This window comes from Onychostoma macrolepis, chromosome 08, assembly GCF_012432095.1.
Source record: "Onychostoma macrolepis isolate SWU-2019 chromosome 08, ASM1243209v1, whole genome shotgun sequence".
NCBI classification, from domain to species: Eukaryota; Metazoa; Chordata; class Actinopteri; order Cypriniformes; family Cyprinidae; genus Onychostoma; species Onychostoma macrolepis.
This window is the reverse complement of record NC_081162.1, coordinates 3,889,013-4,002,891: the sequence shown is the minus strand read 5'-3', so window position 1 is coordinate 4,002,891 and position 113,879 is coordinate 3,889,013. Positions and strand designations below refer to the sequence as shown.

At 35.3% G+C, this 113,879-nt stretch overlaps 3 protein-coding genes across 12 annotated transcripts; all 3 read right to left on the bottom strand.

Annotated features, from left to right (window-relative positions):
• Positions 1–2,340: 2,340 nt before the first annotated feature.
• On the bottom strand, positions 2,341–62,723 carry aak1a (AP2 associated kinase 1a). 8 transcript variants are annotated; one of them, XM_058784848.1, is made up of 20 exons: positions 61,755–62,717; positions 46,759–46,877; positions 44,056–44,164; positions 43,802–43,944; positions 42,789–42,910; positions 42,626–42,707; positions 42,329–42,461; positions 37,038–37,141; positions 35,402–35,481; positions 35,100–35,257; positions 30,847–31,016; positions 29,515–29,880; positions 28,088–28,281; positions 26,577–26,755; positions 26,359–26,445; positions 21,798–21,899; positions 21,338–21,406; positions 19,392–19,547; positions 13,510–13,626; positions 2,341–3,921 (listed from the first exon to the last, which is right to left on the bottom strand). In XM_058784848.1, exons 1-20 carry the CDS (start codon positions 61,906–61,908, stop codon positions 3,140–3,142), a joined length of 3,426 nt encoding a protein of 1,141 aa, XP_058640831.1. In that variant the 5' UTR covers positions 61,909–62,717; the 3' UTR covers positions 2,341–3,139. The 8 variants fall into 8 exon arrangements, with proteins under 8 accessions (XP_058640831.1, XP_058640833.1, XP_058640832.1 ...); XM_058784855.1 differs by lacking the exon at positions 2,341–3,921 and adding an exon at positions 7,493–12,219 and having other exon boundaries at positions 61,755–62,723; XM_058784850.1 differs by lacking the exon at positions 13,510–13,626 and having other exon boundaries at positions 61,755–62,715.
• A 1,372-nt stretch (positions 62,724–64,095) lies between these two features.
• Positions 64,096–70,302, bottom strand: rer1 (retention in endoplasmic reticulum sorting receptor 1). 3 transcript variants are annotated; one of them, XM_058784861.1, is made up of 8 exons: positions 70,112–70,302; positions 68,025–68,110; positions 67,828–67,932; positions 67,534–67,633; positions 67,343–67,421; positions 65,850–65,985; positions 65,599–65,727; positions 64,096–64,545 (listed from the first exon to the last, which is right to left on the bottom strand). In XM_058784861.1, the coding sequence occupies exons 2-7, from the start codon at positions 68,103–68,105 to the stop codon at positions 65,638–65,640; spliced, it is 591 nt and encodes a 196-aa protein (XP_058640844.1). In that variant the 5' UTR covers positions 68,106–68,110; positions 70,112–70,302; the 3' UTR covers positions 64,096–64,545; positions 65,599–65,637. The 3 variants fall into 3 exon arrangements, with proteins under 3 accessions (XP_058640844.1, XP_058640846.1, XP_058640845.1); XM_058784863.1 differs by having other exon boundaries at positions 65,673–65,727; positions 70,112–70,300; XM_058784862.1 differs by lacking the exons at positions 64,096–64,545; positions 70,112–70,302 and adding an exon at positions 69,554–69,702 and having other exon boundaries at positions 64,552–65,727.
• Positions 70,303–77,585: 7,283 nt separating this feature from the next.
• tp73 (tumor protein p73) lies at positions 77,586–112,587 on the bottom strand. The gene is given in 15 exon segments (XM_058784857.1): positions 77,586–79,590; positions 79,593–79,809; positions 81,212–81,305; positions 84,185–84,317; positions 86,655–86,803; positions 87,450–87,574; positions 87,659–87,747; positions 87,881–88,023; positions 88,517–88,626; positions 89,766–89,881; positions 90,790–90,976; positions 102,189–102,434; positions 109,025–109,172; positions 109,378–109,473; positions 112,298–112,587. Coding segments are annotated over 14 exon segments (1,923 nt in total). The 5' UTR covers positions 109,437–109,473; positions 112,298–112,587; the 3' UTR covers positions 77,586–79,483.
• Between the last annotated feature and the right edge of the window lie 1,292 nt (positions 112,588–113,879).

The window sequence follows — 113,879 nt, the reverse complement described above, 5'->3', positions numbered from 1 at the left end:
AAAAATTACTTTATTGCATTCCAGATGATTTTAAAGAACTTTTCACTATAAATTTTACGGGTAGCTTGAATGTAAAACATTGTCATGACTTTCGTTGTATTCCCGTTTGTAAAATAGGCTACAAATTAATTTTGGTAGTCTAACCTGACCTGTTTATAAGCAGAAATGGACTTTGGCTTGCAAAAGACTGATACGTTCATTATTAATGGCAGGGCTGGTTCAGTCGACAGAAATACGGCTATAATCTACTGCTGAAATGATTGCGGGGCAAATCTCAGGTCAGTTATTTCTATCTTTTGCTGTAGTGTGTCAGTAGGAAATATCCGTTTGCATTTCCAAATATTCATTTAGCCATTAATTGTAATAATCCAGTGAGATTTTTGTCTGAGAACAACCAGTGCTGCACACAGAGATCTGATCTGATCATCAGTCTGTCTGGAGTGACATGAAGAAACAGAACAAACTGAGACAGACTCAATACAGAAGAACTGTGCCAACGTCTCCAAGATGCTTCCTGAAAAACTCTGCTCAAGTGCACAGAGGGCAAAGGCTGCTTTAAACACAAAGGATGCTCACACCAAATGTTGATTTAATTTAGTTAATAGAAGTTAATTGATAAATAAAATCTATTTATGACATTATCTTTGAGAGCATCCTCATTTTACAGCATTTTGAGTGCCTAAAACTTTTTAACAGTACTGTATGTTTGCAGGTAGATTTCTTGAAGCATCTTGGAGAAGTTGCCACAGTTCAGTTAACGGCAAAATGAATGTTTGTAAATGTAAACTGATATTCCCTACTGACACACTACAACAAAACATAGAAATAACTGACTTAAACCCATTTTAGCTGCTGAAAACACTAGTGTTCTAATCATTTTGGCCACCGCTGTATTTGATACAAAATACAGTGAAAACATTGTGAAATATCACAGTATTACAATTTAAAATAACCTTTTTCTATTTGAATATAGTTTAAATATTTTTAATGCAAAGATAAATTTTCATCAGTTAGTCTTCAGTGACACGCGATCTTTCAGAAATCGTTCTAATATGCTGATTTGCTGTATTAAGCAACACAACGGCACCTTTTAAACAGGTTTCGTTTATTAATACATACACATTCTACACCAGTGAGTGTTTTGCATAACTCAAGTATTTCAAAAGACAAGTGCTTCCAGATTCATTCAAAAGGCCACCAAACAATCATGTTTCGACATTACACATAAAAAAATATGAACAATCCCCAATCTCAAACTCATATAAAACACCTTTGCACAAACAGCAATGTGGATACACAACTAAAATTCACCCCTTGTAATAGAAACTTTCTCTCATAACTCTTAGTGTCAGTGAAAAAGTGTGTGATGCACCTGCCTAATTCTTACAGGTGTACTGAAAACCTATGCTGCAAAAGAAACGCGTTTCATGGGATCAGACTGGATATGAGCATATCTGCATGTACATACATTGCAATTAATAACTGATTTAGTGTTTATTGTGATAAGTAGAGATAACAGCGTCTTGGTACTAGAGCTGCCTGTGTTTAAACATAATAAAGGGAATGTGCAGTGTGTACAGATAACTAGAAATCAAATACACTGAACAGAATATAAATCACATTCTATTACAGTCGTGTGCAATATAACCCAGCATCAATTGGATTTAATGTCCAGCTGTTTAATATGAGCCCAGCACTAATGTGCTTAATGAAAAACATCATAAGATCTTTTTAAACACTGTATACTAGCGCTGCACTTTCATAAATATACCGTGCACTAGATTCGGTGTTGCTTGTACAATATTTAGAGCATATATGCGCTTACTTTTCATTGGCTTTCATGCTAAACATGATTATCAGGAAAATACTCAATTGGAGCAAACTCTTGATGAGTCAAAATGAAAAAGGCCATTCAACATGTGGATAATCTAAAAGGTTTTTTGAAAAAATAGATTTTAAAACTTGCAATACATTCAGGTTTTTGCAGACATAATTTCTGGTGACATTTTTTAGTGAGGGCAAAGTTTGACAGTTGGATGCTTTCCACATTCAGCTGTGCAAGTATAACAAATGCATATAGCTATAATAATGAATCTGACAGGCATAACTTGTCCAGGACACATTTAATCCTAAAATCAAAAGAAAAAAAACAACAACTATATTTCTTGAATGAAAATGAAGCTTATTTTAGGACCATTAAGATTATTTATTTATTTTATATATATATATATATATATATATATATATATATATATATATATATATATATATATATATATATATATATATATATATATATATATATATATATATATATATATATATATATATATACACACACACACGCATACACGTAATAATATTTTAATTAAAATATAAAGCACGTATGTAAAGTACACATGATAGTAGTACTTTTGTACTGAATTTACGTTGATTTTAATAAAAAATAATAATAAACGTAAAGAACATAATTTGGAGGGAAACTTTTAATGAAAATGTTACAATTTGGTGCTTAAAACCGGTTTTCTTTTACATTTGGAGTGAAATGCGACCTGGATATGAAGATAATTAATTCATTTAAAATGTAAAGGTATTTTCACAGCCTAGTGAAATGTTGGCTGACACCTTTGTGTGTGTTTTGAGAAACAAAATCATCAACATATATTTTATCAATAGTTAGACAGAATGTTTCCTGTTTTTTTACATTTTTTATTATTATTTTTTTTTTAAAGCTGTACGACTTTGCCAGATCTGAGCTATACAAAACTGCCTGGTATACCATGATAGTAGAAGTACCATCGGTAAACAGATGGCGAATAATACAAACATTTCATAATAGTGGAAGTAATTTTTTAAGCTCATGCTCATAATAGAAAACAATCCAACCTTTTTGTAAAACAACACTCTAAATCAGGTTTCTGTGGACGTGGTACATACGCAGGACAGAAATGAAGCTTGACAGCATGAGAATGATCTGAGGTAGCAAAAGATCACACACAATCAAACGCTGACCCAGAGATAGACAGCCGGAGGCCATAAATGTGCTTCATTCTTGAATAAATACAGCATTTTATTACGTTAAGCTCAAATCTTTTAGGGGGCAAAAGTATTACGGTGCGGTTTCACAGACGCCGTTCTCTCAGCGTTTATCATGGCAGCCCTTAAGGTGGAAGGGTGCTGAGACGAAGGGGTCAGTGGAAGTCCCATCAGACGTCAGACTGTGAAGATGCTCACCGCTCGGACTGTGTTCAGGGTCTGCGTTCACAGGTCCTTCGTAGTGTCTGGAATACTTAGAAAGTGCCTGGGGTCGAAAGGGCAGAGGGGTCACTTGGACGAGGATGCTCTGGTCAAGGGAAGAACCCGGATGGGGGTGTGAAAATCTCGGCTGGGCCACCGGATTGGTGTAAACCTTTCCAGAAGCTTCCTTCTTTCTACCAAAGGGCGCCTGAAGGAAAATATCAGGCTGTCGAGGCTGAGCTAGAAGACGAGGAAACGGCGCATTGGCGAACACATCCCCGTCACCGTCGCCGTCGCTGTCTACGTCTTGACCGATTCGAAACGGAGCTTTGGAAAAGACGTCGCCGCTTGCATCTGTGCCTGCATGTTGGGCTTGCAGCTGTGGCGAGTGGTTCTGAGAAACCAGCGAGGACTGGTTTTCAAAGGGTCCCTCGGATTGGGAAGACATCTGGAGGTTTCTGGAAGACGTGGGACTTTGGTCGTCATCGTCATCCGAGTCTTGAAGTAACGGTCTGGAGCCACTGCAGTCCAGACTTGGCGTTTCTTCGCCGCTCACCTGTGACCTCTCCCCTTCTTTTTCTCCATCGTCTTCATCGCTGGAATGAAGGCAGGCCTCCTCCACAGGGTTCTCGAGGTCACTTCCCTCTAAATGCGATCCATATCCATCACTCTTGCTTCTGGCTTCTGCAAAACAGAAAACCGTAAAAAGCAAATTCATTGTTAGTGACATTTTTACCAATACGCTACAGTTTGAATTAGTGCTGTCAAACGATTAATCGCATCCAAAATAAAAGTTCTTGTTTACATAATATATGTGTGTACACTGTGTATATTTATTATGTATTCAGTATATAAATACAAACACATGCATGCATATATATATATATATATATATATATATATATATATATACACAAAATATGTTATGTTTATATATTAAATATATTTATATATAATAGAATATAAATATATAAACGTGTATATACACACACACACGTAAATATTTTCAAAATACTGTGTGTGTGTGTATTTATATATACGTAATAAATATACACAGTACACATACATATATTATGTAAACAAAAACATTTATTTTGGATGCGATTAATCATTTGACAGCACTAGTATATATTCAATAGCAGGAACAATCAATGACAGTGACCAAAACATTTCCAAAACTAAAAATTGTGTCATTCTATAAATCTACAGAATAAAAAAAAAAAAAAAAAAAAAAGTGGGAATAATAGTCTATTGTTTGCAGCCTGTATCAGGACAATTGTTGCAACATTACTGTGCTTCTTCTACAGGACGGTTCACCCAAAAATGTATATTCTGTCATCATTTACTCATCCGTATGACTTTCTTACTCCAGCTGAACACAAAAGGAGGAATTATGAATTGAATTTGAGTGTGTTTTTTTCAAGCTTCAAAAAGGAAGCAAGTTTACTGAAGCTATACAGTTGCTGTGGATGCTATTTGACAGTTTAAGCCAAATTTAAGTCATTATTCCCTGAAAATCTGGACATCCAACATGGATACCATAGGGAGACGAAGTTCAGGAGAGATGTTGAGAAGTTAATCACCCTTTTGATTCATATCTTTTCAATTGGCCAATTAGGAGCCCATTGAGATGATTATCAAGTCTCTTCACCATAAGAAGCGATCATATGACTTTAGAATATAGGTATGAATCATTTTTATGGTGCTTCTGTGTTGTGAAGCTTGAAAACTCCACACTCCATTCATTGTAATTCAGTGAGGGAAAAAAAAAAGAAAAAGAAGTAGTACATTACTCAAAATGTCTCCTTTTGTGTTCCACAAGGTCAAACAGGTTTGGAACAATATTATGGTATGACATAATGACAGAATTTAGTTTTTTTTTTTTTTTGGCTGAACTATCCCTTAAGATGAAGATCTGTACGTTTAAGATCATTTAAACAGGATAGTCCAACCAAAAAAAACTCTACTCACCCTCATGTCGTTTCAAACCTGTATGACTTTCTTTGATGGAAGACAAAAGATCATTTTAAGAACGTTGGCAACCAACAAATTTGGTGACCATTGACTTCCACTGAATGGAAAAAGGCATTTCTCAAAATGTTCCATACAGGTTTGGAACACGACAGAGAGTAAATGACAGAATTTTATTCTTTTTGGGCAAACAAGTGAATAAAATTGTGAAAAGACAAATGATTAAGCATTCATTTACACAAGATGGCTACACAATGAAGCAATAAAGCAATACAGCACAAATAAAGCACATTCTACAACAGTGTAATAAACCACAGAAATACAGTACTACTGACTAATACCACAAACAGTCAACGTCTATGACAGCTACCACTGACAAACACAAACCTTGTTTCCAAAAACGATCACTTCAATAAACCAAACACATTTCTGAGAAATGTCAGAAGTCTAATGGTTCATAAACAAATAAATTGACAGGAAGAGCTACTCCTTATTTTCCGAAGGCTGTCAAGTTTTAATGCGATTAATATATGAATAATATGTAAATTGTCTTTTGTTATCCCACTTCCATTTAGTTTTGATGTGAATTTCTGATAGTTGCGCTAGCAATAGACAGCTGACCCTAATAAGCATGAAAAGCCATGGAAACAAGGAGGTTACAGAAAACACAAAGACTGAACTGAGATCAGAGCACAGACGTGAGTCTTACCTTCAGGATGAAGGAAATGGTTGGCATTAAATTCAGGATTAATACAGCAGCACACTAAGATTTAGTTAAAACAGTGCTGACATCCATGATTATCGGTGTAAAATTTGCTTTTGTTTGCAAATATATACTCAATAGCACTCATGAGGCAGGATGCAAAGTTCCAGCAGAAACTGTGCAATATATGAGAAATGCCTCTAAACCCAAAGCGTAAACACCTGTGCTACTGAATATGTATTGATTTGAAAAAGACAATATAACAACTCTATAAAGTGGCCTTAAAGAGAAAAATGAAATTTGTCAATTATACAACCTCAGGAGTCATGTCTGATTTTCTTCTGTAGAACATGAAATTATATTTTAAGAAAAGTCTCTATTTTGTCCATAAAAAGGACGTCAACGGTCATTGCAACTGTTTGGTTACAAACATTCTCCACAGGAAAAATAAATAAATAAATCACACAGGTTTGGACTGACATGAAGGGGTAGAAATGATAGGGAATTTTAAATATAGTCTTCACATTTTGAATGGATGCTGTTTATCAGAAGTCACATAAAACTATATTTTGATTAAAGCACTGTTTGAAAAATATGAAACTGGTGCGCTCGTGTGAGCTAACTCTCAATCCCTCACTGAGCAATATGTCACAATAAATAATAAGGACAAAGTGCCTCTTACTTTAAAAGTTAATTTTAATTTTAATTACAACATGGGCACATTCATCCTTAAAGTTAAAAAATTTAAAAGGTGAACAGAGAAGAGAGTGAAAAAGAGTGGGGTTATTTATTTCAGTAAACAAATAATGATAAATTAATTAATAAAGCCCTCAAAAGCACTCATTTAAATGAAAGGCAAAGCATCATCTATCCCAGCATGAACACCTACCTACTTGTGCATGATAAATTGAAAATCATTACCATTTTATTGCCCATAAAGTCTCCTCCAAACTGCCAACACATTATTCACCGAAGTCACAATTCAGGAGTCTATTAATATGTCAGTGAGCTGTTAGAAATGTGCAATATACACTAACGTTCAAAAGTTTACGCAGTCAGTAAGATTGTTGTTTGTTTTTAAAAAGATGCTTTTAAAAAAAGTCTCTTATGCTCACCAGGACTGAATTTATTTGATTAAAAATACAGTAAAAACAGTAATATTGTGAAATATTACAATTTGAAACAACAACTTTGTATTTTAATATATGTATAAACGTAATTTATTCCTGTGATGTAAAGCTGAATTTTCAGCATCATTAGGCCTACTCCAGTCTTCAGTGTCACATGATCCTTCAGAAATCATTCTAATATGCTGATTGGCTGCTCAAGAAACATTTCTGATTATTATCAATGTTGAAAACATTTGAAACATTTGTTTCAAAAGACTTGGATAAAAAGTGAAATTAAATGTCTTTACTGTCACTTTTGATCAAATTAATGCATCCCTGCCCAATAAAAGTATTCATTTATCATTTTTTATTTATTTATTTTTTAATCCAACTGACCCCAAATTTTGAGCTGTAGTGTAATGGAAGTCACTGCATTTGAATGTGGCACATACAACACAGACTAGGACACAACTATCTGTTCCCATCTACACTTTTATTTAATATCCTTCTTTTCAGAATTTTCATTGTCGCATAAAAACACAGAATTCGGCGCTCGATAACATACGGAAAATTGGATACAACCATGGCATTCCAGTATAGATAAGACTTTTTTCGTTGTTGTTGTTGTTGTCGTCATAATTTTCTCCTGACATGGGCTCTAATACACACTACAACACAAGACAGACGTCAGACTACTTAGCCACAGCGCTAAGTGCATATCTAAGAGTAACACGAGCACTACAGTCAGATTGCATAGGTCAGCCACATTAAAACAAGCAAAGGGAGGAAGAGGAAATAGAAAAAAAGAAATTAAGGATTCGATAACACAAAAACTTTCAATCTCATGACAATTCATAACTATGAAATGGTGGCTAATTTGTATGAATTTGTACAATCTCATTTGTACATTTTCTAACAATTTGCTTATGTCCCACTGATGGTTAGATTTTGGGTGGACCCTCACGCACATGATTTTTTCGAAAAATTGCATGTTTACGACAGGTACAAATTCATACAAAATCGGCAGCTCGTAAAATAGTTATATTTTCTCATGAGATAGGGTAGTAATATTACAGAACAATGTTCTACCGATGCAACATTTGCACAAGCTTCAAACAAAACAATGACTCAAAATAAAACAATGCTCTTAGCATTTAATAAAAAACATTAATGTATACTCTATAAGCAGTTACATCGCAAAAGAAATGATTCTGTTTTATTACAGCTTCCACACATCTAATTATGAAAATCCAAACATCATACAGTACATATAGTACAGAAAGACATATTTTCTTATATCGAGCTCTATATGGTTTTATATTTGATATGTGATGATAAATGTGTCTTTGCAGAGATTCGTCAAGAGTCGACATGTCGGACACCTGCTGTCTACACAGCAATGTAACATCAGCTTTAGAATAGTGATAGACTGATATATAAAGGCAATATTTCACCATTTTGAAATATTCGACATAAGCCGATAACTATACCCGCTCAGCCGATTAACAAAAAAGTTAATTTGAAGGATAATAAGCTATTGCTGTTGTCAGCTTTTTATTTTTGAGTGCATGTGGAGTAAAATAGGTTTAATTTCAGGAATTTACAATATTTTATGTTTAATTTTGTCATTAGATTGTATTATAGGATTATAGGTATTAATATCAAATCATTTGTGATTACTAAAAAATTAGTGCTGTCAAACGATTAATCGCGATTAATCGCATCCAAAATAAAAGTTTTTGTTTACATAATAAATAAACACAGTACACATACATATATTATGTATATATAAATATACACAAATACAGTATATATTTTGAAAATATTTACATCTATATACACACATTACTATATTTATATTATTATATTTTATAATAATAATATTATATATAAACATTAAATGTTTCTTAAATATATACATACATGTGTTTGTATTTATATATACACACATAATAAATATACACAGTACACACACATGTAACTTTTATTTTGGATGCGATTAATCGCGATTAATTGTTTGACAGCACTAGTAAAAATTGATTGATGAGAGCAAATTATCTCAGGGGTGCGTTTCCCACAAAACATCAGAATTTGCGGATTTACTACCACAGTACGATACATCGTTGGAGAAATTAACTAGCTAGTTGCAACTGTTTCCTAAAACAGTAGTAACATGTTCGCACCTCTGTCGTTTGAACCATACAGTATAGGACTGTCGTTAATGACGTCATGCACAGTAATAACTTATGCTAATTAATTGATTCAATTAGTGTCGTTTTATTATAGTTAATTTACACAAAACAACAGAAAGCCATTAATTTTTTTAATCACATTTACATGCAGTATCTAATTGGTGCACGCTTTATTCTAATACATGCTGCTACTCGGTCAGCAGTTTTCTCCACTTCGTAATTTTCTCAGAAATACCGCCATAACGAACGTGGCACCTGATGACTATTATTGTTTCCTGTTTTGCTTTATTTGATGATTTATTCATTCATGCTTCTACCCATAGGTCAAGAGCTGTAGTTGCAACTACAAAAATTTACAATGCAAAGAATATTTTTTGGAACTACAGTACGTTTCAGGAAACCGTTAACTAGCAGCCATAGTTGGCTAACGATGCTTTTGGGAAACACACTCCAGTTGTGAACCAGTTTGAACACAAAACAACTGATTCAATTGAACAAGTCACTTACAAATCAGAATCGCATTACTCAAAATAGATGAAGTTAGACATAACTAGAAGAAATGATATTCATTGCTGCAATATCCATGACTTTTCCAAGCCAGCAAAACACAACTTTCCCAAAAATCTGTATTGCCTGTTGAATAACACAGTTTGGTCGACAACTAGTTATTTTCCGGCAGTAACTCAAGAATGATTCATTGTTTTATTTGAATCTCTTATTTTTGGTAAACGTCACATAGTAGACGAGACCTCAGGAAGAGCAGTCCGTCATAGGCTCAGTCTAAACACAGTTAATTTAGAAAACTTACAAACACACATCTATTTTAAATTGAAATCTTAAGAGGTTAAGATTCAAAATAGAGGTTCGTATTCGAGGAGGTAATGGCTAAAAATAAATAATGCCTTAAATTTACATTTATCATTTCAAGCTTGATAGAAGAAATGTTATTGAACACTGAATCTTTTCAAAACTGCAGAACTCTGATAGTCGCTATCTGTATATTCAAGTTTATCCAAAACAGCCTTCACGTGACAGGCCCAGAGCAGAAACACAGGCAGAACGTGACACAAGAAAATCCAACTGACAGAACTTTGTGCTCTAACATACAGATAAATATTCTTTATCATATTACATTTATCTCGAGGATAATACATTTGTAGAGAATGAATGTACAAACTGAGAATCTGTACAATCACAGCCTAATTTACCCTCGATATGATGGATGTTTTTGCTTCATCTACATAGTGCATTTACCCTTTATGTGTCTTTGCATAACTGGATTGAAATTATAAATATTAAATGTATACTATGGGGGTAGCACAGAGCACAATAATTGTCAGGCATAGCAAAGAGCAAAGAAAAAAGAAGCATGGGGTATAAATGAACAAGTTAAGGAAGAAATGAATAAAGCAGAAGAGAGAGAATGACTGAAAAAATAAATGATGGGATGAAAGAACATCACAGAGGAACAAAATAATGAATACAGCAGTGACAGATTCTAACAACTGCAAAGGAAAACACCTCGACGGGTGTTCAAATGTTTGACTGGTGGTGACGTCTACTTTGCAGGATAAACTAAATCTAATAATGTGGGTGGGAAAATTTTTACTTTACGACTTTTAAGGACCAACACATACAAGTATGTGAACGCTAACACTTCTAGCTAGGCTCCATTTCTGTTTTATTGGCACAGGCATTTTAAGGAAGCTATCAGCTTTTTGAGTACTGTGGTTTGATACCAACAATGCACCTAACAAAAGTTTGCAGTTTCATTCAAAAGTTTGGGGTCAGTAAGATTTTTTTATTTTCTTTTTTAAGTGATCAATACAATGCAATTAATTTATCAAAAGTGACAGTATAGAAATTTATGTAACAAAAAATTATATTTCAAACAAATTGTTTGTTGAACTTTCGATTCATCTAAGTAATCCTAAACAAATAACATCTCACAAATATTGATACATTTTTGAATCGCTTGAATTTCTTTAAACAACAAATCTGACATAAATGTGGTAACAACATGGTAATACCACGTTAACTTTTTTTTAAAAAAGTTTACATCTTTGCACATTCACGTGTTGCTAAGATGTTATTAATCAAATGCAATATAGGTTTATTTGAAAGACATTAAATTATAAATGATTTATGAGCTTAAATTCTACTAGATCAAAACTGACTCGTGAATACAAAAGGTATATGCTGATTTTGACTGCGTCGGGGGAGTTTCTGTTTTCAATATCGATTACAATAAATCGGTTTCTTGAGCAGCAAACCAGCATATTAAAACATTTCTGCAGGATCATTTGACCCTCAAGACTGGAGAAATTATGCTGAAAATTCTACTTTACCATAATAATATTTCACAATACTGCTGTTTTTACTTTATTTTTATCAAACGAATGTAGCCTTGGTGAACATCAGACTTCTTTCGAAAACATTCAAATATCTTACCAACCTCAAACTTTTGAACTGAAGTGGTTTAAATCAAATCCATTCCTGCATTACTTCTCATTGAACAGTCAGTTTTATTTTGAAACGCCACATGATCGAAGATAAAGAATTTCATGTCGTCTTTAAAGAACCGTAATCAATTGAATTTGACTTTCGGCTTGATATCACTCCTAGCTGAGCCGCATATTTCGGAAGTTGACATAAATAATCACTGGTTGCCATGTTTTGACATCCTGAAGCATGAAGCATAAATCAATGATAGAGTGATGAGAATGTTTATGGATCAGCAGAAGAGAGACATACAGCAAATGTGAAAAGAATGTCAAAGGGAAATGTGCGCAAGGGTGGACAGGGTTCATGGGACTACTTCAGATTGAGGTTTTTAAGCTCTCGCTATATTTGTAAGAATTGCACGCTGCCCTCTCCCTGTCTCTCTATTCATCTGCCTCTCTCTGTTTCCTCTACAAGTCGATGAGTTGGTCCACCAGCAGAAGGGAGCGTGCCAGCGAGGGCAGACTGGTCTCAGAACTGCCACTGTTGCTGCGCGAGTGACCACCTAGAACATGCCGGAAAGAGGAAAAGAGAAAGAGTGAGGAGAGAGAGAGAGAGAGAGAAAAAGAGAAAGGAAAAGAGGTGAGAAACGAGAAGTGTGAGAAAGAATGAGGATGAAAAGAAGATGTTGACGGAGGGTGAGTGAGGGATGAGGGGTGAGAAAAGAAAAGAGGAAAGAGAAAAAGCAAAAACCAGATGAATAGCAGGAAAGAGAAAGCATAAAACGCTAAAAGATAACAGAACAGCATCAAAGTAAGGATTATGTGTGGGAATAGCGGAATATTTTAAAGAGCATGGCAAGAAAGAAAAACAAAAGCCCCAAGTCTTAAGGGTGAATCATGTTTGCTGTAATGCTACTCATAGTTCACATTTTAATTTAATGTATTATTTTTATTGTGCATGACTCCCACTTACTTGAATATTTTATGGATAAAAAGCCAAGTCGTATTTCAACCCAAAATCAAAAGATATAAGCTATTATATTTTGCATGAAGAAACAAATTCAAGCCAATTTTAGTTTGTTTGTTTGTTTTTTTGACAGTTAGGCACATTTTCCCTCAAACTCATTACACTACTGTCAAAAGTTTGGGGACAGTAAGATTTTTTCATGTTTTTGAAATTCTTCTTTTTTTTCAGGATTTTTGAGGAATAGAAAGCTAAACAGAACAGCATCACATCTGAAATCAAAACCTTCTGTAACATATATATATATATATATATATATATATATTTTTTTTTTTTTTTTCAACTGCCACTTTTGATCAATTTAATGTATCTTTGCTGATTAAAAGTATTACTTTATTTAAAAAAAAAAAAAAAAACAACTCTTCTTGACCTCAAACTGTACATACAATAAATATATAAATAAAAATATATTAATTCATGTTCAAATTATTTTATCAGTATTTTTTAATGAGAATAACCACTGACAATAATGGGTAAAAAGATCACTACACCAAAATACAAAACAAAAGCCCCCCACTATGAATGCCAAAATAAAAAAGTCACAATGCAAAACATAATTGCCTTTTTTTCTTCTTTTGATTTTGGGGTGAAATATGATCCAGACATGTTTTTCATAAGACAGAATGAAGACAGTTTTTGATGCAAAAAAGTGTTTCCTATTCTGTTTCACTACTCCAATCCAGGTTTAATAACGGCAAAGACGCCAGTGTCTAACAGTGCAAAACCACTTTCTGTTTGATAAGTTTGCAACCGTACTTCTACACTTCGGGGTAAATTAGATGCATGTGCTCTCTTCCAGAAACTTTTGCTGTTATCTCAACTCCCTTACCTTGGCTGGAGCTTTTGGAGATAAGCACTGGAATTGGGTCAAACTGGTTATCGGAGCTTTGGTCCCCAGTCTCAGAGGACTGGAAGCCTGAGAGAGCCTGGTGAGCTGCATCAGAGACTGCAGGAAGAGGTTAGTGCCACAGCAGACCGGCAGAGAGAAAACAAAATAGAAAGAGATTAGGAAGAAAGTTTGAGAGAGGGGGAAAAGAGAGTGACGAGTATAGATAAGCAGGAGCAGGTGGGTAATGTAAGTAATGTCCTAAATGAGCATCAAGAGACTTTCAGAAATATGGAGTGCTTCATTTGTCAAGGCCTATTCTGAGCACAGAGCACAAACCATCATCACCATTTGACTCAGCATGTTGGCTAATTTCATTTATTTGCTCAAAACCTAAAACCTTTTCTTGATTAAAATTGGTTTCTATTTCACAAGCTGATTAAAACTGGTTTCTATTTCAGCTGCTGTGTTTTGAAACCCATTTGAATTCTCACTGGTTGAAAATCATGCTACACTATCTGTACATTAAAACATGAAATGCTCTAATTTCTATGTTTGATGTTGCTGGTCAGGGGGGTATTCCAGAAAGCAGGTTATGTGACATGCCCAGTTATGTTTAAGGGCAAGTAAGTATATTTACTCAGCTTTCGTTTCCAAAAATGAAGGTAACTTTCAGGCTATAAGTAGCCGTAGAAATGCCTATATTAGTGCTGTCAAATGATTAAATGTGATTAATTTCATCCAAAAAAAAGTTTTTATTTACATAGTATGTGTGTGTGTACTGTGTATATTTATTATGTTTATATAAATACACACACATTCATGTATATATTTAAGAAAAATTTTGTGTTTATACATTAAATATATTTATATGTAACAAATTATATGAATATACAGGTGCATCTCAATAAATTAGAATGTCGTGGAAAAGTTCATTTATTTCAGTAATTCAACTCAAATTGTGAAACTCGTATATTAAATAAATTCAATGCACACAGACTGAAGTAGTTTAAGTCTTTGGTTCTTTTAATTGTGATGATTTTGGCTCACATTTAACAAAAAATCTCAACAAATTAGAATACTTCATAAGACCAATAAAAAAAACATTTTTAGTGAATTGTTGGCCTTCTGGAAAGTATGTTAATTTACTGTATATGTACTCAATACTTGGTAGGGGCTCCTTTTGCTTTAATTACTGCCTCAATTCGGCGTGGCATGGAGGTGATCAGTTTGTTATTACTGAAATAAATGAACTTTTCCATGACATTCTAATTTATTGAGATGCACCTGTAAATATAGATGTAAATACATGTAAATATTTTCAAAATATATGCTGTGTGTATATTTGTATATACATAAATATACACAGTACACAAACATATATTATGTAAACAAAAACTTTTATTTTGGATGCGATTAATTGAGTTTAATCATTTGGCAGCACTTAATATATACAACCTGAATTCCGGAAATGTTGGTGCTTTTTTAAATTTGAATAAAATGAAAACTAAAAGACTTTCAAATCACATGAGCCAATATTTTATTCACAATAGAACATAGATAACAAATGTGTAAACTGAGAAATTTTATACTTTTATCCACTAAATGAGCTCATTTCGAATTTGATGCCTGCTACAGGTCTAAAAAAAGTTGGCACGGGGCAACAAAGGGCTGAAAAAGCAAGAAATTTTGAAAAGATTCAGCTGGGAGAACATCTAGCAACTAATTAAGTTAATTTACATCAGGTCTGTAACATGATTAGCTATAAAAGGGATGTCTTAGAGAGGCTGAGTCTCTCAGAAGTAAAGATGGGGCGGAGGCTCTCCAATCTGTGAAAGAGTGCGTAAAAAGATTGTGGAATATTTGAAAAACAACGTTCCTCAACGTCAAATCTCATCATCTACAGTGCATAGCATCATCAACAGATTCAGAGAAACTGGAGAAATCTCTGTGCGTAAGGGACAAGGCCGAAGACCTTTGTTGGATGCCCGTGGTCTTTGGGCCCTCAGACGACACTGCATCACTCATCGGCATGATTCTGTCATTGACATTACTAAATGGGCCCAGGAATACTTCCAGAAACCACTGTCGGTAAAAACACAGTCCGCCGTGCCATCTGCAGATGCCAACTAAAGAGCTATCATGCAAAAAGGAAGCCATATGTGAACATGGTCCAGATGCGCTGTCGTGTCCTGTGGGCCAAGGCTCATGTTTCTTGTTGGAAATAACCGACGCCGTGTCCTCCGGGCTAAAGAGGAGGGAAACCTTCCAGCGTGTTATCAGCGTTCAGTTTAAAAGCCAGCATCTCTGATGGTATGGGGGTGCATAAGTGCATACGGTATGGGCAGCTTGCATGTTTTAGAAGGCACTATGAATGCTGAAAGGTATATAAAGGTTATAGAGCAACATATGCTCCCCTCCAGACGACGTGTATTTCAGTAGGACAATGCAAAACCACATACTGCAGCTATTACAACAGCATGGCTTCGTAGTAGAAGAGTCTGGGTGCTGAATTGGTCTGCCTGCAGTCCAGGTCTTTCACCTATAGAGAACATTTGGCGCATCATTAAATGAAAAATACGTCAAAGACGTATATCAGGCAAGAACGGGACCAAATTCCAACACCAAAACTCCAGAAACTCATAACCTCGATGCCCCGACGTCTTCAAACTGTTTTGAAAAGAAGAGTAGATTCTACACCATGGTAAACATGCCCCCGTCCCAACTATTTTGAGACCTATAGCAGGCATCAAATTTTAAATGAGCTCAATGAGTAAAATTTCTGTTTAAACATTTATGTCATGTCATCTATGTCATCTATATTATTGTGAATAAAATATTGGCTCATGTGATTTGAAATTCTTTTCGTTTTCATTTATTCAAATTTAAAAAACGTCCCAACATTTCCGGAATTCGGGTTGTATATATCAGGGTCATTTCCTCCGAGGAGGCAAGGGAGGCAGTGTCTCCTCTCCTCAAAACTGGATGAGAAAATAATCGATATTACAAAAATAAAACAGCGCAATATGACTAAATATGATATTAAAAGTCTAAAAGTCATTCGTTTTTATAAAGTAACTGTCCAACAGCGACACCCGCAGGTAAATTTACAGTGGAGGCATGTCTACCTTCGGTCCATTGACTTTCTACAGAGACCCCTTAGCGTGCCGTGACTTTTCGAGGCTCATTGAGATGAATTGGGGAAAGTCACGTGAAAGGGGGCAATGCCTCCATCGCGCTATAATTGGACATGATCGGATATGATTGGTTCTTGCGATAAATCCCGCCTCTTGTTTTCGTGCGAGCTCTCGGTCTGAATGAAGAAAATTATGGCGATTGACTAATAAGTAGTGCTGTCAATCGATTAAAAAAAATTAATCGCGTTAATCACAGTCATGGACTGCGATTAATCGCAATTTTAAAATACTAGGATTTACCTGTAAATGTGTTGAAAAACAAATGTATGACAAACTAGTTTAGGGAAACAGAACCTTTCACACTTCCGCCAGGTATGAGACATAATCCTTATTATTCTTTTATTTTTATTCAGCCATAAATCAACCTTTAAACTGGCGATAAAACGTTTACCAAGCCACATCGCTTCAATCCCAGTATACATTTACCCAACTATTATCAAAAGTATTTCTAAATAAATACAAAAAAAAAAAAACATTTCTTGCGACCTTACATGAAGTATTATGACAAAATGCATTATGAAGAAGAACTGGACCTGTTCTGCAGGTGCATTAGAGCTAACATTAGCATTATGCTACATAAGACAATTTATGAGATTAATAGTACACTTTTACTCAGAACTCCCTTCAAACTACCATCGAGGGTTTGTAATAACTTCCTTTTACGATCACATGTGGAATTTGGTCGTTTACTGTTGTTAAAATATGCTATGTATAGCCTTTTATATCGCTGCACAAATTAGCATTTCAAATGTACACATTCAACTCAAGAAAATCACATACAGACCATATCTATCTTAATCATGTGTTTCTTATCTAATATAATCTACAGTGGCTGTTTATTTCTGCTGTGTAAAAGCCATAACATGTATGCTCTGCTGAAACTCACGTTGTTTGATGTTACAACCGCCTCTCCGTTCTTAAGTTGCCAGGGACACATTCCAAGTATAATACACATTAGTAAAAGGATCTATTTTAATTTTTATTTGTCTATATACACTTTGGGCAGTCGTGGTACATTATAAAAGTAGCCCCAAAAACCGCAACCCACGGCTCTGTAATTTTTTCCCGCGACTGTATTTTCAAAACAGCCCACTTGTGCTGCTGCCCTGGCAACACTGGTTCGCTGTACCCTCATCACACAATGAGCGATAACCTTCCGCGCTGCGATGACGGGAAGAAGTTGGGGTAAAACCGTAAAAATTTTTTGATTAAATCGCATGCGTTAACGTTGACACCCCTACTAATAAGTAAGCAACTCTCCCGCTTAGATATCACTGCTTTGTGTCAAGTCAAAATGAAACATGAAATGGCTTGAAAACATGATGACTGCCAGTTTTTAGTAAGCATTCAGCTTGATGAATTGAAAGATGCATCTTCGTGCCTGTGACAATGTTTGGTGACAGGGATTTTATGACCCAAAAATAAATTGACTATTAAAAAGAACAGCTGAACATCAGTTTACAAATAAAAAATGTGAGTGTCTATTTACAAGTGCAAAGAGGTTATTTACACTAACTCCACCCACCAACGTGTGATTACAAAGCATTACAGAAGACTAGCTTTCAATAACAGTTCCAGTGGCGCAGATGGTGAAGTCGTTTTTGACGCGATCGACCCGAGTTCGAATCTGCGTTCTGCCGAACTTTTTGTCCTACTTTTTCAAATCAGTTATCACGTCGGAATGGCATGTATTTTCAATAATAATGAAGGAAATAATCTAAAAGTTGAACTTAAAGTATCGGGTAGGGTTAGGGAGGGATTTATTGCCCCATAAGTGATCCATTTAATAATTTGAATTAAAATTATAATTTACACTCAATGTTATTATTGCATACTGTTTTATAATGTACTACAATACTGAGGTGCAGATCATTGTAACTATTTGCAATAAGTAGTATAAATAGCAGAAAATCCTAGGTGTAAATAGAATCTATAGCTATTTGCACTTAGTGTAAACTATATTGTGTGTGTGTGTGTGTGTGTGTGTGTGTATGTACGTATTTATATATACATAAATACATACACACAATATAGTGCTGTCAACCGCATCCAAATTAAAAGTTTTTGTTTACATATTATGTGTGTGTACTGTGTATATTTAAAAAAAATAAAAATTACATGTATTTACATGTATATATTTATATTCATATATAAATATAATTTAATTTACAAGCATAACATTTTTCTTAAATATGTACATGCATTCTTGTTTTACCCTGGAAAAACACCAGTTCCATTAAACTGGATGTGTTCAGGAGTAGAGACAAAATGTTGTAAATAAATATCATTAAGAACAAATATACTTAACATTTTCTGTTGCTGAGTCATGACAGAAGTTTAACTGGCTTTGGAAGAAGAGTTTACACTAATGTCTACTATAGAAGCTCTATGCATTTGGCAGAGACATTTATTTATGCAACTAGCATTGCATTCAATGTTTACATTGTATTAGTTCCCTGGAAATTAAACCCGTGACGTTGATGTTTTTAGCGCCATGCTCTACTGTTTAGAGCTGGAGTAAATGCCTCAGAATGACACAAAACACAAATGTGATTTGACGCAATGTGTAAAATCAACCTTGCACATCCCCAGATGAGTGGATAATCCAAATATACACAACAAAACTCTAACCTATGGCTTGTTACATATACGACATGCAACTGAGGTGAATGTGCATCTGTTTCTTACCCTGGTGGAACTGTCCACTACTCAAAGCAGTAGTAGTAAACTGGTCCATAGATGGTGTAGGGAGAGATGAGGGCGATGAGGCCAGTATTAGACCCCCAGTGGAGGGGTGGGAGAGAAGCAGCCCATCCAAAAGAGAATCCTGTCCAACCAAAGACTCTGGAGGACACAAGGCAAGCGTGAAGAACAGAGAATGAAAGAGAACAGAAAGATGAGTTACAAGAGAAATAGAATATTGAGAATAGAGAGTGATGAACAAAAAGACATCCACAAAGTTCAGATGCGACACATAAAAGGGACTGCAAAGGAAATATGAAGGGAGAAAGGATGAGGAGAAAGTGGCACTGAGAACTAAGAGAGAAGCTCTGCAGTAGAAGTGAAAAAGGCCCACAATACTCTACGAAAGCGTGATTTTACATGATGTTGTTCTGAATGTGCCAAAACAAACATATATCTGCTGTAGTCTTCATTTTTTGGTCAGTAATCTTTCAGATCAGCTACTGTCATAGTGGAGAAACAGTTTAGTAACATTTCACACACTCCTAAAATGTTGGTGTGTTTAGAGCAATACATCTACGAAATTTGTTTGATTTTTTTTTCCCAAATTATGTTTTATTACCCCAAATTATGTTTTCCATTTTCCATTTTGTGGATTCTGTTTTAAAGTTTAAATAAATGTTAATAATCAAAAAGGATGTCTAATCAGTTGCATTCATAAACTTTTCCAAATCAATAATTTGAGTGCCCTATGATTGATGACTTATGTTGACAGGTTGTATTGAAGACCCTTGAGTTTGTGCGACTATGAGTACTTGAGTATTTGTAGTAGACAAAACAGCGCTACTCATTCATTCTGAGACAAGCAAAACATGCATAGACCATACCACAGCCTTACTTATTTATTCATCCAACTTTTACCAAATTCCCCATTATTCAGTAAAAAGAAGAATGTAAGACACCTTTATATTCCAGTCAAAAATAATGGCTACTAAATGAATGCTACCAAGTTTCAAAATAGTTTTTGGGGGCCACGATGATATCAGTGAAAATCTCTAATTATGCATGCAAATTAAACAAAGAACTACTAAGTACAGCCAACTGGCCCACAATAAGAGACGCACTCAAAATAATAACTCATGAAGTTAGGTGATCCACACTGGGATGTAGTTAGCTGTTTGGTCACCAGGTGGCTCTACTGACAATATAAACAGACAAAATAACAGTCCAACTTGGATTGCATGCATCAATTTCAGGAAAAGTGACACAGCACTTTGTGGCTTTTAAAGAAATATTCTGTACGTCATCACCCTAGTGTGACCAACAATGTGCCATTGGTTCAATCTTTTTGCTGCCAACATAATTAAGTACTCATCATTCAACCAAACCCCTCCACATGTTCTCATCAACAAGCGATGACAAGTTATATCACTTCTAGGTGAGGTCATGTGCTTATTGTGCAGAACCTATCAGCTTGTTTTCATCAGTGGACAGACATACTGCTGTTATTGATTCTCTTTTTTAAAAACACTATGGTGAATAAAGGATTTGCTGTATTTCCTGGCACATAGAAAATGCAGTAAATCAAGAGCAGGAAATGTGCCAAAGCAATCTCAATGAAATGATAACATGCTATGCCTTATTCAGCGATCACAAACCTGTGATCTATCAAGCACCATGCGACAATGCATTCTGCTTCAGTAGTGGTCTGCACTAAAGTGCAATACTTAAGCGTAAAGGGTTTGTTTAAAACCATAAGCATTTACAGGAAGCTTGTTTCATTCTAACAGCCATGCTACCTACTTATTGTGCTGCTACGGAGGTTCATAACTGGCAGTGATTATGTCATTCAGAACACCTTGCAGATTTTCCCAGCCCAATGTCAGCAGATTCAGTGCTTCAGTGAGCCGCTGTATGATAAAGAATAGAATCACATTTACAGAACTGCTGACCTGGTAGTGCAGCTGACCCAGGATCAGTCTGTAGAGGATCCAGACCAGGGATCAGAGAATCCATCCCAGCTGCAGAAATATAAAGAGAAAATGGGCAAATATGATGCTTTGTGTAGCAAAGGTACAGGTGAGAGAGATGGCCATGGTGACATCAATTCACACCATGCATGGAATAGCACTCTCTAAACCAGATCTCTTAAATATATACAGATGAAGACAAAGTTTACAGAAACTGTACAGGTGGAAAGATGAGACCGCTGTGAGGTTGTAAGTACAGGACAGACAAGAAGGAGTAGCCATTAAAAGAGACGATTAGGGACATCCAGGATTTCCAGGTGTTACTCTGAGCTGAACTGAGAAAACAATCAACATTAAAAGACCAATGGAGACCAATAACGCTATGTATCGGTTGTGGGGCTATAGCCAAAAAACAACAATAAAAAGACAAGCCGCTGGTTACCATGACTACAGTCTGCAGGACTGAAGGGGTCATTCAAGGGAAGGTCAGGGAGAATCAGGGAGGAAGAGGGCTCTGGAGACTTCAAACCCTCGATCAACTTCTCTACTCCATGAGAGAAGAGGAGACAGTGAGGAGAAGGAAAGAGAGGCGAGAAGGAGTGAGGAGGAAAAAAAAGAGAGGAGTCAGTAAAGAGAGGTGAAGAGGGAGGAGGAAACAGTGAGGAAAGGATAAGGGAGAGGAGACAGTGAGAAGAGGAAAGAAGACAGTAGGGAGAAGAGAATAGACAGTGAGGAGGAAACAGTAAGGAAAGGAGAAGAGAAATAGTAAGGACAAGAGGACACAGTGAGAAGCAGAGGAGAGGAAGTGAGGAAAGAGATGTTAAGTAAAGTGTTGCTCATAAGGAAAAAGTATATATGTTAAGAGAGTTAGTATAAGCATTCACCATTCTGAATCCTGCAGGAATATGAGAGCACAACCTACTTTAACTGAACAGCCCAAAATAAATAAATCCTTTAATACAAACATGTCAGAAGGATAAAAGACAAAAGGAAAAGTGGAAGTTTCTCAGACTGGCGTATCACCATACTTCTTGCACTCTTCAGTATGCATCATGTACTTTATATATTGCTAGTACGAGCATTTTGCATGTCTGGAATTGCCAAATGACCTACCACATCTGCTAGAGCATTCAGTAACGACAAAACACTTGCACTTGAATTCTGAGGACCACAGGTGTAGCACACTACAGTTTGAAAGAAACCTATTATTTGTGTTAGACAGACAATCTTTATTTCACAGGCTCAGGGTTATAACTTAAGCTGGAGGAGGAGAAAGTACTCTACTACCAGACAGGCTATTAGTTAAACTGGCAAACGGTCGGAATGGTGCAAATGTCACGGTTTCATTAAATCAGAAGCATGCGGATCAGTTGAGAATCGGACTTGTTACAGTGCTGGAGTTTTACTCACAGTCTTTGCGATAGAAAGGAGGACTTTGGGATGAGGGTATGGGGAGAGGAAGGGGTGCTCAGGTCACAGAACAGCAGAACGCTCGCTTTCCCCCTTTCACTAGGGCAGAGAATGAACCATCAACCTTTAAACATGAATGAAGTCAAAAAAGTTCTTCAAGTCTTAAAGTTCAACTGCTTCTGAATAAACAGACGCAACTAGAGTGTTGCCAGGGCATAGCTACGCAGTTTCTCGGGTATTCTGAATAGTTTTTAATCATAATTGTTATGCAGTTTCTAGGGTGTCCTGGATGGTTGCTAAAGTGTTCTGGTCTCAATTGGTCCCTAGATATGGCAACTAATTATGTCAGGAAAAGTGTGCGTGTCATAGATCACCATGGAGCTAGAGTACACATGCATTCCCCCACGGCTCTCAAAAGGTTTACCTGTGCTTTAAATTTACCCAGCATGATCTGGTGTGTCATCAGATTCAGAGAGGATTACCAGACTGTGCTTACGCAAGACTTCCAAGCGCTAATCCACTCTCTCTGCTTTCGGCTGAGAATCATCATGCATGCATCTCTTTTAGGCTGGGCGTGCACAGTACAATTTTCATACAATTTTGAGCCGAATCCTGACTATTGCAACTTTTTTTTTTTTTTTTTTTCAGTCGAAGACTGAATTTCAGCTTTGCTGTGTGTGTTTTGGTGTGCAGTGTACTGCAATCGGATGGTCAGATGAATTTCTGGCATGTCAGAAACAAAACCATGGCAACATATCGAGTGGTTTGGATCGAAGTTATGGAGGCTACACAGTCACGGGGTCCACGTGTTTATTTCACCCGTTTAGTGTGAGCAGTCACGACGCAGCTCGACGATCCGACCGTATAGTGTGAGAGGGTAAACGTACAAGCTCACGTACCCATTAAGCACACTTCCATTTTTGAGATTGGATTATAAAAAGAAAAAAATTATTTATTACTACTTGATGTCTTAACCAACTGATATGTGTGTTACTATATACCTCCTACAATTTCAAGTCAGTCAGACCCTTGCACACTGAGATATGGCCCTCCATGTGTTCACTCTGTCTGGCGGCCATTTTGAAAGCTGTCTAAAAACTTTCACCAAAAGCGGAGCCCCTTAAATGTGCATTTTTAGATGTTTAAGCCTTTATTTTGGGTGAGTTTCACTACTTATTGTAAAATTAAGAGATTAATGTTCAGACTTATGCATATTATAACCTAGAACTTGGATGTGGGAAATAATTACATTAGATCCAAAAGATAGTTTTAGCAACATAGCGCAGATGCTACAGAACACAGTTAGCTGACTAGCTGTATAAGATTGTGTGCTACGCTAACATATTACTTCACAGGCATTACTGGCTTGTCCTTTTACATCCATAATATTATGACGTCCGTTCATCTTCGGAACACAAATTGAGATATTTTTGATGCATCCCGTGAGCTCTCTGACCCTCCCATAGACAGCAAGGATCCTAACACGATCAAGGTCCAGAAACGTAGCGAGGAGATCTTTAAAATAATCCATGTGACGTCAGTGGTTCAACCATAATTTTAATAAGCTACGAGAATACTTTTTATGCGCAAAGAATACAAAAATAACGACTTTATTCAACAATTCGTCTCCTCTGCGTCACTCTATAGCGCCATTTTGGAGAGTATCACATACGTAAATAAAGTATGCTGTTCTGTGTCAGCAGCACCATACGTGGATATATTGCTTATGTTGTTTATGCCGTTTACATTTTGATCTGAACGTAAACAATGAATCCACGTGCATACGTTGTTTATGTATGTGATACTCTCCAAAATTGAGCTATAGGGTGACGCGGAGGAGACGAATTCTTGAATAAAGTCGTTATTTTTGTTTTCTTTGCGCATAAAAAGTATTCTCGTAGCTTATTAAAATTATAGTTGAACCACTGACGTCACATGGATTATTTTAAAGATCTCCTCGCTACGTTTCTGGACCTTGATCGTGTTAGGATCCTTGCTGTCTATGGGAGGGTCAGAGAGCTCACGGGATGCATCAAAAATATCTTAATTTGTGTTTTGAAGATGAACGGAGGTCTTATGGGTTTGGAACGACACAAGGGTGAGTAATTAATGACAGAATTTTCATTTTTGGGTGAACTAACCCTTTAACAAAAATGACTTTTCACACGAATTATAAAACTAAAAATCTAAAAGAGAGAATAACACTCCAAAGAACATAGCTGTACCAAAATGTGCAGTATATACAGTGTAGTAGAATATGCTGTTTATATAATTGCTTTTATCATGTGGCACTTTCCACAAATGGCATACAAAAAGAGGACCTGAAATGCATAAATTATGTCTTTTCTAATGTTTATTTTCCCACAAATGGCTGTTTTTCACAATGACACTTTCTCCCTACTGGTTTACATTCACTTAAGACGTAATCGATTGTGTTTACGTGAATATTCGCGTAACATGGACAATTTTACATCATTTTGTGTGTAATTCTCCATTCATGTGACGCGAAAGAGTACTTGTGTGCTGTGTGAGACGCGCTTTCTGTGTGTGTATGCTTGCGGTCTGTGCTCCACACCGAATTCAGTTCTCCCACATATTGACATTTTTGAACATTTTATGAGACAAGTGTATGTTAGCTTATGTAACACCGGTTCATATATACGCAACCACGCAGCAGATTCGTTCTGCAGAAAGGGGGCTCTCCGGGAGCAGGACACTCCTGCATTATGATCTTCTGGTCTCTGAATATGGCTCAGGTTCCTCCTCCCATATAAGTCTAGGAGATTTTGATTTTGAAATAGCACAGCTCTTCTCAACCTTTCATGTTTCATTAATGTCAGTAGCATAACTGACGCTAAACTCACCAAAGTTTGTCTAAATCCCTAACCTTAGTTTTGAGCAATACTGAAAAAGCCTCATCGAAAAGAATTTACAAATTACTGTGAAGAGAAACTATAAAAGGTCTCAATCACCCAATAACAGTCTTAATCAAAGTTTACCCTTTAACTGCATCTGATTACTGACATCAGTGTCTATCCACGATGTTTCCAAGAAAGCCGGTGGAAGTAGAGTGCCCTATCGGTCTTTATCTCTATAAATAGGGAGAGGAAAGGCTTATTGCAAGGCTGCCAGCAGGTGAGATGCACAAGTTACTTTATTTCTGGAAGGCTCGAGGAGGTCAAGTACATTAACTGCTTTTTAAAGTCACTGAAAAAGACAGAGTGTTTGAAAGTCACGAATCAACATTCACAACCCATTTTACTTCTGGTATGTTTCTGGGTGAAACAGGATATTCAAGATAAAAATGCAGGGTGGGACGTGATCCATTGGGAATTATATGGATTGTGAAAAAACTGGCATTCCATTCCAGAGTTTGCTGTAAAATGTGAAGGACTATCCCCCTTCCTGAAAATCCAACAGCACGCATTGGTTGAAACTGTTCCAGGTTCAGTACAAGTTTACAACATTCATTGCTTTGAAAGTGGAAAAAAAGCTAATTGTGCATTGCGGTTGCGTCTTAAGCATTACCAGACTCCCAGCAAGCATTGGGAGAGACATAGAAAGAGACAGATAGAGAGATAAATAGACTGTACCTCCTCCCTGGAGAAAGCCTTTATTTGAAGACACAGACTGCAACCCAGAAATCAGATTTTCAGGGCAGGATCTCTCGGCTGTCTTAGCTGCAAAGATACACACACATACACAATATATCTGAAGTCTCTCTGTAGAGGGTTGTTTGGGCAACTAAAAAGAAATACTGTGCTAAAAACAACTTGGAAAACTTGATTTCATATATAAACATTGGTTTTACCATCCAGTTTGGCAAAATCCTTGTTGAGAAGCTCTTCCGCTGTGAGTTTAGAGAAATTGTCATCGCCAAAGGGGTTCCAGGACACTGGGGCCCCAGCCGAGGGTCCCGAAGCCTCCCCTGACTGATAAACACTCTGCTGTGATGAACATGGAGAACCAGAGGGAGTGGTGCTAGCTGACCTACAGCAGAGAGAGGAAAATAGCAATGCTTCAAAAAGTTCCACTTCGGTGTTCTCACATGACCTCAGCATGTTGCATGCAAGTGGTGTCGAGTTATCATCTTTGAAATAAACTATTTGCATTTTCAATATGATTTTTGCATAAAACTCCAAGGCTGTGACACACTAAGCTGACAGTTGGCTGTTGGCCAAAGTCGGGCCATCATTGAGTGTCTTTCAGACCCATTTTCGCAGTGTGTTCCAAAACAATGGCACTAGTTGGACCACGATTGGAGGCTTTTTGGCCGATTGAGCATGCTGAATGGCCAATGGGTGGTCAGTAAGAGAGATCACTCTGACTGGCTGTTCAGCTTAGTAAACCAGTGCATAAGAAGAAAAAAACGAAAGTGATGGAAGCAAGCAAGCAATAAGTTACAACGCAACTTCTAATTTTACACCTTCAATTTATCTCACCATTCCAATGCGTGAATATTTTCATGAAGACATGGCTGTTTGGAATGTAGAAAGTAAAGACCAACTGATCAAGATTCATATTCAAAAATGTAAGCAAGCAAGCACCCACCCAGTCCTAGTTTGTGTTTTTCCATTTTGAAAACGTACATGCTTTTTGGCTGTTGGCTAGTCCTTTGCAATGTGTTCAAATGTGACACAGGCGACAACACAGCTGGTTTTTGTCAACATTAAGTTATTTGATGTCAGCTTGGTGTGTCAAGCCTTAAACCTTTAGCAAACCAAAAATAATGAAGAAACCCTGCTGAAAGAATTTGAATTTATTAAGGGAAAGCCCCTTGAGATGCTTCATCTCATTTTCAAGGGGGACCCAATAGCGCATACATAAAACAATACAAGATACAACACAAATAAATGTACAAAAAAACAAACAGTTTAAAACAGCCTTAGATGGTTTCTAGTTTTAGTTTACTGCCAGTTTGGCGAGTCTGGGATGTTGGCTGGCCTTAGAAGGGTTTTTGGGCACTTTTCAGGAAAACCAGCTGAGTGCCAGGCTGGCATGCCAGCTAGACCACCTGAGACCTATTCAGCACAGAAGATCCAGATGTTAAAAAACGTGGCTTGAATTAATTCCATTTGATTCGTCATATTGGAAATGAAGGTTTAAATCGAGCACACTGCATTTAGCAGAATGTTATTCTGAAGAAAAAAATTATTTTGCATGATGTGACACTTTAAATAGTCCTAATGTTGCCACTTTGCTACTCAGTTAGCTAGATGTAGTACCAATCTTACTCCAATACAATCTTTATTTTCATCTTTACTCAATGCTGGACAATGGTTAAAACTAAACTATAAATGATTATGTATTTCCTTGATTTACTTGGACTTGTTGAGGCTGGCCTCTGCAGCAGCAGCTTGAAGCAGTTGAGTGGACTTGCTCACAGGAACTCCAAATATGGTGCTGTGTGTGACATCGCTCAGAATTCGTCTGTGGCCTCCTTTTGGGGCGGTCTTGGGAGAAGAGGGTGGAGTCAAGGAGCCGACTTTATGCACCCCACGACTTCCGCTGACAGACTTTTACAGAAAGAAAGGTATAGAGACAACATTAAAGACTGAAAACTGAAGGATATTTATTAGAGAATTTAATTTCTAATATACCAAATGAGACATTCGGTAGAAAAGATGGTGGGCTTTTTAAAGGTGAAGAAAGAGAGCTTCAAATGCAAAAAAGACAAATCTGATATCTCAATGACTTGTTTAAAAAAGCTGATCTGTGAAATGAGAAAATATCTAAAAGGTTTGAAAGGTGAAATGTCTGTTGTCAGATGAATCAAGTCATTTCTATTCATTTTAATAGAAAAATCTTATCTGTCAGAAACTTTAATTTATTCGCCCTCATGTCACTCCAAATCCGTAAAATCTTCTTTTTCATATATTTTCCTGGGTTCTTGTCTCCATACAATGGAAGTGATTATAGACCTCCTGCTGAGCTACAAAAATGACAAAACACCATAAAGCCATAGGATTTCGGTGAAGAACAGACCGAAACGCAAGTCATTATTCATTGAAAATCACATCCTCTGTCATTGCCCTCAAATCCACTTTGTGCTGGTGCATAGCCAAACTTTGCACATTGGAACAAACAGAATTGTGCTGAAAGGATGTGAAACACCATACACTAATGTCATATATTTAAATATATGGACATAAAATTAAACTTGGGCAGAGAATGTCATTTTAAAAATTTGCATGTTTATCACACAAAGCTATCATATGACTTCTGAAACTGAAATATACTTTTACTTTATTGGCAGTGTGAGCATTCAGCTCAAATTATCCTTTTGTATTTTATGGAAGATCAACACAGATGATATAGCTTTGGAACAACATGAGGTTGTTAAAGATGCGTCATGACCAGGGTAGCGGCATATTTAATTTTTTGACAGGAATGAAAACGAGGAATGAACACTGTTGTTTAACAACATGCCAATTGTTCAGATGACAAAACACAGCCTCATTTTCATCCCTGTAAAATTCAATATGGCTATTAGATAGAACACCTCCACTTGTGTTGTACATGACACCTTGCCTTGCAGGCATAATATACAGTAACTGTCAACACCTACTGATTTCATAACAATGTTAATTCTTAGAAATGGAATAGAAATGGATAGTCATTATTTAATTTTCATTTGTGAGTAAACTATCCCTTTAACATGCAAGACAAAGCACCAAGAGGAGGATCAAGGCTTTAGAAAGCGAGGGAAATCACTCTAACAGAGCAAACACAGATGTTGGGAGGGTTACCCTCTGCTCTGGGTCCACTTCAGAGTCAGCGGATGGTGCTGAGGTGGTTTTGGGTGGAGGAAGGGTGGAGGCGTGTGATGTGGGGGGTGGAGGTGCTATAGCTTTGGTTTTAGGTTGGGCAGACACGGTCACAGTGATATCACCATCGATACTATTACTACGTGAAGACTCTGTAGGCGGGGCTGGGGCCGTTGCTTTGGCTTTTGTCTGTGTGGTTGCCGATAATGTTGTGAGGTGGTTGGTTTGAGGGTGGTGTATGGGTGGAGGGGGTGCCCTGTTCTTAGGTTTAGACTGTGTAGAAACAGGGGTGGAGGATGATGCAATCATTTGTGCAGGTAAGACGGAGGTCTGCGTTGAGTGCTGCTGCTAAAATAGGAGGTAGGTGCAACAACTGAATCACAATAATGAAACCCATAATGAAAATTTCCATTTATAAATCCACATAGCATTTCCCAGGTGATGTATTTTAAATCCACATGAAAAATCAATCACAACCCATTTTACTTCCATAATGTGACATATTCATGTAAAATAGAGTATTCATCTATCTGGATTTGATTGGATCATGAAAAAGTGAGTGTTCAATGTCAGAATCAGACTTCTGAGTTTGCAGTGGATTAAGGAGGACTATCGTTCACAGTAAGACATGTATTAAAAAGTGCCCCTATTATGGGTTATGAAAGGTTCATATTTTGGTTTTGGGAGTTCCCAACAGCAGGTTGACATGCATGCAAGGTCAAAAACACTTTCATTTTCTTACTATATGCATTTATTTTCACCTTATTTGCTCAACGACTCCCAAACGATTCGCTCAACGATTCATTTTTCCAAACCCCTCCTTTGCGTGACGCTAATCTGCGGTGATTGGTTGATTTTGTGTACAGCAGTTACCGGGAAAAACGCTATTTTTAACCGTCCAAAAGCAGCACCTAGTGGCAAAGAATGAATTTGCATTTTCATTCAGACCAATGCGAAAATCAAGTTTTCCTGGGTCTGCGCGCGCAACAAGTGGGCGGGCAATATTCTAATGTTTCATGTTGACGTCAACATGAAACTGCTTGGGATTAGTTTTAAAAACGACTCGTTTTAATGATTCAGTCGACTCTTTCTTTTGAGAGACAGTAACTTTATACACGGTACACTTTTAGATTTAAAACTTTGCAGGATGTTTTCATTCACTTAGAGCTGTGTTACACACTGCATGAAAGATAATTTTCAAAAATCCATAATAGGGGCACTTTAAGTAAGTAAATAAGGTCCAATATTATTTCATGTTGACTCTAAATTCTATTTTTAAAAAAGTATTTCCAGAATGGTTCATGTAGCAGTTACCTGCTGTTGAGCAGTAAAGAAGGCTGTGTTTTGCTGCTGCACAAAAAGTTGTGCATGTTGGGGTGTGGTCTGGGGCGGAGAGGGAGTGGCCTGCATTGGAGTGGGCGTGGCTTGTTGCTGAGCGACAGGAACCTGTGATTGGGAAACAGGCTGGGAAGCAATGTTAACACCTGTGAACCAATAGGAAAAACAGAACAAAAACACAACATTAAAAAACAAGCCGCTAAAATCCCCACTCGCATATTTGCAAACCACGAGACAAGGAAGAGTCGTGAAACTAGTCCAATGACTACAGAGCCCCGCACATGACATGTGGGGAAAAAAAACTGAAATCAAGGCCACAATTAAAAATTTGCTCAACTTATTAATTTGTAATTTATTCCCTTGTTTGAATTAAAGTTAAATCATGGTCACAATTTAACTTGAATGAGGGAAGTAATTAACAATGTATGTCATATGCAGGGCTCCATAAATGATAAATACAGAGTCAAATTCAGGGAAAAACAGTTAAATCTATCTCAATAGATTTTGCTGGAAAACAAAACATTAAGGGACATTATAAATATTCAGTATACGTCAAACATTCCTAGTCCACAGCTATTAGAATATGGCTATATACAGTGGGGCAAAAAAAGTATTTAGTCAGCCACCAATTGTGCAAGTTCTCCCACTTAAAAAGGTGAGAGAGGCCTGTAATTTTCATCATAGATATACCTCAACTACGAGCGACAAAATGAGAAAAACAAATCCAGAAAATCACATTGTAGGATTTTTAAAGAATTAATTGGTAAATTCCTCTGTAAAATAAGTATTTGGTCACCTACAAACAAGCAAGATTTCTGGCTCTCACAGACCTGTAACTTCTTCTTTAAGAGGCTCCTCTGTCCTCCACTCGTTACCTGTATTAATGGCATCTGTTTGAACTCGTTATCAGTATAAAAGACACCTGTCCACAACCTCAAACAGTCCAACTCCAAACTCCACCACGGCCAAGACCAAAGAGCTGTCAAAGGACACCAGAAACAAAATTGTAGACCTGCACCAGGCTGGGAAGACTGAATCTGCAATAGGTAAGCAGCTTGGTGTGAAGAAATCAACTGTGGGAGCAATTATTAGAAAATGGAAGACATACAAGACCACTGATAATCTCCCTCGATCTGGGGCTCCACGCAAGATCTCACCCCGTGGGGTCAAAATGATCAATGAAGAACTGTGAGCAAAAATTCCAGAACCACACGGGGGACCTAGTGAATGACCTGCAGAGAGCTGGGACCAAAGTAACAAAGGCTACCATCAGTAACACACTGCGCCGCCAGGGACTCAAATCCTGCAGTGCCAGACGTGTCCCCCTGCTTAAGCCAGTACATGTCCGGCCCGTCTGAAACGTGGCTGGGTCTTTCAGCATGACAATGATCCCAAACACACCGCCCGGGCAACAAAGGAGTGGCTTCGTAAGAAGCATTTCAAGGTCCTGGAGTGGCCTAGCCAGTCTCCAGATCTCAACCCCATCGAAAATCTTTGGAGGGAGTTGAAAGTCCGTGTTGCCCAGCGACAGCCCCAAAACATTACTGCTCTAGAGGAGATCTGCATGGAGGAATGGGCCAAAATACCAGCAACAGTGTGTGAAAACCTTGTGAAGACTTGCAGAAAACGTTTGACCTCTGTCATTGCCAACAAAGGGTATATAACAAAGTATTGAGTAGGGATGCACCGAATATTCGGCCACCGAAACAATACGGCCGAAATGTGATGACGCAAACAGAAACCGCGACCTGCACGTGCTTGTCTGAAGCAACATGTCTGCGGTGTAGACGCATTTCAGTATATCTGAGAAAGACCCACGGACAGCGATTTGCAAAACATGTAATGCCGAAATTTCAAGAGGGGGTGCATCTGCAAAGACTTTCTCCACGTCGGGTTTAATTTATCACCTGAAATCCAAACATTCCGATCACTACGCTGAATATGAGAGGAACGCAGCAGAGAAAAGAAAAATGCCTCCGAGCACGCCCACTCCGTCTGAGGTGGACATTTTTGAAAAGGCAAGGAAGTTTCCCAGTGATGGTGTCAAGGCAAAGGGCATTACTCAAAAGTTAACATATGGGCTATGGCAGTCTTTGTTTTGATACACTATTATGTTGAAGGCCTACAGAGAAAATATTGTTGTATCTTTAAGCAGTTGCACTTGTTCTGAATGCACTTTCTTGTAGTATTCCTACAGAGAAAAATTTAAAATGCACTTGACCTAAATGCACTTTGTTTTTATGAAAGAACATTTAATTTTACAACCTTTCAGCAGGCCAGTAGGCCTGTACATTATTATTTAATGTACACATGAGTGGGGTCAAGTTAAACATTTTAGTTTTAATTTTATTTTATACTGTGCATTGTTGCAATGTGCTAAATAAATATTTGCATAATTTGTAATTGATTTATTCTTTGAAACTTTAAAATTAATTTATGCAATTGCAATGCCTTGATTTTAGTAAAGTTAGTACATAGTCATAGCCATAAATGCAATGGTACTAATAATTGGCATAATTTCTTTCGGTGTTTCGGTTTTCGGCCTTGGTTTCCTCTCTTTCGGTTTTCGGTTTCGGTGCATCCCTAGTATTGAGATTACATTTTGTTATTGACCAAATACTTATTTTCCACCATAATTTGCAAATAAGTTCTTTAAAAATCCTACAATGTGATTTTCTGGATTTTTTTTCTCATTTTGTCTCTCATAGTTGAGGTATACCTATGATGAAAATTACAGGCCTCTCTCATCTTTTTAAGTGGGATAACTTGCACAATTGATGGCTGACTAAATACTTTTTTGCCCCACTGTGTGTGTGTGTGTATATATATATATATATATATATATATCAGCTTATTCTGAATAAACTAAGATGCATGTTATTTTCCTACTAGTTATTAGCCATTATTCTGCATTTTCAGTACTTCTACACAGTAATTTAATCAATGAGTTACTGTAGGATCAACATATTTTGAATATGCACCATAGCCACATTTAATCAAAAATACAGAAAAAACTAAGACTGTGAAATATTATTACAATTTAAAACTACTTTTTTTCTTTTCATTTTTTTTTTTTTTTTTTGAATATACTGTAATTTATGTAATGGCAAATATTTTCTTATTAAAAAATATTTCTTATTATCAATGTTGAAAACTGTGGTAACACTTTATTTTAAGGTCTCTTAACTAGTTGCTTATTAGCATGCATATTACTAGAATGTTAGCCATTTATTAGTAGTTATTAAGCACATATTAATGCCTTATTCTATATGACCTTATCCTACATCTCTAATCCTACCCAATACCTAAACTTAACAACTACCTTACTAACTATTAATAAGCAGCAAATTAGGAATTTATTGAGGGAAAAGTCGTAGTTAATAGTGAATAAGTGTTCCCTATTCTAAAGTGTTACCAAAACTGTCGTGCTGCTTAATATTTTTGTAGAAACTGATCCATTTTTTCAGGATCATTTGAATAGAAAAGGAACAGTATTTGTTTAAAATGTCATTTTTTGTAGCATTATAAATAGCTTTATTGACATTTTTGATCAAGTGAAATCCTTGATAAATAAAAGTATTAATTTCTTTAAAAAATAATTAAAAACTGCCCCCGAACTTTTGAAATTGTGGTTAGGGTTTACATGTTAACATTCATAACCGTGTTGGAAAGCCCCACCCACAAAAATCAAACAGGTCCAAAATCCAGCTTCACATTGCTATATATTAAAAATATAGTATTTACATTTTCAGTGGTAAATTACTTGATGAAAATGAAACATTTACACTTAGTCAGTTAGCAGACACTTACAAACTTGTCATCCTAAATTAAGACAGTGTTACTATCCTGACCCAGATAATCCAGTGCTAAAACATTACAGGAGCATAACAATACACTGGAATATTCATTATCAATGAGACAAGTAGGGCTTTAATTAGCATTGACTTCAGAAATAGGAAGTGAAATGACAGCTTGGTAGGATTGAGTGTGTCAGGGGCTCAATAGCTCAGGCTCATTAGTGAGGTTTTAAAAGCTCTTTGTAATGACACACTGATTGAACCAGTGGGAATACTAGAGCTGTGTGTGTCAGCCAAAGACACATGCCAGTCAATGCAATGTGTGAAGGGTCGTCAGGGGAAGAGAATAAAAGTGAAAAGAGAGCGTGAGCATGAAAGGCTGAAGCCACACATATGTTTGATTTTGGATGAAGGTGAATAATGAACACTCACTGATTGGCTGGCCGGGTCCTGCAGGTGCATTGGCTCTTTTACGAGGGGTGAGGGCTGGTTGGATGGGCAGGATGCCTGCGATTGGTTGAGCTTGGCCAGCCTTGGGACGCTGCCGTGGTGCTATGGATGTCTCAGTCGCAGGGACTGGATCAGTGAGCCTGAATGACAAGAAAAGTTCAAGTCGAATCAGATCTACCACTATATAAAACACCATATGCATCCTAAAACTAAAGAAAAAGTCTATAATAAGACGTAACGTGACTTCAAACATCTGAGACCACACAGATAATTGACAGTCTCACCTGGCTTTGTTTTGACTCTTCTTGGCCACGGCTTCACTGGCTCTGATTGGCTCTGGGAGTTTTGCTGGAATGGGTGAATTCTAATGGAATAAGCGGAATATTATTACTGTTTATTGTTATACTTGTGTTCTGTTTTAATCATGTTACTAATATTCTTATTAACTCACCAAAGTATTTAAATTGAGGTGGTTACATAAAAAGCATGTATTTTAAATGTTGATGGTAAATCCACTATTGTATTGTATGGCATATAAAATTTACTACAGTCTATACACAGTATTAAGTTCAATTACATAAGTAACTAATTAAATTACAGAAAAAAATAAGAGTAATCCCTTATTTTACTTTTTTTCAAGGGAAAAGTAATTAAATTACAGTAACTAATTACTTAGTAACCAGTTACACCCAACACTGGTTACGTTTTGTATTTGGTTGTCTTTAGTCAACATGAAACATCTGCAACTCATTCCAGTGAAACAGGAAATTCAACACACACACACACACACACACACACACACACGCACACACAAATCATTTAGTTAATTAAAATAAAGCTGGAATACAATTAAATATAAACATTAGGAAAAAAAACAAACAAATTATCTTGGCAACAAACTGAAATAAAATGTTTACAATTACTGAAATAATTTTAGTTAATAAATAAAATGAACTGAAAATAAAATGTTTAAAAATTAAATAAAGTATAAAGACTAATAAAAACGAAAAAATAAATCACCTAACAAAACTTGAACTAAAATGAAAACGGAAAATATAAAAATGAAAGTGAACCATAACATTAATAAATACTGTAACAGTATATAAATACTATTAAAATAACACTGAATAACACACACCAATTTATTGTGCATGAAGACCAGTAACATGAATGAAGTAGATTTGTCTTTTTTTTTATTTCAGGTGGACTTCAAAGTTGGTTTTATAAGTTAATTACATTTAAATTTATTTTATTTTGTTAAGTTATTTAGTAGAGTTAAGTATAGAGATGGTTTCATACCACATTTTTGCGAGTGTCACATCCTATGAAATCATCATTCTTAAGTGCGTAATTTAATTTCCGTGAATGTGTAAAAATAAGTGAAGACGACAATCAACAACAAAAGATATGCATGTTGGCACAAACACAAATGTGCAATGAAAGCACGTGATTAGCTATGATACTTATTTGTAGACGCGGTCTGAGCCAAACATCCCTACGTCAGGAAAAACCGTCAAAGAAACACTCAAAGTTTTTACAGAGGTCATTCTTGTATTGAACTCTAAACAACATTTACGGGTGTCAATGTTAATGTGTCTTTGATCATGACTGAATGCTTCCATTATGCTATCAATACTGCTCAGAGTGGGAGGGGCTACTGGATGTGCGCCAGCTGGCAGCCATGAGCGACAATCTACTTCCTGTGCTGTTACGTGCAAGCACTTACCATATCTACTGAAAGGGATAGGCATGAATTAAACATAGATTAAGAAGTATGTGCTGGAATAAAGAACAAAAACCCTGTAGAGTGTGACAGTAAAACGAGTGAGAAGATCAGGGCAAATGCACATGGAAGCTTGTGTAGTTATAGCACAGGAAATAGCGAGAGAGATCTTTACAGTATGAATGAGCAGGTCTTACGTGGGTATTCTGCACTGGGCATTCTTTCCGTGCCAGTTTAAAGGCGAAATATGACACTTGGTAGATATCTGGCCTAATGTCAGGGTCTGGCTCCAGAATGTAACCTGAGATGGGAAAAATTAAACAAATCAAAACATAAAAGTGTACAAGTGAAAAACAGTTTTGCCAAATCTTGAAAAAATTATTTTTATTGTCCCAGAGAATGAAAATTAATTTTATTAAAATAATTTTGTTTGTTTTTTTGTTTGTTATATGACGGTCATTTTAAAAATACATATTACCAGCTCATGTGTGCATTATTTTCCAAAAATTCAATGGCCCATTGTCAATTATTCCTTGCTCATAATACACTATAAATGTAATAAACTACCATTCAATAGGTTTAATATTTGGAGTCTACAAGGCTGCATTTACTTGATATAAACAGTACAATAAATACAGTGTAAACAGAAATATTGTGAAATTTTATTACAATTTAAAATAGCCTTCTCTATTTTAATATATTTTAAATTATTCATTTACAATCATTTTTAGCAGTCATTACTCCAGTCTTCAGTGTCACATGATCCTTCACAAATCATTTTACTATGCTGATTTGGTGCTCAATAAACATTTTTTATCATTATCCATGTTGAAATATTACGTGGCTATTACTAGTTACGTTAATATTTTTGTGGAAACTGCAGCATTTTTTTTTTTTTTCAGGATAAATGTTGCTCAAAACAACAGCACTTATTTGAAATAAAAATCTTTTGTAACATTATTAACGTATTCACTGTCACTTTTGATTAATGTAATGCTTTAGCTTTAATCCTCTAGGAACAATAAAAAAATAATAACTTTACTGATCCCAAACCTTTGATGTGTGAAAATTATTTTTCAAAAATGATGACTGTCCTTTAGTTGTTCTACCAACAGTTTTGTTCCTAATAATGCTTTTATTAAAAATTAATTTACACGTGAACAGAATATTTTTTGGAAAATATTTACAATCGAGCTCCATGTACCGTATTTTGAAAACACTTTTGATTAGGGAACACTATTAACTATTAACTGTTATTAACACTATTAAAGGTGCCATAGAATGGAAAACTGTATTTACCTTGGCATAGTTGAATAATAAGAGTTCTGCACATGGAAATGACATACCGTGAGCCTCAAACACCATTGTTTCCTCCTCCTTATGTAAACCTTGTACATGCAAAAGACCACTGATAAAGAGGCGAATCCCAACATAACAGCGACTGTGACGTTTCAGTCGGGATCATTAATGTTTACACCCCCAACATTTGCATAACGTATACCAGCCCATGTTCTAGGCCAGCCGGACCTGCACACCCGAATCATCGATGCAGTGTTGCCAGATATTGCTTTTAAAACAAAAAGCGATAAATAAATAAAAATAAACCGAAATTTCAAATCTTTTGCAATTAAGATAAAATAAAGATATCACTGACCCTAAACTGCAACATCCTACTTTATTAACTTTCTAAAGTGTCAAAAAGAGTGAAAAGACAAGTACAAAAACGCTTATAACAGCTGGATCTGGCAACACCCTGACAACTCTCTCAAGCCTCGTTTTTGTCAGTCGTGGGGCGGGGCTTGCTGTTTTAATTGTTATCTCTAACGCCATTGGTTACTTCCCCTTTTCCGGAAGTCAGCTGTGATTGGACGCCTGTGAAAAGGCGATCCATAATTCACGTGTGACCTGAGACATGGCTTTATCAACAGACTAGATGCATGCAAGTTGTCATTTATTTATTTATTTAATTTTTTATAAATATAAGTAGGGTAAAGTGCAGAACCCTCTTACAATGAAATAATATATTACCATCAACCCCTAAAATTTGACATAGTAATACAAAATATATTAAAAAGTTTATACAGCAACTCTTGCTTATTTATATGAACAAATAATTAATCCATCCAAAGGTCCTTTGAACCAATTTGGGATTTACAGTCATGTACATTTACAATTTACATTTACATTTATGCATTTAGCAGACGCTTTAAAAGCAACTTAAAGTGCATTCAGGTTATACATTATTGTTATTTTTTTATCAGTATGTGTGTTCCCTGGGAATTGAACCCATGCGCTACTAACACAATGCTCTACCACTGAGCCACAGGAACACTTATTATCATTTACAATTATTTAATGGACACTTCTCACATTTTTGAGGTTGTATATAAATATGGTTGGGTAAGCATATAGTGGTGAACTACAACTAATTCAGCATATAGCAACAAGTTGACTATTAGTTTTATTTTATTTTATTTTCATTTTGCAAAGTTAATATAGCCCAAGCTTTATGTTGTATGAAAATTTCAAATATAACCTTTTTGGTAGATTTACCATGCTAAAAACCGTGGAAACATGTCATTAAAATCTATAAAAAAGGGTTTATGCAGATTGAGGCTGATGTATGGGAGGAGAGCTTCAGTAGGATTCGATCTTGCTCTATTAGTTCTAGGCATCAGTTAATTCAATTTAAGGTGATGCTTAGACTGCACTATTCAAAATCTAAATTGCACAGAATTTTTCCTACTATCTCTCCTATTTGCGACAGGTGTAAATCTGCAGAAGGCTCTCAGACCCATCTCTTTTGGACATGTCCAAAACTATACGATTTTTGGCGTGACATATTCAAATGGTTCTCGGATATGTATGGTTGTGTTTTTACACCTGATCCAGAAATTGCATTATTTGGTTATTCTATTTCTCTGTTAGATCATAATGTGTCTGTACAAAGAGTGTCATTCTGAGGCTGTGGAAATCGGACACTGTTCCTCAGTTTAAGACCTGGTTGAACTATCTTACTGGAATATTGCATATGGAAAGAGTCCGGTATGGAGTTATTGGTAATCTTAATAAGTTTTACAGTATATGGCAACCATTTCTAGATCATGTGGACCAATGTAATGCTGACTCTGACCAGCAACGTAATGCTTAGTATCTTGTCTGCCCCCTATTGAGTGCCTAGTCATTTTTCCATTGAAACTGCTTGTATGCCCTGATTGTTGTTCTCAAAAGTCTGTTTTTTTATTTATTTTTTTATTTATTGATTTATTTTTTAATTATTATTATTTTATGCATTTTGTTATTTTATTGTTGTTGTTTATTGTGCAATATAAAACTAATAAAAATACTTTCTCAGAACTAAAAAAAATTTTATGGTCCTGTTTTATCTTTGTAACATCACAAGATTGTAATCACTAGTAAACGGAAGAATTGATGTTAATTTATGTTAATAAACTTTTATTATAATGATGTATTCTACTGACAATGCATGCAATTCATTTTCATTAAAACAGCCATGTTATATTTATAAAAAAAATGTAAAAAATAAATGAGCAGCTATCATGTTCATACCACGGACGCTAAACATTCTTGCATCTCTCAAAATCTGTATCTTCATCTGATACTGGTTCAAACATATAAGGTTGGATGCCTAATCTCTCAATCGTTCACGCCGGACAGTTGATCTGTTTGCTGTGTGAGCTACTGAAATGAGCCGCACTGTGAAACAGCCAATCAGAGCAGAGCTCTATTCATGACCCTTCCAAATAAGGTAATAATCACTGATCTATAATAGAGAATTATATATAGATCAGTGGTAATAACAGACCATTTCATTCTAGGGAGCAGTGTTAATTTTTGTTGACAATTTATCATAATTTTCGTCTACGACATTTTTTTCACTGACGACAACGAGACGAAAACTCTTTTAGTGTCTTTTTTCCATAGAATATACAAACTGACAAACCTAGCAACATTTTTGGATAATCCTTAGCAATGGTTCAGTTGGAAGATGTCGCCAGTGCTGCCTCGCGAGCACGAGATCAGATGCAGGCAGTGCGCAGCATGAGACAAAAAAGTGCCAAAACCACCGCATAGCCGCTCTTTAGTGTAACATTAGATGCATGTTGATTTTATCAGACGATGTCGCGATTATAAATGAGTGTGACTCCTGGTTAACATATATTAACTAGTCGTGTTTAGTCACTATTTAGTGTGGAATTTTTCTACAATATTCGCTCATCGTGACAGTAAAATAGGGCATTCTAAGTCAATCTACTGCAGTTGTTCCTCCCTCAATCAGTAGAAAATGTGGTTAACACCCGGTCATGCAAGAAAAAAAAAAAAAAAATATCGTCATATACCGTGAAACCGGTATAATTTGGAAAAATACCGTGATATAAATTTTTGGTCATACCGCCCAGCACTAGCGCAGACACTGAAGCATACACACAGAAAGCGCGTCTCACAGCGCGTGAGTACTCTTTCGCAGCGCATGAACGGAGAAATATGCACAAAATTATGTCGAAATGTCCGTTTTGACGAGTATTCACGTAAACACAGTTGAGTTACGTTCTTAAGTGAACGTAAACAGTAGGGAGAACGTGTATCAGTACATTGCATCCGTGCATTCGGTTTTAAAGGGACAGCAGCCTAATTTAGTCACTATTGTTCGAGTTGATTGATGAGTCGATTGATGTTAATCAAGTAACAAAAGAAAGACAGAAAATATTTTAGTAGCCCTAAAGATTCATCTAAATGTATTTATAGAAATAAATATGTCTGCTTGAAAGAATGAAGAATATGGTAAACAAGTTGTTATAAACAATGCATAATTAGCCTATATAACCATTGGTATTTCATTACAAAGAAGACCATGTTCTTGTTCTTTATGAGAAGTGGTTTTATTTAATTTTAACAAAGGCATGTTGTGTATCACCACAGTTAAATCGCAGTCTATCATGACAAAACCTTTATATCAAACCTATATAATGAGTTTGGAAATTTTAGAGAAATGCTTAATAAATGCACTGCAACTAAACCCATTAGATTTTAGCCGACTAAATTTACTGTAGATTTAGATAAAACTAGACTAAAACTAAAAACAATTCAGATGACTAAAATATGACTAAAACTAAATGGCATTTTAGTCCAAAGACTATGACTAAAACTAAATCAAAATTTGCTGTCAAAATGAACACTGCTAGGGTTGTAAATGGACATGTAAAACCGTTTCTGGAGAATTGTTGCTCTTACCTAAGCCACATACCTTCTATGTAGATATCAGAGAACAATTTAAAATATTGTATCAATGCATTCTATGGCACCTTTAACTATTATTATATAGTTAGTGATTTATTATATAATTAACTATTAACACTATTAACTAGTTGCTTATTAGCATGCATATTGGCTGTTTATTAGTACTTGTAAAGCACATATGAATGGCCTTATTCTGCATGACAGAAAAACAATCATTAGCTGAACTTACGGATGAGACAGTGCATGTCGTGCGAGTAGCGGGAGTTGTCTGGGATGGTGAAGCTGCCGTCACAGATGGCCACCTGACTCTCTCCAAACGGCAATGTGAAATAACACAACTTGTACAACAAGCAGCCCAAAGCCTGAGGACACAAATGAGCAAGAGTCATCAAACCTCCTTTGTGATGTTTCAAAATGATATGCATATTCACTAACGATCAACTACAGAGACAAAAGCTTTGGCTACTACTGAAATACACTGTTATTGTCTCTAACTGAATTACCAGTCTTCACCTCTTTGACTCACCCATATATCTGCTTTAGTAGTGATAACTTTGTCCCCATATAGATTCACCATTTCTGGGGCCCGGTATGAAAGAGTAGTGTACCTTAAAACACACACAGAGAATAAGATTCAATTGATATGAAAACGCAACACTGTGGTGTAAAAAAAACAAAACAATGCTCACTTCTTGATTTCTTCTTCTACAGTTGCCACACCTTCTGTTTGTGGATTCTGGGAGCGGTTAATGGCACTGCCAAAATCACATAACACATAATGTCCTCTGTCATGCAGCAAGATGTTCTCCACCTAAAACAGACACAAAGAGAGGACAGTAGGTTATGCCCTAGTTTTTGTAAAGCTGAACTGAAATAGTTTTCTAAACATCACAAATGAGCTCTAAGATGGGTAAAATTGTAAAAGGGTACAAACATAATAAGCAAAAGTCATTTATTAAAGGAATAGTTCACTCAATACATTTCAAAATATTGTAAATTTGAGCATTAAGACATGTCTCACATGTTTCTCGCAACTGTGAGTTTTTATCTCACAACTCTGACTTCTTCGCACTTGCAAATTCATATCTCCCAATTTGACTTCTTTTCTCAGAATTTTGACAATTTTAAGTTATAATGTCCAATTCTGAAGACAAGAAGACTATTTTCCTACAATTACGAGTTATATCTCACAATTCTGACTTTGTAAGTCACAACTTTGTGTTATACAGTAAGAATTGCAAGATATAAACTCGAGAAATAAAGTCAGACTTTCTCAGAATTACGAGTTAAAATCTAGCAATTCTGACTTTTTTCTTGCAACTGCAAGTTTATATCTGTCAATTCTGACTATTTCTCAGAACTGCAAATTTATAAATCACACAATTTGGACTTACCTCGCAATTGCAAGTTTATGTCATGTAATTCTAAGAAAAAAGTCAGAATTGTGAGATAAAAAGTAGCAATTTTCTTTTTTTAAATCTTCTATTCAGTGGCGGAAACAGCCTTCCATAGGTTTCTGTAAGCTTTAGCTGAATGGAAATAAAGTGCAAAAAATTATTTTCCTTTTGTGCATTTCAGAAATGAAAGTTATATAGGTTTGGACATAGAAGTGACTAAATGACTAAGTGACTAATTTTTTTTTTTTTTTTTAACCATTTGGTAAACCATTTCTTAAAATAGTAAAGTTCTGCAGAGTTCATACTTTAAGGTCCCGGTGGATGATGGGAGTTTTGCACTGATGTAGTCGAGCGACAGCTTCACATGTGTCACAGAAGATCTGCAGCACCTCTGGCTCACTGAATCCAGTCTGCAAACGCTGGTTCATGAGGTTCACAACCTGCCCACCTGGGTTATTACACACAAACACTGAATAGTAGGTCAAGACCACCAAAACGAATGGAAAAAGGCTCTGAATCTCAAATCGCATACCATCTTGAGAAAGGAACACATACTGACCTCGACAGAAGTCCATCAATATGAGAACTTCCCAAACATCTCCTGAACCTACTGCTGTGATGCTGGAGTCCATAAAACCAACGATGTTTTTGTTACCAACGAGGTCCCTCTGTTTAAGAAAACCAACACATTTAGATAGAACAATCTGTAAAAACTGAAAATATTTAGCTGTTTTCAACATTTACAGAAGAAGAAATGTTTCTCGAGTTGCAAATCAGCACATTAGATTGACTTCTGAAAGATCATGTGACACTGAAGACTGGAGTAATGATGAAAATAAATGACATTTTAAAATATATAAACAGTCATTTTAAATTGTAAATGGCTGTCTGGATTGGTTAATACTAAGTAACTATTGCACTCATTTTTTTTTTACTTAAGATTCAATGAAAAGCCTCCCAACTCACTCTTAATGTTTGTTTTAATGTTTAATCGATTTTTTGTATATCAGCTTTCTGTAGTGTACAAATAAGTACTTTGTGTTTATTTTAAATGCCTAAAATGTGAAAGCTCGCTTAGTTTTCTGAACATTTGCTAAAAGCTCAAGACAATGGGTCTTTGAGTCGACTAAGTCAATTCTAGTGTTTAAATGAAATGGCTTAGCTGTTCAATGTCCTTTCAAATCGACTCATTCATTCACAAATTTGAAATGCCCCCTGTTAGTCGTCTATTTAGGAGTGCACTGTGAGCAGCTGCTCATTTTGAAACAGCAAGACACTTTGTGATGCTGAAACAGTGCTGACATTTTCCTCTTGTCCATTTAGTAGGGCTCACAGCGAAGTACGCTGGATTTCCATTCTGAAATCAGTCCCAGAGGACACGAGTGACCTTTACCGGCACTGTACTGTTCTCAGCACTGTATTTACAGCAACACGTGCAAGCTGAGGAACGGGAGACCTCAAATCCTTTCAAGACTGCATGGCTCAGTTTTGCTATTAAGAGGAGCTTAATCAAATAAAGGACAAATGATGATGGGAAAAAAAAAACCTACAGAGGACATCCATTTGGATGCTTAAAAGAATAGTATATCCAAAACGACACTAATTACCGTACCTGAAACCATGCAATATATTTGTGCCATCAACACACTGAAATTTAAGCCACTTTGTATGGGATGATAATGTAAAGCCAGTTGGTTTCTAATCGAAAAATAAACTCTGTGGGGTTTTACGGAAATCTTCCAGTTTCGTTTTCAATACAATTGATAACAGATGCAAGGTGGCACCAGTTCATTTGTATGAAACAAAAATGGTGATCTTCCTCATTGTTGCTCAGAAATCAAACATCTTGGACATCAATGTCATTGCCCTTTAAACTGCAAGAATAACTGTTGAAAAATAGGTCATTTAATGAGTGTATTGGTGACACCATGTATGAAGAACCAGCCAAAACAAGAATGAAACATGACCATAACCCATAATCTTGGTCAAAAAGATGTTCAGAAGACGAGAATGACAGTATTCTGGTATTTATGATAAGTAAATGCTTGTTTGTTTGTTTTTTTTTGTATTTGGAAAACCACTAGAAAAAGGTTTGTGTATGTTCAGTATATGTATACCTGTATAAAGAATAGAAAATAGAATAGAAATATAGGATGTAGAATAGAAATTGTTTGTAACAATATACACAGTCAAATGTTTGGCGTCAATGCATTTTTATTAATCTATTTTATTTTATTTTTTTAAAGAAATTACTTTTATTAAGCAAGGATATGTTAAATTGATTAAATAAAATGGTATTAAAAGACATTGTTACAAAAGATTTTGTCTAACTTTTTATACATTAAAGAATCATGAAAAAAGTATCACAGGTTCCAAAACAATATTAAGCAGGACAACTGTTTCCAATATTAATAATAAATCAGCATATTACAATGATTTATTAAGGATCATGTGACACTGAAGACTGAAGTACCTTTGATCACAGAAATAAACTACATTTTAAGGCAACCAGCTTCAGCAGATTTTTGAGTTTTCTTAACTTATTTTTGTGGGAGATTCTCAAATTTGTGTTGTATAAACTTAAAACAACAAGTTGAGAAAACTCAAAAAGGTTGCCTTAAAATTTTAAGTTGGCTCAACTTTTTTTTTTTTTTACAGTGTATATGGAAATAGAAAAACATTATTTTAAATTGTAATAATATTACACAGTATTACAGTTTTTGATCAAATAAATGCAAAAATCGCAAATTTTGCATAGTTCCTCCTGAAAAAATAAAAAAAAAGTTCAAAGCTAGTTTGTCAATTTGTTCAGCAGACAAAGCTAATTTAATTTTTGTTCATGGCCCATACTTGTTTGGTCTATATACCTCCTGAACGCAAAGTCTTGCCTGCATGAAATTTGGTAGCCATCATTTTGAGGACACTCTAATGTTTGTCAAATTCCACCAATAGGGAGCAGTATAACTAAAATATCATTATATTAAAATTCACAATTTTAAATGTCTATTCTCTGCCAAATTCGGAGTTTGTGGTCATTTTCTCCCCTTTTCTCAAAGTGCTTGGGCCCTGATAACTGCTGCTTGTGGCGATATCTAATAATTAACATTTATTCATTTGGCAGACATTTTTAGCCAAAGCCATTTACAGTGCGCTCAGGGTATATTGTATCAGTATGTGTATTCCTAAACACCATTTTTAGTGTCATACTTTACCAGTTGACACAAAAAATAAAGAACTGCCTGTGTATAAAGGAATGTCTCACCATAATCTGAATTTCCCTCTTGCATACTTGAAGGTCATCTTCATTGTTGACATACATTCTCTTCAGCGCACAACGGACACCCTGATGAGTCCTCACCAGAAATACGATCGCAAAACCACCTGTGGATGGAAAACCAACAGTCTGAAAATCTTTAAAACACAGGACAGTCGAGCTACTGAGAGCTCACATGCAGAGAAAGGCAAATCGATCTCATTTGTGATTCAACAAATGTAACACAGTATCACAAGGAACACAGACAAGCTTTGTCCAGGGAAATAAGGAGGTATTGGACACTGGTTTCCTTGTGCTATCAGACCAACCGGCAGAGGACACAGTATATAATCATATTATTGATAGGTTAACCTCATTTTAATATTGTTACATCTAACAGTAAGAGTGAGCACAAGAACTCACAAAAACCCTTTGACTGTGGAAATGCAACCTTCTGTCCAAATGAAAATTCATTGGTGCCTGATGATGCATTACAATATCTAATGCACATACTTGGGTTAACAAAGATGACCGCTTGGGCAACCACTAACTCTTGTCTCGGTCTCTCTCATTTATTGTTAAGAGAGTACTACATATGTGTATATATATATTAGTACGCTCTTAACAATAAATAAATATATATATGCGTATGTATGTATTCATCCATCTGTCTTCAAAATTTAGTTACTGTATGTTGAATGTATCCTCTCACATCAGCCTCATACAATTAGTTTTTGCAGTCATGCATTTCAGAAATTTTGTTGGTGTACTTTGAACTAGCATGAGAACTAGGATTTTCTACCTTGTAGAGAAATGTGACAGATGAAACATTAAACAATTCAACACAAACTTAAACTAAAACCTGAGATCTTGTTTTAACTCATGGCAAAACGTTTTCCCAAATACGTTTTGCATGTATTTTTAGCTGTGCATGGAGTCGTGCAGACACTGAATTTGAATATTATGAATATTTTGGAAACAACGACTGACTTTGTGAGGCTTCTCAAAAAAAAACGGCAGATTAGATCAGTGCTGCTGCCAAGACCAAGAGTTTCACCTTTTCATCTTCATAAGAATGAATAGACTATCTGTAAACATATATAAGGTTGAACTGGTTGGTCTACTGCTTGTCTGCCCACAGGCTAATCAAATCAAGTAAAATTAAGCCTAGATTAGGAACACAACAACAGACCATAACATTGCCACAACAACACTTTTAACATCTGACACCAAAGTTACATTGTGGCAGCAAATCCAGGAATCTCACTTTCCAGGCTGTCACAACGTAAAGTTATGCTGACACAGCAAATGTTTGGTCATCGGATTACGCAGCAGTTAGATGTAACGAAACATTATGAGGTTAAACAAAAAGAGGTTGTACAAATAAGAACAGAACCACACAAATAAAACAAATAAGAGTAGAACCACACTGATTACCTACACATTATTCAATTGGGCTTTCAATTAAATAAATAAAATGACTATTTACTATTATTTTAAGGTAAATGAGAGGTGATGGAGGGAGGAACATCAAAATGCACAAATAAATTCTGCTTTTAATTCAAATGGATGTTTTATATAATTATATAGGCTATATATGAAGAGTTAATGTGCAAAAACAGATAACACCGTTTTTAACAATTTTCGAAATCATGTTTTTTCATTGTGTATTCCAATTAATCTCAATCAAACTGCAGTTGGGTTATTTTGATCAAGTAAAAATAACAAATACAGCTAACTAACACAATTAAACAATAAAAACATAACATAAAAAACATGATTTTTGAAAATTAAAAAAAAAAAAAAGTTATCCGTTTTTGTAAATAAACTTCATATATATATATATATATATATATATTACACACACACACACACACACACACAGGTGCTGGTCATATAATTAGAATATCATCAAAAAGTTGATTTATTTCACTAATTTCATTCAGAAAGTGAAACTTGTATATTATATTCATTCATTACACACAGACTGATATATTTCAAATGTTTATTTCTTTTAATTTTGATGATTAGAGCTTACAGCTCATGAAAGTCAAAAATCAGTATCTCAAAATATTAGAATATTACTTAAGACCAATACAAAGAAAGGATTTTTAGAAATCTTGGCCAACTGAAAAGTATGAAACTGAAAAGTATGAAAATGAAAAGTATGAGCATGTACAGCACTCAATACTTAGTTGGGGCTCCTTTTGCCTGAATTACTGCAGCAATGCGGCGTGGCATGGAGTCGATCAGTCTGTGGCACTGCTCAGGTGTTATGAGAGCCCAGGTTGCTCTGATAGTGGCCTTCAGCTCATCTGCATTGTTGGGTCTGGTGTCTCTCATCTTCCTCTTGACAATACCCCATAGATTCTCTATGGGGTTCAGGTCAAGCGAGTTTGCTGGCCAATCAAGCACAGTAACACTATGGTCATTGAACCAGCTTTTGGTACCTTTGGCAGTGTGGGCAGGTGCCAAGTCCTGCTGGAAAATGAAATCAGCATCTCCATAAAGCTTGTCAACAGAAGGAAGCATGAAGTGCTCTAAAATTTCCTGGTAGATGGCTGCGTTGACTGTGGACATCAGAAAACACAGTGGACCAACACCAGCAGATGACATGGCAGCCCAAATCATCACAGACTGTGGAAACATGGATTCTGTGCCTCTCCACTCTTCCTTCAGACTCTGGGACCTTGATTTCCAAATGAAATGCAAAATTTACTTTCATCTGAAAAGAGGACTTTGGACCACTGAGCAACAGTCCAGTTCTTTTTCTCCACAGCCCAGTTAAGATGCTTCTGACGTTGTCTCTGGTTCAGAAGTGGCTTGGTAGCCCTTTTCCTGAAGACGTCTGAGCGTGGTGACTCTTGATGCACTGACTCCAGCTTCAGTTCTCTCCTTGTGAAGCTCTCCCAAGTGTTTGAATCAGCTTTGCTTGACCGTATTCTCAAGCTTGCGGTCATCCCGGTTGCTTGTGCACCTTTTCCTACCCAAATTCTTCCTTCCAGTCAACTTTGCATTTAATATGCTTTGATACAGCACTCTGTAAACAGCCACACCTTTCAGTAATGACCTTCTGTGACTTACCCTCTTTGTGGAGGGTGTCAATGTTCGTCTTCTGGATCATTGCCAAGTCAGCAGTCTTCCCCATTATTGTGGTTTCAAAGAACAAGAGATACCCAGAATTTATACTGTAGGGATGGTCATTTATTCAAACTCAAATGTAAATATTCTAATATTTTGAGATACTGATTTTTGACTTTCATGAGCTGTAAGCTCTAATCATCAAAATTAAAAGAAATAAACATTTGAAATATATCAGTCTGTGTGTAAGGAATGAATATAATATACAAGTTTCACTTTTTGAATGAAATTAGTGAAATAAATCAACTTTTTGATGATATTGTAATTATATGACCAGCACCTCTGTGTGTGTGTGTGTGTGTGTGTGTGTGTGTGTGTATGTATGTATGTATATATATATATATATTTATTATTATTTATTTTTTTTTAAATTGTAAAAGTTTTTTATTTAATTAGTTAATAATTCATTTTAAAATAATATAAGAAAAACTTTTTTTTTTGTTAAGAACACTACAGATTTTTTTTTTTAATGAAAATATTTCTGTGTACCACTAATATCTTTTACAGCCAGTTTTAAGAGAGCTCACACAGCTTCACATAAACCTACTGCCAAAAGTTGATTAAAACAAATGCTACATGAAATAGTTTATGCACACATACAGCACTGCACACACTCTGACCATGAGTCAGATTCAGCCTGTGTTCAGATAAACACACATGCAAACACACGGAAAATGGCAATTACTTCAAAAACAACAAACCACGCCTGTGCCCTTGCAGTGACACACACACACACACAGTGCCCTCGGATGAGGTGTGGTGTAGCTGTAAGTAAACTGAGAATGTGATTATGTAAGGGTCTATAAATATCACCCCACTATCTTGTTTACAATGCCGCTTAGGAAGAATCTGTAAGAGGCAGGACTGAGAAGCTTACTGTACTCAAAACTACAGCATCTTAAAGGAATACTTCACGTTAGATGCTTAAACATCACACATGTTGGCATGAGATGGCAAATTAATATCCAATCTTTCAACTTCAGCCATGCCGAGCTAAATGCAGCCTAACATACATTTTTATAAAGTCAGTTATTATTTTGCTCTTGTAAATATATGTAAACACCTGTTATGCAAAATAGCTTATTCAGGACAGTACAAAATAAGAAATAACAAGATAATTCAAATAATTTTGCATGTTCTGCAAGGGGGGTGTAAACTTGTGAGTAGAACTGTAATTAATACGAACAACAAAATTACAAAAAAGAAAACTACTCTATTCTCAGAATTTATTTCTTTGTTACTTTTTTTTTTTAAGGACTACTTGGAAAAGCAATATTTACTTAATTGAGAAACACTTGAATGCTACAGTCTATAGTTTCAATTGTTAACAATTTTACCAATTTAAATAAAGCAGTGGAGTGTGTTTATATTCGTTTTTGCCAACATTGATTGTATAATGCATTGTATGTATTCAATTCATAAACACAATGACTTCAACAAACCCTGTGATTAGCATGTTAAATTTCTTAAAAATCCATATGGATATTTTTGGGGGGCATAAAATGGATGTCCTGAAAATGGTCTAGAAGAATAAAAAACAAAAATACATGCATTTTCTTTTGAATAAGTATATATATTTTGTTGACATAGGAGTGGTGACTTCCAAAAGAGTTGATATTTTGTTTTTTAACAAATATAATGGGTTATTAATTCAAATGTGTATACACTCATGTATTCAGCAAGTGAGGAAAATGTTATTCTAAAAGTGATATTACAGTAAAAAGTTTTTCTTGAAAGTGGTATAAAACCATATGAAAGCAACATGAATGCATAGTACATCCACAGGTATTGTTAACACATAAAAATACATTAACCCACCTATGAATGTAGTCCCACCTCTAAAAGATGACAATTTTACAGCTTAAGTATGTTTTTTGTGCCTCCTCTGAAACAACTTTACTCTTGGCTGAACCTCAACAAGCTCATCCTCTGTCAAGCGGAAACTGCTTTATTGTCCCAGTCGATTCCTACTGAATAAATTCTAAATGAACCAGTGCTGTCCTCAATCTAGAGACAGAGGCCATCAAACAGTGGAGAAACCAGCCCATTTCTTTGGCTGTACATTGATGTTTCTGTGCCACCTCCATTGTGATGTGAACCCTGTGTCCCAGCATGCACTACTCGGGTTTCTTCACTGTGTGTCTCACATGTCATTTCTCTATTGTACTGAGATACAAAGATACAATTACAGCCGTGTTTCCAATACTCAAGGGCAAACGATGAAATTGTTGAACAATGCTTGGAGACATTTCTCTCTGCTGATTTGAGACCAGTGCTGCTGTCTCTGACAGTAATATGCATATGATTTTAAGGGCTCAATCATCCTCATTTACTCACCCTCAAGTGGAACACAAAGAAAGTTTAAATGTTGAAGAATTTAACAAAATTACACTGGAGAGGACACACCACATCATAAACCTGAAAGTGGCCAATACAATGTATGACGCTATATTTCAAGTCTTCCAAAACCATATAATAACTTTTATTCATTGAAAAAACTTACTTTGTGCATTCACGAGAGAAGTATAGTTTCTAATTAGTCCATCCATTTCTACTAGTCTGACACATCCAGTCCATTTTGCAAACTAATTGTGAATAAGACAAATGGCCATTATCACACTGAAAAGGTAACCAGCCAAAAATAACACGATGAAGACACTGCCGTGACATCTCACGTGACATAATGGAGCAGCTCAATGAAAACACAATGAGCTAAAAATGGGTAAAAATTCAAATATTTGCAGAGAGATGCAGTGAAATCCCCCTATATTTGGAAAAAGGACAGTACAGGACTTTAAAAATGAAGAATGTCATAGAATAGTGAGATGTCTTTAGTAATTCTTGAGTTACAAACTAAATATTTTGGCACTCAATGTTCTATGATTTTTATTTAGGATAGGGAAACGAGATATATTTTCCCTCTACACAAGAAATAAAGTATCAGCTATACGCAAAGTGACCCACATTTGGTTTTTGACAATGTGTACAATTTAACACTTTCCTCAAGGAACCACATTGAGCTTCCCCATTCCTCTAGAGCTGAAACTTACAAGGCCTTAAAACTGTAGAGTACAAAAAAACATCTAAAAGGATATTCAGATTTTTTATTTTTCTTGAGTTAAAGGCATGCTTTGAACATTGAAGAGGAAGTTGAAAATTGAAGAGGAAAACATGAAAACATGTTTTTCCCCCCCATTTTTGAACCGTCACCAGTGGCATATACTGCAACAATGATTGCTTAAGTCAGCATATTTCACTAAAATCTTTAAAAAAATAAATAAAAATAAAACAATGCTTTTTCAAGCTATTTTCCCCCTCCTGTAATTTGGCTCCAAATCTCCGGTGGAAATTATGGATTAAAAATGAAATAATATAAATATAAAACTTCGTCCGCAGCATTTAATATTTTGGCTTTCATCTCTGCAGAATGACCCAATACCGGATTTTGTACTGTTAATTCTTTTCACACCAGATTTTTTGAGGAGACATTGCCTCCTCAGAGAGAAAACACCCCCGACTTTAATTAATGGACATAAACCAAACTGCAACAGAAGCGATACAAACAGACACACACAAACATAAAAACACACACAGACAATGACTCAGGACTGTGCTAAATTTGAACAGCTTTGTTGGAGAGGAGGTATCGTATCCTTTCACCCTCCGTCTCTCATTTCCTGTCGTCTCTCTGGAGTGTGTTAGAAATCTCCTCGCAGGAGGTTGAAGCAGGCAGAACTGGAAGCATATAACTATGACTCATCCATTCAGCATCAACTCACACACACCCACCAAAACACTGCATGTAAGGAATCAACCAGCCATTATGAAAACATTGAGATTCCATTACCATTATATCCGTCTAATATGCACTGCATTCTCAGGTTGCTACTAGGGGTGCTGTATTTGTCTATGGAGCGGGTAGAAAATTTATTAAAAATGTTTGTAAAAATATTACGATTCAAGTCGGTTCAGATGGTAAATGAATCACGAAACAATTGGGGGTGAAGGTATCGCTCCAGAAGGAAACACAATGCATTAAGAGCCGGGGGGTGAAAACGTATTGAATTTGAAGATCAAGGTAAATTGTACTTAATTTGTCTTCCAGGAAACATGCAAGCATCTTCTGTTGCTTCCCAAGGGCAGTACTAAATGAAAAAAAAAAGATATTCCAACAAAATAAGAAAAATTTGGACATCTTCATCCTGTTCAAAAGTTTTCACCCCCCGGCTCTTAATGCATCATGTTTGCTTCTGGAGCATCAGTGAACGTTTGAACCTTTTTTAATAGTTGTGTTTGAGTCCCTTAATTGTCCTCAGTGTGAAAAGATGGATCTCAAAATCATACAGTCACTGCTGAAAAGGATTCAAATATGTAAAAGATGCTGGAAAACTGAAGAGTCTGCAGGACATGGAGGATTTTTCTGAAGAACAGAGCTCAGTTTAACTGTTCAGAACAAACAAGGGACTCATGAACAACCATCACAAAACAGTCGTGGATCATCCAGGTAATCACACACAGTATTAAGAACCACAACTTTTGAAGGGGGTTATTTTAATAATTTCAGCTATTTTTTTTGTCTTGTGGACTATATGTAAACATCTTATGTAAAATATCTTACTCAGGACAGTACTAAATAAAAAAATAACATGCATTTTGTATGATCACTCTTATTTTGTTAAAATTATTCATATTTTCACAGATTCTGCAAGGGGTTCCCAAACTTTCGCATGCCACTGTACACTCTTTATCGGTAAAGTCCTGGTAAATTACCGTTTAGAAATCATGTGTGAACCAGACCTTTTCAAAAATACCGGTAAATCAGTTCTGATTAAATTTTATTATAAAAGAAAGAAAGCAGCACAACACTTAGAGGTAATTCCCAATGAATGACATAACAGAATGTATTTCAGTGCTGATGTGAGCGATTTCTTAACAGTAAAGAAACGGAACGCCATCTCTTGTGAGTGAACAGCATATAAGGTGCATTTAACGGTAAAGTCAATCTGTTCATTTCATGATCATTTAAATGTGTGAAAGGGGCTATTGATTCATCCACTGAACTATTTCTTTAAGACTAAACATGGCTAAACCTAAACTAAACTTAAAGCCAACCGAACCCACTGACACAACACAGCACACACTGAGGATGACAGCTGAAGGCTGACAGATGGCGGCCATTAGAAACATTAAATGAATAAATCAGCTGCTGAGCATCTATTATTCACACATAAGACACACACACACACACACAGTCCCATTCAACTTTCAGAATTAGGCAAAGATGCTCTCTTAGGGCAGTCTGATGTCTACTCAATGACAAAAACATCAACGATCACCCCTGAACCTCAAGACACTGAAAGTACACACTTTCAGCTTTGGGACATTTGGTGCATTCGAGTCCTCCTGGGAAGTTTGCATTTATGAGTTTGGAAATTGTAATAATGATGTCAGGAGCATTCAAATCACTTTGTTCATGAATAGAAGGAATGTGCATCAAGTTTGCTTTTGATTTTTATGATTTTACTGAATTTGAAAACATCTGCTGTAAATTGAATTATATATTAAATTGTAACCGTACAATACAAAGGCATTTTGCCAGAATTTTAAAGTTTAAAGGGGGTGTGACCAAAAAATATTTGAAAACCACAGCACTAATGTTAATTCTGAACGCTATTTAGGACAGATAGTATGCAAATTGGGATGCAGCTAATTTAAACAGCTACAAATTCTACTTACAAATAGAATTGACTGACCTCATGATGTTTAATTAAGCAGTGTCTAGTCAGTTTTGAAAATAAATGTATATTTGGCCTATTTATTATCATTTTAATTGTAATTTAACTTGTAATGTAATGTAATGTAAAGTAACTGGTGGCAGTCTGATCAAATAATGAAAAGAAAACTGATGGTTTGTCCTTCTCAGTTGTTCATCTCAAACGGAAGATCAGATGCAGTGTGCAATGCACTCAGTGTTGTGTAATTTTTAGTGCTGTCAAACATTAATTGCATCCAAAATAAAAGTTCTTGTTTACATAATATGTGTGTGTACTGTGTATATTTATTATATATATATATATATATATATATATATATATATATATAAATACAGATACATGCATGTACATATTTACAAAAAATGTTAGTCATGGCCAAAAATATTAGCACCCTTGGTAAATATGATCAAAGAAGGCTGTGAAAATTAATCTGCATTGTTAAACCTTTTGATCTTTTATTTAAAAAAAAAAAATAAAAATCACAAAAATCTAACCTTTCATGGGATAATAAGAATTTAAAATGGGGGGAATATCATTATGAAATAAATGTTTTTCTCAAATACATGTTGGACACAATTATTGGCACCACTAGAAATTCTTATGAGTAAAATCTCATATATTCCCATTCATATTCACAATTTTGAGCACTCCAGGGTGATTATGAACATGAAATTCAGCCATGGCTTCCTGTTTCACAGAAATATAAATAGGAGGGAAAACAAAGCCCAAATTCCCTTAATCATCCATCACAATGAGAAAAACCAAAGAATATATTTCTGATGTGCAGCAAAAGATAACTGAGCTTCACAAATTAGTGAAGTCTAAAAGTGTAAAAACATTCATTTCATAATGATATTTCCCCCCATTTGAAATTCTTATTATCCAATGAAAGGATAGATTTTTGTGAATTTTTTTAATAAAAGATCAAAAGGATCAACAATACTGATTAATTTTCACAGCCTTCTTTGATCATATTTACCAAGGGTGCCAATATTTTTGCCCATAACTGTATGTTTATATATTAAATATATTTATATATAATATACATTTTATGAATATAAATACATACATGTAAATATTTTCCAAATATATATTGTATGTGTGTATATGTATATACACATAATAAATATACACAGTACACACAAATATATTACGTAAACAAAAACGTTTATTTTGGATGTGATTAATCGCGATTAATTGTTTGACAGCACTAATAATTTTGCATATTGGGCATAGTAAACATACTGAATACTAAGTTCTTTATAGTAGGTTGTATACCAATGGGAACATTCCCTGCACATGTGAATGTCCTCTTTAGTGGTATGGCATGCATGTATCAAATAACCTCTTTACATTTAGGCCATAAACATTCCTAAGGCCACAAAAATACAATTCCATCTAGCAACTGTCTCGGATCGAGCCCAGAGGTTATGGGTGACACTCACAGCTGTTGACATTCGGTCGTCCTGTTTAAATTAAGATCTGCCTGCAGTAGAGATCATGTAACACGAGGCATGCACTGGAGATAAGCACAACCTCTCAGTTTTATGTAATTAATTAAGCCAGGCCTTCATTTCAGTGTCTTCAGTGTGTTAATCCAATTTTCTTCAATCTGCTTGTATAGTTCATAGACACTTAACCACTGAGCTTCCCATTATGAAGCTGTTGAAGTCAAGCATCATCGCAGAGTTTACTGTAGCTTTGTGGGTAATGAGCCTGAAATGAGCCTACAGTCGCATCTGTTGACTGGACAATTAACTCATGAATCGTTATATTTAGCTAATTCGCATTTTTAGTTTTTAGTTCATTCTCAGTAGTCAGTTTTGACTGAGGGTGTGTGTATGATGCAAATTTACATTTTTTTTGGGTCGACCATCTATTTTAAGATGAAAGCAAATTTTGACAGCGCCATAGAGTCAATGTTTACACTTAACCTTGTAATTGATTATTCAACATACTCTCATGGAAATTCAGTGAATTGGTGGCTCAATAGTATGTATATATATCGTACATACTATGTTTTCATACGATCTGCTTATGCCCCAATGATTGTGAGGTCTAGGTTGGACTTTCATGGAAAGGGTTTAAGGGATGCACTGATGTATCGGCCAATAATCGGTATCAGCCAATAAAATGAATTATTCATACTATCTGCAAATAAAAAAAATAAAAAAAAACATTAGATGATCATGGCCAATTACTATATCCAGTCAATAAAAAGTCCAATTACTCTGAAATATGGAAAACACGTTGATATGAAAAAAAAAAAAAAAAGTGTAATTAATTATCATTCATTTGAAATGAAGAGTAGAACCAAAATATCGGTATATGTATCAACAGCGGATTCATGTTAAGAAATTGCCACATATGCAAAATGTTATTCTCTAGTGTTTTACCTTTAATTTTAAAATTATACATCATAGTCATGTTCTAGCCTAGTTATATTTATTTTTCAATAAAAATCTAAAATGTTACACCTTTAATATTATGGCAGTTTTTCCTCATGGTATCAATAATGGTAAAGCTTTCGAAGTTAGAAATTCCAGTTTCGTGACAACTACTATGTTTTTTAATTTTTTTAAATAAAAATCTTACATAATCATACAAACCACATAGTATGAATTCATACTAAAGTGCCAACTCATAAAACAATTGTGTTTTCTCATCTATCTAGAAGCTGGGAATACCTTGAAAATCTTGGAGGTTAACAGTTAGTTTGACTGTTGACCGGTTCATAAATAGTTACCTGAATAAGAAGTTTGAGTTTGGCCAAACATGCGTGTCTGCATTTACCTGGAAGGTTTCTGGCCTACAGTGCATGCGCATGCATGCATGTGTGTGGGTGTGGGTATGCGTGTGTGTTCGTTGGAACTTCAAAAATGTTCCTTTCAGTCTTTTAGCGAGTGAAAGGTGACAGCCTGACTGAGTCAGTGATGTAATGGTTTAACAGCATTGAGATAAAGCTCGAAGGCCTCATAAACTAATCTGAATGACTAGGCTGAAGTCAAACATTCAGTGAGTTGTGCTTCAAGGTCAAAGCCTCTAGACCTTGACAGTTTTTCCTTGACAAAATCTGGCTTAGACAGCATAACCGGCCACTGTACTAAGGTGGCCCACTGCCATGAGCACAGGGTTGGATGCTATTCAGAAGAGCCAGCTGAAATCATTCACAGTTCAGCTGTTGTGTTAGGTTTCCTAAACTCTTCTGGAACAAATGTGAAGGACTGAAATACAGTGCATTTTCTGCCTTTCAACTATTAAATGTTTTTAGAAACTAAATTTGTCCACAAAAAAAAAAAAAAAAAATCTAGGTTAGTTCCAAGATATATTATTTTGTACTCACACGGTTTTCAAAAAAAAAATCAATTTAATTAGTAAAAATGTCATGTGGTGTTACCATCCAGTTAAAAGTAATAAAATATTGTTCTTACATCTTGAATACATGCGAGTTATCTTTATTATCCAGGTGGATGCTGCACACTGGTGGTGGTTGAGGAGATCCCCCCCCCCCCCCGTTTTTACCCATACGAATTAAGTGGTTTAATTAGTCTTCTGAAGAAATATGATTGCTTTATATGATGAACAGATTCATTTAGGCTTTTATTAACATATAAACATAAAAAAACAAAAACTCAACAAATATGGTAAACAGAAGCTCAACCGTGCTTGCTTGATGAGAACAAACCTCATTGGTCAAAAATCATGAGAGAATATAAAAAAAATCTTCATTTCTGTTCTGAATATAAATAAAACTCTTATGGGTTTGAACAACTTGAGGGTGAGTAAATGACAGAAATCTCATTTTTGGGTGAACTATCCCTTTAAAAGATGTCTCTAAATGTCCATGAAAAGCTTGAAATGTACTCAAAATCAAAGGCAGATTTTAAAAAGCCCTGTTTTGTTGATGTACAAAAGTACCAGTTCAAATTTCATGAGAAGTAGATCAAGTCAACGTGGTCATAAAGTGCAAGTATGTAAGGAAATCACAATGCATTGCTCTCCACAGTCAACAGCTATGCTTCCAACAGAAACATATTCTATGGCAAAATATAAAAATATCATGTCATACTTACATATCAGACTTTCCCTACATTTAAAAAAAAGAAGAAAAAAAAAGAGGAGGATGCTTCGGGTCTCCCATGAGACACAGCGACTCCAAATGTGCTTACAGGCAATAAAGAGTTGTGTAATGCATTCAGAACTCTCTCTGCACGGAGGTCATGACATGCACACATGACAGCCGCTTTACTCTCTCAGCTTTGATAACATTGTCTGACTTTACATTGTGAGCCGTAACGCTAAGATGTAGCTTAAAATTTCTCTCACGCCATAACCAGTTTTGAGTTACGATACCCTGATTAAGACCCTATTAGGACTCCTCTGCTGACATCTCGGTGCATCAGCGGGGGAATGACTCCAAATCTGCTTAAGAGACCTAAAGCTGATGACTCATGTAATGCATCCTGTGCATTCAGAACTTTCCACATGCTCAGCTCCAGAAGCACAATGTGCTGCACGTAAGTTACAGAAACCCTGGGAAACACACAGTTTTAAAGCAATTACTGTTGTCATATGCTCACATTTATGTCATTCTACCTGTATGACTTACTTTATTCTGTTGAATATGAAATTAGGTGTCATGTAGAATGTTTACAATGCTCTTTTCCATACTACAAAAGCATAAATATGATCTAAAATGGCTGAATAATAATTCAAAATAAAAGTTGTTTACATAATATGTGTGTGTGTGTACTGTGTATATGTATTATGTATATGTAAATACACACACATACAGCATATATTTTGAAAGTATGTATTATGTATATTTCTATTCACTTTTTTATAATTTATATTATATATAAATATATTTAAAATATAAACATAACTTATTTTTCTTAAATACGTGCATGTGTGTGTATTTATATATATATATACATAATAAATATACACAGTACACACACACATGTGTGACCCTGGACCACAAAACCTTAAGTCTTAAGTGTCAATTTTTCAAAATTGAGATTTATACATAATCTGAAAGCTGAATAAATAAGCTTTCCATTGATGTATGGTTCGTTATGATATGACAATATTTGGCTGAGATACAACTATTTGAAAATCTGGAATCTGAGGGTGCAAAAAAATTTAAATATTGAGAAAATCACTTTAAATGTTGTCCAAATGAATTCTTAGCAATGCATATTACTAATCAAAAACGACGTTTTTATATATTTACAGTAGAAAATTTACAAAATATCTTTATGGAACATGATCTTTACTTAATATACTAATGATTTTTGGCATAAAAGAAAAATCTATCATTTTGACCCATTCAATGTATTGTTGTTGCTACAAATATACCTGTGCTACTTAAGACTGGTTTTGTGGACCTTTATTTTGAATGCAATTAATCGCTTGATAGCACTAATAATAATAATAATAATAATAATAACCCAGAAATTGGGTTTGAAACAACATTAAAGTGAGTAAATTATGAAAGTTATTATCGCTTGCTTTAATGATCAAAAGACACATAAATATGGATCAATACAGTTTGGCATCATGTCAAACCTGCTGCTGTCAGGTTAGGCTTAGGGCAAGATCTTCAATGAATAACGATTTAAATTATAAACTGTTCCTCGCTAAAATTAACACGTGATTTCAGAACATTTGTAAAACATATTCACGAATCATTTGATTTACTTTAATGTAACTTTTATGGCTGCATTTGTCACTTTTGGAGCTTGCCGTCTCTAGGCTCCTGTGTGGAAAAGAGCAGCTTTGACATTCTGCTAAACATCTCCTTTTGACTTCCACAGAAGAATCTAGGGTCATGCAGGCTCGCAGCACAATGAGGGTTGGCAAATGATCACCAAATTTAATTCTGGTGTTAAAAATGAAAGCAGCCCTCTGCTGAGGCAGCTCGCCTCACTTCATGCAGTCAGCAAATATTCAGATGACGCACGATTGAGAGGAGTGACGCCAGAGGCGTCAATAAGGCATCATTATTTATTTATTTGTTTTATTAGTCATAAAAGCATCCCAAGCACAAATATTTCATTTGCTGTTTGAACGCATAAAGTCGCTTACCCTCCGCCACAGTCTCCTCCACGGTCACCTGATATCGTCCGATGGAGAAAACGCGTCCGATAAACGCGCCGGACCCCGCGCCGCCCCCCGCAGCGGCTCCAGACGCGGGTCCAGAGCTCACCAGCTCCCGACGGGTATCGAAGAACTTCTTCATTGTCCAACCGGCAACACTTTAATACTCATTAAATCATGAAAAACCGTCCGGCTCTCGCGTGCGCGTCGCTCTCCAGCCGGTGGGATGCGCAAAATACAGAAAAGCGCGAGAATCTCTCAATATAACACAGTCCAGATGGAGACTCCGAGCTCAGCGGACCTTCATCACAATATCAACCAAGTGTTACAGAGATCCAAAACAACTCATACGAAGGAAGCGTATTATATCAGAGCGGCAGGATGAGTCACCATTGACATATCTTCATTATTATAACAGCAGCTTTTCATAAGAGATGAGATGAGTGGCAGCAGCTTTATCCGGGAACCCTCCTGCCACGCTGTCTTTAATCGTGCGCTGCGATTACCGGGAGCACAGCCTTCAGGAGTCGCTCGCTCCTCTCCGTTTGCTCATTCAATCTTCACAGCTGATCCTCAGGAAAAGACGCTTGCTCGAAACCCGGAAGTGCAACGGATACGCAGGGAAACAGCCGGTTCGACGGGGTTTTCCTGGAGAAAAGTGCGCGAGTGATAGCGTTCGCTCATCGCCGGCTGACGGGGTTAAGTTAGGAGAGCAGCCATGCACCGGTTGAGAAGAGGGGTAACGTTAAAGCGCGCGTGAGCACGGACTCGCTCGTGACGCTCCGGTAGTTGTAGTTCCACGGTACGCGGTGACGTCAGCGGGGACGCTTCCGATTACAGCCACCAGGCTTGATAACACGCCGCAGAATTATTGTTATAACATCAAATCAAATTTTGGCATATTATGTGACCCTGGAGCACAAACCCAGTCTTAAGTCGCAATAGCCAACAATACACTGCATGGGTCAAAATTACCGATTTTTCTTTTATGCCAAAAATGAAGATATTTTGTAAATATATCAAAACTTAATTTTTGATTAGTAATATGCATAGCCAAGAACTTCATTTGGACCACTTCAAAGGCGATTTTCTCCATTTTTTTTGCACCTTCAGATTCCAGATTTCTATATAGTTGTATCTCAGCCATGTCCTATCCTCCTAAACCTTTTGACCGGTTTTGTGGTCCAGGGTCACATATATCAAATTTGAAATATAATGACTTAATTGTCGTCAAATTTATGAGAATATAATAATGGAATAAACGTATTATTTACATGCATTTGCCAGAACGACACGATTGCTGTGACATTGCTGCCCCCTACAGGAAAACATCTTTCTCTACAACACCACAAAACGAAGTCTGGAAGTGCACAAAAACATTGGTGTAGAAAGAGTTTTCATTCAGAAATTGATAATGCGTTTCACAAACAATTACAAAGAAACAAGAATTTACCAATTGAATTAAACATGACATTTTGAAGAAGAAAAAAAACTTACACTTCTTCTTAAAAAGTACTCGGATTTCCTACTAAGAAAAAAACTATTACAAGTACAAGTGAGGACATGTTTTATATTATTTATTTTTCATTTAAAGATTACTTGTTTTTCTGGCTGACTGTTACATCCACTTATTTATTCCTATATATTTTTTTATACTTATATTTGTTAACTCGTTCGCTGTCATGCCAAACACATTTAGCTTTTAAAATGTTTATCACTTGCTACTCAGTCAGCTGTGGGCTTGTATGATGGACTTTTTCTAAATATGTCATTGCATGACAACTACGGCCGACACATCTTATCCCACCCTCCCTTACTGTTCAGAATAAAGATAACACTGAGAAAAGCTCAAGCATCATATGTTTGCAGATGCCAGCTGGTTTGATGTTTTGCTATCTAATGCAATGTCATTCCTGCATTTTTAAGTGGAAGTGTCTTTTTGGAGCTTCTGTAGCATATTTGCAAATGTAAATGTTGTAAGATGGTGTTTATCTCAGCACTAAAAAAAAAAAAAGCTTATAGATCTTCTCTGTGCATTACAAATTAATATTTGTATGCACCATTACATTTTACCTTATCTTCGTTTCTGACTAACCCAAAGATAGTTTTCTGTAGAATTATGGTTACATGTTATTTTCGAAGGTCTCCTTGTTACAGTATAATTATAGTAATATTATGCATTTATTATAGGGTTAGGGTTTGGTTTAGGGCTAGCTACATGTAATTGTGCATTATTTACTGTTTAACAAGGACATTGTTAAAAAAATCATTATCGATCCACCTCAATTCATTTATAATTAAAATTAAACAATAAAAAAGTAATGAGCAGTGAAGGGACACAGCCTTTTAATAGCATTTGGAGTGAAAAATTTACACTTAGTTATTAAAATCATCTTGTTTTCTCTTAACCAGCAGCACAAGAAAACCTAAAACATGCAATGTCTTTAATCAGGAATTAACAAATCTATTATTTTGTTTTGATGAAGATTAATTTAATACAGTAAAAATGCCATTGTCCAAAAAAAAAAAAAAAACTATACATTTTAATATATATATATCTCCCCCTCCAAAAAAAAAAAAAAAAAAAAAACACTTTAATAAGAAAATGTATCTCATCTCCAATGATTATTGAAGTTATTGAAGTTCTTTCCATTTGCCTTTTAAAAAAAAAAATCTATACTAGTAGTTATGGCCCAGCACAAAAAAAAAAAAAAAAAAAAAAAACTTCAACCCTCTCGATCCATTTGTAATAGTTAAAGCACTCAACTTTATGTTTCCTCTGTAAAAGAAAAAAGAGAGAAAGTTTTTACTGGGAATGCTTAAACGATAAAAACATACAGCCAATATTTTTGTATCATACTATTTTAATGGAATGCACGCTTGCTTTAAAAAACCTGATGTACAAGGTGAGGGGGTTTTAAACTACTGAAGAATAACTTACAAACAGCACTGATGGAAGTGATTAAGGTAGGCAACTATGTACAAAAATTAAATACAATGCTACAGCACATTAAGAGAATTACAAATGTTCATAAAAGGCAAATATTAACATGTGGCAAGATGGAACTCCACTAACTCTCTGCTCTCGTGGAAGCGTCTTGCTTTCATCTGAATACTGAATCTAATGATATTAACTATGGAGGACACCAAATGTAGCACGGTATGAATATTAAACGCTCTCTCTCATCATGGGGGTCATAAAATGATGAAATAGGCTTTTTCCCCATCAATATTAATTATACAAATGACAACTCTTCCCGCTATTTTATATTATATTCCCATGTTTGTAAATAATCATGTAGTAGTTCACTTCTCACACTCTTTTAATTCCAAACCAATACGATTTTTCATGCTGCTATTCATATATTCATTTCCATTCATGCTGCTATTTTCCATAACAGTAAAGCTATGGAAAATTACAGTACGTGCATTCCGCTAAACATCATCATCTATTGTTTTCCACTGAAAAAAGCCATATTGATTGAAAATGACACAAAGGTGGGTAAATGATTGAAAAATTAGCATTTTCATGCGAACTACCATTTTAAAATCTATACTGGAGAAGACGGTCTATCAAATCCTCTAGGTTTGAAGAAGAATGGGGACCACTGAGAAAATAAAGAGTCAAATCTCATACTTAGTTGTCCAAATATATTAAAATTTGCCAGTGTAAAAGCTCTCAACAGCATTTCTCAAAGGCCCAAACCCCAAACGCTTAAAGGCAGCATTACAGTATCAATGTCGCTCAAAATTTTCAACAGGCTTGGCTTTTCTTTACTCGGAAAAAGAAAAAGCAAAAGAGAAAAAAAAAACCTCAACCCCCTTTACGCACCATTCTTCATCAATAACTTTAATTTCAGGAAGGGGAATTTTAACTAGCAAAGGTTTTCCCTGAGTCTTCCTTGCCTCTGTAAGTCCTCTTCCCATGTGTGAAGGGCAGGTATCTATACTTGATCATGTGCTGCAGAGGAAACACAAACAATGTCAAAGAACTTCAGTTTCAATGCAAATGAAAAGCTATGTTTTGATAACTCAGCTTTGTGAACTAAAATAGCTGGTAAAGAAAAGCTTCCACTGCCGAACCTTGATCTGCCGTTTCATGGTGATGCAGAACAGCATGATGAAATACATTACGAGGATGGGCCAGAACACTGGCACGTTGAAGGCTTCGAAGAATGTGCAAATCATAGCGATGACGATGCCTTTCGTCGCTGAATGCCTGAAACATCAACCAAAAACAACGCACACAGAAATCAACGCACTCGGAGGGAATATACAACACATTTATGTAACGTGAACATCAAGGAAATCCAGGAGTCTTTGAAAACACAATCAATCTAATCTTGAATTTGCTGAGAAGTCCTCCTTTTATTTTGACTGAACTGAGGCTAGGGCTGCATTATAATGGGTAAACGTTTAATCACGTTTTATCACATTATCAATTATTGCACTCACACAAATCAAGAGAATATCTACTTGAAAGTTTTGCAATCGTCAAAGATAGAGGCTTGTTACCAATGCAAAACAACGCAATTGCCAAATAAAATGTTTTCTTTATTTTCAAAGTTATTTCAGTAGCGATTGTGTCAAATAAATGTTACATTTACTGTGGCAATATTGTACATGCATCTTTAAAAGAATTTTTTAGATCAGCTGTATATTGCCACCCACTGAAATAAGTTTTATTTCTTCCTACATAATGTGTTTTCTATTGAATTGTTTTTCTGGATTCGGTTTTAATGGCTGAGTTCAATTTTTATAATAAGAAAGAGGTCTAATCAATTGAATTAAAACAACTTTAACAATTTAATAACTTCATAATTTCATTTCATAATTAAATTTTTTTTTTTTTCATAAATTCTGTTTTACGATGAATTATGCGTTTTAGGAGTACAAATTATTATACAACAATTAATCGTTTAAAATAAATTCTAATTCAATTTGAACAATTCTTATTTTTTGCCAAAAAATGCTGCTTGAATGAAAAATGTTTTAATGAACTGTATTTTTATTATTGTTATTTTGAAGAGTACATTCTACTCTAAAATAATAATAGATTTCAGTCACAGTTTATTGTAAAACTGTGCCACTCATTCACACAAAGACACGCAGAACATACAGCCCTACTTCTAATGTATTCATCCAAATTTTGTTACATTCTGCATTATACAGAAAAAATTCAATTTTTATGACTGTATTCTGTGGTTCCGTCCATGTTTTTCACAGAGTAAAAATCACAGCATTTATCATTTCTGCTCGTCACTGGATCAAACTGATGTACTCATTATTCTCTACTCATCAAGTACAAACATTTCGTCATCATTTACTGACCCTTGTGTTTTTCCCCACCTGTATGAATTTCTTTCTTCTGTTAAACACCAAGATGTTTTGATTAACGTCGGTAACCAAACTGGTGCTGGTAGCCATTAAAAAAAAAATGCTATGGAATGGCTACCAGCAACTGTTTGTGTTTAGCAGAAGAAAACAACTCATACAGGTTTGGAACAAGTAAATTATGACACATCTTTCATTTTTGGGTGAACTATTCATTTAAACACCATAATGTGACAACTTACCAGAATTTGAATTCTGGCAACCTCCTGATGAACGGCCGGAACTCTTCATTCTGTTTTGTGGGTAGTGCTGGACCCTCATCTAATGAGGAGACATTGATTAGGAGAAAGAAAGGAAAAAAAAAAAATAAAATCTCCATCCATAATGCAAATATCAGTGAGGACAGTAAGATGGTTTTAAATCCCGGTTCTACCTGGATCATCAAGCAATGAGGGATCCACTTTTGGTGAGAGGAACGCAATGAAGAGGTTTAGGTGGTAGATCCCAAGAGCATATGTGACTATGTACCACCCCTAATAAAAAGACACAAGTGTTTCATTACATTTGATTCACATTTTGTAACAAAAAATCCACAAGTTACAAAACAAGAACATTCGTATGAGTCTACAACAGCATGACAACTGTATCCATAATGCCAAAGCGGATGCATTTTGTGAATGCTCCTAAACAGAAGCAATGATATTATTTGTAAAGCGTGGTGGTTTACCTGTAGTATATATACTCTGATCATATATATGGCCGTTAGAATAAGAGTGGCTGCCCATCGGACTGATGAGAACGGTGTTGACTTGTCCAACCATGACTGATAAATCTGCATTTCAAAGAGAAATAGTAGTTCTGATTATCCAAAACACTGACTTGCAATCTCAAAATCACTCGAATAGTCATTTCCAAGAGCCAGACCTGCCCGAGCCGTTTAAAGAAGTTTCCGATCGCTGATGGTTTCCCATGGATGGATTCACCGGCACTGTCTCCTTCTGGCATTCTGTCTGTAAATTTAGAGCAACGTACCAAGTGTTCAGTGAAAATGGAAATATATTTACATGCTGTTTTTATATTTACAGTTAAATCGCATTGCAAACACTGCTACCTATCTACCCTGATATATAACACAATATAAATCTGATCGTTGAGCTCACTATCTGCACAAATCTCTATTCAAAGCGGCATGCAAATCATTCTGCTATCCAGGAGTAGAATTATACAATCCAATCGCATCCCGCTGTCGTCTACTTAAGCATGTTTTTTGATATATTATAACGTGTAATGGTGTTGAAGAGCTACACCACCCTAATTTATGTTTCTAAAAGTGTTTTAAGCTCAAACCGTGGAGAATTATAACCGATGCTTTCCTTTCTACACTGTAGCAAAATTAGGCTATTTGGAGCCTCAAATTAAAATGTTTTAAATCTAAAAAATGTGATGTGAAAAAGCTCTGATTTAATGCATCCTCTTTATTTCCTAAATGTTCTTAATAAACAAGTGTAATTAAGGCAGTGTTTTAAAGCAACCCTTTGTCAAAAATCCTAAGTGTAAATCCTTTATTTATGCATTTCTATAATCCTTCATACACTTCCTATGCACCCCCACAATTACGAATATAATAAGATCTTACTGAAAAATTTGACATTTGTTCAGTATATTTTATTATTTTCTTTTTTTTTTTCTTCACTGCCCTATTGGATTGTGTAAGGTTTGCTATGACTCTTCTGGATGTTTAAACAGAATCAAATAAGTTTTGAAAACAATTATTTTAGTAAATAACACATTCCTTAAGGTTTTTTGTCGTCTTGTTCGGATCAGCTGATTTGCTCTGTACTCTCAGTGAATGACACTTCACAGGCGGGGTTATGGGTGGTGTTAAATGACATTTTGGGTTTAAAATCCAAACATATTTGTTGACTAAATGATCTACCCTCTTGCACATTTCCGTCAATGATAAAATACGATTGACTTATGAGTGCGTTAAAGAGATTGTTTTCCTGATCGTAAAACAGGGGAAGCCTCCGCGTGCTAACCTACACATGCAATCTGAGGCAAAGTCCAAAAAACAACCAAGAGGTTATTCGAGTATAATAATCATCCCAAATTAAGATTACCTTCAATAAAACGGCACATAAACTGAATGAAGAACCGGTTTGGTGTATCTGCAAAAGACTTAAGCCTCAAAGCAGCTCATCAGCCTCATTCCCTCAACTTTCACTCACTTCTACGTAATCTAACGCATCAATTTGGTGAAAGCCAACATATATTATGTATATGTAAAAAAAACGATAGTGATTGTAGGGCAGAACCTGCGATTCAGATACGTGTCTATTTCCTGACATTTACACAAAACAGGACAGTGCATGCAAATGAACAGTAGCTTTAGTTTCAGTACACAGCTATTCTCAGTCTGTTCTCATTAGTCAAATGGCGCAACAGACACTTACCTCAACGTTTATTTCATTAACTCACTAATAACGTAACTAGAAGGCTAATAGTCAGACCTCGTAAGCTAATTTGCTATTTAGCATCGGTGGTTAGCCGCAGCTGAATGATTCCTTTAAGGCGCAAAGCATGCTGGTTACTGTAGTTTTTAAATCAGGTATTCTCTGTTGATACAAAATACGGACGACTCCGTGTAAACTACACTTCCCATCCTCCTCCACGAAACAATTTGCCTCAAGCGGAAACACACGGGTTGTAGTCTTTGTATGTGAAAGTGTAATCGAACCTAAACCTGGGAGACATCGAGAAGAAACTACAAAGACCAGCAGACACGCAGAAAAGTGGACAACTCACTTCCGGGGAAATCCGAACGCAGGCGTTTGAGGGGTAAACTTTGCTAGCACTACCTTTTACTGCATCTTATAAAACATATTACTTTACAATCGTTATGCCGCTGGAGGACGATACCATTAGACGGACACTTAACACACTCGAGGAGTCGCGGTGCCTGTGAGAGGGCCAGACTAGCAGTAAGATTAGAGGAATTGTGTTTCTCTTACCCGGTTGTGCCGCTGTGTCACTCTCGCGCTGCTGCTCTGTGAACACGTCAGTGCTTGTGTTAAGCGCAGCGGATCAGATCAGATCAGACCTCACCAGCCGCGCGCGGAGCACATCGCTCCCTGTGCTGGACCTCCGGACTGAAACACAGTCACTTCTGCTCACACAAATCCATATGCGCTGGACATTCACTCAAGATGTAGATGAGCTTGTTTCTTTCTGGGAAAGGCGCATTATTGTGCCATCTCAAAGAGGCACAAAATCACTTTCACTGACTTTACATGAACTGTTCCCTCCTGGAGGAATGCCACCTATGCAGAGAGAAAAAAGTTTTCAAAAGCATCCCCCCTCTGCTTTTTTCCCCAAATCGCACCCTGTATATACAATTATTGTATGACAAACATTTTACTCACTCATTTATTTAGCCTATAAATTAAAATAATAATAATAACTATTATTTTATTATTATTATTGTTGTTGTTGTTATATATTTAGGTTACATGCATTTAGAAGAAGCTTTTATTCAAAACGACTTACAAAAGAGTAACAAATAACTCCAAAGTCAGTCACAATGCCAGGTTTATTATACAATAATAATCAAGTCTAAGATGATCACAAATTAAACAAGATTTTGACGCACATCTTTCTTATTAAATCGTTGTATTCCAACTCGTGTCCATTACAATTTGCTGTAGGCCTATTCCACATAATAATATGCAATAAAACAATATACAGCATGATTCGTTAACACATAGGCTACCTAGGAGCTTGCTGCATGAATCCGTGAGTACAGTTTACAAACCCGTGGGAACGGATTGTTTTTTTTTTCTCCTACAGGCAGGGCTGGAAATGGGGGGGAAGTGATTAGAAGTGATTTCTATATTTTATCCATTCAAAAGAATATGAAAGCGATCCCAGTTCTGCATATAAACGTAGCGCTGTGTTTATGGTTCGCTGCACAATGCCGTTTTTGCCATTTAATACCTTCAGACTGCAGCCAATAGAAATGCTCCTCTATCGCTGCGCGTGCTGCTCCTCACAGCACAGACAGTGAAGCAGACTGCAGTTGTTGTCATTCATTGTAACAAACAAAGTGTAGAGACGATGTAAATAATATATTAAGTGTGTAGAGAGCTTCATTCATTAAAATGGAAGTTTGTGAGATAGCGATGAACGGAGGGTTACAGCTTTTAAATGATTATAGAGAGTTTGCAAATGTGAAATTGAATTTATACTTATACATTTTTTATTTTATACAAAAGTTAATATTAAGTGACTTACATTTTAGGAACACTGTTTATTTCGCTCTATTTTGTCAACAAAATATAGTTAAAACAAAGTCACAGCTGAGCCTCTGCGCAAGTCTTTGACACAGCGCTGTTTCGTTTATGAATGAATCTTTGCTTTTGAACAAATCTAGTGAGTCAATGATTCAATGACCCATTCATAAAGAGAGTCACTTGCTTCGTTCCTAAATGAATCAGCCGTTTAAACGAATCGATTGAATGAATGATTCAGTGACAAAGACAGTGACTTGCTGCTACCTACTGGCAGTTTCTGTTTCATTTTTAAAGTATAAATTGAGTCATTTAATCCATTGAAATTTATATATTTAAAACATTAATCTCATAAAATTGTTATTATGAGATGCATTAATGCTACCTCTGAGTCTTGTTAAAAATTTCTTAAATTCTGTAAATATTGCTTAATGCCACATTTGTGCTCTTCTGTGCCATGCAAAGATGAATTGTTGATGCTGATTTCATTTGACTGGAAACTTATTCTTCTGTTATATCTTATTATTTTAATTGAATTTATTGTTTAGTTAAACATTTTTTATAAAAGTTTATACATCTAATTTTTTTGGCACAAAAGATGACATACATTTAATAAAGTTAGAAAAATGGCATTACAAAGGTTTAAAAAAAAAAAAAAAAAAAAAAAACTTCAAGGAGTCAAATAACAATAGGAAGGTTAATTTCTGGGTCATTCCTGGGATTCGGTAATATTTCAGTCCCCCAGAGTTTCTAAAGTGGTGGTTCACCAAAATGAATTGTTAGAAACTTTTCACAAAACTTTGGGATGCCCGTTATAATTAATAAAAATAATTATTGCATTTTTATATTTTTAGCATAAAATAATGCCATATCTATCTTGAACCAAGCATTTTGTAATGTCCCTGAGTTTGTACTCAGAAAATTAATAACAAAATGTGCATAGTGTCTGTGATTTTTGGCAACAATGAAAGCATTTACTTGTGTTCCTTTCTTGTAAAAACTATTTTCTAAAAAAATGCAAAATATTTGATTAAAAAACTGTAAAGTTATGTCTCTCAGTCTGAACTCAACCCCGTCACACTAACCATTCTTCGCCCATAATAATTTAGTCTCCACTCATATGTGACTTCATCCAGGTCTCTTTAATAGTGGTGCAGAAAATGGTTAGTGGTATCATACTTTTTATTCATATTTTTGAGGCATGTTATAGTCAGAGAGGGTACTGTCAAGCTTAACAACTCAACACCGTCATATAAAATTAAGATGGAAAATTATTACTTTAACAACATTTTGTTTATTTTATTGCTGCCATATATGGTCTACTCTCCTATGCTACATGAGCAGCAGTGGCCATTTGTGTGAAAAACCACAACCCCATCACAAATATACGTATTTATCATTGTTACAGGGTTGTAAACTTGTGACAGGGTTGAGTTATTTGCTTCATTCATTAATAATTTTAATGAAAAATATAAAATAGTCATGGTTTCAGTAAATATATATACTCAAAATCATGACAACTCATATTTTTGTTTTAAATAGAATTTTGACATAATAAACGTGGACAAGCATCATACATCAGAAATTGTGTTGGGCATGCAGATATGTTGACCCAGAAACAAGGGGACAATATGAGAGAGAAACAAAACCAAAAAATTAAATTTAAGGCAATGTAAAATTTCAAATGTGTTACAGTCTTCAACCCTATCACACCTTGTCACATTAATATTTTTAGAAAAATATAGGGAAGACAATTAAGAACAAAAATATTTATTGCTGATTACCATCTGACATGTTAAGGGCTAAAACAATAAAATTGTGGTTTTAGTTAAAATTTTAAATTAAAAATATTTTTTACAAAAATAAAGAGACTGTAGACACACAATTTGTGTATTTTTAGCTTCAATCCTATAAAATTGTGAAAATGATGATAAATGTTACATTTGATATCATTAAATTGTTATCAGGAACACAAGAGCAGTAGGTAGACGTTTGTTTTATAACGATTTCGTGTAAAATCCTTTTAAACCAATCCCAATTTTGTCCGTTACGGGGTTGAGAAAAAAAAAAAGCTGGAAAAAACTCAAATTGATAAAAGGTCTTTAATGCCTGAGGTGGGAAAATACTATATTTTGAATATGATATTTTAAAATATGATGAATATTTTTTGGAGGTTTGATATGTGCCTAATGATGTGGGGTATTTAGAAGTTGAAAAACATGTATATTCCAAGTTGAAATGTTACCGAATCCCAGGAATGACCCTCCTGTCATTGATCAGAAGGTTTGTTCCTATTTTTTTAAGCAGGAGCACTAGTGCTCCTGAAAAGAAATGTAAGCATAGAGTCCTCAAGAATGTAATATTAAAAACTAACTGCAAAGTAATATGTGCAAATTCACACACAACGTATCTTTAATTTGGCCAGAATTGCAGGTGCTTGTCTAAATATACAAGAAAGTTTAGAGAAAATATTAAATACGTTGTTAATAAATGTTATTATAGATTATAAAGTGTTTTATAATTAAATACATCCGAAAGGTCATCTAAAATTAGCATTATTACCCCCCTCCCAAAAAAAAGCTAGAGTCCCCCCAGTGAATTCTGGCCATTTCCACCACTGCCTACAGGTGACTTCCCGGGCTCCGTAGTACGTATATTAGTGCTGTCAAACGATTAATCGCATCCAAAATAAAAGTTGTTGTTTACATAATATATGAATGTGTACTGTGTATTAATTATGTATATATAAATACAAACACATGCATATATATATATTTAAGAAAAATGTTGTGTTTATATATTAAATATACTTATATAATATAAATGTATATACATGTAAATATTTTCAAAATACATACATGCATGTGTTTGTATTTATATATACATAATTAATATACACAGTACACATACATATATTATGTAAACAACAACTTTTATTTTGGATGCGATTAATCGCGATTAATCGTTTGACAGCACTCACACATATATATATATATATATATATATATACATACATACATACATACATACATGCATACACACACACACATAGAGTTGTGCTCAAAATTATTCATACCCATGGTAAATATGACCAAAGAAGTCTGTGAAAATTTATCTGTATCATTAATCCTTTTGATTTTTGATTTTAAAAAATTACAAAAATGTAGCCTTTCATTGGAGAATATGAATTTAAAATGGGAGAGAAATCTCATTATGAAATAAATGTTTTTCTCTAATACACATTGGCCACAATTAACGGCACCCTTTTATTCAATACTTTTTGAAACCTCCATTTGCCAGTTTAACAGCTCTGAGTTTTCTCCTATAATGCCTGATGAGGTTAGAGAACACCTGACAAGAGATCAGAGACCATTCCTTCATCCAGAATCACTCCAGACCCTTTAGATTCCCAGCTCCATGTTGCTGCTTCTTCTCTTCAGTTCACCACTCATTTTATACAGGGTTCAGGTCAGAGGACTGGAATGGCCAGCAGAAGCTTGGTTTTGTGCTCAGTGACCCATTTTTGTGTTGTTTTTGAGGTTTGTGTTTGGATTATTGTACGGTTGGAAGATCCAAACATGGCCCATTATAAGATTTCTAACAGAGTCACTTATTGATTTTTTATCTGTTGGTATTTGATAGAATCGTGTTTAAACCATGTGCCATGTGTTTAAACAAGATGTCCAGGACCTCCAGCAGAAATATAGGCCCACAACATAAAAAAATACAGCAGTATATTTCATTGTACACATGGGATACTTTTTATCCCTGTGTTCACCAAACCCATCTTAGAGTGTTTGCTGCTAAAAAGCTCTTTTTTTAGTTTCATCTGATTATAGAAGCCAGTGCTATTTGAAGTATATTCAGCACAATGCCACAGATGTCGCAAATGTTGAGGGAGCATGCAATTGGCCACCAGAGCTGTTGCCCGTGAATTGAATGTTCATTTCTCTACCATAAGCCATCTCCAAAGGCGTTTCGGAGAATTTGGCAGTGCATCCAACCGGCCTCACAACCGCAGACCACGTGTAACCACACCAGGACCTCCACATCCAGCATCTTCACCTCCAAGATCATCTGAGACCAGCCACCCGGACAGCTGCTGCAACAATCGGTTTGCATAACCAAAGAATTTCTGCACAAACTGTCAGAAACCGTCTCAGGGAAGCTCATCTGCATGCTCGTCGTCCTCATCGGGGTCTCGACCTGACTGCAGTTCGTCGTCGTAACTGACTTGAGTGGGCAAATGCTCACATTCTATGGCGTCTGACACTTTGGAGAGGTGTTCTCTTCACGGATGAATCCTGGTTTACACTGTACAGGGCAGATGGCAGACAAGCGTGTATGGCGTTGTGTGGGTGAGCGGTTTGCTGATGTCAACGTTGTGGATTGAGTGACCCATGGTGGCGGTGGGGTTCTTGTATGGGCAGGCGTATGTTATGGACAACGAACACAGGTGCATTTTATTGATGGCATTTTGAATGCACAGAAATACCGTGACGAGATCCTGAGGCCCATTGTTGTGCCATTCATCCACAACCATCACCTCATGTTGCAGCATGATAATGCACAGCCCCATGTTGCAAGGATCTGTACACAATTCCTGGAAGCTGAAAACATCCCAGTTCTTGCACAGCCAGCATACTCACCGGACATGTCACCCATTGAGCATGTTTGGGATGCTCTGGATCGGCGTATACGACAGCGTGTTCCAGTTCCTGCCAATATCCAGCAACTTCGCACAGCCATTGAAGAGGAGTGGACCAACATTCCACAGGCCACAATCAACAACTCTATGTGAAGGAGATGTGTTGCACTGCGTGACGCAAATGGTGGTCACACCAGATACTGATTGGTTTTCGGACCCCCCGGACCCCCCCAATACAGTAAAACTGCACATTTTAGAGTGGCCTTTTATTGTGGCCAGCCTAAGGCACACCTGTGCAATAATCATGCTGTCTAATAAGCATCTTGATATGCCACACCTGTGAGGTGGATGGAGTATCTCGGCAAAGGAGAAGTGCTCACTAACACAGATTTAGACAGATTTGTGAACAATATTTGAGAGAAATAGGCCTTTTGTGTACATAGAAAAAGTCTTAAATCTTTGAGTTCAGCTCTTGAAAAATGGGGGCAAAAACAAAAGTGTTGCATTTATAATTTTGTTCAGTGTGTTTACCAAGGGTATGATGAATTTTGAACTGTATATATATATATATATATATATATATATCAACCTTGCTACATGTAGGCTACTGTTAGACTTTTTTTTTTTTTTTTTTTTTACTTTTTGTTAAATGTACAATTACATTTTTTTTTTTTTTTTTAAAGAAAACAAGCAGTTAGTAAATGAATAGAGTGCTAAAGTCTAAAAGGGGCACGTTTTTTTTTTTTTTTTAAGAATAGAAAATTAGAGAGTGCTAGAGTTAGAGGGTAAAATAAAGATGGAAGAGTTGTGTTTTTAGTCGATTCTTGAAGAGGGAAGGGCTAAGGGAAGGGAACATTTCATTTAAAAGTCCGTGAAAGTGATTTTGTGCCTCTTTGGGATGCACAATAATGCATTGTTCACTTGCAGAATGTTCACTTCTCGAGGCACATAAGTCTGAAGTAATGAATTAGGTAAAGGGATGCAGAGCCAGTGGTGGTTTTGTAGGCACACATTAATGCCTTGAATTTTATGTGAGCAGCTATTGGTAACCAGTGCAAATTGAGGAACAGAGGTGTGATGTGCTTTCTTTTTGGCTCATTAAAAATGAATCTTGCAGCTGCGTTCTGGATTAATTGTAAAGGTTTGATAGAACTGGCTGGAAGACCTGCCAAGAGAGCATTGCAATAGTCCAGCCTGGACAGAACAAGTTGTGAAGCATGTTCTGAAAGAAAGGGCCTGATCTTCTACTGTTTACTACACATCAATTCTAATGTTTACTGCACATAATCAACCAGTTTGTGATAAAAATAGCCTGAACTGTTATATTAGTATTATAACTGTAATTCTTCATTCAGATAACCAGCAAAAGTCATAAACAATAAGTAATAAAGTGCCGTCTCAACTTGATCCTAAATAGGTGTAACTTATGTGACATCTGAAATTAAATGTTCAGAATGACTGAAATCCAACAGAGACCAAACAACAAATTCTCATTCTTAAACATCCTCAACAGTTACTGATCTTGTATTAAAACACCCTCATTTTGCACACTTTAGTATTTATTTGAAAAAGAAATCACTTTACATCATTCAAACGTGGCAATATAAAAAAGAAACAGCGTTACAGCTCTTTAATGAAAACACAAGATAACTCTTAAAAACATTTCTAAAATCTGTAGTTGTCAAAATGACACAGCATGACATAATACTGACTGATATTAACTGTGAATATAACATTGTTTACAATATCCTAAAGCCATAAAGTGCTTTGATCTATATGATGGTATTTCACCATCACAGCCAATTTAAAACAGCAGTTTTTCCTCGATTAACCTCCTGGGACCCAGTTTAAAATGTGCTGTTCTTATCACATGAACAACAAGGAGTTATATGGGTAACGCTAGTTATTTACAAATGCATTTGCTGTTAAATAAAGGTGACATTTGTACCTCTGACTACATGCAATCCACCAAATCATTAATGTTCAAGACGGCCCTTAGTTCAGCTTCATACACAGACTTTGTGGGTGTAATATATATACCACAGGAGACAATGTTCCTGGATGACGGCACTGTCTGAAACACTTTCCTGCTTTCCTCTAGTATTTTTCACCTAAACAAGACCAAAATAATTGTGTTGGGTCTGCTGAACAAAATTACTTCAAACTTTGTCCTCGTCTTAGTACTAGCAATATTAAAAGTGATATTAAAGTGGAGTTTGTGTTTTAAATAGTACATAGTTTGTGTTCCTTTGTGTTGCAGAGGTGAAACTCACAAAATTATATCCAGGTTTATCCTTTTTTTTCAGCCCCCCAAAAAATAAAATAATAAATAATAATATTTAGTTTAAAGACCAATTTGTTTTTGTTTTTGTTTATAATTTAGCACATTTATTCCAAAATTCTTATTTGTTGTGCTTTGTTCATTTTTTTTAATACATTTCCTTTTTTTAAAAAAATGCATTTACATTCTCATAAAATCATAATGTAAAAATCATAATGTGTATGTATATATATATATATGCAATTTGGGGATGAAATGTCACCTTAATACCTTGGCTGAGCCATAATTTTACTATTACATAAAAACATCATAACTTTAGAGACATTTAAAACAAACTAACAAGACAGTGATTACATATGCTAAAGGAAAAATAGACATTATATCAGTACAGCATGATAAATAAAACCTTGTCCTGCAAGGCTAATACCACAAAACTTTAAAATTCTGACAACCCTTATGATGATCCAGTGTCTCCCTGTCAATAACATAATACTCAACACATAATTCATCAAAAAAAAAAAAAATTGCAGTGTAAAGCACCACTTTCAAAAAAATAAAAATAAAATAATGCTAATTTAAAATTAAATTCATTTTATGGTGTTGTTTTCATCAATGTTATTGTAAAACTTTGATGAAAAATGAACTAATTATATGTATAACTTATAATGAGAAAATAATTCAATACAGAGTGCTTTTTGATCTAGTTGTACACGTCTGGCTTCGATAAACCTGCCTTTTTCAAAATAAGTAAATATAAAGTATGATTTTGTGGGTCAAGCATCCACTTGATCTTCGGGCATTACTTCACACGTAATTCAATACATGATTGCACAATTATTATTTACACCAAGCCGAAATAAATAAGGCAATGTTCTGAAATCATACACTGCTTTTAACTGTTCATAACTACGTCCTAATAATATCATTTGTTTTAGCTAATGGATAATTTTTTGTGTGATGTGATATTAGCATAAGGCCACAAATGACAAATCAATCAAATAAAATGATTCATTTGAACCCTGGTCTTCACAAAAGCGAATTTTTTTACTCCTCAAATCCCTTGTTGTCAAATATGGAAGTGCTACTATATGGAAATGCAAACTGTCCACTGCAGTTTAAAGAAATCAATACGGACGATGCCTGGAAAGCGATGGATCCTCAGTCCTTCTCAGCGAACGTCGCTTTCTGCGAACTCCTCCTTAATGGAGTGCTTGTGTATCCTGCAGTCGGGCATGTCAAAGCCGAAGTCGGCCCACTCCTCCGCTCCCGTGGGGCGCCGCGGTTGGGGATGGTGATGGTGTGCCGCACTCTGAAGTGCACGGCCTCCATGACGCGCTGCCGCTGCAGCTCTCCTCCGCCGCCGATGGCCATGGTGGCCATGTTACTGCTGGAGCGGATGAGCTGCTGGCCGTAATCGTGGCCCTGCTTCATGTCCTGCAGGCCCCTCCAGATCGCCATCCGGAACTGCTCAGGGATCTTCAGAGCACCAAGGTCCTGAGGAACACAAGAGCGCGTATTACAGTGAAGGCCACACTACTATTTCATGGTAGAATAAAACGGCCTTTGTGAATCTTTTCATTTTTGACCTCGTGGGGACATTTCATGAGGAAAACAGCTTATAAATCATACAGAAGTACTTTTTTTTTTTTTAATCAGAAAAGGTTTTGTGTAAAGGGGTTGGGTTTAGGGTAAGGGGATAGAAAATACAGTTTGTACAGTAGAAAAACCATTACGCCCATGGAATGGACCCATAAAATATGGAAACTAGTGTGTATGTATACATATGTGTGTTTCTATAGACATAATTACCAAGTTTAAATGATTATTTTTATATTTTATTATAATTTTTAATTCAATGATGTTGTATGCAATGCTTCATGGGCTTGTAGTTCATTTCCTTCACTAAAACCATTAAGCACAGTCTTGTACATTTGTCGTTTTTTTAATTTTCACATTTGGATTTTTGCTTCAAATCAAAGTTTGTAATGTTGTTATTTTCCTTGTAACTGGTTGGTTTAGTTGATAGCCAGAGATGGGTGGATTACTTACAAACTCCAGTCTATTTACAAATTACATGAGTTAAGGTTATTGCAAACTGAGTCTAAAATTTTCACGTGTGTTTTTCCGTTTTTTCGTATTCCTCATCCTTTCCTATCCAAATGCATGCTACGGATGCGAAAACGCAGAAAATCAAACCTGATCCAAATTTGTTTATGACGGACGAAAGTTTCAGAGGCAGTGTGTAAACGTGATTGACACAACGTGAGGTCGTATTTATTTTTTAACATGTGAAAACTTCGCAATTACCTTTAGTAAAATTAAAAAAAAATAAAAATTAAGGAGAATCAATACACTTATATAATAATAAGTGTATAAATAATTTACTGCCATTTAATGTGATTAATCGCATCCAAAATAAAAGTTTTTGTTTACATATTATGTGTGTGTACTGTGTATATTTATTAAAAATACAAACACATACAATATATATTTTGAAAATATTTACATGTATATATTTATATTCATATAATTTATATTATATATATATATAAATATATAAACATAACATATTTTTGTAAAAAATATACATCCATTTTTGTGTATTTATATATACACATAATAAATATACACAGTACACACACAAATATTTTGTAAACAAAAACTTTTATTTTGGATGCGATTAATCGTTTGACAGCACTAAATATAACTAATTACAAGTACTTAATTTTTGGAATCTGATTTCGTAATCCAGACTACATGTAATCAGTTACTACCCAGCACTGTTCGTAGCTTTTAGCTTTTTAAAAATCCCTACAGGAAAAAAATGAATGGAGAACAGGATAAAACATGAATGACCCAATAATGAAAGAGCGTATTGACTGAATTGTTGGTTTACCTCCATGGAAAGAGTCTGAAGGTGGTAGACACTCTGGAGTCCCTGAGATGTGAAGTAGTCGATGCAGTTTTGGCAGCCCAGGCTGGTTAAGAAACTGTTCAGAGAGAAAAGGAATCCCACTAAGACCAAGCGGCTGCGTCCTGTGAATTACATATTCACCCATGGAGAACATAACAAGCCAAGCACCACGGCATTTGCATCTGCACAGGGATTATTATCAGGTACTGATGGAATGATCATGTGAGTGTATTTAGGCAACAGAATACTTGATTAAATTAAAGCATCTGTATTGTAATCATAATTATGATTAAATCAGTGATGATACAAATACCAGTTTAAAAAATGATGAAACGTTGGGCTAGAAGTGAATGCGATATACACTAGCATTCAAAAGTTTGGTGAGATTTTTTTTCCCCTCGCATTCTCACTAAGACTGCATTTATTTGATCAAAAATCTATTTATATTTTTTGAATACATAAATATATTTTAAAATGTAACTCATTCTTGTGACACAAAGCTGAATTTTGAGCATCATTACTTCAGTCCATCAGAAATCATTATTATGTCATATAGTTCTTATTTCAATGACTGAAAACAGTTGTGCTGTTTAATATCTTTGTGGAAACCATAAAAAACATTTGTGTAAATTGTGTAAACATTTGCTGAATATAATACTTTCTTAAAAAAAGTTTTACTGACCCCAAACTTTTGAACAGTAGTGTAATTAAATGAAATGCTGCATGCAAATGTTTGTGTATTTAACATTTCAAAATTTGCATATGATTTCATTTTACAAATAAAAATGCAATCACAACATGCAATTACATTAATGATGCATAACAAGTTTTTCATTGCATTGATCTTTTTATTATAAATATTTCACCAATAAAAATGATTTGCTTGATACAATCAAAACAAGAAATGTTGTAAATATAAAGCCGACAGAGTTATTTTAAAGGTAGAGTAACTGAGACAAACAGAACCACAAATATGTGTAGAAAGGTATGCATCATTTTAAACAAAACATGGATTCAGAAACATTGGTTGCTTTGTCATAATTATAGACGCCGACTTTTAATTCCACCCTGATACATTAAGTATTAAATGTAGAGGGAACATTGATATTAATAATCAAATTTGTGACAATGGAGTCTGTAAAACATTGCAATGTGCATGGAACATGACACATCTAGTTTAAAAATAAATATCACTCAAGGTGCCAATATATAAGACTTATGACTGACAAAGTAGCACAGATGACAATGCGATTAACTGGGTAAATAATGTAAACAGATAACTGGGTGAAGGTAAATCTCAAAAAACCTGTCTAGAACATGTTATACAGTGTCATATATTTCAACCCAAAAGCAATTGTATTTTGCTGAAAGAATCTAAATATTTTTAGCACCATTAAGATTTTTTTTAGTTGACATTTTAATTATTATAGCAATTCTCATGTCTGTAATAAAAAAAAAAAAAGAAGATACGTTATTTAAATGGTAAACAAGTATTTGTTGTGCTGTCTTTAATTAATGCTTATTTAATAAAAAACAATACTGAAAAACAACTACTGTAGCGAGAAAATTACTTTTTTATTTAATAAAACATACTTAATATTTATAATATTATTAAAAAATTCAAAATATTATAAAAATAATTAATATTAAGTAATAAAATTACTTAATATTATTAAGAATAATGAGAATAAAAAAAAAAAAAAATAATAATAATAATAAAAAATCTCCAGATCTATGACAGTAATGTGTATCTATGGGGAAAATTTGATTAATTGTCATGAAAATAATGTTACAGTGCAAAAAAAAAAAAAAAAAAAAATTAAATGGTGCTTAAATCCAATCAAGCAAAATATAATTTCTAATATTTTTGATTTTGGGGTGTACTAGACATGTTTTTTTTTTGTTGTTGTTTTTTTGCGAGATTCACCCAAATGCTGAAACTGCACAGGCCATTAATCACCTCTCCACCCCCTATCCAGCCCGATGTGATAAATGACTGCATGTGATCAGTAATGTGTATAATTATATTAATATGTAAACACAAAAAGTGGTTAACATTTTAATATGTATATTAAATGAAAAAGGCTTACATGTTTTGCACACTAACATGTGATTTGAAAATGTTTCTCTGACCAGCAGAGAAATATTTAGAAAGTTCTTACTCTTATGTACAAATAATTACTACGTCAGAAAAAGAAACCAAAAGCCTCTTTAAAAGCAAAGGTTTCATTATAATCGAAATCCTCTTTTGTGTATTAGCACAAAAGAAAAAGCATCAATATACTGTAATTCCATGATTAACCATGTAAAGACAAATGTGTCCCTGGAGCACAAAAGCAGTCATAAGCAGCACAGGTATATTTGTAGCAATAGCCAAAAATACATTGCATGGGTCAAAATGATCAATTTTTATTTTATGCCAAAAATCATTAGGATATTAAGTAAAGATCATGTTCCATGAAAATATTTTGTAAATTCCCTACTGTAAACATATCAAAACTTAATTTTTGTTTAGTAATATGCATTGCTAAGAACTTGATTTAGACAACTTTAAAGGCGATTTTCTCAATATTTTGAGTTTTTTTGCACCCTCAGATTCAAGATTTTCAAATAGTTGTATATCAGCCAAATATTGTCCTATCATAACAAACCATACATCAATGGAAAGCTTTCAGATGATGTATAAATCTCAATTTTGAAAAATTGACACTTAAGACTGGTTTTGTGCTCCAGGGTCACAAATGATGAAGAGAAGGAGAAACGGAGATACATCTAAATTTTGAATGATTTAAGGTTTATCTCTGTAAAATAAGACAACCTGAAGCCACTGTTGATAAGATACATCAGGCTGATATTAGTCACACTGTTGTAAAAATAAATTGCTAATAAAATGATAAAAAGCAGCGGTAGATGTGTATGTGTGTGTCAGGTTGGTGCTACTGCAGGGTGAAGTACCTGACGAGGCTGGGGTCGGGGTTGTAAGGTGGGGGAGGGGTACAGTGAGAGGTGGATACTAGAGACTGAGACGCATGAGCTCCATTCACATCGCCGTTCGACTGCATGTGGTGTCCACCCAGCATGTTCGTACCTGCAGCGACAAACCCACGAGCACCAGTCAACACACACAAATCAACAGATGAGAATCACATGGGATTTAGCGAGTAAATATGGGCCATTGTCTGGGAGATGTAATTGTTAGAGTCTCGCTTTTTATTCAGTGAGAGCAAAGCAAATCAAACAGGTGCTCTTATGAAAAAGAAGTGCGCTTAATTGTATTGAATGTGCACTTGAAGTGTACTTCAAATTTAAATATTATAGTTTTAAAAAGGTGTATTTGCAGATAATATAATATTACTGAAATAAAATGACACTGAAGTGTACTTAAAGAGAGACACTTTCATGTTTCTTAGCACATTTAAGTACACTTTTAAAAAGTTAGAGGTTTTACTTTAAAGCACATTTTAAATCAATAGTTTAATAATCTTTTGTCATGCTTTAAAGAAGTACACTTACATGTACACATGCAAAGTACAACCCGAATTCCGGAAATGTTTTTTAAATTTGAATAAAATGACAATTAAAAGAATTTCAAATCACATGAGCCAATATTTTATTCACAATAGAACATAGAGAACATAACAAATGTTTAAACTGAGAAATTTTACAATGTTATGCACAAAATGAGCTCATTTCAAATTTGATGCCTGCTATAGGTCTCAAAATAGTTGGGACAGGGGCATGTTTACCATGGTGTAGCATCTCCTCTTCTTTTCAAAACAGTTTGAAGACTTCTGGGCATCGAGGTTATGAGTTTCTGGAGTTTTGGTGTTGGAATTTAGTCCCATTCTTGCCTGATATAGGTTTCCAGCTGCTGAAGAGTTCGTGGTCGTCTTTGATGTAATTTTTCGTTTAATGATACGCCAAATGTTCTCTATAGGTGAAAGATCTGGACTGTAGGCCAATTCAGCACCCAGACTCTTCTACTACGAAGCCATGCAGTTGTAATAGCTGCAGTATGTGGTTTTGCATTGTCCTGAAATACACATCGTCTGGAGGGGAGCATATTTTGCTGTATAACCTTTATATACCTTTCAGCATTCATAGTGCCTTCCAAAACATGCAAGCTGCCCATACCGTATGCACTTATGCACCCCCATACCATCAGAGATGCTGGCTTTTGAACGGAACGCTGATAACACGCTGGAAGGTCTCCCTCCTCTTTAGCCCGGAGGACACGGCGTCCGTGATTTCCAACAAGAATGTCAAATTTGGACTCATCTGACCATTGAACACTTTTCCACTTTTCCACTTTTCCAAAACAGTCCATTTTAAAGCCTTGGCCCACAGGACACGACGGCGCTTCTGGACCATGTTCACATATGGCTTCCTTTTTGCATGATAGAGCTTTAGTTGGCATCTGCAGATGGCACAGATGGATTGTGTTTACTGACAGTGGTTTCTGGAAGTATTCCTGGGCCCATTTAGTAATGTCAATGACAGAATCATGCTGATGAGTGATGCAGTGTCGTCTGAGGGCCCGAAGACCACGGGCATCCAACAAAGGTCTTCAGCCTTGTCCCTTACGCACAGAGATTTCTCCAGTTTCTCTGAATCTGTTGATGATGTTATGCACTGTAGATGATGAGATTTGCAACGCCTTTGCAATTTGACATTGAGGAACGTTGCTCTTAAAGTATTCCACAATCTTTTTACGCACTCTTTCACAGATTGGAGAGCGTCTGCCCATTTTTACTTCTGAGAGACTCTGCCTTTCTAAGATATCCCTTTTATAGTTAATCACGTTACAGACCTGATGTCAATTAACTTAATTAGTTGCTAGATGTCCTTTTCAGCCCTTTATTGCCCCCGTGCCAACTTTTTTGAGACCTGTAGCAGGCATCAAATTTGAAATCAGCTCATTTAGTGGATAAAGGTGTAAAATTTCTCAGTTTAAACATTTGTTATGTTCTCTATGTTCTATTGTGAAACAAATATTGGCTCATGTGATTTGAAATTCTTTTAATTGTCATTTTATTCAAATTTAAAAAACGTCCCAACATTTCGTAATTCGGGTGGTAATCTGGATTACGTAAACGGATTCCAAAAATTAAGTACAGTACTTGTAATTACTTATATTACATTTTAAAATGCTAATAATCAGATTGCAGTTACTTTTTAATGGATTACATGATTACATATATTTTAGATCCCTTAATCCTACACAATACCTAAATTTAACACCCTACTATTAATAATAATAATTAGGAGTTTATTGGGCCAAAAATCATAGTTACTAGTTAGTTCATGACCAATAAATTGTGCTGGAAAATACCTCTAATCAACCCATTGGCAATTTTGTCAACAAGGTAATTGTATGAAATGTACGGTTTATATAAAGGCAGTGAAATGTTGTGTAGGCTCTTACCCATATGTGACATGGATGCAGAGGGTCCTGCGCTCTGCTGAGTCTGCTGTGTCACGAGCTGATTCATTGAGGGAAGCTTGCTGATGGGCCCGTGGATCTTATTCATGTTATTGAGTGTGCCATATGGAGACGGAGAGGCAACATGACTCCTGTCAATCACATGAGAGGAATATAATTAATGTACGGCACTCAATGTGGAACACTGAAGTACGAGCTGAAAGAGGTCATATCATAAACAACTGAATATATTCACCTCTTGTGAAAAAAAAACCAAACAAACTTATGTAATGTTATTGCAGATATACATTAACATTTAAATTGGTAAAATGAGGAGGGGGATTTGCAATCTATTTACTGAGATTAAGCTGGCTTTTATGATATTTAGGAGTTCTGACAGTAATGAAATTACAGTGAACATTGACTATGTGGTCCATGTGTACTTATCAAGACCTGTATTCAGTAACTTGGCAGGTGTGATACTACCAGCGTTGGGGAAAGTTACTTTTAAAAGTAATTTATTACAATATTGCGTTACTCCATAAAAAAGTAACTAACTGTGTTACTTTTTATGGAAACTTTTTTTATTCAGGATTCTTTGATTAATCAAAAAGTTTAAAACAACAATTTATTTGAAATATAAATCTTCTGTAACATTATAAATGTTTAACTCTCACTTTTGATCAATTCAATGCATCCTTGCTAAATAAAAGTGTTACTTCTTTAAAAAAAAAATAAAAAAAGCTTTCCTGACTCTGAACTTCTACCGTAGTGTATGATCCCTATATAAAGACTCACTGTCTCTGTAGGAGCTGCTGTTGTTGTTGTCTGTATGAATCCACAAAATGTTGTGGTACATACTCCACAAGTTCCAAACTGTCCTTTATCTTCATCAGGATGTCAAAGTTTTCCCGGCCTCGCACCTTCAAAACAATCCAAAAATATTAGAATTAACTTATATTGGGAAAAACATTAAAAGAAATCAAACTGCATGCTTCCACACTCACCGGTATGTAATACATCTCCTCTTCTCCATGTCGCCTCTTCTTGATGTTGATGGAAGGGCCTGTAATGTTGGCTGGAGTCTGTTTGAAATCTGTGAGATCAGAAACAGAAGCTCCATTTATAACCACAAATAACATAACTAAGATATCAACTGTCAGATTAGAAGCTTATATTGAATATGATATGAAGAATGAAGTGCTTGTGGAAATACATTGATGGCTCACTTCGTTTATTGGCATTTCCATTTTTGGCCACGCTGTCATTTAGAGCCTGTTGCTCCCTGAAATGATCCTCGTCTGCTTTGCGGTCTCGACCGGGACAGGCACAAATCCGGCCCTCAAACGAACGCCTGCCGAGAACCTGTCCGCTGAGCAAAAACACGGTAGAGTTCAGCTTTAACTTCAAGCATAACCAAACTATGTTAATAGTTTGCATGTTGTTGTTATGCAGTTCACAATTAAAATAATACATTTCAATGCTCAATTCTAAGTATGCTTTTGTTTACTTTTGTTCTGTTCTGAAGCAAAACCACTTAAAGGGATAGTTCACCCAAAATGCTGTCATCATTTGCTCACCCAGTGGATCCAAACTGATTCTGTTTCTGGTCCCCTTTGACTTCCACAGTATTTTTTCCCCATTCTATGGAAGTCAGTTGTGACTAGCAACTCTTCTTCACAATAACTTATTTTGTGTTCAGAAGAAAGAAACTCATTCCGGTCTGAAACAACTTCAGGGTGAGTAAATCATGACAGAATTGTCATTTTGGGTGAACTTTCCCTTTAAGAAACACTCTTTTGGAAGCAGAGAAATATTTCAGTGTATTTTTTGCTGTATGAAAAAAAGTAATGGTGTTCACTCACTCTCGTGTCTCCAGCGTGATGATGATGAGGATGGGTCTGCGGTTCATTCCACCGACACAACTGCTGTTGCACATGAAATTATACAGAATGGTTGTGAACTCAGTCCCCACCTTGACAAATATATAAAAAAAGAGAGAGACATAATCAGTTTCCAGAAGCATTATATTATATTGTAAATAGAGCATTGAGAAGTCGAATTCACTTTAATAAATTCATTTAGATTTATTCAGAAACTGGTAACACTTTACAATAAGGTCACATTTGTTAACAATTTGTAACTACTATACATAATTAATGTTAATGTTACATTTGCTGACATGTTAACTATATCAGTTAACAAACTAACGAAGAAAATGAATTCTAAAGCATACATTAATTTACATTAATTATGAATGTAGTTAATGTTTAATTCAACATTTAATAATACAATTAAAAATAATTAAAAGTTGTATCTATTAATATTATTTAATGGATCTGAGCTAACATGAACTAACAATGAACCATTGTATTTTTATTAACTAACGTTGACAAAAATCATTAAATACTGCAACAAATGAATTGCTCATTGTTAATTATTGATGTAACTAATTAAACACTATTAAACACTATTAAAACATTGACTAATGAGACCTGTTTGTATAATCATCAGTCCATGATGTTCAAGAAATCCCTTTTTTAATTTACGCTTTTTAATTTAGTTAAAAACTGCTGTTTATCGCTGTTTTTGTACACTTAATACATTTCACTGAATAAATTATTAAAAAGAAACAGTTCCAAAAACAATGTATTTATTGATTGAACATCAGCACTTACAGTACGTAAGAAATATACACCTCTAGGTGGCGCCAACCATTTGTTATTCAACACAAAACAAAGCAACAGTGTAAAAAGAGGAATAACTGCAGGTATTGTAACTGAGAATAATCTCTGGGTTATTTATAGCCAGTCAGAACATGTTTAGAGTCCTGAACTGAATGATCACTGCATGCCATCAAACAATATGTATACTTGTGCGAATGTGCGCTTATGCATATGGATCTGCAAGATTTCACAATATGTATGTCGTGCCGCAACAGGCACGAATATACAAAGTGTATGTGAAATAAATGAAGCATAAGAGTGAAGAACAATATGGATTTTATTAAATATATTAACATTTATATTCATATTAAAATATATAGAAGAAAACTATTAACTAAAAAGTGACACATAAATAACACTGGGAGTTACATGCAATGATTGAACTAACCTGTGGAGCCTCATACGGAACGAGAGCGCTCTGTCGGCCGGTCACAGGATCATCCACATACTGACACAGATTATTGCCCTCCACCCGTATCAAGTGACTGGCAGGAGCTGTCTGACCTGGACAGAGTCAGCAGGACAAGAAAGATTATGAATTAGAAGTGTGGAAGGACAACGGGAATATTTGAAAGCGACCAAGTGTGAATGTGTGAGTTAGCTTTATTTTCAGTTCAAAACCTCACAAAACAATTTAGCTATAGAATAATAGATGTACTGGAAACAAGACCAGACATTCAATGTCTCGTTTCAGAAAACAATCCATCATTGTTGACCATAGAGTCTAAAGTGGGTTGGATTTTCAGGATGTCAACCACCAGTTTGCAAAGCAATATCAACAATTAGAAGGAACCCAAGTCTGATTTTAGTAGGCAGTTGTTTCTAGTCAAATTATGGTGGTTAGCTGTATTTTGTTCAAATTCACAGATGTTTATATTATAGCGGTCCACTAGTTCTGAAATGTGTTCTATGTTTGCTGCACAACATGTTCCGGTCCTAGAACAGATAGCTGTATCTGTAACAGCTGGTTTCACAAGTTATACGGTTTATCAGAGTACACTTCAAAAAGTTGTAACCTGAATTTGTTAGATTTTTTCCAAAAGGACTTTTGTTCATGTAACCTCACGTTATCAGGTTAGTTTATTGTATTAATTCATATTTTTGAGTTTAGAAAAAATAAAAACCGTTAAAGAAAATGTCACTACATCAATCACATTTTATTTTGTTAGGTTAGTGGTGTGTGTTTTAAAAATGCTTTTGAATCTGCTGCCGTTTAAATGTTTTGGGAAAGAATTTTGGTCCATTATTGTTCAAAAGTTGATTTTTTTTTTAGTTATAGATGCTTCCACTGTTCCACACATGTCTGATTATATATAAAGTATTCATATGTAAATGTAAATGTCTTTACCACCAACACGAACAATCAAATAACTGTTGCATTTATGAATATAAAAGAATTAATTTTTTCATACTTTCATTGAAGTCCCGTCCGAGTTCATGGTTAGGACACCGTTTGACCACCTCTGTGACGTGTTCGGCTTTCTTGTAGATGGGCATGGCTCGTATCACGCTGCCGTTTGGGGGCGAGGAAGCCAGTTTGATCTGAATCGGACAGGTCTTGGCGATCTGACAGTACAGCTTTTTGAGCAACGGAGAGTACTGCAGAAATAATAATAATAGTAATTTTAAAAAAAACAGAAATAAACATTTGAAACACTGCTTACGGTGAAACCAAGATTTAAAAAAGGCATTTTTTTCCCTGAAAAACACTGGTCCTGGGTCTGTCATGGAAATATGTTGGTCTTTTATGACACTAAATGGCCACACATGTTAAAAATATGATTCTTTATAAATGAAGACAAGTCATCTGATTATAAATGAAGGCATCATCTGATGAGGTCTTTCTCTCACACACATACACACACACACACACTCATAAGCATGTCAGAGCTTGTCTAAAACTATAAAGACATCCCAAATATTCCCTCAAAAACCAAATGTACAAGCCTGCTTTGTGCAGACTTGTATTAATGTGATTCAGATTTTATGAAAGGGAGATTGTATGCCAGGTGCTGCAACAGAATAAATATCATGAACACTGTTTGCTAAATGCTACTCATGTTGCAATCACACTTTATACAATCATAAGTGTTTCCCATAAAGCTACATTATATATTTATCTAACTTAAATAGTACAAGTGACATCTGATCTGTCTTAAAACCGAATCAGAATAAAATTCAGTGTCAGAATTAAACAAACCTAACTGTAAAACCAAAATAGCTGACTGAACCCAATGTCGCTTGGGCACTTTTCCATTGAGAATGGGTAACAAATTTCGGTCGTGGGCCCTGTGTCTCACCAGGATACCCATTGATGGTAACATTGCTCAAAAAGTTGCCCCGTGTATCATCAGCCTAAAGGATAGGGGGGGAAAAAAATGGAATTATTTATTAAAGACTAAATTATTCTGTTTATACTCGACTTTAACCGTTTGCTTTTTAGTTTAAATTTATTTTGTTTGGAGAAATAATTGTTAAGTATATATATTTTAATAAAAAGTCAAACGTTACATAAAAGATCAAATCAATGTCAACAAATAGTTGCAGGTAAAATGTGACAAGCGTTATTTTATTTCAAACATAGTACTGACTACAAAGCCCAGTTCAGTTCAGATCTGACAATTTCACATGGTGGATGATAAATTTATAATCTCTTAATATAACAGTTAATATCATAATATATTACAATATTATTTGAAGGATGTGAGTCATATTTAGAGTAAGACTATCACGGAGACTATGACTCAGCAACCGCCCAGAACACCCTAGCAAACACATAGCAAAACTATCATAAATGCATAGCATAATTAGCGTTGAGTTATCATTACGAATGTTTCATCATTCATCCCTATATTTGTTTATAATTTCCAGAAAAAAATCTAATCTCAAAGTGATGTCCCTGCTAATCTCATAAATCTACAGTAAAAGTAGTGTAATAGTCTTTTTTCTCTGTGTGTATAGTGTTTAGCTGCAGTTATTTTACTAACGTAAGAACATCAGCGCAACTTCCACTCACACTTTCACTGAGAGATTATGCAAATGAGTAACATAAACACACATACACACCGAGAGAGGAGAGAGCAGCATAAATGACTGGGTGCAGATGTGTGAGCAGCACAGGCAGACGTCTCAACTCGCCCATCTGACACTCACACCCTCATTCACATCATCCTGACACTGTTTCACACTCAATCCATCTACTCCTGCAATACTTATCGTGTAGCTGAATTTCAGCTAAAATTCTCATTTGGTTGAAGGAATTTAAATGAAGTCAAAAATGGCTTGAAAGATAAGGACGCTAATGTGTTGACACCACACAGGAACATGAAGAGCTCCATTAGTGATGCTCCTACAGTCCTAAAAAATGTACAGTAGGCTTTAACAACGATGCCACAGAAGAACTCATTTAAGCTCCCCAAAGAACCTTTTAGTGACCAGTTCTTAAAAAGAAACTGTTTATATTTAGAACCCTTTTCCAAGATAAAGAACTTTTTGTGCAATGGAAAGGTTCCTAGGATTCTAAAGGTTCTTCGTGAAAAATTTAAATGCTATAAAGACATTTTATTATTATTATTATCATTAAGGGTGTAACAATAACGATTGTTCCATAGATTCTTACTTCGTACATCTTTAACAAAGAACACACTTGTTATTTAGAACCATTTTTGCTGCATAAGGTTTAAGTGGCTATTCATTCTTGAAGTTACTTTACAAGTTCTCCAGATCAAGGTTTTGATTTCTAGATTCTTTTAAATAACTTATCTGGAGAATAAATAGTTATTGGCTTAAAAGTTTCTCTTACACTAAAATAAAGGTTCCAAAAGGGTGTTTTTACAGCGATGCCATGGAAGAACCATTTTTGGGTTCCCAAAGAACCTTTCAGCGAACAGCAAACCATTGTTTCTTATTGCGAAGAACATTTTTATAGGCAGAATAGACTTTTTTTCTTCTATAAAGAACTTTTTGTGCAGTGGAACGATTCCATGGATGTTAAAGTTTCTTCATGAAACCACAAATACCAACAAAGAACCATTTTTAAGCCAATGGTTAAAGAACCAACCCTTTCTGGTTTTAATTGGAGCCTTCATTTTTTTTAAAGTCTGTAACCTGAAGCATTTTGCAGTAATCCATGAAAAGACAAAAGCTCTACACACTAGAGAAGACTCTGACGTGGACAGGAATTCTTGAGGGCTCAAATCAAGCGGGAACCCATTGAACTGGACTATCAAAAGCTGGACCTACATGTGTGAAATTCTGTGAAATAATATTAAATTCAATATAATAATTTAATCATTTTTAAACAAAGCAGGAAACAAGCATTTGGTTTGTAGACAGCTTGCTTGATTACACTGGCAGCGCTGCAGCGCTCGCCTGCAGTGTAGACGCAGTGTAAGTGTTGTAAGGTGGAATAAGATGATGGGCTGAAGGAAGGTGAGCATTGGAAAGGCGCACGTTCGGGCAGGCTCGGCGGCCTGAGTGATAATGACGAGTCTGACAGCCTGATGGACATGTTTCAGCATGCCACCCGCAAATTCAGCCAACTCCCCATCTCCGTCAATAAATTCACAAATGTGCTGTCTATGCTAACGGCTGTGAAATTGCAGCCAGCATCACATACGCTACCGCTCCGTTGTTCCTCCCAAGACACGCTGCGAGAAACAGTTGCATGCTACAAATAAAAAAAAAAATAAAACATTAAGGTTCCTTAACAATGAAATAGTAATAAAGACTTAATCATTTTAATACCTAAAGTACATAATGAAGAAAAAACATATTGCAGTCAGTAATAGAATAGTTAGAATAAACAAAGAGGGGGTTTTCCCCCTTCAGAGGTTGTTCTTTTAGGAGCCACAATGAGTTTTTTCACCAAAAATAAAAATTCTGTCATCATTTATTCACTCTCATGCCATTCCTGTATGAATTCGCTCTGTGGAACACAAAATAAAATATTTTGAAAAATGTCCAATACCCACAGTGTTGTTTTGGACCCCACTTACTTTCATTGTACAGAAAAAAACAGTTTAAATATTCTTCAGATTGTATTTATTTATTTATTTTTAATTGTTCTTGGAATATTTCTGAGAGGAAAAGGAAATATCTCTTTTAAAAAAAATAACCTTGTATAGTTTTTCTCCACATTATATCAAAACTAATATTTTGTATTTTTACAGCACATTAAATGACATTTATTCTCAAGTTTTTCAGATTCACTTAAAGTCTGTTTGAGCCTCATCTGAGCTCAGAGTTCACAACTGATTTCCATATTTTTGGAGAATCGTATTTTGGAGTTGGCTGCTGTTTGCTGACATGTGGAAACAAGCATTCTTTACAGGGAGGGGCAGACCTTTTTTTCTTAAAAACAATTCAAATATTCTACTTTAGAACCCAAAGAAACATTTCTTCCCAAACTGTAATTTAATGCGAAAACCATTTTGCTTTTGCATGTTTCAGTTTTAATTTCAGATCTCTAAATTCAGAAACTGAATAATTGACAAGACATTTTTGAGCAACATTAGAGGTTAAAATTAAATAAAAAAGTTTTGGTTAAAATTGCATGAGGAAAAGTTCAAGTAAAACATATATTATGGATGATGTGAATGTCCAAGATGCTCTTTTCCACAGAATGAAAGTGAACAGCTGCCCCTATCCTAATCCACTTTCACTGTATGGAAAAAAAAGTTCAGACAATCTGCTTTTGTGTGTGTGTGTGTGTTCTATGCAAGAAAGGATGTCATAAGGTTTGGAATAGCATGAAACTGATTGCATGATTTTTCATTTTTGGTGAACTATCACTTTAGATTCATAGCAAACAAGTCAAAACCAAACTAGAAAAATGATGGAGGGGCCAATCAATTTTATATTTAAAAATGAACAAATTTTTGCATGCAGTCTGTATGCCTGCACATTTGTATGAAATCTCAGCAAATGTGTGTGTTTTGTCATGAGAGGAAGGATGCGCTGGCTTCGGGCCGTGTTTAGACCCGCTCGCCGACTATAAGGGTAAAAGCTAAGAAGAGCAGCCTCACATACTCCAGAAGCAAAGACGTGCTCAGACTTGCCCTACTTACATGCCAACAATGAAAAAAAGTGTCGGGGTCTTTATTGGAAAAGCTGAGGTGTCAGAACTCATTTTCATCCCTTATGACAGCTCCTGCTTTAAGCCTATAATGTGCATTTGAGAGCGAGCTTTTAAACAGTTATCCCTAACACACAATTTGTTTTTATGATTCACTCAGTGATATCATACCATAATTGGGGCCTAAAAAGACAGAGGCAAAGGCCCAGGCAGAAACAGACATGATTCAGGAAGACAGCAGAAAATGACCTTAACAAAACCTTTTCAGCGATGAAAAAAGCCCCACCTTTAGGAGCTCGCACAAGGTCAGCTGAATGAACGGAAGGACTTCAGAACCAAGGACAGAGACGTGGACTCTGAACTCTACACTGATACGCTGCTCGGATTTGAGCATTACTGCCTACGATCTTATTTATTATTACTAAATAAAAGCAGAGAACGAGAAGAAGGAAAGTGTTTGAATGAAAAAAAAAAAAATATATATATATATATATATATATATATGTTATCAATTATTCACCCTCAAATTGTTCCAAACTTCCTGTTTAAATTTCTTTCTTCCATTCAACACCAAAAGTAGTTATTTTGGAGAATGTCTTGCCTGCTGCCTGAAAATGAATGGTAATGAGAGAACCCCCAAAAAACCCTGATGATATGGTTTCATAAATGCAATGTTCTGATATCTTCTGAAACCACATGATCTCTGAGTGATGCAATGACTAAAATTGAATTTCTTAAAAATCTTCCCCTCCAACGTCAAACCTGGTGTAACATGACTAGATGTGCCAATTCTGAATATGCACAAATGCAAATGAGATTTAAGAGCTGCTACCAATTTGAATGTGTTCATGAAATAAAGATGAAAACTTCCAGTTTCTTCTGAAGCTATTGTATGGCTTCCGAAGACCTAAAATATAGTGCAGAAGTAGTATGGACTATATTCATTAATTCATTCATTCATTCATTCATTTACTCCACGGTCCCCATCAGTGTTGTTCATTTTTACTAAAGTAAAACTAAAATTAAAAGTATTAAAAATATTTTCATAAATTGAAATAAATCTGAAATATGCACATAACAGACACAACTTACACTTAAAAATCTTAAATGAATATTAGAACTAAAATAAAAGCTAAAGAAAAATATTTCAAAAGCAAAAAATAAAAATTGACATACAATTAATAAAACTTGAAATAAAAAAATGAAACTGAAAATGTAAATAATAGTAATAATAAGAAGAAGAAAGCTAATTCAAATTATGAATAAATACTTTTTCAGTATAGCAATAACTCTAAAATCAGTTGTATGGAAAAGAGCAGTTAAGACATTCTGCAAAGCATCTTCTTTTGTGTTCTACTGAAGAAAGAACATGTGAACTAACATCAAGATGAGTAAATGATGACTAAATTTTTGGGATGAAATATTTAATCATATTCGGGTGAAATATTCCTTTAAACAGGGACTTCAGCTAAATTGTCAGCGTGCATGTCACTCATATACTCCTTTAAGCAGGTTGTGTGCTCTGTGACATGACATGCGGTTTATTAATACAATTAATACAAGAACAATGCCTGGCAAACATCAAAGCCAGAAGGATTTATAGAAGTGAGGAAACATTACCACGACAATACCAACACAGGCGATTGTGCAACACAGAATTTACGAATGGTTTATCCGTGAGGTTGGCTGAGGGGAATGTTGTTTCAGTTAGCGGTGAGAAGCCCACTGCGGATCAAGTAGATTACAGTCAAAATGCCCCCATGCCTCTCCCAAAGCATCCCGAGGCTACACAAACCCAAGAGCATCATGCTTTAACCCTTCAGTTCGCCACACAATGACTCACTTACCACTTACACAGTAATCCCAGATATCCTCAGCCTGCGAGTCTTTGTATCACGCCTGGAAATTCCCTGAATTTGAGGTTACATAGGCATTCCACATAACTTCACAATAATCCCGGGCCATTTCTCCCTTTCTCCGTTTCTTTTGGAGGATAAAGTAAACAATTTAATAGTCTTTAGAGTGGGCGGCAGAGTGAAAACGAAAGCTGTCACAAAAAAAAAAAAAAAAGCATAAAAGTAGCAAAGGCAAGCAGCTTCTTGTCGTCCTGTGATGGACATTTGCATCTAGTAGATGTTCTGAAGTTACAAAAAAAGGCGTGGAATCTATGATATTAAATGAATCTATGTACATTATATTTAAAAACAGACTTTTTTTTCTTTTTTTAAAGATCAGATTTAAGGGGTTTTTCTCTATTCCAGGAAAAGAAAGCAAAAATATTGATGACTCATCTTGCATTTACGATCGTAAAGATATTTCTGTCCATTCAAATGCAAGAGAATCTTCCTCCCGTAATGCCACCTTTGGAAATGTTACTTTATATAGAAGAACCAATACTAATTTCTGAATCTACTTTAAAATCTGCCTTCAATTTGTATATGCACTCTCAGAAATAAAGGTACAAAAGCTGTCACTGGGGCGGTACCTCTTCAAAAGGTACATGTTTGTACCTAAAGGGTCCATTTTGGTACCTTAAAGGTACATATTAGTACTTAAAGTGTACCTTTTGAAAAGGTCCTGCCCCAGTGACAGCTTTTGTACCTTTATTTCTGAGAGTGTGGGGTGAAGACACCAAGGACCAGATTTACTAAACAGGGCAAATTAGCGCAAGAGTGCAATTCCAAAACAGCACGGATGGGCGTGGAAATTTATGCGGGTGATTTACTGACAATGCACAAATTAAAAAACACAGACGTAACACCTCGTTTACATATTGACCAACGCAATATACCAAGTGCAGTGCAAATTGAATGCAGAGCTGATGTCCATCAGGTGCGGGTGACCTACTTACAACACGGGCGCAAAATAGTTAAATAATGGCGCAAATACCAGTAATTTGATGAGCGCAAATGTTAGTAAATTGCATTGCGTGATTCATTTTAATACTCTCCTCCCATAAATTTTGCGTCTGAAAGGGAAACTCCTACAAATGCATATTCAAAAAGTTCAGGCACAAAAATAACTGTCCACGTCTTTTCAGCGCTAATTCGGCACTGCACGTCTTTAGTAAATCCTGACAGTACTATTTTAATTCCAAAAGACTGTTTGTGTTAGTGCAAGCTGTTAGTAAATCTGGCCCCAACACTCTTAAAAATAAAATCTTTTATAATCTGAAGAACCTGCTTTCACCACAAAGAACCTTTTGTGAAGCAGAAAGGTTCTTCAGATGTTAAAGGTTCTTTATGGAACCATTAGACAAAAAGGTTCTTCCATAGCATCGTGAAGCACCTTTATTTTTAAGAGTGTATGGCAACAAGATGTAAACTTGATTAAAGTATAAATAACATATTTGAAATTACTAGTTGAACATTTTAACTTTAAAGTGTTTATAATCAAGCTTTGACAAAATAATAATAATAATTTTTAGTACCACCTCCAACTAAAACAATCTCAACATAACTGCATACTTTTCAGTTTTTATGAATATGTTTAAAGTAATGTCCACTCACATTATATGAAGACTCAGCATATATCAGTACTCTAAACTATTATTTTTAACATGCAGCAGGAAGCCTCATGGAGGCCCACAAGCTGCTGTCACATGATCAGCTGAATAGTACTTTCTTAATCTCGACAACCCTCCTGTTATTGGATTCTTGGGGTTGTGGAATGAATAAATCATGGGACAATGAGATATTTCCACAATGGCATATTGATAACCTACTTTGTTTGCTGCATCAGCACTTGTAAGTGTCACTATAAACCCAAGACTTCTATCATATCAGCCACTGCAAAATAAACAAAAATACATCCCCTTTAAAGGTGCACTTCATAATTTTTTTTATTGTTTATGTTGCACTACAGCAGTCATCTTGGACTTACTGACAACTAGTGGCATGGAGCATCATTTTCATGCAGAATCATGCAAAAGTGTTCCGAGATTGGATGCCATTGCAGAAGTGATATTTTGAATATTTTTATATGCAAATTTTCAAAATTCTTCAAACTTCTGAGTGCATACTTCACCCAAAAATTAAACTTGCATTACGTATGATTTACTCACTCTCATGTTGTTTTCAAACCTGCATTTCTTTCTTTTTTCTGCAGAACACAAAAGATTTGTAAAAAAAAAATTAAGATTGGTACCATGGACAAAAAAACAAAAACAATTAAGACAGTAATAATAATAATAATAATAATAAACATATTTTATGTACCACAGAAGAAAGAAAGTTAAACAGGTTTAGAATGAGTTAGGGATAAGCAAATAATGTGATTTCTAAACATTATTTCTAGTCTTCATTGACATAAGTAGTGTCATATATAAACAAATATGACACAGTACAGCAAAATCATTTTTAATCAGAAATGCTGACATTAATATTTTGATTCAGCCACACTTTGAGTCGAAAGCTCAAAATCCTGAAAACTTATGATGGTTAGTTAAATCTAGACCAATCCGAAATTTTGATCCACTATGCAAGGAATATTCCCACAGAGTTCCACATGCATGAAGATTTAATATAGAGAAAACAAGATAGTATGTAACGGTATCATTATATCTATGGCGCTAGCTGAAGTGCCAAACACATTGAAATGTAGGGCCTGCTTCTCTTATCCTAAAACGTAAACAGCAATCTGTGCAGCAAACTCCACTTATGCCCATTTTAAAAGCTTATCCTGCTGTTATTGTTGCTCACAGAGGCCTGGTCTTTGAGAATGGAGCGGAACGTGGCGCGTCAGAGGTGACAGTCTTCACAGGCCGACACTGAGTGATGGCCATAGCACTCACCTTCCTGGGGCCGCTATCACTTTACACGTCTGCAGAAAGTCAGAGACCAAGTCTCACGCTTGACTTCATCCAACAAACAGCCTAAGAGCCGCCGACACAGGAAAGAGCCCCATCTCCTGTTTCAGAGGGTCATCTTCATGACAGACTGATGTGGCACCTTTCCTCATGGCGACACTGGACTTTGGGGGAAACACTGACTGCTCTGGTTTCAAACTCCTCTGCTTGACATTACTGTGATTCTTTTCCTGTGTGGATGCACTTTGTTTATGAAAAACCTTATGAGTACTATCTCTCATATTCAGATCTGAACTAACCCATAACTTAAGGTTAATAATTCTGTAAGCAACCACCAAGCAATGCACTAGCAACCACTCAGAAGACCCTAGCAACTGCACATCTACAAGCTAGAAACACTTAAAATGCTATATTATATACCATAACAATGCCATAGCATTAAGGGGTACAAGGAAAATTTCTCAACAACATTAAACCATTTAGGAAATTCACCTCCCAAGTTCCATTAGTTACCTTAAAATTCAAGACAAATCATGTGCAAATGGTAACAAAGCAGATTATTGTGCAAGACCTTTATAGTTTGAGAATAACTCGCTTTGAGCTCCAACAAATTCTAAAATCCAGAGCAAACATGTAAACAAGCAAACATTAGATGCACTGAAGAATTTAAACTTGATGATTCTGTCATTTTAAGGGTTTACTAAGGAATTTCAAACTTTATAGCGTTTTTGATAAGACTAACTAAACTGATGCTAAATAAAAGGGTTTTGCATTTTTGAATTATTGTAGATCAAAGACAGCGCTGAGAACAGTCTGTGGCAGTTTACTTTTAAAAATACAATCATAAAAGTGCACGCAAGTAGACTATAAATAAATAAAGCTGAAAAATAACATACCTTATTTTTTAACATCAAGTTATATTTTATATGTATGTTGAAGAGAAGGAATATATTTCAGATGCTGTTAATTGTCATCCTTTTCTAAATTTGTCTAATTTTTAATTTTCACAATTTTCAACGATAGTTTATTTTGCAGCTCATAAAATTCCTAAAAACATAAAAGTTCATAAAACTAAAATTGCTAATATAATATATATATACACACACACACATATATATATATATATATATATATATATATATATATACTAAGATATACAATATGATTCAAAAGTTTGGGGTCAGTAAGATTTTTCTTAAGAAATTAATACTTTTATTCAGCAAGGATGCTTTAACTATCAAAACTGACAGTGAAGACTTTTACATTCTTTTTTCATTTTATTTTTTATGTACATTTTATATATATATATATATATATATATATATATATATATATATATATATATTTTTATTATTTATTTATTTTTTTTTTTTACAATTTTTAAATATATTGTTTCACCAAAGAATCTTAAGAGAAAATAAAAATCACAGTTTCCACAAAATAAAAATTCAGTTTTATCATCACATGAATACATTTCTAGTTTAATATATTTTAAATTGTAATAATATTTCACAATATTACTGTTTTTACTGTATTTTTACTAATATAAATGCGATCGTGAACATAAGAATTTTCTTTTAAAAACATTTACAGACTCCAAACTTTTTAAACAGTAGTTTAGGTTATATGGAGAACAACAGCATGTCACACCAAATTTCATTTGCTTAAAATTTCATTTCAACTACGATGTTTAGAAACACATTGAAAAAGAGGAACAAAGCGGGAACGCCGCCAAAATGAGAGTCTAGAAACTGAGCCGCCAAAAACAGACAGTGAAGAAAGGGCAAACGAGCAACTGAAGAAGAGTAAAACTTATGCCTGCACATCGCGAGCAAAATCATCAGTGAGTGTGGGAAAAGAACTGTGTACACGGGTTCACGAGGAGCTCACGTGATACGGTTGCACCACAACCGAGACGCCGTACTCACCGTCCAGGTGGCTGACTTGGCGGTGCTCGACTGCTGGAAGGTGACCTCGAAGTTGTGCGGCCCGGGGTAGTCAGTGTTGGATGGGATGGCCGGGGCTGGAGACATGGCCTCGAAGGTCGAGTTTGGCTGGGAGTAGGGTGACGGCGTTGGCACGTTGGAGGTGGTCTCTGAGCTGTAGGGACTGGTAGACGCTGCTCTGTTCCCCAAACCTTGTTCCATACTGCTGCTCAGTAGGCTGTACTGAGACTGAGAGGAAAGGCAGAAAGAGAAGGAGGGTGAGACAGGTAAAGAGTGGGAGGGAGGGAGACAGGTGAAGGAGGGAGGCAGAAAGTTGACTTTGAGGGAAAGAGGGAGGAGATAAGACTCCATCCACTCCACTTCTAGAGCTCCAGTTACACCGTGTCGGGACGTACGAGAGGGAGTCGAGCCTCCGGGCGAAGGGTAGGTTGTAAAACACAACCGTAATCTGTCCAATGTCTAATTGCCTGCCATTCTCTTCTCTAACCTACAAACACAAAACTCACAGATCATGCCCACCACTCAGAAATTATGTTTTGTGCTAGAAGTAGCTCGACAGATGTGTTAAAAGTAAAGCTCAGCTGGACAAAGACGTAATGACATGATAACATTAGCTAATTTGGTAACAAACCGTGTATTTTCATACTTTTGATGAGTTCAAAGTCCTCAAACAGAGACATTTTCTTTGTTGTGTTTTATTTGTTTCATATTTCCATGCATTCTGAATATGTATAACATAGTTTAGAAATGTTAGCATCACTATCATTCATTTTTGTTTTTTTTAATCGTACCATATCATTTGTATGGAAGCCCGTTTCCGCCACTGAATAACTTTTTATTGACTTTTTATCTCACAATCCTGACTTTTTTTTCTTGCAATTGCAAGCTTACATCTCGCAATTCTGACTTTTTTCTTTTTAAACTGCTTGTTATAAAGTCAGAATTGCGAAATTATATCTTGCAATTCTGACTTTATAACTCGCAATTGTGAGTTTATATATTGCAACTCTGAGAAAAAAGTCAGAATTGAAAGTTTATATCACGCAGTTGTGAATTCTGACTTTATAACTTGCAATTGTGAGTTTATATCTCGCAATTCTGACTTCATGACTTGCTATTGAAAGTTTATATCTTGTAATTTTCACTTTATTGCATAAAATTGCCCATTTTATCTCACAAAAGTATGCAATTCTGAGAAAACAAAATCAAAACTGCAAGTGTATATCACACAATTTTGAGTTCCGACTTCATAACTTGCAATTGAATGTTTATATCTCACAATTCTGACTTTTTTCTCTGAATTGTGAGATAAAAAGTGACAATTAACTTTTTTGAAATGGGCTTTTATACATTTGAGTTATCAGACTATCAGATTTTTAACTACAAAATGTAAAAAAAAATGACTTGGAAGCCAGAGTCATATCTAAAAACCACAATATCAGAGAGACTTTGGCTGGGATCTTTCGTCTTGGGCCAGTGAGAAAACACCAAACATCCACGCCAGCCCTCTAGCATCAATACAGAAGACTGAAGATAGAAATCAAATGCAATCTACTTTACACTGTTATTATATAAATACGAATGATCACCAAAACCTCAGAAATACTAACATTATCACTTGATTCATGCAGACATGTTTTGATATAATAACTCAAAGTTCAGGAAAAAAGCATGATGGGTAATGACTCCCACAAAACCTGTGGACCAATCAGATCCCTGTGAAATAAGATAGCCAAACTGCAACACAAGTCAAGCAAAGAGAAAAACTTTACCTTCTTTTTCACATAGTACAGTACATTGTCCAAAGTGACAGAATCACATGTCCTCGGCTGTCAAACGACACACTGATGAACCCACAGAAACCAAAGTGAGTAAAACACTCATCTCGCAAAGTCTGCTCAACCTGAGACGTTATCACCTGCTCTCGCTCTGCAAGAACTGTCCCCTGTGGAGTCCTGATCCTCGTGGACACGGGTGCAGTCCAGAGGGACGGAGGTCAGAAACCACACATTGTCCTAATTATGGCATATCGGCAGTCAGACAACACCTGCACAAGTATATACTTGCCGGAAGACACTTTCTCAAGACCCTGAATATTCAAGCAAGCACAGCAGAAAAGAGAGCTATAGATGAAACAAAGGGTTTAAAGACAGATGAGTTTTTCAAAATGCAATTAACTGAAAACTGCAAAAATTCACCACTGAAAAGCTGCTAAGAGTTGCTAAGTTTTTCTAAGTGATTATCTACTGGCCCAAGTCAAAAGCCTAACACAAATCTCTATATCTCTACTTCAGTGTAAATTTATAGAAATTTTCCATCTGTTTTATCATGCACCAGCAGAAAACTGCAATTCTGACCACTACAAGCCACAAGCTGCGAGATTTGAAGAATCATTCATGCTAATCTTGATATTTGCATTGTATTAGTGTAATCTACATCCTCATAATAGATTTGTAATAGATTTCTGAACTTAGTTATTGCCTCGCATAGGGTGCTTTCCATAAATGATCTTAAGATGAGCAAGAAAATGTGAGAAACGCTGTTTCAGAGTCTACCCCACACACACACACACACAGACACACACACTCAGGTGTGCCTCATCAGTAAGTCTAAACATGCTCTGTGACAAGTTGAAACAGAACAGAAGCATTGTTGTGTGTGTGTGTGTGTGTGTGTGTGACAGAGAGAGTGTGTATGTGTGTTGTTGTGTGCACATGTGTGTCTGTGTGAATAAATGATTCAACATTTCATTTGTGCACATACATGCTCACTCTCTCTCTCTCTCTCTCTCTCTCTCTCTATCTGTATCTGTCTATCTGTATAATGAACGAATTCTCCTTTAAACTAACATCCATATCATTAAGAAATGTTAATATGCTTTCACTATAACTGACAGCCACACTGAAACAAGATTCAACTATATAATGAAGGCAGATTTTAAAAGTTGGGCAAATTGTCACATGCGTTTTAAAAATTATAAAATGCATACATTATACAATAAATGTTTTTGCTTTTAATTTTTTAAAATATATTTACTAGTTTGTTTGTTTTTTTGGGATTTATTAATCATTTTTGCTGTAAAGCCTGTAATAAGGTGTTTAATGGCAGGTTTATTGTGACAACTTACCTCATATAGTATTAAAACGTTCAATGAACTACTGCATGTGACCACAAGTCTTTATACAGTATATTATATATAATATATTTCAAAGTATATCTGTGCCATAACATAGTAAGCAGTATGCAGATGTGTCAGTGAGCTGCAGAAATGTTTACTGTACTAACATGAAAAAACAGCACCCTCTGCTGCAACCTGAAAGCACTGACATTATCACATCCATTTAAAACTGCTCTGTTGAATCCTGATAATAAACTAATGAACTTAAGTAGATGTTCTGGACTTTGTTAACAGGTGTGAGATGACTGAACTAAACTGCAAAATATCAAAATGTTGCATGTTGCAATATTTCCGTCATCCCTCTAAATGAATCAAAACAAAACCAAAGTTGTGCACAGAAAGAAACATCAACAGGTGTCCGTCTCAAAGATATACTGCAGCTATAGCATTAAAACAGCTGAAGGTTTCCTATCAAGCAGCATCATATGTTTCATCTCACATTAATAACACATGAAGATGTTTAAATTATTTTTTAAATGTTCATATAAAAACCATTTTCAAGGATCATTCAAAATTATGTTTTTAAGCATTTACAAGCACAGTTATACTTATAGCTACTATAAGTTGTATATTACAATCAATTATAATCAAATTATTATTTGCAAATCAATTACAGATAAACCTAGAATTGAAGACCTAGTAAAAAAACAGACTGGTATTTTAACAGATGTGTCATTGAAGATCCATTTTTAAATGTAATTTAATATAATGAATAAAATAAAAAAATATAAAATAAAATAAAATAAAATAAAATAAAATAAAATAAAATAAAATAAAATAAAATAAAATAAAATAAAATAAAATAAAATAAAATAAAATAAAATAAAATAAAATAAAATAAAAATAATGGTCTCTAAAGTTTTAAGCCAAGCACAATGAATCTGGAAGACAGCGAGCAAAGAAAGAATATTGCTCCTGAAAAATCAATGGAATCGTTCTGAAACTGCTCACCTACCGTGCTGTAGTAATGAGGCAGGTCACCGATACACAGCATTGTAGCGATCCCGCAAGGCAGGCAAAAGACAGGGGAGATTCTCCCACTGGTCTGGTCATGTGACCTCACCCAAAACACAGGTGAGTTCTGCAATTCTCAGTTCTTCACGTCTCACGTCTTCACTTTAGATGCACCGAGAGAAACTAACTTGACACAACAACTCCTGGAAAGGTAACGCACTCTGAGTCGCTTTTTCTGATTTTCCGCCAGTTCTCTTTGCCCTGTCAGCTTCTAGATGCAGCCAACAACAAATCTTTGGCCCTCCCACTTTTTGGCCTCATGACTATTCATTAAGTAAAAAAGCAGGCCCAGACTTGCCCACTTGTCTTTTAGACTATACCATTTTTTTCAAGGGGGATGGTTAGATTGTTAATTATTTTTTATATATTTATTATTTTTGAAATTACCTACACTTTTCACTGCTAGAAAAAAAAAAAAGAGAATACAAACTGGTTGGAGCAATTTCCCATAAGAGCCAAGTGAAAAACAAACATCTGAAAATCAATACATTCTTGAAAATGCTTGTCCAAGTCTAAAGTGAACAACCAAAACATCTCAATAAGGAGAAAAAAATCCATACAACCTACAACAGATCATTTACAGAATTCTGGAACTATTGATGCAGAAAGTCAAAAATATAGACACTGCAAAGCAGCGCACATTTTAAATTCATTTTACAAAACCTGTCAAAAACATGTTTGGGTCATATTTCACCCACCAAAAATAATATATATATATATATATATATATATATATATATTTTTTTTTTTTTTTTTATTATTATTTTTATATTATTATTATTATAATTGTTTTTAAAAATAATAATATTTTTTCAACAACAAAAACAAATAATAATTAAAATATATTATGACAGGCTATATTATATTATGTTACATTATATTATATATATGCTATTTTAGGACAATTATGTTTTTTGTTTGTTTGTTTGTTTTGCATTACAGCAATATTTAAGCACATTTCCACAATTCTCATTAAATGAAAAATTAAATGCATTAAAAATTCAAAATGCAACAAAATCATTATTGCATATAATTACTATATTATCATTATATATATATATATATATATATATATATATATATACATACACACAGCACTTTAATTTATGTTGTTTTAATTATTTTTATTATCACTCAGTAAAACAAAATATATATATATTACAGTAATAAGATTTAAAATAATGAAAATGACAAAAAAAAGGATAATGTTTCGATGAATTACGATAATCAGACTAGAGGGAAAATGCGCTTAAATGTCTTATAACTATCCTAATGGTCCTAAAATAGGCTGCCTTTATAATGCAACATATAATTTCTTATTTCTTTCTTTTGATTTTGGGGTTAGATGTGACCTCATGAGATTGTGTGTGTCCATCTATCCATCCCTGTCTCCTGCTCTGTTTCCCAGCGTGTGCGCCCCAGATGGGAGGCAGGAGCAGGTGTCATGTTCCGGGCTTGGCTTTTCTCTCTAATTAAGCCTTCACAACCTCCCGCTACAGCCTCCACTCAAACACCCTGGCCTGCTGCAGAGCCCGAAGGGAGGGAAAAACAGCACAGGAGAGGGAAACTAGGCACTGAGGAGGGAATCCTGATGGATGAGGAGGGAAAACCAACACTGTTCAGTAGTACAGGGTGTCTTTTTTTTTTGGATGTGAGGTTGGCATGATGTTGCTATGAAATTAAAGGGAAACGTCATCCAAAAATCTACTCATCTTCAAGTTGTTCCAAACCTGTATGAGTTTCTTTATTCTGAAGATATTTTGAAGGATGTTGGTAGTATTTTTGTTTGTTTTGGGGACGAGGGGGAATCAACTGTTTCGCTACCCACATTTTTTAAATATCCTCTTTTGTGGAAGAAAGAAGCGCATACAGGTTTGAGAAAACTTGTGGATGAGTAAATAATGACAGAATGAACTATGCCTTTAATTAATATCCATTATATGTGCAAAACTGCAAACAAGCTAAAAGGTTATTAAAATGAGTAAAAATCCTAAAAGAAATGATGTTGAGTTACAGCAGCAAAGATAAATTCCTTCCATAAAGATTTGATTGGGGAAAAAAAGGTCATTTTCAAATGTTATTTGTCAACTACCCGTATGTAAAGCTAAATTATGAGCAAAATACAATAGACAAATATAAATAAACCATATACACTCTTAAAAATAAAGGTGCTTCACGATGCCATTGAGGAACCCTTTTTTTTTATCTAAATAGGTCCATAGAGAACCTTCAACATCTGAAGAACCTTTCTGATTCACAAAAGGTTCTTTGTGGCGAAAGAAGGTTCTTCAGATTATAAAAAGGTAAGAAAGAGATGGTTCTTTAAAGAACCTCTGTCTGAATGGTTCTTCTATGGCATCGCTGTGAAGAACCTTTTAAACACCTTAGTTTTTAAGAGTAAGTGTAATTTTCCACCAGGACATTATCCAATAATTTCACAGACAATGCAATACGGTTCAAAATAAAAGTAAAACACCTTTAAAACTCAATATGAATAAAAAATACACCGTGCCCTATTTTTACAGATTTTTTTACATTGTTTCCTTGACTGTAACGGCTGGTTTAACTGAGAATGTATTAGATGTTTGTAAATCTGCACACAGTGAATTCTCCACTGGCTTCTTACCATGACGTTGTCGTTCATGTCTCTCATGTCTCTCATGTGGTAGACGTCCATGCAGACTTCAGCGCGGTTGCTGGGCAGGCTGCTGGAAGCCACCCTGTCCCCCGAGTGTCCTGCCTGAGGAAGCTCAAAATATGTGCTGTCTGGCTCGCTGTAATAACACAGAGAGAAGGTACGCGAATCACAAACGGATATAAGCATGCCAAAGGTCATGTAAAAGCATTCCCATACTGTGTCTGAATTTTTAGTACTGTAATTCACAAAAACAAACTGCAGTTTATCTTGAAATTGTGCAAATTAATTGTTACTAAAATCAACGTAAACTGCATTATGTAAATGCATGCAAATGAACTCACAGGGTACTCCACAAGTGTTCAAAGGTTGTACCCTCATCAGCGGTGGACGACTGGGACATCTTGGATGTTGGACAATCCACCGCAGGGCAGATCACACTGAAAATCACAAACAAGAGTTACCAGAGGTACATGCATAAAGAAAAAGCAACCTTTAAAACAGTGAAATGAGCCGCTGTACAGTCACTGACATTCTGTATGCATTCAACTGCAAAACAACAACCATAAAGCATTTCTGCAATTCTTACGTTAAATTTAACCAAAATAAAGTAGTTTTGGATGTAGAAATAAATGTATTTAGATTGATTCAGCTGTATTAAATTATATTGTTGACTGTAATAAAATCAGTTAATTTTAATTTATTTTTTAATAATTTATAGTTTAAAAAAAAAAACATGAGGGTGAATTTAAGGGTGAATTATTCCTTTTAAAAATATTCCGAATCTTTTTTTTTATCAAACTGAACTGAATACTCTAAAAAGAGATGAATGAAAATTACATTTGAAATTAATTAATTTTTATTTATTTATTAAATAATAAAAAAAAACTAATCCTCCAAATGGTATATAACACCTAATGATTCTAGTTCTACATTTCAAACATAGTCGTTATTCATTAATGGACCCATCAATTTTATAAATAGACACTGATTCTGAAGAAGAGGAACAATAAATTGGTCTGTATTCATGCTCTGTAAAATAACTCTTTCTGAACTGCACCACGGTTTAAAGACTGAACACAAACAGGATTCGATTTGAAAGTAATTTCCACCCTGCTGCCCAACGCATCTTCTGAAGTTTGAATCCCAGCAGATTTTGAGGCTGGATGCACAGATTCAGAATAAAGATGCCAGGCTCGACGTGTCCGAACCTGCCTGGCACTGCTCCACTGTGACAGCACTACAAACCACATACTTCCTCCATCATATTACTCACAGGAAATGAGGGCTATAAAAGACTCTCCTAACCACACAAGAACAAGTCAACACAGAAAGTGAGTCTGCTGCGGCTGTGGATCATCCAACTGTAACATACTTTAAAACATCCCATAAAAAAATTATACAATTTCATAAACAATCATAGAACTGAATTCAGATGTGAAAGCAGATTATGTCATTTAGTAGTAATTTATTAACATTGGTCATGATTTTATATAATTTGAATGTAAGAAGAAAAAAAAAAACATTACTTTAAAAAAAAAAAGAAAAAGCAAGGTAAATTACTCAAATACCCATATCTTAATATATTAGTACTGAATAAAAAAATAAAAAAACATCAATACAATCATACTGTGAATGATATTTAAAGATGCTATACCAAGCTTGTTTAATTTTACTCAATTTTGTGCAATGAGATAAATTTGAAGAAAATAAAAACCCCAGTACTACATTTTATTAAACTGTTCTTTCCACAGTGTGACAAATATATCCTATAACATATCCTATAATATTTTAATTGAATGTAAATTAAGTAGGCTATATCTAAAATAATGCCTTAAAGTCAAATAAAGGTGAGTACCTTATCAAAAAAAAAAAAAAACTACGATAATAAAATGTTGGTAATATATGTTTTTATTTAATTCAATTCAATTTCTGTATGGGCTTGACTAAAAAATACCCTGAACATTCATAACGTTTTTGGCAGGAAAAATATATATATATTGTAAAGAAAGCAAGCTTAGTTCATTAAACACATTTTGATCGTAATCATGCCACCAACAAAAATAAACTCGGCGTAAAGCAGTTTTACGAACATGGATACTTCAGCAAAATCTCAATAGGAAAACAATTGTGAAGCAGAGAAAAATGTAAAAGATAAATCAGCTGTACACATTTATAACACACACACACACACACACACATATATATATATATATATACACGTAACATTTATTTAAAAAAAAAATAGGCTACTCTTTTCTTGAGAAAACTGTTCAGCATTGCGGTTAAAAGAATAGCGGTTTTATCTTGTTTACAAAAAAATGAGATGATATTATAACTGTAATTCGGAGAAAATAATTAACAAAAATAATTTTAATTTTAGAAACGTTTAAAATCAACATTCTGCCTGTAAATGCACACACTTATGTTACTTAAAACAGAGGTTGAGAATAATTCCTTCGCCATGACAACTACAGCCCGGTCTCCCCTTAAATTAAAATGAAACAGATAGGTCTAAATTTGCTCATTTAAAAAACAAACAAACAAACAAACCAAAAAAATCATAAATAATAAAAAGAAAAAAAGAAAACGTTTTCTCCTGTAAGTGCCTTCAGGCAGAACACAAATGCAGAGTTGCGCCGCGCGCCGCGTCTGTTTCCTCGGCAACACCGCGCGCTGAAGACCTTCCTCTGAAAGCTGCATAACATAACTTATAATTACGAAGACAAAACTGACCGAACATTTGAAAGGACTAATCTATGATCACATTTTTAACACACCTCACAAAATCATATTTTGCTCCTAAATGCTTCTTTAGCCTAGGCCTAGGCTATATCTTATTATTCTAAAATAATATTTATCCACTATCCGAAGCCTAATTGTGGATGCAGGCCTAACGTTAGCCTTTAACAACAATCAACAAATGTCAGTTCTCAGTAGAAAAGCAAAATTAAAACTGATTAGAAAGAAATAAAAATATGATATAGCCTATATATATATATATCAGAAGCTGAATTAACTGAATTCAGGATTAGGGCAGGGTTTCGTTAACATCGCTAAAGTGTCAAGTCCGAGCTCTATAGTTTTACAAACGAGGCATCGTCGTGTTTACTAATTTTGACCTGTATTCCCGTGGTAGCTGCCACCTTGAGAGAAGTTAAAGCTCTGGCAGCAATTATACACACACAACAGGGATTCAAGCGGAGAATTGAATTATCACTTGACAAAGGCCTTGCATTTATATCTAATGAAGCGGTCTCTTACCGATGCTCACGGCGAACAGCTGCAAAACTGATCAGCCATAGCACCTCACCGGACGGAAAGTGCTCCTCTGTAACCTTTAACTTCAGCCCAGGTTTCGATATATAGCCTAGGCTACGTTAAAACAGACGCGAGCCCAAAAAGATTGGGAAATTAAAAAATAGTAGGCTATTCATACAGACTACAAACTCTTTCGGGCGAGCATTGCTCCTCCATTCAGCGCGGTACTAAACTAATACAGCACCCTTGACAACCAATCACACAGAAGCCGTCACACACATCTCCTGCATTCATCTCCCCCTCTGCACTGCTGCAATCAAAATATATTAAATCCGATTAAAAAAAATAATTTACAATAGCCTATAATGTCGTTTTAATTTAGTTTATATTTTCTTTACTGTTAATAAGTATGTAACAATAATATGGCAATATATAATTGAATAGCCTAAAACATAATCTAATAAAATATAACATAATAGGCTACATTACACTGGATAAAGAAATAGAAACAGATATCAAGTAGGCTGGGGCTTGATGAATTATGTAGCCTAGCTACTTGTGAAAAGCAAAAAAAATAAATAAATAAATAAAAAGAAAAAAGCGCTCTCTTCAGAAGTTCATCTTATCAAGCAGAGGTTTAGTCTACTGTACATGTTGACAGAAAATTATCATAGTGAACTCTGACCACTGCATCACCTTTGTGGGACACTCATCGATTTTCCTACTTATAGACAAACAAAAGCTAACAAAATTAAATCGCTGTGGTACACTTAGTTGTGCTTTAGATGCTCAGTTAAAAATAACTAAATTACTACCTTGAAAAAAATTAATAAATCGATCAGTAGGGTGATTTAAAATATTTTAATGAATTTGAATACAGCTAGCCTAAGTTAGTTAACTAACACAATTCTAGTCTATAATAATAAGCTATTGCAGTGAATGATTAAAGCATGAGGAGATCTTGCTTGCGTTCACTTGAAGTGGGTGGGTTTAATGCTTACCTTCAGCAATGTGAGCAATGTGAGCACTAGATATTATATTATATATTAGATACATATAGTGAAGAGTTCAAACAAGCCATAAACACTATATGTATATTACATTTACTTACCAAACAAGTTATATTCCTGGCTTGCAACAATCTATGGCGATGTTCTCTGGATCCCAAAATCAGTTTCCTTGACCTGCAGCTGACCCTACAGCCTTGCCATGTAGCAAACGAGCTGCGAATTAAGCCATTGAACAACAAAACGCACCTTGTAGTTAAAAAGCCGGATGCGAGAGAGGCAGATGAGGCTGATTATGCAGGTATAGGGTAATAGGCTGGCGGAGTGTGAGTGCACTTGGCTGTGGAGGGTTGGGTTGGGGAATTGTTGGGGGACGGGAGGAGGCGTTAGCCGCCGTTTGGGCGCACGCGAGCGGGAAACACTAATCCCATATGAAGAGCTCGAGCAAATCTGATTAAAGCTTGACATTTACATTCTCACTTTATTATTATATGCGTAAATTTGTATATGCGTAAGGTGTGATAGTCTAATTCGGCTGTAGAAAGACTAGAACTGTCCCTATAACAAAATCGATTTAA

Bases quoted from the DNA above. Each gene is read 5' to 3' on its own strand.
- aak1a (XM_058784848.1), bottom strand. From the start codon at position 61,908: ATGAAGAAGTTCTTCGATACCCGTCGGGAGCTGGTGAGCTCTGGACCC. The intron at 21,407-21,797 runs GTAACCAGCGGC...ATATTTCTGCAG, and splicing joins TCCTGCAGACTGTAGTCATG to CTGGGATGGATTCTCTGATC. The intron at 13,627-19,391 runs GTAAGAAACAGA...CTCTTCCTGCAG, and splicing joins TAGTGGACAGTTCCACCAGG to TCTCTGATGCAGCTCACCAG.
- rer1 (XM_058784861.1), bottom strand. From the start codon at position 68,105: ATGCCAGAAGGAGACAGTGCCGGTGAATCCATCCATGGGAAACCATCA. The intron at 65,986-67,342 runs GTAAGTTGTCAC...TTGATGTTTCAG, and splicing joins TTGCCAGAATTCAAATTCTG to GCATTCAGCGACGAAAGGCA. The intron at 65,728-65,849 runs GTTCGGCAGTGG...TTTCCTCTGCAG, and splicing joins CCATGAAACGGCAGATCAAG to CACATGATCAAGTATAGATA.